The sequence below is a fragment of the Myotis nattereri genome, assembly GCF_964212035.1.
Source record: "Myotis nattereri genome assembly, chromosome: 10".
Lineage (NCBI taxonomy): Eukaryota > Metazoa > Chordata > Mammalia > Chiroptera > Vespertilionidae > Myotis > Myotis nattereri.
The window spans coordinates 77,583,711-77,727,889 of NC_138085.1; positions in this window are offsets into that span (position 1 = coordinate 77,583,711).

Genomic DNA, 144,179 nt, shown 5'->3' on the forward strand with positions numbered 1-144,179 from the left:
AAGGCTAACGAGGGCCCATTGGTGTAAAATCAGCCTCAACAAGAAGAGGAAGGCGGGATTGCATTACTGACGTGTTTAGACCAACCTGACTCAGCAGGCTGGGGATCTGAAATTGCCGCCACCACCGCCACCGTCAACAACAAACACATGCCGAGTGCTGCCATTTTCCTTCCTCTTCACCAGCTCACCCACACGTCAGCCACACCGCCAGCTGCATCTTCCCTGTGTTTACACCAACCCAGCAAACAGATCTCCCACCACACCATCGATCTGGCCTCCTCCATCGTGACCACCTCTGAGTCATCTCCTGTCACCTCTCAGTTCTGCTGTAGGCACCTGTGCTCACGTGGCTTTCTGCCCTGGGAATTGAGGACTCTCCTTAATTGAAGGTACACAGATTTCCTGGTTCACCCCCGAGGGACTCCATCCTCTACAGCTTGGATTTGAACCCTATAATTCACATGGTGTTCCAGAGCTCATATTTAAAAAAAACCACAAAACTTACTTTTCAAATAACAAATGTTTATGACCAAAATACAAGAAGAAATCAAGTTTTAGAGTCTTTATCATGAGTTGGTGCTAGGACACGGGAGCCACTAGTCTGAGTGGCCAGGTATGGTGTCCCCTGTCCAGCCATCATGCCAAATGATCCCTGGGGAGCATTTAGGGGGAAAGAGCAGCTGTAAATCTTCAGAGATTTCAGTATTTTAAATGCAAACAAAGTGAGAGACCAGTGAAGTGTCCTTGTGAACATATTAAATGATCAGACTGGATGTTTCCAGGATTTTAGATAACAGAGGACTGAATTTCAGATGCCCTGGTAGGTTTGAGTCTTGGAAGCAAACCTGGCTCCCTTTTCTCAATGCTGAGCTGTGCTGGGACCCAGGGTGCACAGGAAGGCGGAGGAGAGTTCTCAGAGGACCACCGATGGACCTTCTACCTGTCTTTCCCAGCCTGTCTGCCTCCATCTTTCCAGTTATCATCGCTTTCCTCTCACAGAGTAATTTACTATTTAATGCGTTTTCTGAGCTTTTGACTTCAACAATTTCGTCTTTATTTCTAATGGTTAGCTGGTTTGGAAAACGATTTCCTAGTACTAACTTTCTGCTTAGTGAAGTGAGGCCTCCATTTGCCTTTAACCCTGGGCAGTTAGAAAGATGACTGGCTCTAGTGCAGTGGTTCTCAACCTTCTGGCCCTTTAAATACAGCTCCTCATGTTGTGACCCAACCATAAAATTATTTTCGTTGCTACTTCATCACTGTAATGTTGCTACTGTTATGAATCGTAATGTAAATATCTGATATGCAGGATGGCCTTAGGCGACCCCTGTGAAAGGGTCGTTCGACCGCCAAAGGGGTCGCAACCCACAGGTTGAGAACCGCTGTCTAGTGCTTTGATTGACCCAGACCAGGCTCGGTGAATTAGCAGGTGATCACACGCGCAGTGGCCTGCAGTGTTTCATGAACTTCCATCCCAGTTCTGATTAAACTTTGGTTTTCCAAATAGAAGATACCTGTTTGTCTTAGTCTATCCTCCCAGCTATTTATGGGAGGGAGGTTGAAGATAGGCAATGAGAAGGTTTCCAGGAGTGACAAAAATAGGGAAACAGTTTCTAAGACTCTGCTGGGGGAGCATCTACGAGTCCCAATCAGATCCCTGTGAAGGGGCCTGGCCTACCATACAGAAATCCGACTTTGTTCCTTCATGTATTACAGCGAACACACATTCTCAGCTGAACTCTCCTGTTTTATATCATCTCACTCAGACATCACTTCCACTCTTCAGCTGAGAGACGTTCTGTTTACTTTTACCAAATCACGTGATGTGAGATAAATGTTCAAACCCTTATTTATGGGCATTTAAACATTGCGACACTGCTTTTACAAGGCAGTGGGCTGATTCCAAGATGGATAAGCTACAAAGCTACAGTTGGCCTCCATCCTGGCTGCACGGCGACAGAGACCTAAAGTTGGTTTTGCTCATAAAAAGGCAAACAATGACACACAGATCTGAAAACAAACAGAACCAGAGTGTACCCTGCAGGATGCTAGGAGGGTCCATTGGCCTGGTGTCACCCCGGTGGAACACTGACATTGGGAGACCTAGTATAGATTCACATGTTCTGAGAGTTGTCAGACAATGGTACTGCCTAATCATGCCTGTCCATAGTAGCAACACATAAAACGTGCTAATTTGTCAGATGTTTAGTATAAATCTAGTGCTAACCATCTGCCCCTTGGACACTGAGGGCATCAGGGACACTGGCCCCACATCCAGTTGAAAACTCATGTATAACTTTTGACTCTTCAAAAAGTTAACTACTTTAGACTGGAAGCCTTACTGATAACATAAACAATCCATTCTATGTGTATTTTAAATTGTATTTTGTAATGCATTTTGTATGTATTATATACTGTATTCTTATATCAAGACTAGAGGCCCAGTGCATGAAATTCGTGCACAGGTAGGGTCCCTAGGCCTGGCTGGCAATCAGGGCTGGCTGGGGCCTTCCTTCCCCTGCTGCCGGCTGCTGGCCCCTGGACCTTCCTTTGTTCCATGCTGCCCCCTGTGGTCAGTGCATGTCATAGCAAGCGATTGAACTCCCAATCTCCTGGTCAAACTTCTGAGGGGGAAATTTGCATATTAGCCTTTTATATATATAGACTAGAGGCCCAATGCATGAAATTCGTGCACTGGAGGGGGGGGTGTCCCTCAGCCCAGCCTGCACCCTCTCAAATCTTGGACCCCTTGGGGTATGTCCGACTACCAGTTTAGGCCTGATCCCTCTCACAATCCACGACTGCTGGCGCCCAACCACTCACCTGCCTGCCTGCCTGATTGCCCCTAACCACTTCTGCCTGCCAGCCTGATCATCCCCTAACCACTCCCCTGCCAGTCTGATCAATGCCTAACTGCTCCCCTGCTGGCCCAATTGCCCCTAACTGCCCTCCCATGCTGGTCATCCCTAACTGTCTTCCCCTGCAGGCCTGGTTCCCCCCAACTGCCCTCCCCTGCAGACCCGGTCCCCCACAACTGCCCTCCCCTGCAGGCCTGGTCACCCCTAACTGCCCTCTCCTGCTGGCCTGGTCACCCCTAACTGCCCTCCCCTTCCGGCCATCTTGTGGCGGCCATCTTTTGATCACATGGGGGCAGCCCTCTTGTGCGAGGGTGTGACAGTCAATTTGCATATTACCTATTTATTATATAGGATAAGCTAAAGAAAGCAAAGTGCTATTTAAAAAAAAATCATAAGGAAGAGAAATACATTGATACCACTTATGGAAGAAAATCAGCCTGTAAGTAGACATATTGTTCAAGGGTCAGCTGTACATGAATTATTAATTAATGATCACAACAACCATTAGCACTTATGCCCAGTTTATAGAAGAGGACACTGGAGCACAGAGAGGTTGCACCACTTGCCCCAGGTTACCCAACCAGAAAATGGCAAAGCTGGGACTAACCCCCCCCCCCCCACGACCTTCTGTCTCTAGGGACCCCGCTGTGCTCTGCCTACTTCTCCCAGGATAGGTGTCACCTGCTCCCCATAAATGCATTCAGCAAGGCAGGGCTCCCTGTTATTCAAGGCAGTTACTTTTATTGCCTCAAAGACTTTTCAGGGCATTTCTCATGTTGAGCTAAACCTGCCAGTTTCTACTGGAGTCCTTCTACCTCCAGAGACATCCAGAACATGGTTTTGTTTTCTTTTTTTCCTCCTAACAGCTTCTGGATACTTGAAGATGCTAATTGTGTACCTGAATGTTACCTTGTGGTTAGTGGAAGCAATCCTCTCGTAAAGAAATACTGCAGCACTGGATACTTAAACAACCCTCCACTTCCACAGCATCTAGTTGGCAGCACAAATCTAACACTGGACGCAAAGTGCATTAGGAATGATGTCAAGGAAATAGTAAGATATGCTGATAAATATTTATGTAGCAATCCATAGTGTCATTTATATTCCCCACAAATTAGAAATAACCTAAGCATCAAAATAAGGCAATTGATAAAGTATACTTTAACCATGTGATATAATACGCACTCATTAAAATTAATGTTTTCAAGGGAACCCTTGGACATTGCAGGTAGGAATGTAAATTGGTACAGCCATTATAAAAAACAGTATGGAGGTTCATCAAAACATTAAGAAGAGAGCTACCATAGCTACCCAGCAATCCCTCTTCTGGGTATTTATCCAAAAAATGTGAAAACACTTATTTGTAAAGATATAAGTATCCCTATGTGCATTATAGCATTATTCACAATAGTCAAGGCATGAAAACAACTTAATTCTCCTTCAGCTAATGATTAATTAAAGAAGATGTGGAAAAGGTGAAGGGATTAAGAAAAAAAACAAAAACAAAAGTTCAAAGACTAACAACAGTACTGTGATTCCCAGAGGGAAAGGGGGTTAAATGGTGAGTGAGGAAAGGAAACTTGACTTGGGGTGGTGAACACACAATATACAGATGGTGTGTTATAGAATTATAGCCCTGAAGCCTGTATAATTTTATTAACCAGTGTCATCCCAATAAATTCAATAAAGATGTGGTACATTCATACAATGAAACACTACTCAGCCATAAAAAGGATGCACTATTGCCATTTGTGACAACATGGATAGACCTTGAAAGTATCACACGCTAAGTGAAATAAATCAGATGGAAAAGGACAAGATATGATTTCACCCATGTGTGGGATATAAAACAAAGAGCAACAAATAACAAACAACACAAAAACCTCCTAGACACAGATAACAGTTCAGTAGTTGCCATAAGGGAAGGGTGGGAGGATGAAGAGGTAAAGGGGGTAAAATATATGGCGACAGAAGGAGACTAGATTGTGGGTGAAGCACAATGCAATGTCCAGAGGATGAAGTATAAAGTTCTGCACCTGAAACCTATATGATGTTATTAGTCCATGTCACCCCAATACATTTCATTAAAAAAATTAATGCTTTCAAATAAAAACGAAAAGTAAGTTCTCATAATAGTGTTCATTTTTGAAAGTGGGATTTAAGACACTATTTAAGATACCATCCCAATTTTGAAAAAATTTAAAAAGAAAAAAATTCACAAATACATGTATCCAGAAAAAGAACAGAAAGAACCACACCATTCTACTACTAATACTATCTCTTCTTCTAAATAACCTGCACATTTTTCAAACTTTTCAAAATGGGCATTCATTACTTTACTTTTGAAATCAGAGAGAATATATGAACATTGTGTGTATATGTATTCTGAAAAACAAAATATGTCCAAGTATCACTTACAGCTGAAGTTGAATTTGAAGATTGGGGAGACAAGCAAATGGCATTGAAACGGTGTGCTTCTACCATCCGTTTTGATGCCGATGTCCTGGGCCCCAGATTGCTTTGACCTCCGGGTACATTTCAGACTCAGCAGCCAGGGAATGAGAGCCAGGAGGCCTCTCTCCTCCACCTCCCTCATCCTGCAGGGGACAGTGTCAGGGATCCACCCATGTAGGATTGTTAGATAAAACACCCTATTAAATCCAAAGCTGAGATAAACAACAAATATTTCCTGGGACCTAGTTACATTTACAGATTATTCCTTTATCTGAAAAGCAGATTTAGCTGGGTAGTCTATATTGTCATTGCTAAATCTGGCAACCCTACATGCAGTAGATCCCTTCAGATTTCCTTTTTACCATTTTTTTTTTTTTTAATGTAAAAGCAGGACCCTTCTTTTTAACCATTCCCCCTAGAAGCACGGCCTTATTAAATCACTCACCCGGAAGTGCTGTGCAGGATGCGTGTTTCTGTCGAAATTAAATTCAGGAGAAGCCTCCTCCACCTTCCTTGCCCCATATCTCTTTCTCTGTCTCATTCCTTCCTTCTCTTTCCCTCTCTCTCTCTCTTTCACCCCTATTTCTAAAAAATTGCTCTCCTTTAATTTTTTAATTTTTTTTTTTATAGCAAAGGTGGAAATTTATTGAAGAACAAGTACGACTCCCACGTGGGGAGAGGGAAAGAATCTCACAGCACAGACTCCCAGGTGGGGAGGGGGAAAGAGTCCCGCTCTCCTTTACTTTTTAATGAGTCACTGTCGCAGTCTTTCGCAGAAAGGGTTCAGGAATCTGGAGAAAGGCCTGTGACATAAATGGATACACTAGACAAGAAAGATAAATTTGGAAGGCATGGGGAACCAGGTGGAGACTTCACTCTAGTGCAAAGCTCCCTGACTTTTATTTACTAGAACATACATTTGCCCTTTAGAAAAGCAAACAGACATATCAAAGGTAAAGTTTGGTAAACAGTAAAAGATTATCAGGTTAGGGGAATTGCCTTTGGCCACCATTGTCTCTGACAGAACAATCTGTGCATAGCCTTAGCCCTTGCTAAAAGCCCAAGGTCCATCAACCTTCTGAAGGACTTCTTGCATAATTATGACCTGCTGGTCTTAGCCTCCAGCAAATTACCAAAAAAGAAAAGAAAAAGAAATACCCTCCGTATTTTCTCCAATGTATTACTAGTACAGAAGGTCACCACAACTTTCCCATGTAGGCCTGCTGAGAAGTGCTGGTCCCCCTTAGCCTCTTGGCAGCAAGGCCCATCCCCACCTCTCCTGTGGACCTCCCTCCCCGCTGACCTAGGTCACTGTACCCATGGCCCCCTGCTTTCTCTCCCTCTTAGAGCCCAAACAGTGCAGCTCTTAGCTCTTCTCCTCACACTGCCCTGGGCTACACAGGGCTCTGGGCTATGCTTCCACCCACCTGTGGTGAGCCTCCTGGAGCCACACGCCCACCACTTGGCAACACCTGCTGTCCACAGCTTCTTCTCACAGAGCCTCGCTTGCTTCTCAGCTGCACTCTGTTTGCTCAGAGAGGAAGATACACCTGGATGCTCAGACTTCTGTGGGGAGTTCTACTTCCCTAACCCCTCCCTTAGGAGCTGACTCAGGAGGAGGAGAGGACAGCACCCATTCATAGACCAATATCTGAACTGGTGACTTCCCCCTAACTCACCTTTCCTGTCACAGGTTGTGGGTTTCCAGGTGGTCTGAGGTTAGGTGGAGAGGAAGGGAGATCTCAATCCTTATAAACACACTTGCCTTCTAAACCTTCCTTTTACCCAGAACATCAAGATTATCAAGGTGAACTGTGAAGAATTAGCTCCTTTATTTTCTGATCCGATTCTGACAAACTGTCCCTGAGGCAAATGGCATTTACTGGGCAGATTCATGGTGGGGGAGGGGATAGGAAGGGAAAAATATTGGTGAATGTTTTACATCGTGATACCATACCATGCAGTAGAGGAAACATAAAACAAATCCAAATAGAAAAGCAGTAAGAACAAGATTAAATCTAATTCATGCCCCCCCCCTCCCCGCCCCACTTAGTGTACCCTCTGAAAATTGCTGGTGGCCAGAGGGCAGAATAATGTAGAAACGTACCTTCTCCCAATGTCAAGCTGATCACCATCTAGTTTGGAACACATCTAAAGCCCAGGATAGCAATAAAGGACAAGGCAGCTCCAGCAAGAGGGCGTGTCTGCTAAGGGTGAATTAGGCGGCCGAGAGGTGGAACTATCCGGAGGCCGGAGGCCGAAGGGAAGGGATGGGCAAATAATGCCCCTGCTGATATCAGTTTGCAGCAAGGATGGAAAGAGCAGGGGCAACACCCGCTTGGGACACAGCATGTCGGGGAGCTGGGGGTCAGTGTGGAGAAGATGGGGCTCTTATAAAATGTTGCCACCTTTCCTTTTCTCCACCTCACTCAAGTCTTCCTGCAACTGCTTGCTATAAATGGGAAGATCGTTCTAGTTGGATTTAAATGGTAAAGAGCTGGTTTCGTCAGCTGGGTAGCTCTGAACGCTTTCCTGGCTAAGCATTTTGGGTAAGCTTAGCGAGGCTGAAGTACCACAGAAGCAGGAGATACAATCACTCATTTCTTTATTTAATAACGAATTTGTTCGTCAAATACTATTTGAGGCTCTACAGTGTCCCAGGTCAATGCTAAGCAACGAAATGCAGGGAGATAAGAAAAAAGCAGCCGCTACCACCAGGATGTCGCTATGAGGTAGGGTGAGCCCAGCCAGCATGGTTAGGAAGTGACCAGACTTTAGTGTGAGAGGACCTCGGGGACTTGGCAGGAGCAAATGGAAATGAGCTGGAAAGCAATCAGGGGCCAGAGGTCAGGTCTCCCTAGCTCAGGACCTGATCTTTGATGATGGAGAGTCGTTGACTAGTTTTTAGCAGGGGGAGAGTGACCAAGCACATCACATTATAGAGAGATCATCCCTGTGGTACTGTTAATTACAAGGAGGCCAGGGGGAAGCTGGAAGACTGTTACATAGAGGAACTAAAACGAGTGAGAACTAAGCCAGCGGTGGTGGGAATAGAGGGAAGGGCAGGTTCAAGAGGGTGTCTGGGTGTGGAACCGAGGAGCTTAGAGAATGTACAAAGGAAAGGGCGGGGGGTAAAGATGACGTTCAAGTTTATGGCCTGGATGGGGAATAACAAAGCAGCCAGGATAGAGAGGAGGTTTCCAGGGGATTAGAGAAAAGATATTCAGCTTAGACAGGCCAAATCTGAGATGCCTGTGGGACATCCAAAAGGAGATGCCTTCGAGCTGTCTGCTGCGCAGCTCTGAGGCTCAGTAGAGAGGTCTTGGCGATTTATATTTGGGAGTCACGGCCCTGGGCTGTGAATCAGCACTACCCTGAATGCTGTTATTTCAGGGGCAGAAGAGAGTTGCCAGGGAAAGAGATTGAAAAGAATCAGCCGACCTGTAGTGGAACCTGGAGCCTGTATACCAGGAGACAAAGACAACAGATTATCAAGAAGAAGAAGGGTGTGCCAATTCCATAGTAGATGCCACCCTGGGCAGTGGCATTCAAGTCCGACTGCAAGGTGACTGCCGGCCACAGGAGGCAGCACTCTGTACATACACTGAGTGGCCAGATTATTATGACCACCCCATCAGTAATTCCTAGGGCCACCTTTTGCCTTCAATACTGCGGTGATTCTTCTTGGCATTGACTCCACGAGATGTTGGAAGGTGATGCGAGGAATCTGACACCATGCCTGATGAATAGCACTGCCCAGTTCTGTGAGATTTGATGGTTGTGGAACCAGCTGCCTGATGGCTCTTTTAACTTCGTCCCACAAATGCTCAATTGGATTGAGATCTGGTGATTGTGGGGGCCACCTAAGCAAGGTAAAGTCTCCCTCATGTTCCTGAAACCACTCCTGCACAATACAAGCACCGTGGCATGGCGCATTGTCTTGTTGGAAGAAGCCATCTCCATTGGGATACGCCATCAACATGATAGGATGAACTTCATCAGCAACGATACTTAGGTATGTTGTGCTATTCAGACATTTATAATGATCTGGCCCTCTAGCAACTTCAGTGCGAAATTATAGATAATTTGCCTACAAACATCAGGTGGTCATAATAATCTGGCCACTCAGTGTATAGTCCCCTGCACACAGTAGGCTGTTTGTAAATATGAGTTGAAGATGGAGATGGTTAGCAGTGGGATCATGTGTCTGAGGAGGGCTACAAAGGAGCTCATTGGGCAGAAGGGGGCTACCAGCAGGCAGGGATTTTATAAAGGGGGCTCCTTGCAATGGGTGGGAGCTCAGTACCAAGACGGCCCTTCTAACATTTGGATGACAAATATTGAGCATGAGTTGTTTTCCTTTTTTCTTTCTTTACATTTTGAAGTGAAAGACTTTGGGCCAATAAAGAGGGAGACCCCGGCCGCAGCTCCCTCCCCAAGCCCTGTGAGGTAATGCCTTTAGCCCTGGGGCACGTTTTCTCATCCATAAACTCAGCACATATCATCTGTTCCATCTGCTCCTCAGAGAACAAACGTGGAGTTTTGCGAGTGTTTGGGAACACAGAGAGAAAGGGGGGTAAAGGAGCAGCGGAGGCCGAAGATGGAAGCACGATTGCTACTATTTTACTAGGTCAACGTAAGCAAACTGGTTTCCACATGTATGAAGCGATGGCGAAGAAAACACCCACCTCCAGTTTCCTCCAGGCCCAGACCATCATTTTCTGCAGCGTAACCACCATCACCATCTGGGCCTGGAGCAGGGTATATCGGGTGTGGAAGGGGCTTTAAAATACATGCTGACTTTCCCTGGTGGGTATTTCCCAGTGGTTAGAGCATTGGCCCAAGCACAGAAGGGTCTCAGGTTCAATTCCTGGTCAACGGCACATACCCGGGTTATGGGTTCTCTCCCTGCCCCAGTGGGGGTGGGGGTGGGGGGCAACCAGTCGATGTCTCTCTCTCACATCCGTGTTTCTCTCTCTCTGTTTTCCCCTTGCCCCCTCCCACTCTCTGCAAAGCAATGGAAAAGATATCCTCGGGTGAGGACGAACAAAAACTAAAATAAAAGTACACGCTGACTCCGATGGTCCTCAGGGCAGTCCAGTGGGGGGTCAGGGAGGGGTTTATTATTGCCTACGTTTTCCAGATGACACCGAGGCCTGGGCTCCCAAACTGACCCTGGGTGAGCTCTTTGTGTCCCAAACCCATGCTCTTGCCCGGTGGGCGTGGCTCAGTGGTTGAGCGTCAACCTATGAAGTAGGAGATCACAGTTTGATCACCAGTCAGGGCACATGCCCCGGTTGCAGGCTCAGTCCCCAGTGTGGAGTATGCAGGGGGCAGCCAATCAATGATTCTCTCTCATCATTGATGTCTCTCTCTCCCTCCCGCCCGTCCCCCTTCCTCTCTGCAATCAATAAAGATATGTTTAAAAAAACATCCATGCCCTTTCTACTTCGCTCAAGCCCTGTGTGCTTCTGCTGGACACTGTCATTATGAAGCGGAAACCCTCTCTGCTAAGGAAGGGGGTAGAGCCTGCCTGCAGGAGGCCCGAGGTAGAGTCTGGTCTCAAGCCTCTCTTTGCTGTGCAAACCAGGGCTCAGGCCATTTCCTTTCTGGGAGGTGCTCAATGTCTGCATGCACAGGGGTGAGCCAGCTACCCTGCCGGCTCTCAAGGCAGCTTAAGGGCAGGAGTGAGAGAAGGGCCAGGCTGGGAAGCGCTGTGCACACTGCAGGCCTCCCCTCTGCCAGTTCCCAGGCATGTGCTCCAGCTGACTGCACAGCGGCCCTGCTCTTGCTTTCCATGTCAAGGGGCCAAGATGCCTGAGCTGTGAGCTGGTTTTCTCCCCACGGCCTGGGTAAGATACCCCTCAGAGCGACTGGACACTCCCTCCCCTTCAATCCAAATATTTAGCTTCAAGCCTGCCTCAGCTGTGCTTTGGCAAGAAGTGTTTGGGGGGAGGAGGCTGCTCCAAGGGGCCCTCCTTTGAAGCCCTGGGTGTCCCACGGTGATGTGGGGCCAGGGCCAAGCACGTTGAGCTTTGAGGCCAGCAGCAGCTTTGAGACACTCTGGGGGCTGCTGACTTCATCTGAGGGGGCCGGGGGCCCAGGTCCCCCCCATGGCCGTGGGCTGTCAGTGAGCTCTCTTCCTGGGAATACAGCCTCCTGCACCATCTCCGCCAGCCCTGGAGCAGCCTTCCCTAGGGCTCTATATGCTGGGAAGTCACAGGCTGAGGGTGCCAGGCGGGCCCCAGCTCTCTGCAAAGGGAGAGGAACTATTATTATTAGGCCCTGCAGTGAATTTTTTGGGTGCCCACTGACCATCACTCTCAGGGACTTACGGGGGGAAGTTATGCTTCTTGCCCCTTAAACTTTAGATTCTGGGCACTGTTCCTCCCGGGAAGCATTGGGCTCATGAACTTAAAGCTATGGCTGCTGATGGGCCACTTTGGGCCCTGAGTATACCACTACAACAGCGGTTCTCAACCTGTGGGTCGCGACCCCTTTGGCGGTCGAACGACCCTTTCACAGGGGTCGCCTAAGACCATCCTGCATAGCAGATATTTACATTATGATTCATAACAGTAGCAATATTGCAGTGATGAAGTAGCAACGAAAATAATTTTATGGTTGGGTCACAACATGAAGAACTGTATTTAAAGGGCCAGAAGGTTGAGAACCACTGCACTAGGACATCAGGTGGAGAGAAAAGTTACTGTTCCGACAGTTGTAATCAAGTCTAATACGGAAGAAGGGCCACTGTTCTACAGAGGGGAGGCGTGGTCACCCCTGAGTCACTCTTGGTTCTGCTGTGCCTGGCACTAAATGTACAAGTCTAGCATAGCATAGCATAGCATAGCATAGCATAGCATAGCATAGCATAGCATAGCACACCGTAGCATAGTATAGCATAGCACAGCATAGCATAGCACAGCATAGCACAGCACAGCACAGCATAGCATAGCACAGCATAGCATAGCACAGCACAGCATAACATAGCATACTGGTATAGAAATAATAGTAACCCTGTTGCTGAGAAAATTGCCTAGATCAGGACATGGAGGAAGATTTGGTGGGGGGTGGGGGCAAAAACCCTGGAGAGGCAAGCCTAAGCTGTAAACCCCTGATATGCTATCAATTAAGAGAACATCTTAATTAGGTAACCTCCTAATCCCCCAAAATACCCAAACCAAGACTGTAGAATAAACCCCAGACACAAAGCATGGGAAAATCATGGCGCTGGAGGCCAGTTAAACAAAGTGACCCACCATCCAGCCCCGCCCCTTGAAGATCAGGTGAAGGGTTCTGTGGCTGTGTCTATCGCTTCATCCCATACAAATCTGTCTGGCAGCCTGAGTCTGGGCCTCAAGCCTGGGCTGACATTTACACAGAAAGGCCAGGTGCTCTGTCTCAGGTGGAAGTCACTGAAGACATAGGGAGGGATGATGACTTCACCTCAGTTGGTACGTGTGTGAGTGTCCCGTTTCCCTCTGTCTAGATGTGGAGGGCACAGGCCCTTCCTCACTCAGGGATTAGTTCCACAGAGTAAACGCTACTAACAATGTTGTTGATGGTAATAGTTCTTCCTGTTTGCCAGCTATCATTCCTTACAGTTTATGTTACCCAGTCATTTAACTCTTATACCTATGCCTAGCAGGTACTATTATTTTATCCATTTTAACGTGAAGAAATCGAGGCCCAGGTCAGTTAAGTAGTGTATGGTCTGTCGTGAATGTAGAGTTCTCCTGAGGCCACGTGACGTGTGAGGTCACAACAGATTGAGTGCGGAAGCTGGTGTGAACATCTGCGACTAACACAAACATTAAACATTTTATTTTTTCTCATTAATTGCTTTTAAAAAATACATATATTTTTTATTGATATCAGAGAAGAAGACAGAAGGAGAGAGAGATAGAAACAAATGATGAGAGAGAATCATAGATGGGCTGCTTCTTGTATACCCCCTACTGGGGCTGGAGCCTGCAACCTGGGCATGCTCCTTGACCTGGAATCAAACCGTACGTCCTGGTTCATAGGTCATTGCTCAATCACTGAGCCACACGAGTCAGGCTCATTAACTTCTTTTAAAAATTACAATAGTTATTTTCATAAAATATGTTGTTATTTTTAAATGAACTAGTTAACAAACATTGAAAAGGTGTCCTCCGTTATAGTTTCTGATATGTTAAATAGTGATAGGTTATAAGCGACATAAACTTTTGAGGTCCTTTATGATTCCTAAGAATGTAAAGGGATTATGAAACAAAAAGTTTGAGAACCCTTCATTTGTTCCATTCTTTAATATAAAATAACTCCCACCCTCTCATCTTGGCAAAATATAACTTGATAAATAAAACCTATGGCATGTTCACTGGTGCCTGGTCAAATGTAGACACAGCTTTATCCTGATTATTACTGTGTTTGCTTGTTACTGGTTCTTCAGGAAGACTATTTGGTTTGTCCCCTGGATATCTCCTCCTCCATAAATAAATTATTACTTATTGAAGATATTGAGAGGAGTTGACACTTACTTATTGAGAATGCTACCCCTGTACGGAAAACAGAGGGTGGGGAAATAGGAGCGAGAGTAGCTGAGAAGAGAGAATGAGTTCAACAGGGTACATGTAAGATGAGGGTCTCTCCTCTGGGCACACAGGAAGGCCAGAAAGCAGAGGAAGTTGGACATCCTTCTCTCCAATGGCCCTGCTCTCCCTCAGCTGTTTCAGAATTGGTGTTGGGGGCTGGGGAGGATGCTGTAACTATACCACCACCACCCCCTTATTTGGAGTAACCAAGATTTAGGTGAACTTCAACTCAAGATTTTGACTGAGAGCAAATAGGGAATCATTTGAGGAAACAAAACCCCTTAAAAACAAAAAAGTGATTTGATCCAAAGACGAAAAGAAGGGAAGTTGCTTTATTTTCTATAGTTGGACATTTTCTCAAACCTTTCTGTTGAGATGAATTCCTTGAATGGATTGATGTTTTGGGGGAAGAGTACCCACCTCAGTGGTTGCATACTTCCAAGCATGATTAAATCATTAAATGTGGGATCATGTGGTTAATGTGTTTCCAGGGATATGTTTACCAGTATATCTGTAAGAGCTAGATAATTCCTGGCACATGTAGGGACTCAGAGCATACTTGTTGAGTAAAAAGAAGGAAAGAAGGGAGGTGGGAAGGGAGAGAGGGAGGGAGGGAGGAAGGGAGGGAGAGAAGAAGGGAAGGAGGAAAGGAAGGAAGGAAGGAAGGAAGGAAGGAAGGAAGGAAGGAAGGAAGGAAGGACAGAAAGAGGGGAGGAAAGGAAGGAAAGAGAGAAGGAGGGAGGGAAGAAAGGGAGATAGAAAGAAGAAAGGAAGGAAGGAGAGAGGGAGGGAGGGAAGAAAGAAAGGGGTTTCTTCTTTCTGGCTGATCATCTTTAGAAGTTACACTTGTAATTCTATTCCATGAAAATGCGTTTAGCCTAACTGGAGAAAGGAAAAATCTATTTTTCCCACTGTACTTAAAAAATCTAAGGAGTTTACCTTAAGGAAAGAATGGTGTTTGTGGAATGGTAAAGTGTTTCTAAGAAAAATGATCCTGTGTGCAAAAGTGTGCACCTGTGTTTTGACTAAAGGGACATCAGATTTCTACCACAGCCCGTTCAGAAACAGGAATTCTCTGACCGTCTCTCTGGTCTGGTGGGTGCTTCCTTCTGCTGCCCCTGCATCATCGTAGCCGAGCCACTTGGTATTTTGGCTTCCCCTCTTCTAAAACAGTCTACTTCTTCCTGTTCCTTAACAACAGAAGTGAAAGGAAATGTGTGGATTTAGAAAAAAATATATATATATATTTATATATTTGGGGGGGGGGTAGAGTACACACCTCAGTGTTTGCATACTTCTAAGCATGATTTCATATATATATATATATCCCAGAGCTACCTTTAAATACATTTTTTCAAGTAATATCAAAAAATCCTTGGAATTTGTTGTGAAAATTTGACCACATCCTAGTTAGCATGAGGTTAAAATTAACTGTAACATGTGTTTTAGGGATCTCAATTTGCAAAATATTAATAGAGTTCATGGGCAGTTAACTGCAATAAAGGGAGGAAATGAAGTTTATAGTGCAGGACCCTGGGGATTACAGCCTTCCCTACCCCTGAGCACATTCATGCCCCAGAACTCAGGTGAGGTGAAGAAAGCCATAAAGGGAACATAGGAGGAAATCTCAAGGTTAACATAATGGATCTGCTTCTCTTCCCTCCGGGGAGGGCTTGCAGTACCTTAGACATGGCCTTACCCAGCTCTGGCTTCTTCCTGCTTATTCAGAAACCTTATGATTCAGCCAGAGCTGAAAATACAGGGACCTTCAGCAAGGCTTACAGCTGCCAATATATCAGGGGAGAGCCCTGACCCATTCCTTGTAACTTCTCTGAAAATATGATCTTTGCTGCGTTTGCATCTCCAGCTGAACAACTTAGTCAAGACACAGTTGTGGAAGACATCCTGGGTTGAGCGTCAGGAGATGCGGACTTTTCCTTCCTCTGTGATTGATTCTCCTGTGACCTGGAAGCAATCATTTCTCCCTTCTGGACCTCGGCCTGCTCACCCAAACAGAGAGATAGTGGGGCTGGTGGCCTATAGGGGCTCCTTCTACTCATTAATCTGTGATTTAATGTGAATCCAACTCTTACCCATGGGCTTTCTAGGAAACTCTACTAAATAATTATTACATGAATCCAGGAAGAGTCACTGGAAGATGAAATAGTCATGATGGGTAGATAGGTGGGATTTAGTCCAAAGTTCCAATAGGAATCTACTGACTAGAGAGGAGAGAGGGCATTCCAGGCAAAGAACAGACTTTGGGTGAAGAACTGAGGTATAAATCTATGGGCCGAAATTTGAATCAGTGGGGAGAGCAAAGGCGTTAGAGCAGGTTGAAGGAAAAAGAGAACCACCATGGCTTTCTCACGACTTTATGTGGGAAGGGAAGACTTTTCTGGGCTGTCTCTGAGGGCGCCCTCAGGGATATACTTCAGTGTAGTGTGCAGAAGCTTTTATGGACTCAGAATATCAAAATCCGTGTCTGATCTAGATCCTTTCAGATGAGGGGCCTACTGGTCTCACCTGCCCACCTAGTGCATTGTAGCTGAGATTTGACCCTCTCATTCCAGGTGGCAGGTGTCCTCACACCAGCTCCTAAACAGGCCTGTGTTATGCTCACCTTTGACTTGAAGAATGGGGTCATTCTCCTCTTGGGAGATCTTGCATGGAAAGGGTCTGGAGCTGATGACTTTCCAGGGTGTGGATATAGGAAATCTTTCCCCTTTGGTTTGCTTCCTCTTCAGATCATTAGGGCCCAATCCTCTGAATCTTCAGGGGGATTAAGAGCACCCGGGACCCAATAAGTCCTGCTCATGACAGCTTATCAGGAGCCTTCAACCACTTCAATCTTCAGGCCAGTGGAGCTTAGAATATCATGCATCCTTGTCAGCATCATTGACTGGGTGTGACTATCAGGCACTCTCATTACATTATAATCACTTTCCCACAATGTGGTTCTAAATCCTAGTGTTTCCCTAGGTACCTGCTGCTATCTCTACTACCCCTGGCTTAGTCCATAAGACTGAGAACTAACTTTTCCTTTTCCTTTTCCCTTTCCTTTTCTTTCTTTCTTTCTTTCTTTCTTTCTTTCTTTCTTTCTTTCTTTCTTTCTTTCTTTCTTTCTCTTTCCTTCCTTCCTTCCTTCCTTCCTTCCTTCCTTCCTTCCTTCCTTCCTTCCTTCCTTCTTTCTTTTCTCCCCCATTTCCTTCCTTCTTCCCTCCCTCCCTCCCTCCCTCCCTCTCTCCCTCCCTCCCTTCCTCCCTCTGCCCCTCCCTCCCTCTTCTCTCATTAGATTATCTGTTTATCCTAAAGGATATAATTTGGGAATAGCCAGATGGAAGAGATGCATAGGGGAAGGTATGGGAAAGGGTGCAGACATTCCATGCCCTCTCTAGGGATAACATTCTCCCCAAATCTCCACATGTTCACCAGCCTGGAAGCTCTCTGAACCCTGTCCTTTTGGGTTTCCATGGAGGTTTCATTACCTAGACTTGCTTTTAAATCCTCAACTATTGATGTTTGATCCAACCTCCAGCCCCTCTTCTCTCTCTTCCACTTATATATTTTTTAGTCACAAACCCCCACTTTGTTCAGTGTCCAAGGCCCCCCACAGGATCACAGCTCTGCCAGGAATTCAGCCTATTTATCTGGGGTATTGATATCCTGCCTTACCCTTGTCAGTGCCTGAAAGCTTTGCCTGACTGATAGGTGCTGTATCAGGGACCACCTTCTGAACCCTGGCCGGGGCTGGGACATAGCCTCTCACACTCATTCTCTTTGGACCACTTGGGTTGTACGCTCCCACCCCCTGAGCATTCATCACACACGGTTCTTGCTTAAACTTGATTTCTGGCCCTTGACTTGTGAGCAGTTAGAACAATAGTGGCCCCACTATGGCCTGTTATTTGTTATTATTAAGACCTCATTTTACTCTCATTAAAGACCTTCTTGGGAAAGAATTTCATGAGGCTAGTTCGTATTCTTTATGGGAATTATTTGATAACTATGTGATAAGATTTTTTAGGCTTATAATGAGTCGCAGTGGATCTTCAGAACACCAAGAACTAAAGGGAATATCTAAGGTTTGTTTGTTCCTTTATTTGCTTGTTCTAATTAAAGTCAGTCTTTGCACAAATGTTGGAGTAGTTTTAATTGTGTACACTTTGTGCTTTAGTTTATCTACATACAGTCCCTGGCCAGAGGTAATTTGTTTTCTTTTTTCAAAAAGATTTTTTATTGATTTTTAGAGAGATGGCTGCCTCCTGCATGCCCCCGCATCGGGGAGTGAGCCTGCCACCACGGCACGTGTCCGGACAGTGAAGTGAACCAGCAACCTTTCGATGCCCAGAAGATGCTCAACCCACTGAGCCACACAGCCAGGGCAGTAATTCATTTTCTCAAGAGAATGTACATGTGGCTGAAACATCAGAACTACACACTCTGCCGCCCCCTCACTCTGCAGACTTTGTTTTTCTCAAAGGCAAGGGAACGCTCAGCTGGCTCAGACCACGATGCCTGGAACCTAAAATTAGTCCTTGCCCTCTAGTCCTAGGCCCAAAGAAAACTGGGGTAGATCTTAAGTGTCCAGGAGTCTACTGGAAAGCAGGTCTTTCAGCTCCCGGAAGAGAGCTAATCAAAGGCAAAGCCCCACTGCCCTGCCTCCCCAAGCAGAATATACCCTTGATATCACAGAACCAGTCAATACTGAGTTATTGGAACCCCTGGGACTGTATGAATTGGACCCATGACCACATCCATTGAGATCCTCTAATCATCTCTCACTCAAGGCACACCCAGCTTTTGTTTCTCCAACGGGCCCAAGCAATAGTGTCCCAGGATGCTTTTAGTGACTGAAAAATAGCTGAGTGAGTCCTACAGTTTGGGGTTCCTACTGAATTTCTTATGATCAAGGCAAGGTTCTTATCCCTCCCACCCAATCACAGTCCAATCAGGAAGGCCATCTAGGAGAACTGGCACATCCTGGGATGATCACCTACAACCCTTAATAATTTAGGCCTGGCCTCCCTGGCACAAGTGAGACTGTGGGAGAAATTCCTTCTGATTCTAATACTGGATACTTCCTACTTGCTGCTCTTCTAGAAAATTCACATAAGCAGCCCAAAGTCCTTGGAAGGGCTCCTCATGCAACCAGGTCCTGAAGGTTGTGGGGAAGCCATCCTTGGGGCTGCAGGGGTGTTTGCCTGCTGTGTGGGCTCAGCAGAGGCATGTTACTAAGTAAGTAGTGTTTTCAGAACAAGGGGACACTTGGATTTTTCTCACTTGGGACTAATTCAGAGGGTCACAATAATAGAGCCTTCTGAATCATGGGCTACGGAGGCAATCACATTGCTTTTGCAGCAGGCAGCTCTGGGTCCTATTTCCTGCTCAGCCAGGTACCAACTCTGGGGCCAGGAGCCTTTTTCTCATCAATTAAACTTCATCAATCAATTAAATGGAAGTAATAAAGGCACCCTGAGGAGCTAATGTGAGGATTAAATATGGCCTATGCTATAAAATACCCAAGTAGCATTCAGTACAGGGTAAGTACTCAATACGCTACAGAACCTATTTACTGCAACAGAGGAGAGTTAAAGCAGGTTACTGGATTCTCTTTATCATCTTCTCTGGATGTGAAAGATTCCAAGGGAGCCAAGATAACCAGGGGCACAGCCTAGTTAGTTCCAGGAAAATTCATAACGAAACTTATTTTTCTTATAAGCTTCAGCAGAGCTAAGAGGAATAATTGTCCCAAAGTTTGGACAAAAACACAAGCCTGAATTCAGGTTCCATCTGTCTTGCAGATAAGTCGAGTATTCTTACCACACACCCCCCTATCACATATGTGCACACGGGTGCATGGAACATACCCACGTGCCCATGTATGCAGACATACAAGCACACGCATATATTCACATGCAAAGTTCCCCTTTAAGCCAAGCTACTGTCTCAGATCTCCGTGCCACTGTCTTCAGCTCCCGAGCCGTGCCAAAGCAGGAGAAACTGATGGGTCAAGCTGGCTGAATTCTAACTCACCAAAGTCACTCGGATGACCCGCTGCATTCCTTTACCAGACATTTTCGGCATTTTTCACGGGGTTGGGAAATCATGTTTCACCAGGAATAAATCGAATCCAACCCCAAAGGACTAGAGCTCAATTTCAAACTCAGAACTGAGGAAGGAGGTCAGAGTGGGCTGCACCACGGAAAATCACTGACTCCCTTCACTCGGCAAAGCAAGACTTGTTCTGGAAGAAACAGAGGACGCTGAGAGTCAGGCACAGCAGTTTCTAATATTTTTCCTCTTGACTTTTCTTAATTAGTGTTGACTAGCTTAACGAAGCAATTAAGGGGCTTATTTGCTTTTTTAAATCACATGTGAAATTTAAGAAACCTTGAAATAGAAGAAATATTTGTCCCCAAGATCTTACCCCACAAGGGAGATCGGTTTGAATATTATCCAACCACTAAAAAGTGAGAACAACCGGTCTGCTCTCCGAATGGGGCCCAAGCAAAACAGAAATCGCAGTAGCCAGCTCTGCAGAGAGCTGCCCTGGAGGGAACGGCTGCTGCTTCCACTCTTTCCACGACTTCCATTGAAAACAACAATAATTAGTTTTTAATAATAATTAACTTGAACAATAATGTGAATAATGATATCTATCATTTTTGGCTTACGTATGTGTTTGCAATTCCGTTGCACACTTTTCGTGTATTATTTTAATCTCAATCTACCCCCTCCTTCTTTACAAGAGGGAGAAATAGGGATTCAGAGAGTTAATTGGCCTGCCCAGGTTCCCACCCCTGTCAGAGCCTGAATTTAACCATTTCGGGCACATTTATCACCAACTCTTGGGATAATTCTTAACCATGAGAATTGTGGCCCAAGTACACTGAAGATTGTTAAATATTTATACCTGTACATGGTATTTACACTTATATTTATATAAAGAGCACTTGTAGATGAAATTTTCTTTTTAAATTTTGATAATTTTATAATCAAATTATCCATGTCATAACCTAACATACTATATACTATGTATATAATATGTTAATCATTTCATCATTGTAGCATTTCATATTTTAAATTACTTTTAAAAATAAAATTGTATACAATTATATACAATTTATATAAGCAGATTAATAACCAATATCTATTAATATAGTAAAACACGATACATGATCTATGACATATACATGATACAGATTTGTACTATGTAAGTCATAATATAATGTATGATATAGAAAATATAATACATAATACATGATATATGTGATATATTTTATTATTTTTAAATATATTTTTATTGATTTCAGAGAGGAAGGGAGAGGGAGAAAGAGAAACATCAATGATGAGAGAGAATCTTGATTGGCTGCCTCCTGCATGCCCCTTACTGGGGATCTGGTGGGCAACCTTGGCATGTGCCCCTGACCGGAATCAAACCCAGGACCCTTCAGTCTGCAAGCCAATGCTCTATCCACTGAGACCAAACCAGCTAGGGCAATATGTGCCACATATATATATACATATATAGATATAGATATAGATATAGATATAGATATAGATATAGATATAGATATAGATATATAGATATATAGATATATAGATATATAGATATAGATATATGTTCTATAATAGAGAACACATAATGTGTGGAGATTATATCTTTACTAATTATATATAATTGTTTATAAAGTGATCATATAATTGGATAAATAGTGGGTTAGTAATTAAATTAGTTATTTTAATAAGTATATACTTATAGAGTAATTTCTTAAATTATCTAATAAAATAATAAACATATTAGATTACTAAATAATGAGATTAAGAAATTCTGGCTGATTCCAAATCATAAGGTCTTCGTACTCTACTTAGATGAGTAGGTGGAGAAGAGAAAGTGATGAAACAAAGGAAGAAAAGGGAAACTGTACCTTAATTCTTGCTCAGTCCTTGTAGTAAAGGACAGTGTGGTATTTGTCTAGTTTCACTGATACAGTAGAGAAGACGAAGGGAGCCACCCTGGGGCCAGTCCAACCATTACCTCAAGCTCGCGTGCATTCAGCATGCTGCTCCTCAGGGTACCGGGGAGGGGCAATGACCTGGAGTGGTGTCTTCTGGCCCAGCTCCTGGTGCTGGCACGGGCAGGCTGGTGGCCAAGTCCCTCCCAGTGTGACATCCTTGTGACCAGTGTCACTCCCTTGGAGTCAGTCTATTTTTCTCACCTCTGGGATTGCAGCCTAAATATTTGGCGTTGGAAAGACTTGCGGCTCCAAGACAGATTGGGAGGACGTTCCAGATGGGCACTGAATCCACAGTGCCAACAGGGAGAGAAAAACATGTGCGCCCAGGGAGATTTCTGAACTATTTACCGAACAGGGGGGATTGTTTATTTTCTAAATATCTCCCAAAGAGTCCATTTATGAGCTCCATTTACCACTTCAAACAGGCGAGTTGGCAGAGATATGGCACTGAAGATAAGATGATGACTAATTAATGGTCTTGCAACAGGTTTCAACACCCAGATCTACAACTACTTATATTTTTCTCTTAACCGCCAACATCTTCAAACAGAAACATGCTTTTAAGTATTTTTGTTAATACAGCTAATAGTTTTATCTTGTTCCTGGCACTATTTCCCCTTCTGGATAGGGTTATAAATAGGGTATTCCACTTGGCAAGGATCTTGTCCATGGCATTAGAGAGACGGTTCTATACTTACTGTAGCAAAACAGCACATAGTTGGCATATTTCCCCCCAAAACTCTCCTAACATTGACACTGCCATGTGCATACTTTTCACTTGACTTCACTCTGAAAATTGCCTGTTTCTCTGATACATACCAGAGACTTGGCTGCTTGGACATTTTTGGGGGGGGGGGGTGGGGGGGAGTTGTGGAGAGCAGAACATGAACGAGCATTCTTCCCAGTTCTGATCTCAGGCAGTTAAAACTTGCAAAGAGTACAGCCATTTGTAAGAATGATTTAAGGTGCTTCCTTTAAGTTCAATGTTAAGATCTTAGGATTCTCTGGCAAGAGGAACAATCCCAGCCATAACTAACACGTGGCTATTGATAATCACATTGTTTTCCTTAAAGTTGTGAGAGGCAACTGTCCGAGTTCATGTAGATATATAGGAAAAGACACTGATGCCAGATCTTGGCCTTTTCTGTTTTTGTTTTTGGTAAGAAAACTCCAACAGGAGGTTTAAAGACACACATAATAACATTATAATTGAGAATTCGAGCTAAATCCCTTTCAAGTGTTCTGCTGCCAATATTTTAAAGAAATGTCAGACAACTTGGATGAGGTTAAGATGCTAGAAAACAATATCTCTGGGAGTTCAAGATTTTTCATTGTTGTGAGACAAAGGAGGCAGAGGAGCATAAATCTCGAGAGCTCCATCTCCACGACACTCCAGTGGCCCTCAGCAGCTGATCTTCCCTTTCCCTCCAGGTCTACAAAAGCCCAAAACAAAGCCCCCCCAAATTTTGGGCAACAGCCACAGAGGCTGTTGATGACTAGCAAAGAATGTCTCCCAATGAGACTTTCGGGGAGGCAGAAAACAGACAGTCCTCAACTGGAGAACTGGGTAAACACCCTCCATTGGCATCAGGGGTGTTTAGCCAAAGCCCTGTTTGAATGACTGTCAAGGAAAAACTAACTGACTTCCCAATCCTTTCTGAAACTCTGCGCATTTTGCTCATCTCCTTGGGTAGTAGAAGAGAGGACAGGTCGTGAGTGAACATTGGCCCATAACACTGTGCATGAAGGGCGATTTGGTGCCCAATGATCCTCAACATGTCCACATGCAAGGATTCACCACCACAAACATATTCAACGTTTATTTGAGAAGGCAGCCAAATGAATCCCATTGCGGGTAAAGTACAGTCATGTTAGTGGATGAGTGTGTGTGTTGGTGCCTTGCTGTTGCTGCTTTTGCTTTGTTCTTGTTTGCAAAGGATTGCTGGAAAACCATTTACCAAGTTCAGCACCAGTTTTTACTTGTGGTTTGGATATTTTGATCTAAGATCTTTTGGGGATCAACTCTTCACAGACTGGGGGAGCCAGATTTTCTATTTTTGTTTTAATAATCCTTTTAGCCATAGAATGAAGGAGTGGACACTGGCTAGTTTTACAGAATACCTTATCCATAATTAAAGCATCTAATGAAGCTGAAACAAGAATATTATTTCTTATGGGTTTAAAAGAATGCAGATAATGTGTTTGATAAATCATGTAGGGGTTTTTAAATTATTAGTGCTTTAGAGATAAAGAAAGATTTAGGAAAATACCGTCCTCCCACCCCACCCCGGAAGCCCTCACACACAGACCAATACAATACACTTCTAAAGGCCTACTTGGTTGTCGATGTTGTGTTTAAACGTCTAAAAAAATTTCATTTTCAGTTTCTTAGTCACACCAACCACTTTCAAATGTTCCATAGCCACATGTGGCCAGTGGCTACTGTATGGGCCAAGGCTGATTCTGAAACATTTCCAACCTCTCAGATAGTTCTACTGGGCAGAGCTGCCTTAGAAGCTGGTTCAAAGCTTGCTTGTCAGCCTCCTCCTCATGGTAAACGGCCCCCCCACCCCCCCTTTAGCCATCCTCCAATAATTCCAATCTGCATTGTCTTCTGCAAAAGCCCTGAGCTGTGGGACTGTGTCCGCTCTTTCCAAAGCTTGGAGTGCTTGTTTGGAATCCAAGGCCTGGAGGAAGGAATTTTACTTTCTGAATAAGCCCTTTCTGATCTTTCCAATAAGGGCTCTGCCTCTGCTGAAGGCCCAGACCACACACTGGACCTTGCCGATGGCTCACTGCAGTTTGCTTCATGCTGCAGTCTCCCCAGGACCTGGGAGCCCCACTGCCAGGACGGCAGGGCAAGTGCATGGGTTCTTGTTTCGTATTTCATGACCTCTGGTTTTTGTTGTTTGCTTTATTAGATTTTTTAAAAAATATTTTTTTTTATTGATTTCAGAGAGGAAAGGAGAGGGAGAGAGAGATAGATAGAAACATCAATGATGAGAGAAAATCATTGATCTATGGCCTCATGCAAGCCCCACACTGGGGATCGAGCCTACAACCCAGGCATGTGCCCTGACTGGGAATCCAACCGTGACTTTCTGGTTCATAGGTCATCTCTATACCACTGAGCCGCCATGCCAGCCAGGCTTGATTTTAATTTAAGATTGGAAATCAGGTAAGGGGATATAAAAGAATGAAGAGAGGGAAAGGGACATGTGGTGACAAAGTCTGATGAAGAAGGGAAGAAGTTATGGTTGTTAACGGTGTGGAAATATGGTTCTGTTTACAATAGAAGGGAAGAAGAGTGGTTGCTGCACTATATACACCAGAGGAGAGTCCTATAACTAAAGTCCAATTTTGCCATTTGGCTTTATGGGTCAGAGTGAGTTAATGATCCTCTCTAAACTTCAGTGGTTTTCATTAAAGACTAGGAATAGTAACACAGCACAGCAGGTCGTGAATATCACTTGTGAGATACTATATGTAAATGTGCCTCTTAAAAGATGAGAGAGGAGCCTCATACAAATGTGAGGGGTTATGCTTACTGAGAGCTTCCAGAAAAGAAGGGTGTGGAATAGGGAGAAACATATGTTTCCCTGGCCCCTCACAAACCCGCTTTATTCTGACAAAGCCCAGCCGACTGATAAAGTTCCAGTAGGCTCTCTGTGAGTTATCCACAGGGTTCTTTTTATCTCACAGAAATATTTATGTATCTATAAGTATCTATAATATTTTTTTTTATTCCACCCTCGTTGGGATGCAGTTATGGCTATTGAATGTTTACTTTTCAGACATTCCTTCTCCCTTTGAAGAAATCCAAGGAAGAAAGAGAAAAATGCTGACAAGTTTTCAAAGCCATGATTTACAGGAACGATTTCTGAAAAGCAAGTGGACAACATCCGAATTCATCATCAAATAATATTTCTAAAGCACCCTCTAGTGCCTGGCCGCACGCCCGATGACTCAGTGCCTGGAGAGGCTGCAAAGTTTTTAAAGGAAAATGGAACCTCTTGTTGGCTCCTGAGAAGAAAGTCACTTTACTCAGGGTTCCTTACGACTATCTCTAAATAGGTATCAAGAATGGATCGCTTTAGAAAAATGCAATACAATGAGAAACCTCAATACTATTAAAAGCAATTCAAATTCCAGTTTGAAATACATGTTAAAACTGAAAAGGCCACGTCAAAAATTATACCAGGAATTAGATGAATTTGAAATCTAAGTAAATTGCAGGGCAGGAAAATCTACTCTGTAAGTGAGAAAGTTTTGAGCCTGACGAAAGTTAAGTTTTCTAAGAGTAGATGGGGCCACCTAGCAGGGATGCTAGGCACATCTGACATCTGATTATGCCGTGACTGGTCCTAGCCTATGGTCCTTACCCAGACAATTCTCAAGTGGTCTAGTGAAAAGAATGCAGTCTGTGGATTCAGAAGGCTCGTGGTCTAGGCTCAGCCCCACCACGTATTTGGCTGTGTGACTTGGAACGCATTGCGTAAGATTTATGGACCCTAGTTTCTTCACATGTAAAATAGAGATAGCTCTGCCAACTTCATGGAATTGTTTAGACTTTAGAAGATTAAATAAGATACAATGGACTAGTTCCTTGAACATAGTATTTGCCTCCAAAATACCATCATTTTTCCAGTTGTCTGATTGATTTGGCAATCAGTGATTTTATAATACGCATTCAATATAATTCTTGCCCATATCTCCTCAAAGGAAATTTCACTTTCTCTTCATCTTATCATTCCCACATCTTGGAAAATGAGATCATGTTTTTACATCATGGTGTTGAAAAATAGTAGAGTCAATTCCTGCATAGGTTAGTTGACTTTAAATACACATATCCAGTTATTGATTTTTATTGCTCATTCATTCACTTGTTCATTCATTCACATACTCCCAAACTCTTAAATCTAGAACGGTCCCTTTACTAACTAGAAACTTATTAATAAGATGAAACGGATGTTTTTATTATACACGGCAGATCTTTACAGGCAGATGAAAAAAAGAATACTGAATCATTTTAAGCAGTCACTTTGAAAATGACTTTTGAACATAGAAGAACTGGGCTTGTTCAAGCAAATTATATTTCAAAGTTTTACTTGCAAGGTTATTTATTACTGCGTGGAATCTCACTCCTGTGGCTAGGGTCAAAGAAAATGGGGACACAGGTGCCTGCCTATTTGCACAGACATTAAAGAGTGTTGTAAAATGAGCTGAGGCCTTTTAAGTCACTGTCTTTTCCTTTATAATAATAATCTCTTCAATTTTACAAGGTCTATATTATTTTTAGGTAAGAAAACACTGTAGAGTTCATGTTTTATTGTTCCTTGCAGTTACATAAATTATATTTGGCCAAAACAAATGTAATTCCTACTGTGTGAACTGGGAATCCAAAATGTTGATTTTCCTCAAGTTATAAACAATGTGAAGATATGTTATACTGGGTCACAATTTTCCAGAGCAGAGAAAAATATATAACTCAGTTTTAATAACAAAACTGCATATATCATTAAAGTTTCCTGCTCCACACAGAATGTATTATATTACTCTGCCCAGCAAGAAACATCCTTTGTGTAGACCACAATAGGATTCTAAAGTCCTATTTGATTGAATGGAAAACGTCTTAGCCATTTTTTTTTTAATGTAATGCTTAAATGCTCATGGAAATTCTTCTTTGTCTTTGCTAGTGAATATTAAATTTCTTCTCACTAAATTTGAATGCCATGAATTTTGTAAACAACAAGGTCTGGGGACAAACATCACGATCTTTTTCCCACTATTAAGGAATCTTCATATTTTTAGCATCATAGAAGCAGATGTCTGCTCCTTTGTAACACCAATGAACCTTATTTATCCATGTATTATATCAACTTCAAGTTGCATTATAGCAATTTACATATAAGCGTATCTATTTAAGTAGGCTTGTAAATTAGCAAAACAGGGCCCAGATCTCCTTATCTTTGTGTTCTTAGACCTTGGTCCAATGCTTAGCATTAAGTTGGAGCTCTAAAAATGTTAAGTGAAGAAAAAATGCTATAAATATCACCACCAAATCATAAATTTGGTTTATACATTACCTGTCCTGCTCGTAATTTAAAATTCAGGAGATTTAATTACAACATTGAAGGAAAGATTATTATCTTCATTTTAAAATATCATAGATGGGATTAGCTAGACTAGCTTCCTTATTTCACAAGTGAAGATGTGGGGGCCTGAAAAAAAGAAAGTGTCTTTGCTTTTGCTAATGTCACAAAACTGGAGGCAAAACTGATCCTAATTATGTTCCTCATGTTGTTTGTCTGATACAAACGTCATATATGTTAATTAACAACAACATTTTGACAAGTTCAAAAGTACAAAAAGGAGCCAACAAACTCGTGAAAAGAGACACATTAAAAGCTAGAGAAATGCAAATTAAAAACCACTAGGAGATGCCGCCTCACATTCATTAGGATGGCTAACATAAAACAGATACACAGAAAAAAGCAAGTGTTGGTAAAGATGTGGAGTAGTTGGAACTCCTGTGCATTGTGGGCAGAGTTGTAAAATGACAACTACTATGAAAAACAGTACGGTGGTTCCTTGAATATTTTAAAATTATATTTTAATAAAACTTTCAGTACTCTGGGGTGAGGGGAGCAGGGGTGGGCTAGAAGGGGTCAATGGTGGGAAAAGGGGGTTATATGTCATACTTTCAACAAAATGACATTTAAAAATCTTTCAGTACTATTTCTTGAAAAATCCTGCTAGAGTTTTGCACAAGGCTAGACAAATTATTGCAAACTTGTATAAAGAAGTATACAATATTTTTTGGTATAAAGTCTACTCATGAAGTTTGGAATAACTGTTGTAACATCAATGGCAATCATAATCTATACTAATAAAGAGCTAATATGCTAATGGTCGATACGCTGTAATGGGTAATGATCAGGTCATTAACATATTAGCTGGGGCATTGCTCAGAAGATAGAGCGGAAGTGGGGAGGTGCCCGGAGGAGGCAGGACCATCCTGTGCCGAGGAGGGCAGGGGTGAGAGTGCATAGCGCCCCCCTCACCAGTCCTTCGCCAGCCACCGCTCACACTCTGAGTGCCCCGCGGCCCACCTGCCAGGGGAAGGAGCACAGTGCAGCAGGCAGGAGGCTTCCACACTCTCCTCAGGCGCCATGATGGGGTGGAGCCACCGCATTGCTCCAGAGACGGGAGGAAGCGAAAAGGCACCCAGAGAAGGTGGGACCAGCCCTATGTGACTCAAGGGACTGAGGGCAGGGCTTGAAGTGGCCAGAGAAGGCCAGACGGTTTGGGGGCCAGGCCAGGCGTGCTGAAGCTCTGCGTGGACAGGTTTGGGTGTCAAGGCAGGGCGGCCCTGCGTGATTTCAAATTGCGCGCTGGGCTCCTAGCGATAAATAGAACTGTATCCGCCAGGTCTTGCATTTACTGCCAGACCATATCAGTTTAATCCATACAGCAGCCTTATGGGACATGTGCTCTTATGATGGTCATTTTACAGAGAACCCAACCAGGGCCTGGAACATTTACATAACCGGCCATGACCACTCCGCGGTGCTGATGAAACCGCGCTCTGACCACACTCTGTGTGTCTATGTTGCCTCTAAAGGTCACTAAGCTGTTTCAAAGTCTTTCTAAGATTAACGTTCTCTTCAGAGGACTTCGTTAGAGTTGCCTTTACGTTTCTAAGATATTTTTAATTTTTGTTCTCAACATTTTGGGTTTTGCAGGCTTTTGCTGGTTTTGGATGGCTTTAACATTTTTTCATTACATTTTCTTATTTCTAGTGTCTAAACACTTTATTAAACTCTTACTAATACCAAGAGGCGCCTTCAAATTTTCTTCACTTTTCTAGTTGTGAAATTATGTCTTATTGCAAATAACAATAATCTATTTATAATTCTGTTTCATTTTTTGTAGTAATAGCTATGAATTCTATAACCATCTATACTAATAAAAGAGGAATATGCAAATTGTCCGGGATGCCATCACAGTAACAGTAATGGCCTGCAGGTTGCCTGGGGCAACAAGGCCAGCAGGGGGGTTAGTGAGGGATGACCAAACGACTGAACAGCAGGCTATGTGGGGTGACCAGGCTGGCGGGGGGGAGGGGGGGGCAGTTGGGGGTGACTAGGCCAGTGGCGGGGGGGGGAGTTAGGGGCAACCAAGTTGGCAGGCAGAGGCAGTTAGGGGTGATCAGGCTGGCAGGGGGGGCAGTAAGGGGTGACCAGGCTGGCCATGAGAGCAGTTAGGGGTGATCAGGCCAGCAGGCAAAGGTAGTTAGGGGTGATCAGGCTGGCGGGGGGGCAATTAGGGGCAATCAGCAGGCAAGCAGGTGAGCAGTTAGGAGCCAGCAGTCCTGGATTGTGAGAGGGATCGGGCCTAAACCGGCAGTCGGACATCCCCCGAGGGGTCCCGGATTGGAAAGGGTACAGGCTGGGCTAAGGGCCCCCCCCCCCCGCCATGCATGAATTTCGTGCACTGAGCCTCTAGTTAGAATAATAAAGGCACAGAGCATGTATGGGTGTTTTGTTCCAAAATATAGCAGGTAACCAATGGGATATCACTGTTAGGTTAGATCAGCGGTTCTCAACCTGTGGGTCGCGACCCCTTTGGGGGTCGAACGACCCTTTCACAGGGGTCACCTAAATACATTCTGCATATCAGATATTTACATTATGATTCATAACAGTAGCAAAATTACAGTTATGAAGTAGCAATGAAAATAATTTTATGGTTGGGGGTCACCATAACATGAGGAACTGTATTAAAGGGTCGCGGCATTAGGAAGGTTGAGAACCACTGGGTTAGATTATTAATCATGTTTTATGTGTTTATAATATTTTCTTCAATTAAAAATAAAGTTAATTTTATTCAAAATCTTTTGGCATTTATTGAGATGATAATATATGAATCCCTCCCACCTTCTATTTGTCTTATGTAAAAAAAATGACAACTACATTTTCTTGACAATTATTATATTCTAATCACCGTTTAAAACAATTTACATTCAATTGCTTATTTAATCTTCTTCTCAAAAAGCCTATGAAATAGGCACTGGATTTTTTTAAAAAACTTTTTTTCTATTCACAGATGAGGAAACTGAAGCACAGAGTACTTAGCCTTTTGCACAAGGTCATATAACTAGTTAGTGGCAAAGCTGAGATTCAAGTCCAGCCTGATCTGCCTCTAAAGCTAATGATCTTAAACACTTAGAGACCTGAGGGCATCAATAGAGAAGGCTTGAGCAATTCTTCAGAATTAGAATCTGTAACAGGAAGACAGAGAGAGAAGGCTATTCTATACATACATACAAGAACTGGATCATTCTAAAAAGAAAAATATTTTAGAAATCACCTTTGAAATATGCTTTTCTATGTCCAGGATGAGCTCAGGTGCTCACCCACCCACTTTCCTGTCTTTTCATAATGGGAAGTAAATAAGACAGAGAAAGAAAGAGCTCGATTGTTCTCTCTGCTGACCAGAATTGGGGAGTTCTGAGATTCTGAAATTCAGGAAGTCTGAATGGCTATGAGGAATCAGAGAGAAGGGAGGGTATAGGTGAAACATCTCAGCAGGGAAACTGGGCTCATGGATACCAGCCATTGGTGCCTGTACAAAGACCAGACAGAAAGACATTCCATCAGACAGTAGGTGTAGTTGTGTGACTGAGGAACTGAAATGTTCCAATACGAATTTTCAGAGCCCTAGCTGGTGTGGCTCAATGGATAGATCATAGGCCTGCGGACGGAAGGGTCCCGGGTTTGATTCCGGTCAGGGGCACATGCCCGGGTTGGGGTTGTGGGCTTGATCCCCAGTAGGGGGCATGCAGGAGGCAGCCAATCAATGATTCTCTCTCATCATTGATGTTTCTATCCCTCTATTTCCCCCCCTTTCTCTCTGAAATCAATAAAAATATATTTAAAAAAAAAGAATTTTCAGAGAGTTTTTTCAATAAATATAATAAAATTTTTTTTGTAGATTTCTTTACTACCATGAAGCAATTGCATAGATTAAATCAGGCTATCATAAAATAATCTACTGCTGCTTCTTCAATATGAATGCGTGATTCATCATACCTATAAATAAATATGAATCTCTTTTACACATTATTTTCTTTTTTACGTCTACTCTTAGTAATATGTATAACATCTACGGTGTTTATGTCACATAAGATAATATTGATGTAGGTACTGACAGATGATTCATCTTGTAAACAGACAACACAAACTTTTGATATTGATAAATACCGCACAGTAATATAAATATATTTTCTCTTCCTTTTGATTTTCTTCATAACATTTTCCCCTCGCTTACTTTACTTTAAGAATACAGCATACAATACATATTCAGAATATGTGTTAACAGTTTATGTTATTAGTAAGGCTTCTGCCAACTGAAGGTTATTAGTAGTTAAGTTTGAGGGGAGTCAAAAATTATACACAGATTTTCAACTGCATAGAGGGCTGGGCTCCTAAGCCTGCATTGTTCCAGGGTTCACTGTGTCTATCTATATATATTCTCCCACTGCCTCCTCCATAACCAGGCTGCAGTTTCTCCCCCAACAATGTCCAAACTACCCCTTCTTTTCAAAATAAAAAGAAATGGACTAAGTCTAGAAGCACTTTGTTTATCCTGTTTAGTCATCAGCATTAAAAAATCATATCTAGCCATGATCTTGGCCATTCCTTGTTCCACACTTTTTCTCCAAACAGATCGAGAGTCAAATCATATTCCGAGCATGGTGTTTAAGACAAGAGAAAATGTTTAGAAGTGTTTTTGTCCTACGTGGTTCACATTTTTTAAAGTTTTGGCATTGAGAGTCACGGGCTTTAGTTATTTGGAATATTATCTATAATAAATAGCCCATTCCCTGGTGATGGTAAATAAATGAGGCATCACTCCATTGCACTTACACTGATTTATGCACCAAGATGTGCAGAGTGTCCCATCTGACAATGCAAAGAGTGAACACGGTCAGTTTGTTTTGTTGCTATGTGTACTGTTGGGTCCCAGGATACCTTGCGCTGGAAGGAAGCCCTGCTGAGTGACAGGGTTACATAATTCTACCTTCTCCATAAACTGTCTTGGGCCTCAGCGTCCCCAGCTCAGATGTCTGTCTATCAGTCGACATGTGGGTCCTGCATTGCTCATTCTGGTTTGACCCTCAGCCAAGAACTTTTACAGAAGCCTGAGCCCTGGACTTCCTTCCTAAGCAACTACCACTGTGAGAGCAGTAACCAATTCCTGCGCCTGATGACAGGAAATGGGGTGCTCGCCCTTTTCAAAGGAAAGGCAATGAGAAACCGTTCCCCTGCAGGTGGGGTTTTCTGGCTCACGGAAGGGTTAGGAATGAAATTAGCCATTGAAAATTTCATTCAGATCCATCCAGACGTGGCAGAGTACAGCGGACACAGGCCTTTCCACGTTAGGTGATCAAGTCCAATTTCTCTCCACGTCTGGGCTCCCAAGCAGACAGCTGCGAAACCCTTCGCAACTGTTTTCCAAGTACCCAGTTGCTTCCAGAGTCTACAGAGATAGTACACCCCAGAATGAGGTCTGAACCCTGACCCCGCGGGCTTGCGATCTAGTCTGGAAGGCCAGAGTCACCCACACAAACTGCTCGGGAAGTGGGCTGCGCACCACAGAGCAGCCGGCCATGTGGGTCAGACAATAGGGAGTTCAGAGCCAACAACTGCTCAGAGCGCGGTGCAGCCAACTTCAGGAGAAATGGGAATGTGACAAAACGGTATAAATAAAATGCCTGATTTGGACATTTCAACCTCTACTGTTTCCTTTCTTCCAACTTCGGTTTTCCTGTAACAGGTCAAAACCACTTTGTTGCGGTAATCGCTTTAAAATGAGTTTTAAACTAATATGCCCCCACGTAAACACAACGTTCTCAATTTAGATGGGCCTACCATCCATCCATTGCCCTGACCCACTCCAGCAAAACGATGCACAATCCATCACAGGGCTTTCTGCACGCTGTTCCCCTGTTCAAATGCATAACGGGCTCCCTAAGGACAACATGGAGAACGTCAATCGGCCTCTGCTTGGAGTCGCATTGTCTTCCCAGCAGGGCCCTCCTCACCCACCAGACATGAGCGACACTATATGGGCTTATTTTTTAGGACATCTTTAGTAATGTCCCCCATTCCCTACCGTTACAAACCCACCATCTGTGACCTCAGGTGACCATGCTATTTTATAGACGGACAGTATAACTGGTTTGATTGTTTCCCGTGTGTAGGTGTTATTTGTCTAGCTGGATAACATTTTCTCTTGTATAGGCGTGTGCAGTATAATTGGAAAAATTTTTACTTTTCCATAACATGTGACACATAGATGTTTAATAAATCCCTCGTTGATTAGTTTTAATACCTGAGGAACTAGAGCAAGGTGATCAGCATATGGTAACTGGCGCATGCAGGGCCAGGCCTAGGATGAGGCTAGTGGGATACCCAGGGGGGTAAGATTTAAGGTGGTGCTCACACTCAGTTGTACACCTCCACCTTGCACTTGTACAACCGAGAGGAGTGCCTCCTTAAACTCTACGTCCTAGATTCTTCCCTTGCCTCACCCTGGAAGCTGCCTTGATTAGATAATAGTAGGAACTGTTTTTGCAAAATTTGACTTTATAGGTTAAAAGTAGATGGTGACATTGTTACCCTCATAGCTGTTCATAAACAAGACCCATACATGTGCATGCAGAGAAGGGGCTAATGCCACCAGACTGGCTTCCCTACCACGGTGGCAAACACATTAGGGTTTGAGAGGTACGGCTTTGGTGAAAAGAGATTGACTCTCAGTGAGATCTACCCAGCATCAAGGCCTAACTTCACCTTCATCACCTGAGTAGTCTTAACCACCAAATAGTATTTGGGAAAACTGTATAATGGAAATAATGAGAAGAAAGAGGAGAAGAGAAAAGGAAGAAAAGGAAGAGAAGGAGGAGGGAAGGAGAAAAAAGTAAGTTTTTTTATGGAGACTCGGAATGATAGGAGTGACATATAAAACCCTAAATAAAACTTAGTGATTGTTTTTGTTTATTACCCTGGCTTGCTGTGTGTGTGTGTGTTTGTGTGTGTGTGTGTGTGTGTGTGTGTTCATACAATTGCTCAGATATAGCATTCTTCACACATTATCTCTAAATGTGCATGCATAATCCTAATATACATTAAAATTCCTGCACATGCATTGCCTGCCTAATAATGGAGGGAGAGGTTGGTTAAACAGAAATTTATGCTGAGTGCTTCCCGCCACTATGGAAAGGGGTTATTGAATGGGGCCACCTAAAAAATATCTTTGGGTTCAAGATTCTATGTCATAGAGACTATTTGTTTTGTTCAACTTCTAATTGGGAGACTTGGAGGTTAGTAGTTTCTTTGTGCGATTAACAAAAAGTAAGAACTCAGTAGGAACAACAGATGTGGGGACAAAATGACAGGTTCAAGTTTGAATTGCTAGTGGCACCCACAGGGGACTGTTGATTCCTCTAGAACAGTGGTTCTCAACCTGTGGGCCATGACCCCTTTGGTGGTCGAACGACCCTTTCACAGGGGTCGCCTAAGACCATCCTGCATATCAGATATTTACATTATGATTCATAACAGTAGCAACATTACAGTTATGAAGTAGCAACAAAAATAATTTTATGGTTGGGTCACAACATGAGGAACTGTATTTAAAGGGCCAGAAGGTTGGGAACCACTGCTCTAGAAAAATGAAGGCACTTCCAAAATAAGGGGGTGGTTTCCTAATAATTCATCTTAAGTAGTGAAATACACACCCCACAGGTCCCAATGAAGGCACTTATGTGCTTCCTGAAATGGTTTTATTTAAACAAATACCATGCCCAGGTGTGTGGTGGTGAACCTGGTACGTCCAGTAAAATGATTCACCAGTTGAAGCCACGCCTATCATCAGGCGTGATGTTTCCACGACTTATTCTGGCAAGAGTGGCCTGGCATCGAATCAATGAATCCATACATGCCCAGCTCTGGGGCACAAGTGATCTTACCTAGATTAACTAGGCAATTGTGACCATCTAGACCTGATTTGAAAAATAGCTCTGAAGGCCTTAGCCAGATTGGCTCAGTGGATAGTGTGCTGGCCCGCGGACTGAAGGGTCCTGAGTTCCATTCCAGTCAAGGGCATGTACCTCGGTTTCAGGCTCGATCCCTGGTCCCGATTGGGGCGTGTGCAGGAGGCACCAATCCATGTGTCTCTCTCACATCGATGTTTCTCTTTCTCTGTCTCTCCCCCTCCCTTCCACGCTCTAAAAAAAAAAAAAAAAAAAAAAAATTAATGGAAAAATACCCTCAGGTGAGGATTAACAAAATAAATAAATAAATAAAAATGTTGTAAAGATAGCCATGAAGCCAAAATGGAAAAAAATGTAAAACATTTACTCTGGGCAGCATTGCAGGTACAAAGACTCCCAGATCAGGTGATTTCTCAGGGCTTTCGGGGCTATTTGCAATAATGCTAGCATTTGGATGCAAACTTTCCACCTCTTCGATTTTCAATTTGAATAATGAACAATTCATTTTTCCCAACCTTACTAAAAAAGAAAAGAAAAGAAAAGAAATGTATTCTTTTTGTGTCTTTGTTGCTTTGTCCATTCTTTTGCCTGGGTGCCCTGACGACGTATACGTCTGCCAAATTCAGAGGTGGTTTCAAAAGTTATTCTAAGGCAAGTTGCCTTCCAATGTGACTTTAAGGAGAAAGAGAATGAACCAGTAAAAGGGTCTACTATTAATAATCCATTAATAATTTAATATTTGGGACAAGTAAGCAAAGCCAGATGTTAACTCAAGCATCTCCCGCTTGGGTCGGAGCCTGGACACTCCCAGCCGAGTTAAAGCGCTCCAGCCTGGTGCCCGGCCGTCAGCGTGTGGGCCAGGACCCAGTCACACAGCTTTCACTGCCCAATCAGGGCGCTCAGAACAACGAACGTAACACGAAATAAAGACATGTTAACAAATAAACCCTTCTACACACATACCGACCATTACACTCAGGCATGAGGTGGGGGTGGGGGGAGCCTGGTATTAATAACCTCAAATTCTTTTGTATTAACAACCCAATTCTATTGGTAGCCCACCCAACTGATGGCTCGAACCCTTCCAGACTCATTTAAGGGGCGTGGGGAGTCGGATTGACTTCTCAATGGCCCATTCATCCTTTAAACGTTTACTCTGTCGCCTGCACAGCTCTAACCTAAAGCTGGATTTCATACATAAAAACTGACCTCCAGCCCCCACTGCTCCTGCCAAGTCCCAGCGAAGGCTCTGGGAATAACTTAGAGTTGGCCATAGTGACAAGTTTAAGATTCAGTTATTAAGTGTAGTAATTTATTTTTACTATGTTTGTAAAATGGCTTTCGCCCAAACTAACTCCACTCCCCTTCACAGCCAAAAGGCCCAAGATAGCAACGTGATCCTCACAGCGACAGGGCTGCGCTCTCCCTTGTTTAAGGCCACGTCAAACAGAAGGACTTCTACGGGATTCAGATGGAGACATTTCTCTTTTGCCTTAGTTTGGGGAGAAAAAAAAATTGATTTCCCTCTGATAGCTGTAATGGATGGTGAGGACGGCGGAGTAATCAGGCCCAGCTCGAGGCAAATGCCAAAAGTTTCCCAGAAGGATAAATCTTGTTTCCTGCCTTACTTCACAGCATTAAGCCTGAAACAAGTCATGTTCTGTGGCTTGGATGCTGTGCCTCTGTCAGCTTGGGTTCCTGGCTCACGGTCGGGAACATTGTATTGGTCTGTAACCCCGGGAAGGTTTTCCTGAAGCAAGAAATCACGGTGCCGGTATCTCCAGCTCCCTTTCCATTTATTTGTTCTATTAATACTAGCAAATGAGCGCTGGCTGGTAAGTGGATCACAGGAGACAGTTACACTCACCAGGTGCAGCCGGTCGAGCCGGTGATTTAGCGCTGGGCTTGGGTAACCGTCTTCCCAGGGGCTGCATGAAAGATGCCTCCTCAGAAAGGATTTTGTTTTGGAAAATAATAACCGCACCTCATCTGTGCTCGGCGTATTCTCAGCAGGTTCGGGGGAGATCTTTTCTGTCGAGTTCAGGGGAAGGCTTGGACCTTGCCGTCTCTCGGTGTCTTAAATGAAACCAAATCCTACGGGGGTTGCACTGGTTCATGGTGAGTAACAGGCGACTTCCTGTTTCGAAGCAGAATGGGCTTGAAGAGGCTTATAAAAAAGACTCGAAAGGTTTCTTGGACATCAAACGGCTCTAGTAAAACATTTTGATGAGTTAAGTGCAAATGCATCAGCAGCATACGGATTAAATTCCCTTCTAAATAAACAGGCACGGAGAACATGTTTGGCAAAATGCATTCTGAGTTTTGCAAAACTGAAAACATTTGAGGAAGGAGTGTGAGACATTTGATGAGCTCCGAAAGCAGCCGGACTGCCCATCCCGGACTTGAATATTTTCTTTGGATGTTTTGCAGATGTCAAATAAATTAGGGCACAGATATTAAAAGCGATGTCTGCTGCAGAAGCGATCAGCTGCCCTCCGGTTAGGAGGGTGGGTTAGGAGGGTGTTTCTGTGGAGACCCAGTCCGTGGCCGTGTGCATGACGAGAGCCCCAGGGGACCCGTAACCCTTTCCGCACTCACAGGCATCATCTCCTGCCTGGATGCCGTCCTTCAAGGCCTTCTTGTTACTCACAGCTCTCGCATCTGCTTTCCTGCCTGTGCGATGGTTTGACTCCCAGAAGGGATTTCTGCTTTGCTGAGAGTAGCAATGAGGACTCGATGTCACCAGGCAGATGACAGCCCTGGCGCTGTGTGGGCCACGACCTTGTATCCAGGAGCCACTGTCCTTGTCAGGACTCTTGTTATCTCTCACTATCTCTTTTTTGCTGACATGCAAAGTGTATTAATCTGTTGGGATGGTGCAAGGGACAATGGGAAGGAAAGACTAAAGCTGAAATATAGCTTGAACAAAGCCTCAACTGGACTTGGGAACTAGATGTAGAAAGAGAAGAGTCCAATGTCACCCCAAGGGTTGAGTTTAGGTGATCCGATCCACAGCGAAGCCACTGAATGAGAAAACCCTGTTTAGAAACCTCTTGGATTATAAATTCTTGCAGAGCAGGGAAAATACACAATTGACATTCCTCCTGTAAACAGAGCAACAAATCGGCATGTCATGGGAGAAATCTCACATGTGTGGATGCCACTGCCTGCAGTCCATAGTCGTATTGAATTAGGATAATTTTGCTTTTGAACTATACATGCTGAAAGCGGATTCGAAGAAAATTAAGAGGCAAATAAATAGTTCTTTTGTTTAAAAACTTAAAAAAATTAAAGGTTTACTCCAGTATAGTTTAGCAAACGATGATGCTATTTACAGATAACTGGCAACCGCCCAGCCGGCGTAGCTCAGTGGTTGAGCATCAACCTATGAACCAGATAACTGACAACCCATCACCCTATAAAAATTATGCAAAAAACTGATATGCAGTTAATTAAAAATATTTAAAGCCTGTAGAGGGAGAGCTTAGTTCTCGCTCTGAGATTATTCTACAGCTTTACGACTGCCAGCGTCTTCCTTCCTGGTCTCCATGCACTCGCTAAATGGCTTCCCCACGGGGGCCAGGATGAGGCTGAGGCTGTTGGCCTTGGTTCTCTTGACTTTCAATTTATTCTACATATGGTCGCCAGAGCTTTCTTTCAAAAGGACTAGTCTTGTCATTCACCTGTTCAATAATCTTTGATGCCTACCAGGTGTCTCCAGAATAAAGTCCAAATTCCTTTACGTGGTGTTCAAACCCTTCTGGCCTGGCCCTAATTCACCTTTCAGTTCACGTCCCACCACCTCATAATCCAGTCATACCAGACATATTCCCTGTTCTCTGATTCCACATGTTCGTATGCTCTCCTGGTACTTGGAACTTCTCAGCCTTTTGCACACTTGTAAATATTTACTAAATTATTTGTTTAAACATGTTCCCCACTAGACCTTCAGTACATGGCGGGGGGAGCAGGCTGCTCTGAGAAATGTGTATCCATCCCCAGGGTCCAGCACAGCACCTGGGATGGAGAGGTGCCCTGTGACATCTGTGAATGGACAGTCACCTCTCTGTGTCTCTTGGCTGTACACTTCTATCACAGCACTTTGTGAACTGTATGTTTATTGACCTGATCTTCCTACCACTAGTCTTTGAGCCTAGAGGGCAGAAGATATGACTTTATTTCTGTACCTTGGCATTTGGCATGATGCTTAGTGTGTGCACCAAGTATTCAACAAGTGCTTGCTAAATTGAAATGAGGAGCATTTGATGCCATAGTGGTTCTACAAAATCATGTCAATTCTGAAGGTAAGCTTCAGGCATGGTCGCAGTTTTCAGATGCAGCTCTCAATCTTGCATCATGGGAATGTTCTAGGGTGGGCAAATCACAGACCACACGTCAAATCGGTGCCATGACCTGTTTTTTAAACAGCTTTATTAAAAAAATTATTTTCATATGACCCTTATCTGCTTTCCCACTACAATGGCAGAGCTGAGTAAGTGCAGAGACCAGTGACCCTAAGGCTTACAATATGTACTATTTGCTTCTTTAGAGATAAAGTTTGCTTATCACTGTTGTAGAGGACAGATGATAATAAGATTAATATCCACTACCTAGAGTGGTTATGATGATTAATTGAGGCAACATCTATAACCTGTTTAGTATAGTCTTAGGCACATATTAATTACTCTTTAAGTATTAAATATTGTTATCACTGTCACTGTCACAATATTAGAATTGTTTTCTCTAATAGTAAAAAAAATATGAAAAACAAGCCAGCAAGAATTTTGACACAGGCCAACTTACAGACAGGCACAGGCATGGGAAAAACCTGAAACTGAGGGCGAAGCAAACTACAAAGAAGATAAGGTGTTTATTGAAATGCCATTTGATATACTCATGATTGTTTTATTATCATGCCCATTTTACAGATGAGAAATGTAAGGAACCAAATGTTGACTCAGTGGTCTTAGAGTATCAGCTAGACATTACAGGGCGGGGACTAGAAATCAGAGCTTGAAAGGTCTGTTACACAGGATGTAGGAACTGAAATGAGTCTGTTCACTGTCTCTGGCTCATTCCGACCAACCTGACTAGGACAACTTTTGAAAACGAATCACCAAAAGAACCACCTGTAAATGATAGGAGCCCTGAGAGGAGATGCTAACACAGAAATGGATCCCCAGACCAATAAACGCAAGAAGAGGTGATCCATGTCCTAGCGATTGGGGAATGCCAATCAAGACCACATGAGGAATCATTATTCAAAATCAACCACACACCCAGCAACAGACATTTCTCGAAATTAGCCGCACACCCAGCAGCAATGACTAGAGGAGAGCTTTCCTCTCAAATGTTGCAGAACTGTGAGTCCATGTGAAACTATGCAGCTGGCACAATCCACACATGACATTTTCCTAATGATTCGTGGAAGTGACAGGTTTTCACAAAGCATGACTCCTTGGAATTCACTTGGAGAGCTGGATGGCTGATTTTAGTAGCACTAAAATCTAACTCTAATAAAAGGTCAGAGCTGCTGGGTCTGACAGGAAAGACACAGGAGCCATCCCAGGAGCAGGCTTCCTCCTTTTCCCCTGTGCATGACTCAGCTCCCTCCATAGTCAGGCCTCACAACCTCAAACCTTCCTCTCCTACGTTCCTACACTCAGCGTCACCAGCTCCTGATCTCTCTCTTACCACATTGAATGACAATATTCATGATTTCAGTTTTGTTTTGTTCTTTTAACAGACTAACTGCCGAAATGAACCAGCTAATATATTCCCCAGTGACCCACAAAGTCCGCCTTGAGTTTATTGGTGAAATAGGCAAATTGGTTTCCAAAGGCCATGCTCCTCTTGAGAAACTGCGCCAAAGTAGGAACTGCCGATTCACGTCTCTGCCAACCCCAACAGAGGCCAAGAGCCGGAGCCATCCCTTCCCCTGCAGGATGGACTCGGGAGACTGTGCACACTGCTCAGGGCACCGGGGCCATTGGGTTTGCTGGTTAGTGAGGGGTCCTACTCGGTAAGAACCTTCTTGGTCTAATTTCAGCCAGTTGTTAGCATGTCAGACATGAGGGGAGGGGAACTAAACCTTGGTTATAAGCATGGATGTTCCACAGAAATTCCTCGACTGGGATAGCGAATCCTTCTATCAGGCAGGGAAAATAGTGCCCGAAGGGAGAGAGCGAGAGACTGTCGGTCCACACTGTGGTTTATTTGTGTTGTGGGTGTTTTTCTCCTCTGTAAACACATTCTGAACGCAAGTGATTGGTACATGTCTTATAAACTGGGACTATAAACACAGACATTCTCTTCCAAAAATGGATCTGTCGGACTTCCCGAGGGAACTGGCTCTTGTTTGTTCTGAGTTCTGACCGAGCATCAGTGAAAACGTCACACCTCTACTATTTGGAGGGCCACCCCCAACATCAAAGCGAAAAATGTTGAAAAGGTTTCGAGGTGCCCTACTCGATTCCAAAAGCCATTTCTCTTCTAGCAAGAGAAATATACTTGCTGGGAGGCCTTCCTACTGGAGGAAGGCAGAAAAGATCAACGGGTGTGTCATGAAAGCTAAGGGTTGGCAGAGCTTTGAGGAGAGTTCTCCTTCAGCCACATGCTCTGCGGTCTCTGCTCGTGCTCACAGATATTTCAATTTTCAGTGTCATTTCTGTGTGGTTCTTTTGTTTTATTGTTCTCCTAAAATGACAACTTCTAACCTGGACATGGATTGCTTTTCATATGCTATTTGGATGGAGCCTAGACGTATTCATGAGGCATCTAAACACTGAATAAATTGAGTGTTTTGCCAAATTATGCACTTTTAAATCAATGGCTTTTCTGCTAATAAGATGGCTCTTCCGTTACTAACTTACGAAGGGCTGGCCTAGCGTATGACCGGTAGTACATCTGTTCTCAGCACCACACCTCCCACAGAGTAGGTATGGAACATTTTCCCAACAAAATATTTATTGTTATTTGTCACTACAGACCCAGATTATTGAAACGCTTCAAATATGAATTTTCTTATTTTCCAGTTTTAAAAAAAAATGAAGTGATGCTAAACAGGACTAGATTTTGTTCAACTAAGTCCTATCCATGGACTTAATTACTTAGTCTCCATTGGAAACAGTGGTAAGGTTGGTAAATGAGATGATTGGTAAATGAGATGATTGGTAAATGAGATGATTGGTAAATGAGATGACATCTGAGACACTGACACACGGAATCCTGAAGGACAAGAATGTGAATCACTTTGTTGCCTCCTTCAGTTTCTGCTCAAATAACAGCTTCTCACTGAGTCTACTCCAACCACCCTATTTAATATCATAGCCCCTCCCAAAGCAGACATCAACTCCCTTCCCCTGCCTTACTTGTTTTCCAGAGCACTCATCACTTCCTAACAAATTATATAATTTACTTATCTAGTTTATTGTTTATTTTTTCCTTCTAGAACAGCTCAACAAAGACAAAAAATTTGTCTGTTTTATTCACTACTTCATTCATGTGCCTGATTCAGAGTAAATGCTTACTGAATATTTGTCATTGTCAATAATATTGTGGTCAGTGGCATACCTAGTGTATTTGAGACAGAGAGATCTTGTTTTTTTGTGAACTCTCTCCTGAGGTTATTTTTTCCATTGATTTTTAGAGAGAGTGGAAGGGAGAGAGGGAAAGAGGGAAAGAGAGAGAGAGAGAGAGAGAGAGAGAGAGAGAGAGAGAGAGAGAGAGAGAGATGAGAGACACATATCAATTAGTTGCCTCCCTGCCTCCTGCACATGCCCTGACTAGTATGGGGATTGAACCTGCATCCTAGGTACGTGCCCTTGATTGAAAATCGAACCCTCCACCCACACTGGCCAGGGCGAGAGATAATTTTTTACACCCATTCCACTACAGGACAATTTATTTTCATTTATAGTGGGAAATAAAACAGATAATAAGGACCAAAATAGCAAATGGCAATTTATTTTATTGTATATATAATTATATTTATAAAAATAAAATTAACAGTATGACTCAAGAAAGAAAAAAAACCACACAGCAATTTATTTAATAGTTATTAAATTTATCTGTTTGAATTTTGTTTATTTGATTATAGCCTGATATAAAAATACTTTGTGTAAATAATTGCCCAGTAACTGATAAATGATTTTTAACAAAAACAAAGATCTCAGAAGATAACACAACTAAGTCATATCACTGATGTAATGTGGGTTTTTTTATTGGTTTATTCTTTAGTTTTGCAACAATTCATGCTTTAAAAAATAAATTTTGATCTTGAAGGTATTCAAATTCAAAAAAATACCCTTGTATGAACTAAAATGTATTTTATCAACTGAAAATATCACATCTCACCTTGTAGCCTGCACTCTCATCTACTGATTTAAATTTCAAAAATAAATAAAACCTCCAACTAGTCACAGAAATCACTCAAATTTTGTTTCTCTGCCTTAAAAAATAATGATATCATCATTATTTATCTCTCGTCTACTATTTTCAACACAAGAATATGTAGTACCACAGAGACTGGATACAAATTGTACCTAAAATGAGTTCCAACGTCTCTGAATCATTAAGCGTGTATTTTCAAAACACATGAAGCTGAGTGTATGTGTGTTAGGACCAACTTGCAACTGGGAGTTCCCTGAATTAATGTGTGACGAATGTACATTGAAGAAAAAGTAACAAAAATGTACACGTGTGAAGCTTATATATATGTGGAGTTTTACACTACATATATTATTTAATACACATTTATTTTTAAAAGTTATAATATACATTTACTTACATAATATATTTACATTAATATGCATTTATATTGATATTATATAAACAAATATTTAGATGAATATATAAGTTTATGTAAATAGATGATGTAATATCTATAATAAATGTTATAATACATAACTATATATATCACTGAAATCCTATAATAATTGCAACAATTGTTTAGAACTTAGAGCAACAAAACATTTTTTTTCAGGCAGGGCTATTTTATCACTGCTGGTATTTAGCATTGCTGGTGCACTCTGATAATTAAAACTGGACCTATTTTAAATCTGTTTTCTTATTGTATTTGAATTCTTTACAGACAGCGCCCCAATTTATTGCTGCCACTGCCCCCACTCTTACTGTACCATTGGCTGCTACTCATCTTTGATTCCCCGTGGCCGGTAGAGCCTCTCCTATGGCAGGTGGTCCATGGATGGTGAACATGGCTCACTGCCCAGACTTCATGTAAGCGGAGAGCCGTCTTCAGAGAGGCATCTCTATGCAGTGAGCTCTTCCTGTTTAGAGGCCGGGGGAGGGGTCAGAAGGGAGACAGACATCTCTTCCATTCAACCTCCACAGATATGTGTGAGTGTTTGGCCCCTCGCCCATGGCGAACACCAGATGCACTGCCCTCAGCCAGTCCATTGGGGACCACCCTTCTTCTTGGGGAAGATTCGTGGCAGCTTGGGGATTCTCCCTGGCACAGGCCTCGGGGTTCAGCAGGACAGAGCTCCGAGTCTCCCTGCCAGGGCCGGGGCTGCCAGAGTTCTCAAGGTCCAGGACTATATTAGGAAATCTCTGCGCCCAGGGAACAACAAACATGTTTGTTTTTATCCAGCACAGTCTACCCTGCTTATCTCAGACACCTCCCTTCGGCAGAAATCACAATCCCCGAGGAATGTTCCCGTGGGGTTTGGTAAGTTTCTCCTCTATCTAAATGAGGTCTTGCCCTTGGTATTTGTGAAATCATTTCAAAAGAAATCATTTCTCCGAGGCCAATTTTTCTTTTCTTTTTTTTTAGTCTTTAAAAAAAAATCAAACAAGAGTAGCCCGGTCAAGGAGGCACTTCTGAAGGTGAGTGCAGTCGGTCTATGCTTGTCACTCATTTGCTGACGTACCATCAGCGGGTGCCGTCTTCAGAGTTCTACCCAATCTGTCTGGCTCTTACCCATTGTGCTCAGGACCATGAGCGCTGGTGCCGCGGGGGAGAAAGAAGACGGAGCATTAGAGTCCATGTCCTGGTCCCATCATAGACAGCCTCTACTGCTTATCCCTGTGCTTTGAACTACTGGGACGTGAGTGAGCAATCAGAAAGCTCTCCTGCTCCTTCTGAACCCCCCACTGCCCTGTCACACCTGCTCTGCAGGGCAAATTCTTCCCCATACCTTTCATGAAATATGACACAGCCCACGACTGTTCTGGTCACTTGCTATCAATGTAAGTTCCTCAGCTTTCTGCTGGCCACACAACTGTATTATTTCATTCATTAAAACGTCCAGTCATATATAATAGTAGTCAAAACCCTGAATTCCACTTAACATTAAGTCCCTCCCTCCCCCAGCGTGGGCCTGTTCCAGGCAGGGGCTCCGAGAAAAAGGAAGGGATGCCAGGCTTCTTCTGTTTCCCTCTCTTGTATTAGTACTTCCTTCCCCAGCTTGAGAGCTAAGGCTTTTGATTCCTCCAGAAATGGGGAGGGGTGAGCTGTGAGGTAAGTGGCCGGGAAGGCCTACATGACTGGTGCCCTGGGATGTGCTGTCAGAACTCTTCAGGCTCTTCCTCTTCTAGATGCTTCTGAGGGTTCTTTGGAGACCCCTCCCCCATCACTGGTGATCTCTCTTGCTGGTCACAAAGCTTCACCCTTCAGTCTGAGGGCATCTGCTGATTAATGTCTGTAAGTGTGGTATCCACATATATTTTACTTACACAGATCCTTCCACATTCCATGGTAGGTTTGGGATCTTCTCAAATCATCTTTTGGTGATCTTTCTAACATCTAAGCTGATAAAGACCTTCCAGCACTTCTATGGCGAGGAACTTGGCTAATATTTTCAAATCACAACCAAATAAAGAGTACTTCTTTTTTAAAAATGTATATTTTATTGATTTTTACAGAGAGGGATAGAGAGTTAGAAAGACCGATGAGAGAGAAACATCGATCAGCTGCCTCCTGCACACCTCCTACTGGGGAGGTGCCCGCAACCAAGGTACATGCCCTTGACCAGAATCAAACCTGGGACCCTTCAGTCTGCAGGCTGGCGCTCTATCCACTGAGCCAAACTGGTTAGGGCTAAAGGGTACTTCTTATGAAAATGTGGCAAAAGGGTCCTGATCTTGGGTCCTCACAATGCATCTTTTACACTTTCTCAAAGTTATTTCATTTGACCCTTAAATAACTTTATGGGGTGAATAATAATATTCCAGATAAAAGACCAAGGCTTATAAAGGTTATATTACTTGCTTAATATCACACAGTAAGGAGTAAAGATGAGTATTTTTGCCCTTCTTTAATACCTCCCTTCTCTATAATGTTATAAAGAACTTCAAAGTAGAAGCTTTCCCGTCGATTATCTGCTGATTTCCACAAATTTGTAACTTAGCCAGAGATCCCTGCTTCACAGATGAAAACATGTTATGTCACACAGTTCGTAAGTGTCAGATTCCTAACTCAATCCAGGGCTTTCTCTACAACACCACATGGCATCTGTGTACGTGTTCCTTTCTAAAAACATGTACATTTCTTTATTCAATCTCTGTGTAATTTATAATTACACTTACGGAGAAATGCATCGATGTGGCGGCCACTTATTCCTAATCTCTTCCCTCTTACTTCCTCATTTAAACAGCCAGCAGCTTGAACCACAAAACAGAATGAACTAAAAATCCAATGTCAGTACTTTTTGTTTATATCAATTTCAGTGCTGGCCCCCAAAATACAAACTAGTATCAACAGTTTGAAATTACTGTATTAACATTGTCTGTTTCTAAGCTAAGCTAAACATTGAAGCAGATTGCATTGCAACACATATTTGTTTTAACTCGAATACAACCGATATTCTTCTGCAAGACATGTTAACAAAGTTCCCCGTAGTTACCCATAGAGTGATGGAATGGAGTTAATGGAATATTTTGGTTTACAAATTTGTGTGGAAATAAAAATTTTACGATTTTTTACAACTCAAGAATTTGTGTTTTTCTTTCCCATTACTTTGCTTTGTGTCAGAAATAAAAATCCTTACACTTCATCCAGCAAACATTCCATTTTAGCCTACAATTTGTTATAATAGCCCCTGAGTGGAAATATATTAACAAGAAGAATGTTATGAAATTGATTTTTTCTCATCTTACCATCAAATTTTATGAGAAAATAAAGACAAATCCCCGGCCTGTACTCTTCTACCCTTGTGCAGATGGACAAGATATTAAATGTTATTTCATATCTCGTGATGTGGTAACCAAAGGTCCCCTTCAAATACAAGTTTATATAATCAACCCTGACTCATTTTCTCAGGGGTCATTTGACTTTCTCAGACTCTTGGAAGAACAATTAGCTTAAAACTTAAGACAAATTATCTTCTGATCAAATCCTCTTCTCTGATTCTCACAGGCATATCATTGTAAATATAAAATCCAATACAAAAAGTGCTTGTTAGTGTTTTACATATGAGAGTAAAAATTTAAAACAAAATAAAATTTTAACAGAAGAGAGTAATAGTAAAAGTTTTGATAGATCCTTATGGAAAAATACTAGGCAACATTAAAATAAGAGGCCTATAAAGATTTTTTATGATCTGAGGGAAAAAAATTGCTCATGAAGTAGGTTAAGTTTCTAAAAGAATATTATAAAAAATACCATGTTATCAGCTCTTAGATGCACATTTTGAACGTCATAGTATTTTAAAAATCAGGACACATCCTAAAGTTCGTGGTGTCTTACAATCATTGCAGGCCATGCTGCAGTGGCGGCTGTTGTTCTTGCTGTGCCTGTATGAACTTGGCTGTTGTTCCTGTAGGAATCAACCAGGGGTGGGGAACGTCCAGCCCCCAGGCCATATAAGGCCCATGAAATCCTTTGGTCTGGCCCTGCCAAGGCACTAGGGGTGAGTTAATTAAATGTTTGGCCAAATAGAGCAGGCTAATCTTTAAGCTGATAATTTTGTGTTGCCCACGAATGATGTTAGCCACAGAACTGTATTATTTCATCCAAATGGCCCTTGGCAGAAAAAAGGTTCCCCACCCCTGGAATAAACAGACGAATTGACACTTCTCATTGTTTCACTCATGAAACCAGTCACGGGCAACTTTTAGAAGGAACACAAGTCCTGGTTGTTTCCTGAAGATCTTATTTCAACTCTTTAGAGCAAAAAAGTGCCAGCACTGAATGTTTTTTTCACTAACAGTGGAAGTAAGCAAGGCAAGGATGCTTACTCTCAGCACTTGTACTGAAAACAAACTGACAGTCTTAGCCAATGTAATAAGATAAGAAAACAGCAACAAGAATTCTACAAATAGGAAATACAAATATAATACTGTTGGTATTTGCAGAAAACTAGGTCGCCCACATAGAAAAATCCTAAGGAATTGACAAAAAATAACTGGTTGCTAGAACTGATAGGTAGGTATAACATGATCACAGAGCACAAAAACAACACACAGAAATCAATCCTGTTTGTATATATGAGCATCAAATAATTAGAATTCAATCTCAAAAATACAATACCATTTATAATAGCCCCCCCCACAAAAAATGGATATTACTATAACAAAACTTATGAGAGTTACATGCTGAAAAATTCAAAATATTGCTTTAAGAAATCAAAGATCTAAATGATTGAAAGACATATGTGTTCATAGATTGGAACACCCAGTATAGTTATGATGTCGATTCTCCTCAATTTTAGCAATAGTTTTATTACTATTCCAAGTAAACTGAGAAAGGTTTTGTGTTTGTTTGTTTTGTATAGGCAAGCTGACTATAAAATTTTCATGGTAAGGCATGAAAACTAGAACAGCTAAAATAACTTAAAAAGAAGGATAAAGTTGTAGCATTCATGTTACCCAATTATAAGATTTACTCTAATGCTATAATAATCTTTATTGCTAAAAATATTGACATATAAATCATTAGAATAGAATAAAGAGTCCACAAATAGACCCACATTAAGATAATCAATGTCTGAACAAGATGCACAAAATTAAATGGAAAAAGAGTAATTTTTTTCAACAAATGGCCTTAGAACAATTAATATCCATATGAAAAACATAAACCTCCACATATATTTTTATATATATATTCTATTTATTTTTTACAGAAAGGAAGGGAGAGGGATAGAGGGCAACCAAGGTACATGCCCTTGACCGGAATCGAACCTGGGACCCTTCAGTCCGCAGGCCGACGCTCTATCCACTGAGCCAAACCAGGTAGGGCCACATATTTTTCTTTTTACAAAAATTAACTCAAAATAAACTGTGGATATTCAATGTACAACTATCAAACTTTTAGGTGAATTTGTAAGCAAAAATCTTAGGGACCTGGAATCAGGTAAAGATCTCTCAGAGATAATATAGAAAACACAAATAATAAAAGACACAATTACTCAAGTTGGACTTCAAAATTTTGTTCTGAGAAAGACTGTTAAGAGAATGAAAAGTGAAGTTACAGACTGAAAGTAAATATTTGGAAATCATGTATTCAACCAATGACATATCCATAATAAATAAGGAATTCTCAAAACTCATCATTCAGAAAACAAATATGGGAAAATTGGACAGATGTGTGAAAAAAATTTAAACTGGACCATCTTCTTACACTATACACAGGAAAAAAAACACACCTCAGAATGGACTAATGGCTTAAATGTTAGACTTAATAAAAATCCTAGATGAAAACATAGACAGTAAAGTATCAGACATTTCTCACAGCAGTATGTTTTTTCTGATATATTTCCTCAAGCAAGGGAAATAAAAGAAACAATAAATAAATGCAACGAAGTCAAACTAAATTGTTTTTGGACAGAAAGTGAAACCATCAAAAAAATAAAAAGCTAATTCACAGAACTGGAGAACATATTTGCCCATGATCCATCTGATAAAGAGTTAATAGAAGCATCGAATAGACTGTACAACCTATGAGGGGAGGGGGGGATGTGAGGGGTTAAGAGATCAACCAAAGGACTTGTATGCATACATATGAGAAAAACCAATGGACACAGACAGTAGGGGGATGAGGGCTTGTGCTTGGGGGAGGGGGTGGCAGGGAGAAGTCAATGGGGGGAAAAAGGAGACTCGTATAATACTTGAAACAATAAAGACTTTAAAAATAAACAAACAAAAAACCAAAAAACCCCCCAAATTTATAAAGAACTTATATAACTCAACACCAAAAAACCCAAACAATCCAATTACAAAATGGGCAAAGAACCTGAACAGACACTTCTCCAAAGAGGACATACAAGATGGCCATTAGGCATATGAAAAGTTGTTCAGCAACACTAATCATCAGAGAAATGCAAATAACTACAATGAAATACCACCTTACACCCATCAGATTGACTATCATCAATAAATCAACAAACACGTGTTGGTAAGGATGGGGAGAATAGGGAGCCCTCATGTACTGTTGGTGGGAATACAGGTTGATATAGCCACTATGGAAAGCAGTATGGAGTTATTTCATGAAACTGCCTTATGACCCAGCAATTCCACTTCTGGGAAGGGAATATATATGAAGAAACCCGAAACACTAATTCAAAGAATATATGGACACCATGTTCATTGCATTCTTTACAATAGCCAAGATTTGGAAGCAGTCCAAGTGCCCATCAGTAGATGAGTGGATAAGATAGCTGTGGTACATTTACACGATGGAATAATACTTGGCGATAAAAAAGAAGGAACTCATACCTTTTGTGACAGCATGGATGGACCTGGGGATCATTATACTAAGTGAAATAAGTCAGTCAGAGAAAGATAAGCTCCATATGATTTCACTCATATGTAACCTAATGAATAAAATAAACTAACAAAATAGAAATAGACTTATAGAGGACAGACTGACAGATGTCAGAGGGGAGGGAGATTTCAGGGCTTCATGAAAGAAGTGAAGAGATTAAGCAAAAAACAAAACAAAACAAAAACTTATAGACATAGACAACAGTATGGGGATTACCAGAGAGAAAGGATGTGGGGGGAGGTAGGAGAGGAGATATAGGAGGATTAATAGATGATGAAAGGAGACTTGACTTGGGGTGGTGAACACACAACACAATATACAGATGATGTATTATAGAATTGTACACCTGAAACCTATATAATTTTATTAACCATTGCCACCCCAATAAATTCAATAAAAAATAAAAAAGATAAGAGCACCAAACCTAAGGGGTGTTTGGAGGATTAAATAAGTTAATGAGAAAGAAAAAGAAAACAAATAATTCAACTAAACAATGAGCAAAAGACGTCAGAAAACAAAGTATATTGATGACAAATAAACATATGCAAAGCTGCTTAACATTATTAGCCATTAGGGAAATGCAAATAAAAACTAAGATGAGATACATACCTAAGAGCATATCTGAAATAATAATTATTTTTAAAAAAACTGACAATAACAAGTGCTGACAAGTATGGGGAGCAATGAGAATTTTATACCTTGCTAGTGGGATACAAAATTGTACAATGTCCTCTGGAGAACGCTATGGCAGCTCCTTATGAATATGGACTGAACTGTCAGTCTCCATCCAGGGCCCATACACCGCAGAACTGAAAACTTAGGTTCACACAAAAACCTGCCTATGAATGTTTACAGCAGCCGTCTTCATAATCTCAGAAGGCTGGGAACAGCCAAATATCCTTGACAATGAGTCGATAGCAAACTGTGGTATATCCACAAATGTTCCGTTGCTCATTGAAAAAAGGAAAGAAACTATTGTTACACACAGAAACGTGGATGGTTTTTCAAAGGCATTACGATGAGTGAAAGCAGTCAGTTTCAAGACGACAAACTGTTGACATATTGTATGATTCCATCTTGTGACATTCTAGAAAGGGCAAAGCTATATGGAATGAGAACAAATCCCTGGTTGCCAGAAATTGGGTGTGGGAGAGGGTATGACTCAAAAGGGGCAGCACGATCTGCACTTTCTACATTTCATTTTTTGGGGTGATGTTTGTGTTCTGTATCCTGACTGTGGTGATGGCTAAACAAATCTGTCTATGTGGGAAAAACTAGAGAACAGTATAACCTAAGAAGTCAATTTTATTTTATGTTAGTTAAAAACCACTTAAATTATTTCTCTATGGAAGTCTACTTCGGTGGCACAAATAAAAAGAAAACTAAATTTTTTTAAAACCTGGTGTCATAGATTTTCTGATGGTCTATAAACCAGTGGTGTCTCTTAATCAAAACATCTTAAAGTTAATGAGGCAAAGTCTACATACATTATTTTTAAAGTGCCCGTAGAGATAAAAACGACCATCCCAAGTGTTAGTAGTGGTTGTCTTAGGTTGTGGAATATACATATTTTTAACATATTCTTCATGTGTGTTTTTTCTTTTGCAGTGAGCAAGAATTCCTTTTATAAAGAAAGTGGAATAAATGCAGTACTTTTAAAATTAAAAGCAACAGAGATTTATTCAAGTGGGCTCTGCCTGCCCCAATTCTGCAAACACGAAGGGTCTTATCTATGAATAAGATGCAATGAGGTGATTCACCAAACTTGGAACTCCCTGAAGGTTAGTTTAGTTCTTATTACTCACACCTACCCTCTCACCGGATAATTTCTCAAGATACACACATCATGAACAATCTGCAAAGCAATAATCAGTTTGGGATTATTTCTGGCAACTGTGTATGTGTTATAGTTGGAGAACTCCCCACAAAAGTACCAAAAAAAAAAAAAAGGGAATTGTTATTTTTATTGGGGAAACAAAATACTGCCCTTGGCTGCTTCTTTTTAAAGCTCTCATATTTTGGGATGTGATGAGAAAACCAACATTTCAGAAGAGGTAGAGCAACGTTGAGTGCGGGCAATGCGTTTGCTTTCTGTTCCTGGCCCCTCATGCATATACATCTCCCCAGGCCGGTTCCCTGAAGCGCCGCTCCCTGCACTCCATCAGTAATGACTCCCGTAACAATAACTGTCAGGGGCTGGAATAGTAAACATTTTGTAAAAGCAAATGGCTTCCAAATGTGGACTCTCCGTGAGCATGTCTCAGAACACAGAGCATGTCTCAGAACTGGAGCAGGTAGCAGCACCAAGCCCGGGGCGCGGGGAGAGAATCAGGCAGCTGGCTCTGTGGCTGTGAACCTACAAACCCATCTGCAAACTCCCCTCCTTTTCCACCCAAAGGTGCCTTTACCTGGCTGATTGGTTCGATACGCAAGAGTGATCCTACAGGAGTTATGCGCACGGCGTTTGCCTTGCTGACCATGTACAACTGTTTCTGAGCACAACCTGGCCCGTGGGCAGGACGGGGGCGGGCGGGGGGGGGGGGGGGGGGAGGGGCGGTGGTGGTGGGTGAGGGTAAGGGGTTGATTAGCTCCCCTGGCCTTCGGGTCTCCTGCCTCGAGAAAAACCCGTTAACTGTGCTAAGAAATGTTCTACATTTTCAGAATGGACACTAAATCTCTGGGAATTACCACTTTGACTAACAAGGTCAGGAGCTGTTTATTTACTTGTTTCATGGATACCCACAATATTATAAAATATTAATAAAATGCAATATATTACTGAATTTAAGAATGATGTTTTCTGACATTTTAAGGATGTGACTAATGGAAAGGGCAGTGACCAAAGAATTGTGCATGGTTTTGTGAAAGCTCTCTATCATGAGGGATGTCTGGGTTAAACCAGAATGACATCTAGGAAAACAATAACAATTTTCATTTTGGGGTGCTGGGATTATGAGTGGCTTTTTAATATTATTTATATATTCTCCATTTCTTTGTCTAGAACACATATTTCTTTAAAGAAAAAAAAAAACTTGAAAAGTTACAGTCTAAAATGTAACTTATCTCAAATTTTGATTTAGATTGGATATTTGTATCTTGATAAAGTGAAAGCTTTCTACTCCAATACCATGTTATCAATTGAAGATGTATTACTTAAGTACTAAAACAGACTATTGGGGGGCATCTCAGTAGGAGAGAACATATTTTATTCTATTAAATCATGACTTTAAGCCTCTCAGAGAGTGTTTCCTTTGGCCCATCCTGGCTCTGCCTCCTGTATGCCCATGTCAGAGTCCCCTAGGGCCTAGGCGCTGGGACACTCCCCTGTAGAATGTTCCTGGGTTCCTAGGCAATTTCCTGGCCATTTCCAGCTGACAGAAATCATTCCTGGGAAACGTGGGACCAGCTCATGTTACAGAACTAAAGAGAGTGTTTTACACGGCAAAGAATTTCTAGCCTGACCGCTTCCAACCATGAGAGCCGCTGAATGAATGTCGAGAAGCACAGGGACCTAGGAAGGCAATTGGAATAAGCAAAGTAAAACGGTGCTCACCCCCGGCCCCAGGGCTCCGCACACCACAGCGAACAGCTTCCCTCAGGCCTGCGGCTGCTGTGGTGTCTCCTCCCTGAGAGCAGGAACTGGAAGCCTGGGGCCAGGACTTCTGAGCCACTTACACAGATGCCCGGCCTTCTGCTGAGTGGGCCTGGCACACACCATCTTCAAAGGGCCCCCACCCCATGCGTCCCTTTGAAGAACGTGCCGTGCTCAGGAGAAAAAATATTGAAATCCTTGCTGTTTAATTTTTACAGGAAGCCCCGGCACTGATAAATGAGAGCTCATCCATACATGTTTGTGCTCTGTTACCTAAGAAACTATCTTCAAAACAGAAGTCCTCGTAAATACTCTGGAGATGCATCAGACGCTCTCCGGCGGGCGCTGTGCGACACTGTGTATATGGTTTGGCAGCCGCTCGCTGGGGGAAGATAAACTAGCGCGTTTTGCCAGGATTCTATTACTCTTGACCCTGACCTTGGCTGGCGGCTGTTTCCAGATACTCTCCATCTTAAAGACAGTGCCTGGTCTTTCCCTGAGGCTCTTTCCCCCGCTTCCCTTTTCAGCCGACTTCTCCTTTGAACAAGCGTTCAAATGCACCGTGAAATTCAACGGGATTTGCTCTTAAAGGACCTGACCTTGAAGTTCACAATACTGTGTGATGGCATGTTTTTAACTCTAGGCACTATGTTGTACAGTAGATCTCTGGAACTTATTCATCTAACATAACTGAAACATTATACCACGGAGCAGCACCCCTCATTCCCCCACCTCCCAGGCCCTGGCTGCCACTATTGTACTCTCTGCTTCTACGAATATGATGATTTTAGATACCTCACAGAAATGGAATTATGCAGTATTTGTCCTTCTGTGACTGGTTTATTTCATTTAGCATGCCCTCCAGGTTCAATCGCGTTGTCACAAGACAGGATTTCCTTCCTTTTTAAGGACTAATAATATCCCATTATAACTACCTACTCCTTCCTTCCTTCCTTCCTTCCTTCCTTCCTTCCTTCCTTCCTTCCTTCCTTCCTTCCTTCCTTTCATATATGTCACACACATCACACTTTCTTTATTCATTCCTGTGTTAATGGACACTTGCATCATTTCCACATCGTGGCTGTGTGAAGAATACTGCGATGAACCTGGAAGAGCACAGATCTCTCTAGATCTTGATTTCATTCTTTTGGACATGTCTGCTCCCCTGATTGCAGAGATGGTATCACAGGTGCTTGTATATATCCACACTCATCCAGTAAATGTGTGTAGTTCTCTGTATATCCATTATCGACCTCAGTGCATTATTGCTCACTACATCCCACCCCACACCTGACAGTGATGACCTGACTTGTCAGTACCCCATCTGCAACGTGAAGTTCCCAAGCACCCACTTCCAGTGTGTGGTCTGTGGCTAGTGAGTATGCCCTGCCCCATCCAGCCTCCCACCAGCGTGGGCTGGACTCACTTCAGATATTCTCCAAAACAAACAAATAAAGTTTCCTACTGAATAGCTACCATAAACTCGATGCTCATGCAGCCCAAAAGCATTTGCTCCCACTCCCACCCAGGGCATGGTCAAGGGCTTCATGAGTCATCCATACTATATAGTAGTTATAACTGAAGCGGAATAGAGTGTAATTATATCAGTTTGTGATGCTAAGGTTCATTAGCACACTTACTAAAAGTGAAAAGAATTGCTAACATTTAACAGATAATGTTATTTACATATATTATGTTGTCCTTAAAACAATCCCATGTAGTAGTGATGTAATATCATTACATCAAAACTATATAATCTCCAATCTCGATTCAATTTTAATGACCTTTGTGTCATTTTTAAAGAAGGGTATGTGAGAAACATGTTCTCTAAACCCTGATGTTTCAAAAGAGAGAGGACCTCTGTTGTTTGTGTTAATCTATGACATGAATAAGAAAAAAAACTCACTTTTTTCCTCTATACTCCCTTATCCATATATATGAGTACAAATTTAATACAAAAGTACCACAAAGCTGAGTTGAGTATTTAAAAGCACACATTTCAAGGCTGGTCAGGCATACCAAAAGTGTTCAGTTGCACAGAAATGATAAAACAAGTTATTTTTTTATCTGGTCAGTAAATCCAGTTGGCTTCCTAGATGCTTACTGCTGTAAAGCAATCTTAAACATTAGGGCAGTAGTAATACAGGCTAAATCTCAGAATACCTCCTAATCCCCAGCCCTCTGAACTTCGCTAGCCCTAAACTGTGCAAGTCTCTCATCGTTTGTCAACATAATACTTTAATAATCACGGCATCTCCAGAACAAGGTCTGCCCATAGTCAGCAGTAGCAGATTCCTTATTCGGGAGAGAATCCTTTCATATCTCTCTCTAAAAAACGTATTAGTGATACATGTTGTTGCATTATACCATGTTTTCAGGAGACAGGCAACAGCATATTTGTATTTCTAGGGACAGCCTTGGCTGTTAAAATAACGTGTTATGTTATAAAATGTCCTATAAGCCATAGCCCATCAGAAGCAGTTGGAAGTTGGAGATGTTTCACCCTGTCTTTAGAAGGCTAGAAAATTGCCACCTTCTACATGGAAAGAGGCTCAATGAAAATGCCATGTTTGCCAGGCTGACATGGCTCAGTGGTTGAGTGTCAACCTATGAACCAGGAGGTCATGATTCGATTCCTGGGCAGGGTACATGCCCGGGTTACAGGCTCAATCCCCAGTGTGGGTGCAGGAGGCAGCCAATCAGTGATTCTCATCATTGATGTTTCTATTTCTCTCTCCCTCTCTCCCTTCCTCTCTGAAATCAATAAAAATATATTTTTAAAAATGCCATGCTTTTTGTAAAGAGAAACACCCTTTAGTTTATTAGCTTCCCTTTAGTCATTTTTATAGAAAGACAAGAAAATGGAGAGCTGCAAAGGACATGCAGAGAAAGCACTGCCCTTTCCTCCCTCGCCGCCCCCCCCCCCCCCCCCCCCCCGCAATCCTGTTAAGCAGGAGGGTGGAGGGGAGGTGATAAGGATTATGGAATGATACACATTCAGAGAGCAAGAAATCTCATGCCCTTAAGAGGAAGTCACATGGGGTTGAATAAAACCAGGGGATGTTAAGTTCAAAGTCTCCTAGTCTTGAAGGAGAAGATTCTATAAAAGATCATTTTGAATCTGATTCTAAAATGGGATGTATTGGGAGATGCTGAATTAATGGAAGTCCAAGGAAAAAATTGAGACTAGATCATCCTTTGATTTGTAACAGTTATAGTTTAGGAATAGAGGGATGGGATTGTGCATTCATCTCTGGACATTAAGGCAGGCAAAACAATGTAACATTAAAAAAGTCCATACATAGAGTCCATTTTGCCTATTCTGGGTTTGGCAGTAGTAGTAGTGATTTCTCAATTCAATAAGTAGCTTTCTGATAGTAAGAGACTCTGAATTGGCCTGGTTCTGCTCTAGCTCAAGTCTTTCTCTTCAATCCTCCAAAGAATCCTATAATCCAGATGATATTCTGCAATGAATCCCCTTCTCTTTATATGAGGCTGAGGAGGTTCTCTTATCTGCACCTTAATTCTACTTAAGATGTTGGTAGATTAGTGGAGAGATGAATACATATAAACCATACATAAATGGAAATCAGCAAACATGAATGTCTAGTAATATCCTCTAATGGCTTCATAAAGTACATAGAATTAAGTCACTGTTGCTAACTTTTAAAGATGACTTCTTTTTTTTTTTTTTAAATCTCTCACTTTTATTTCCAGGTCTGCAATTTACTCAGTGCAGCTGACGTTTAAGCATATATAAAATATATACCAATAAGATTTAAAATAAAACAAAAGGTTTCTTGGTTTTAAAAGATGACTTCTAATCATAAATTCTGCAATAATTTCTTAGCTGTGCTTAAGCCTTTCAATATAGTGAAGTCTTTAGTTTATATCATATCAAGCTGCAAAACAACTGCATATTAGAAAAAAATAATATATCCACAAATTGTATCATCTCATAATGAATTCTAGACTCTGGATTCAGATGCATGTTTATCACTTCTATAATTGAAAATAGTAGTTGTGGCACATGTTTCATTTCCTAGCACTGGTCTGTAGTCTATACCATTCTTAGACAAGTATCGGCACCACCTATTTTGGATTCAATGAATTTACCATTGGGCCAGTAAGATATGGAGGAAAGTGTGTTGGGGGCTTCTTGTTTCCTTACTTCTAAGAAATGGCGAAAGGAAAAAGTATTCTCTCCCTCCCCGCCAGAAAAGCTGTCCTGTTTGAATGTGATGTCAGGAACTGCTGGTGTGTCTTAGAATCACAAAGGACGTCATTTGGAGGTGCGGGAAGCCAAACTATTCTGCCTTCCTCAATTGGGGCTCTTCTTTGGAACCAGCGGATGAAGAAAATGATATATGTGGCTATTTTCTTAATTCTCTCAAGGGTGGTTGTAATAGTACTGTTCTAGAGGCATAGGAGAAAGGCTAAATCATTATATTCAATAGATGACTTCGGGCATCGGGGTAAATTCTCTGGAGATCCGGTTAAGAAAGGCTCTGTGGTGAGTGAGATAATGTACCCACTGTATTATTCTGGATTTCTTCTCATGAGAAATAATACATTTCCTTATTATTTAAGGTAATTAGAGTTGGGGGGGGGTGGTTTCTGAAACTTGCAGCTGAAAGCAATTTAACCCATATACCTAACCATGAGGCAGGGTGAACTTCAGTGTATTTCTCTGTTTCCTCACTGATGTACTTGAGACAGTTAAAACAATGTCAGTAAGAATGTATGTCAACGTCATGAAGGTTTTCCCCAATACATTCCCCAAAGAATTTTAGTTTTTATGATTAGATCTTGATCAATTTTTAAATGAATGTTAGCATATAATGTATGGTAAGGTATATATAACTTCATTTTTTTTTTGCATGTGGCTATCCAGTTTTCTTAGCATCAGTTGTTGAAAAGATTGTCTTTTCCCACTGAGTTAGCATAGAAGTTTGGTATCTGTAAACAAATAATTATTCTTAAAGTGATAAATTATGACTCTGCTGTGAGTTTCTTTTAGAAGCATGATAATTTGTTAGTTTTATTAAGACCTTGTGGTTTCAAGACATTTTATTCATCATTTGAAAAATGAAATTGAATTGCACTGGGCACTGTCAGGATGAATAACTTTTGACACTTAATGATTTAATAGCCAGCAATGAGAATAATTCAGTCTCAACAATTTTCTGACTGTTGACAGCAGAAGTAGAAACCTGACCTCAACTCATGCCTTTTCTGCCAGTCCTTCAGACACTGAGAGACATGACTGACAAGTGTGTATCAGCATGGACAATGTATTTAAGGTAGTCATCCCCTGGAAGAAGGGAAGTGACCTTGGTTGGGTAGGGTCTGTTACAAATATTTTTTGAAAGAGGCATTCAATTAATAATTATTTGCACACAACATTGGTTTTATTTTTACTGAGTCAGCTGTAGAATGACCTCATTCCACATTTTTACATTTTATTTTGAAGAATTCCTAAAATATTAAATCTGTAGTTATACTTATAGATGTTTAATTGTTGTTGTTATCTATCCATCTACTTATCTATCATGTATCTGCATATCCATCTACCTATCACCTTGGAAGTAAAATCTGAAGTATTGTTTCAATACATGAGGCAGATATAAATGTTGCATTGATTGAAGTAGGGGCAGAGCCATAGATACCACCCTCTTGCCCCTAGTCTCAGCCTTCTATTGATAACTGAGTAGCCTTCAAGGAACACTTACCTAGTCTTTCAGAGGATAAATGAAAATCTAAGCATACTCATACAAATATACATTCATCGGATATAAATCCTCCTATAACATAGACTTGGCTGCAATATGGGCACACCCCTAGCTAAAAAACAAAAAGAGTGCAAATAGTGGCTTCTATATTAACCTTGTAGGATTATGGTTTCATTATTGAGATCATAGAGCGATGGGCAACAGACAACCAGCAACAGAGTTATCCAGGTGATGGAGGTGGAATTGAGACAAGGCTGTCCATCACAAGGTTTGAATTCAAAGAGAGTTCATTTGCATCCTGGTTTCACCAATGCTATTGAATCTGCTACTTAACCTCTCTAATGACCTACTTTCTCATATGGGAAATAGAGATAGTAACACAAATATTAACTCATCTCTGAATCAAATACTGTTGGAGCACCCAATTGGCTTCGGGCACTGTGCTAAATGGTAGGCATTGTGCAAAGTGTCTCCTGCGCAGCTGTTTTGAAGATCAAATGTCATACTATGCATAGGCTGCCTAACAGAACACCTGACTCAGAAGCAAGCATTTAAATTATGCACATATTATTGACAAATACAGAAGCCGGTCCTTAGGATGAGATCCCTGAGATAGCCCTCAGTGTTATTCATAACTTGCGTCCAACATTGTGCTAAAAATTTTATCCAGGAAATCAGGCCAGGAAAATAAATAAAAGCCATCCAGATCAGAAAATAAGTAAAGCTGTACTTATTCATTGACATTATAACTATCTATGTCAGTGGTTCTCAACCTTCTGGCCCTTTAAATACAGTTCCTCATGTTGTGACCCAACCATAAAATTATTTTCGTTGCTACTTCATAACTGTAATGTTGCTACTGTTATGAATTATAATGTAAATATCTGATATGGAGGATGGTCTTTGGCGACCCCTGTGAAAGGGTCGTTCGACCTCCAAAGGGGTTGAGAACCACTGATCTATGTAGAGCATTTGATTGACTATACCAAAAAAAGCTACTAGAATGAGCGAGCTAATAAAGTTGCAGAATACAAGATCAATATTCAAAAATTCATTGTATTTCTGTGTACAAAAAAGAAAAAATATACAATGTCATCAAAATATAAAACACTTAGAAATAAGTCTGGTACTATCTTTCAAACTTTTATTAAATCTAAAAACTGTCCTAAAATGTTAAAAATTTAGTGAAAAACAACAGAATGAGGTGTTCTTTACAAAAATTCATTTCCCATATCACAACGGGTCATGTGCCCATTCCATCACAGTCAGGACAATTGGATGTCAGGATTAACAAGCAGAAAAAAATAAGGGAGGGGTGCTCTCAGGCCCACCATAGAGTAGCGATTGCAATTGGTTAGAATCATTGATATTTGAAGCCTGGATTTACCAATAACCGTGATCTATTTTGATATTAATTGTTAACAGTGCATAGACAAAACAGTTTCTTAGCGATGAACTGCTGAGCAGAATTTGAGATGTTAAATAAAAGAAACCATCCATAAATAGAATTGGCCCTTATTTATATCTCTGACCACATCTATTTGCCAAATTACCTTCTTTTTCTTTATGTAAAAACTCAAAAGTGAAAAGTATCTTTCCCCCATGTTCCTCATACTCTCCCTCCCCCTCTTCCTTCCACATTTATTGTGCATCAGCTCTGTCCCAAACAGCCTGCTTAGGCACCTTCAAGAACACACCACCTAGTGGGAGAAATACACGCAAAAGTCACAAAACTCAACTGGACTGTGCAAGGGTGAATAAGGCGGTAACTTTCTCTTTTTAAAAGATCTTGAAGGTTTGTCCCTTTGAAAATTCACCTTGCGATGCTCAAGTTTACAAAGAAGAGATTGGCCTGAGCTGAGCTGGCCATTGGCAGAGAGAGCCTGCTATGGAGTGGGGAAGGTCAGGCGGCCCTTGCTGCAGCCAGGGTGTGTGAGACCTGGGCCAGCCCATCCCCTCTGTGGCCCCAGCTTTATGGGGAGGGAGGGGGGGGCTCATGGGATGAGGGTGCGTCCAGCTCAACACTGTGGTTTTGCGTGGGCTCTTTAAGAAACATTTGATCCAGATGATATTTAAAGACTCATAATTCTCCAAGGATTGGCCAGGGAGGGTTTTCCTGTTTTCTCAAGCTGCCCTGCAGAACATATTATACTGTCCAGAAATGATGTTTAAAGTTTCAATAGCTTCTGGTTCTCTGGGCCACATCACCTTGCAGTTGCCCTCAAATTGTTTCTGAATCACGTTTCCTCTGGCACGAAGCAGGAGCCCTCGGTTCACATTACGCCTTACAATGCACAGCGCTCTCACCCTGCTGCAGAGGAGCTTTCATGTCAGAATGAAAAATGATAAAGCAGAAATGAAATAGCAACCACATGTGCTCTGGAGTGTGGCCCCGGCTCAGCGTGGCCTTTCCGAGCTGGGAGCCAACCGTCTCTGCAGCACGAACACAGATAGGGGCTGCTGGGGGTGGAGGCTGCTCGCAAGGTCCCCAACCGGGGGTGACCTGAGGCTGGGAAGGGTTGTCTAGTGGCCAGTCACCCCGGAAGTGGCTACTGTAAGTAGAAGGCAGTACAGTAAGTGAGAGGAGGGGTTAATGAGATGGACCCGGAGGAATGCGTTCAAGTCTTCCTTAGGTCAGTCTGCCCAGTTGATTCTACAGGCTGATGGTCAAACCCTTCTCTCTTCTTCATGCCTAGTCCTTTTTGTTCTCAGCTGAATTCCTGTGGCATCCTTCTGTCTTATCACATTAAGTTGTGTCACCTTTAAATCTATTCATCACTTCTCAAGACAATGTGCTACATATAACTTTTTTTTTTAAATCTAGTGTTAGTTGTGAAAGATGAGTGAATTCTGAAGATCTAATACACAACATGAAGACTCTAGTTAACAATACTGCACCGGGTACTTGAAATTTGTCTAAAGAGTAGATCTTAGGTATCCTCACCACAAAAAAAGAAAGAAAGAATAGGAATGGTAACTATGTGAGGTGATGGACATATTAATTAGCTTGATTCTGGTGATGATTCTACAATATATACATATATGAAAACATGAAGCTGTATACCTTAAATATGCAATTCCTGTTGGTCAATTGTACTTTAATAAGCTGGAAAAAGTTCTGAAACCCCACTTTCAGAAAACAAGTTCCAGGCTTCTTAACACAATTTAAAATATCATTGGTGATCTTACTTCTTATCTCCTGAGACTCCCTCAGGTCATATCTACTTAATGTCTTAACAAGCTGCGCACAGTTCCTGGCACACACCATGCTCATGGATACTTGCATGCCCTGGGCCATGGCTTTCCCCACCCTGTGAAGCCCTTACTTCACATGACAAACAGTACTCATTCTTTTAGGGTCAATTCAGACACCACCTTCTCTGCAAAGTACACTTGATAATCGTTCTGGGAAAATTAGTACCCTCATTCTAGCTCTTTATCACTTCATTCATAAAATTTAATATTATAATTTATTTATAATTCTTTTCCTGGCTGAATACTAGCAGCTTAAATACAGGAAATGTCTTCTATACCTTGTTGCTATAGACTGAATGTTTACCCTTCTTCCCCCCAAAAGACATGTTAAATCCTAATGCCCACTGTGATTTATCTGGAAGGGAGGCCTTTGGGGGATGATTTGGTCATGAGGATAGAGCCCTCATGGATAGGATGAGTCCCACATAAGAGAGCTAAGAGCCCTGCCCTTACCCTTTCCACTCTGTGACGAGAGAGTAAGAAGGTGGTTAGCTATGAATTAGGAAATGGGCCCTTACCAGACACTAATCTTGGTGCCAGCACCTTGATCTTGGACTTCTCAGCTTTCAGAACGGTAAGAAATATAGTTCTGTTGTTAATAGGCCACCCAATCTATAGTAATTTTTTTATAGTAGCCTGAACAGACTAAGACAGCTGTCTAGTGGTGTGCTAGAGCCAGCCATACCACTTGTAAGAGCCTATTATACATATCTTTCCCACCCCTGACTAAGTTCATTGATTTCACATGACTCGTAAAAAATCAGCCATGGTGGGATTATTTACACCACAGAAATTGACCCATCCTACAAATCAGCCCTTAACCCCCCAACAGCATTTTGTTAAACGTTTACTAGCATACCACTACTTGTATTCATCCTCAAACCTAGTACAGGATCTGAAACAGAGTCTTTACCAAAAAGTTGAATGAATAAATCTATGAATGAGTGATCTAGATAATGAATTGATAAATGGTGCAACCATAATCCACTTAGTCGCCAATCCTTTCACAATATTTTTTTTATCTATAAAATAACAAGGTAATATAGATGGGAAAGTGTTAAAATACATACATCATATTATATATACAAATCATTAGGGGTTCAAATTTATTTCTTATGTCAATATTTGTCTAGAAATGCAGCCAAATGGATGACTAAGCGAGGGCATGGAGAATATTATGCTAAGCGAAATAGTCAGAGAAAAACAAGTATCACACGATCTCACTTATAGTGGAATCTAATGAACAAAAACTGATAAACAAGTTAGATCCAGAGACATGGAACAGACTGAAGAATCTCAGAGGGAAGGAGGGAGCAGGGTAGGAAGAAATTAAACCAAAGAACTTATATGCATATGTGCATAACTCATGGGCAGACAATAGTGCAGTAGCCCTGGTGTGGGGAGGACTGGGAGGAGGGGATTATGGGGGGGGGGGGGGGAGGAGAGGTACATCCGTAAATACTTTCAGCAAGAAAGATAAAATAATAAAAAAATAAAAGAGAAAGGCGTAAGAGCAGCCTGAATCCTTCAGGTAGTCACATAACCTAACTTTCTCCCATTTGTAAGCTTTAGGTACCATCCCCAGCAACTTCCAGACTCTTATGATATAGGAATCAAATTGCTTGGAATATGTCCCATTATCTGCTTTTAAATAGATGCACTCTTACTAAAGAATTATATGAAAGTTTATTTTTAAATGACATCTGGTTAACAGTCCCTGAATCTCACTTAATTCTCATTGCCTGCCAGCCATAAGTTGGATATGCCATCCCCAATAACTTTAACCCCCACATCCACTTCGACAACTAGACCTGATGTTTATCCAATTACCAAAATCTAGGAAGAATTTCGCCTACTACAGGAGCCCACACTTAACCACAGTTTCACTTTCCTCAGGTTGTTAGCTATAGATAACAGCAGCACAAAAATATCAAATGAAAAATTCCACAAACAATTTATAAGTTTTAAATTGCTCACTTTCCTGAGTAGCATAATAAAACCTTAAACCTTTCTGCTCCATCCTGCCCGAACCATGAATGATCCCTCTGTCCAATGCATCCGGGCTGTATAATCTACCAGCCTGTTAGTCAGTTAGCCGCCATCTGGGTTGTCAGATAGACTGTCATGGTCTCTAGTATTCAATTAAGTCTCATTTTAATTAACAATGTTCCCAAAGCACAAGAATCATAATGCTGGCAATTCAGAGATGCTGAAGAAGAGCCATAAAGTACTTTCTTTACATGAAAATATGAATAAAGTACAATAAGATGTTTTGAGAGAGGGAGAGGAGCTACATTCATGTAACTTTCATTACACTATATTGCCATCATTGTTCTATTTTATTATTAATTATTGCTGTTAATCTCTGTGTCTAATTTATAAATTAAACTTTATCATCGGTGCAAATGAGTAGGAATAAACAGTATATGTAGAGTTTGGTACTATTTAAGGTTTCAGATATCTACTGCGGGCCTTGGAATGTACCCCGCATGGATAAGAGGGAACTTCTATATAAGTTTTACAAAAATGTTCTAAGAAAAAAAATGTGGAATATATTCCATCACCATTTTTCCCCTTTACCTTCTGCTATCTCTGCACACCCTTCTTCCCCTCTGGCAATCCCCATACTGTTGTCTGTGCCTATAAGGTGTTTTGTTTGTTTGTTTGTGTTTTTTGCTTAATCCCTTCACCTTTTTCACCCAACCCCATAACCTCCCTCCCATCTGACAACTATCAGTCTGTTCTCTATGATAGTTTAAATAAGTATAAAACAGACACTGTTGACTTGGACGCTCAGGGAAATGATTCTGGCCCATTGTGTCAGGGAGGGCTCTTCAGCCTTTCACCAGCAAGACAAGGAATTTACAACTGGTCTCCTTGGCAAGTCAGAAGCCAAATCAAGGCTCGGAGAAGCCAGGAGCTCGTTTCTTCTTGGCAAGTCTGAGGGGGTTAAACTGGCAGACAGGGATGAATGTGGCTGCCGGTGCCATGTCTTCCATCGCCACTGTGTCATGTCCCAGGTCAGGGGTGGAGGGGAAGCCAGCTTCCCCAGGAGGTCTCCTCTCCAATGCCTCTTCCTCTCAGTCTACCCACAGACCAGCATCACGCCTTAAAGGTCTGAGAGCGTCAAAATAAAACACAAGGTTTGTATTTGTTAAAGAAAATAAGGCTTTCGCCCAAGGAGCAGTGAAACAGAAATTTAATTATTTTTTCCTCTGAGGGCAAGAGACTTTCCCTTTCGCACCCAAAGCACATAACCCAGTTCCAGGCATCTGGAAGTTTCTAAACTGAAACACAAAAATGTATGTTCAATTGTGTGAGAATAAACAGACCCAGCCCAGGGCACCTCTGAGAGTCGCTGACTGGAATGACATTGTGCGGAGACACTGAGCCATAGCTCACGGGTGGGCCTGAGACGGGCAAGCTGGGTGCGGAGGGGACAGCATAGACCTCGAAGATGTGCTCAGTGAAGCCCAGACACAGGGAGCTCACCCACAGTTAGCGTCACGCCACGCCCTGCACAAGCAGCTGTTTGGTTGGTGGCTGTGGATGGCAATCTATGGCTCTACATACGGACAGCGTTAAATGCTAGGAAAATTCAGAAGTCAGGTGAACTAACTGGTCACTCTGTGGGAAGGCCACTTAGCTGTGACACAAGTTTCTCACCCTTAGAGGCAGGTTGGAAGTAGTGGTATTTCTTTAGCTCCTGTATTTCCTTATGCCCCATTTGACCTCTGGTTTGAGCACTTTGGTCAAAGGACCGGGATACACAGCTTGTACCCTGAGCTTCTGGGAGGATGCGGACCTGCAGAAGCTTGGCCTTTACTATTTCAGTATCTTCTCAGGTACCTCTCTCCTCCTCGTGAAATCCACATTTGGGGCTGGAAGCAAGGTCATTTTTTTTCCAGAAATAAGACAAATTCCCTCGGAGGATATTCTAGTCCCACAGGTCCCAGACTGCATACTGAGGTGCTCCAGGAGGCCATAGTGGATGCACAGAGCGCCAGGCTTGACAGGCTTTTAATGAAAGAATTAATTTCCAGGGAAGTGCCAGTGGACATCTGAGAGCTACGGGCTTGAGGTGGGCACAGTATCACATTCCTTTCAATACTGTCATATTTTTTGCAAAGCTAGGTTTTTGGTGATTGTGGATAAAAAGCGAGCATTGCCTAAAAATCAATGTGGAGCAGGAAAAGAGGGTGGAGGCATCCAGTCAGATTCCAAGTTTTGAGACACTGTAGAGGACGCAACAAGCACAATATCCTATTTGTGAGTAATTGCGTTTTCTAAAGGATGAAATAAATGTATTTTCTTTCCCTTAAAGTATCCAATTTAATAAAAGGCTAATATGCAAATTGTCTCCTTGGGAGTTCGACCAACTGGGAGTTCGACCACTAGCTATGACAAGCACTGACCACCAGGGGGCAGCATGGAGCGAAGGAAGTCCCCAGCCAGCAGCCGGAAAGCTCTGATAGGCCCTGATCGCTGGCCTAGGGACCCTATCCGTGCATGAATTTCGTGCACTGGGCCTCTAGTGTGTAATATATATTAACACATAGATATTATACATAGTATATGATATATATATATATGTGTGTATATACATATATAGTTGTTCATATGGAAAATCTATAATAATAAAAACATAATGTGCTAATTAGACCAGACGGCAGAACAGCGAAATGACCATCAGGACGACCTTCCAGACAACCTTCCAGAAGATCTTCCAGACAAAACCAGGGCTGCGAGGGCCAAGTCTCTTGCATGAATTTCATGCATTGGGCTTCTAGTAATATAATAATTAATAAATAATAATATAATAAACTTTGTTTTGTGTACTTACAACTGTAAACCAATTTACAAATAAAATATCTAGTAAATTGTTAGAGCATAAATGTATATCAAGTTGTTTGGCCCTAACTACTTACCAAATGGAATATTGGGCATTTATTTTAGTCTGGGGATATTCTGAAAAAAATTATTGAGTCACTATGGGCACTGTGATTCAAGAAAGTTTGTGACCCTCTGCCTTAGGCAAACTGGTTGGTGATCCTACAAAAGTATAACTCACAAGATTCCCATTCCAGTTTAGGCTTTGTAAACCTGAGGAGATGGAGGAAGTAACCAACTTCAGTAAGCAAATCCTCAATATTTTGTTGATTAATATTTTCTCCTAACATTTCTTGAGCCAGTTACTGAAAAACAACAACACTTTAAATGCATTATATTCTATAATTTTGACAATGCCCCAATGAAGTAGATGTTGCATCATTCCTATTTTACAGAAGAGGGAACCAAGGCTCAGAGAGGGTAAGTAAGTGTGCATGTCACCCAGGATGGTTTGACTTGGAGCTGGTTCTTTTTCCATCACACCACACTTCCCCCAAAGGGATAATGGATGGGGGGGTGGGTGGATGGATGGATGGATGGATGGTTGCCTGGACAAGTCAAAGACCTGGCATTTCAGAACAGGGTGGACAGGGAGGAAACTCCAAATGGGATGGCAGAGAGAGCTGGAAAGGATATCGATTAAACACTCTTCTTTAGGGACTGAATAAACAAACAGAATGCCTGACAAATCTACATAGCGTTCTGCAAAGTTTATCCTTTCTTTTGCTTTTTGTAGATATCCAAGAACTATATCATCTGGTGCCGTACATTTAATTCCTAGTGACTTAGTAAAGGCATAAGCTGATCCAAGTTCAAAGAGGATGATCCCGGGGGCTCTGCATCTCTTTTACCTATCAAATATACCCATAAACCACCCACCCAAATGCTTGGGATGCTTGAGATAGCTCTGCCCCAATCAAGCATATCTATTAGCATAAAATATTTAGATATTAAGTTTCTAATGCTTTAAAGAAAAAAAAAAAACTTCAGAGCAGAAGTATGTTTTCCTTAACCTCATTTGTTTTAAAGAAAAAAGAATGAAAGAGAAAAGAAATGCATCATGTTTTATATAAAGGAAACAGCTCCAGGCAAACCTTGCTAAATATTTTAATGGTTTAAACATTCATTTTAGCAAGTTTTCTTTAATTTTCTTAACTTTGTTCCTTTTGAACTGGCTCAACCTTCATGTTTAATCCTTGGAGCTTTCAAGGAACAGCTCACAGCAAGTTATATACACAAATATAACAAACATTTCAAATAAAGCACAATGCATAAAACAGAGAACAGGAGGACTCTGACAACAGCTGCGAGATTTAACACTAATAGTTTTGAAAGATTTTGGCTTGAAGGTTAAGAGTATCTTATGACAATAAGCAGGCTTTGTATATAATGTCAACAGTCCTGTTGCAACATGTCCAGTTTTAATTTATTCTTTTTCATTTGTATAAGACAAATAATATAATTATGGATGTCTGGTTCATGACATTGAAGTTAAAGAAAAAAACGTCCAAAATCAATCATGTTTTTCAAGAATAACAACTTTCCAAACCTCTGGCCTATGTGCCTGATAATAGCTACAGTTTGGTCTAAACGGGATAATATGCTTCAAATCTTTATACATTTATTTTATTCATATTAGTGTTCAGTGCAATGGTGCTTCTGCGTATGTGGAAGTGATTTAACTTTCCACCCAGTTTGCTTCTCCAGAGGGCACCATGGCTGCTACTGAGTCTAGAGATGGGCGTTGTTCACCAGGACCTCCCTCCTCCTCCACAGACCAGGAACACATGGAAGTTTTCAGAACCAGCCACTGGCTTGCCCAGCAAAGTCTCTGGAACCATCCCAGGCATATCAGAGAGTGTTTTACACACATGCGTGCATACACAGGAACACACGTGTGCATGACACATATGCATACAACACTGTGTAAATAATGCCATTTATCAGGTTTCACTTAAGAGGTCTAGTCAGAAATCTCATGAGAAGGGTGCTCCATCATGGGGTACATGTTTAGAAGGCACAGAACCAAAGAAACATGCAGCCAGATAGCTATATGAGATGCCAATGAGGCTGCAGGGGTGGGGAACGTTCGGCCCAAGGCTATATAAGACCCTTTAAATGATTTGGTCTGGCCCTGCCAAAGCATTAGGGGGTGGGTTAATTCAATGTATGACCAAATATAGCAAGCTAATTTATACGATGATAATTTTGTATGGCCCACAAATGATGTTATAAATATCCAAATGGTCCTTGACAGAAAAAAAAGGTTCCCCACCCCTGGGCTAGAGTGTGGCTTTCAGAAGGACGAAGGGTTTAACCTAACCCCGTGTTGGTGATGAGTCCTGTCTCCTTAAGAACACACAAGTCACCAGCAATGCCTGGCAAGGCAGTCACATGGCATGAGCTGGCCTTGCTCCTGTGTCTGTGTTGAAGGATATCAGCTCTATTCCTGGGTGGGTTCAAACAGCAGAAGTCAGGCCTGGTTGGCTGCCCGCAGTGTCCAGGTCTAGTGAGAAGAACAGGCAGGCTCATCACTGTTGGGTCCTGCACCCAAGGGTATGCTTTGGCTTAAGCAGTATTCTCTAGAAGTTTCCACCATGAAAATACTAACAATAACAACAACAATATTTCTGAGTATTCACCATGTAACAGGCACTGTCCAAGGTGGTTTACTGATATTCCCTCATTGATTCCTCCCACCACCCTATAAAACAAGTACTATTACCCCATTTTTCACAAAAGAAAAATGATTTTCCACAAATATATATTAAAAATAACACTCAAAACCAGATGTTTTCCTTTAAGGAATATATAGTTACCACTTATCTTTCTTTCCTACAATGAAAATGCCAAGTATTGAACACATGGTCTCCTGCGGCGCAATAGTGGGATTTTTTCTCGGCTGCCGTGGCCTCCTGTCATTCTCCTCTGAGTGTTTCAGAACTCCACACTTACCTTCCCACCTGTTTCTATCCCAAGGTGCTTTCTTGCATGTGATCTAGAAGTATCACTCTTGCCTTAACTAGAAACCCTTGCAACCTGCACTTTCATAGGCATCTGCCGATTACTTGAGCACCCCTCACCAACATACACACAGGCACATACACACATACGCACAGTTTCACCTGTCCATGCTAACCTCTGGTATGTCATTAAACCACTGAATATCGGCACAGAACCTCAGGCAAAATTTAGATGAGAAACTCAACACTGGAAGGAGCTTTGTGTCTTTATTTCCTGCCATGGTCTAGAACAGTGGTCGGCAAACTCATTAGTCAACAGAGCCAAACATCAACAGGACAACAATTGAAATTTCTTTTGAGAGCCAAATTTTTTAAACTTAAACTATATGGGTAGGTACATTGTTATTAACTTAATTAGGGTACTCCTAAGGCTTAGGAAGAGCCACACTCAAGGGGCCAAAGAGCCGCATGTGGCTCACGAGCCGCAGTTTGCCGACCACGGGGAATGACACCCAGCCCAGTGCCTGCAGACCTGGGTTTCCCTGCATAGTGCCTCCATCAGTCCATGCAGCTGCAGTCTTAATCACCACTAGGACTCTGGTCTTGAGCATAGTGGTCCCAGTAAACCTACCTTCTTAGAGCCACTACATGACCAGGACCTTAACCGAGTCACAAAATGGGCTTCAGTGCAGAACAAAGCTCCATTAAGCACAATCTTAGGCAATGTGGTATGTGGTGGGGGTGGGGGGGAAAGAAGATATCATCAGGACTCTTGAGTTAACACCCCAACTCTGTCACTAACCATGTGCGGGACATATTCCCCTTGATGTCTAAGGACAGAAGGTGAAATAGTGTGGAAGGTGGAGTTTTTAGTCGCATCTTATTCTAACATCATGTGGCTCTGCAGTCTACACAACACCCATGTCAGAAAGCAGGAGGCTCCCTGCTCCTTGGAGATGGACAAGGGGGAAAATCCCTCAAACCAACAACAATGAAAAAAACCCTAAAGCATTTCACCAAGAACTATGAATGACTTAGTGCATGGAGACTCCTTCCGTAATCAATTGAAATAAGACAAGACAAGTCTAAAGAGTCATGCGAGACCTTCTCTGGGTAGCTTCTTACCCAATAATTTCAGACTAGGAAATCTGGTCTCCTTACAGCCAAAGTGAGGAGAAATGCCTGACTGCACAGGCCTCCCTCACATCTAACAGGGCCCATTCCATTCCATGCAGTCGTCAAGAGATTGATCTTTTGAGTTGAGCAGATATGGATGAGAGTTCCAGAGGATTTAGGTGTCTTGTGTAAAACCAAATAACTGAGAGGGAAATAACATTGATTGACTTTAATCAAGAGTTCCTTCAGAGATCTTCCCCTCACAGGTGACACTTGAGGTTAAGGAAGGTTGTAGTGTGAAGTCCTGTTTACAAATTCCCCGTCCAGCAGCCATCTTCCTTCTATCTTTCTGCCAGGTGCTATCTCCAAACCCCAACTAGTTCATTTTACAGAATGCCTGGATAGGAGCACCTGGGTGTTTTTCTGTTTCAAGAAGCTACCGGTGTTCTGTCTTTTGTCCTTCCTGTTTAAAACTACACTGTTTTGCTTTGGAAAGCCTGGGCTCCGTAGCTCCTCATGTTACAGAGATTTCTACATCTAAAACTCACTGACACCACCACCGTTACTTGAAACGGGTCTTCTCTGCTGGTTTTCATAATGGTGCTGCTTCCTTTATGCACACTGATGTCCTCATCAGAAAAGCTCTTGGGTACAAATGACCAAAAGTGCATTCAAACTTGCTTTAACACATGTTCATTGTAAGTATAGATAACACCTCATAAAATTAATGGAAGAGTTGCAGTACCTGGAAACCTTGGGATAGGGGACTCACCCTTTCCGGGACACTGTCTCTACTGCTTCTCTCTGCTGTCTAATGGTGTAGAGAGAAGATGAGCTCTACGTCCGCAGTCTCCACGTCCACGATGCTCCTTTATCAGAAAGGAAAAGGGATTTTCTCTATTTGCTCCACTCAAGAGAATCAGGGGGAAACTCTGATTTCTGTACCTTGGCCATATTCCCCTTCCCAGATTAAGCACTATTGCCCAAGGGGTGGAACATTATTATTATCTAGATCTGGGTCATGTGCTCACATGTGTCTTGAAGATGGGACTCATGGCATTGGCAATCTGCAGAAACTCATAGTTTGAAGTTTCTACTATCAAAGTAAGGGAGCAAAGATGCTAGAGTATATCTGTATTTGTACATCACAGATAATAATGATTATGGTGTGATTCACGACAAGGCCATATGTGCCAGGTTTTACATACAATTGCATCTCAGGTATTCTTTACAATATCTGAGAAGGTGTTTTCCCCTATGCACTGATGAAGAAACGACAGACCAAAGGGCTGGTTAGGTGGAGCCAATGCCAGAGAAAAGAGCTGGAAAGTCATTCAGAATTTGAGAAATAGTTCTGGATATCCTAGTTTGGTACTGTCTAAGTCATTTCCCTGCATGAAGATAAAACACACAGCTCTCTAAATCTTATTATGCAAAAAATACAGAGAGAAGAGACTGATATTGGGAGAATTAAATCATGACTACTGAAGGAATATTTGGGTCTTAGAGGAAGACTAAAATGCTGGAGCTGCAGAAGCCTTTGAGGTGAACCAAAGCCTTGACTAGTCGTTCTAATAAAAACTCTGAAATTAGAAAAAATTACATACTCGGAAAATGACAATTCAATACATTGAATCCTAATTTTAATATATTTTTAGCTTTGTAGAATATGAATCTTTTGATTATTTAGAGAAACTGACAAGGTAAATCATTAAGAGAAGCAAAAGATACTAGAAACAAGAATAAAATATTTGTAAAAAGTATCATTCTAAGAGAAATAGCTATTAAACTGTTTAATATGTGAAAATGTGACCATGATTTGATGACAAAAAGTAAAAAATACATTGAATTTATGTGTATCCTGAAACTTGACCAAAGAAAGTTTATAAATCCCTGTGGAGTAAAGGCAAACATAATGTAATAAAACAAAGTTCATAAATATAACAAGCTAAGAACTGATTTTCATGACTTAGTTCATAATAGAGATATTTATTATGTTACTATCTCAAGCAGACATATATGGACTAATAGTAATGTAATTTAATTACATAGTTCAGCTAAAGATGATAAAGGACTTAGTGCCATGAATAATAAAACTGAAATTAAGAGAAATTCTTTACTTATTTTAAAATATATTTTTATTGACTTCAGAGAGGAAGGGAGAGGGAGAGAGAGAGAGATAGAAACATCAATAATGACAATCATTGATCAGCTGCTTCCTCCACGCCCCCTGCTGGGGATCTAGCCACAACCTGGGCATGTGCCCTGACCAGGAATGGAACCATGATCTCCTGGTGCATAGGTTGATGCTCAACCACTGAGCCACCCTGGCTGGGCAAGAAATTCGTTACTTATTGCAATGAGTTACCTAAGGACTTTTTAATGAAAAGTTATTGGAAATATGCATGTATTTCCCTGGCAAAATAAAGTTGTAAGCAGGCTCGTTATTTAGCTAGTGACACGTGTATCAAAAGAATGCTCCTGCCAGCAATGTCTTAATAGCAATAAGTGATTTGAAAATTATAAGAATTATTGTATGTATAATTTGCACCATAATTTATATCACTTGGTAGACCTTATTTACATTTTAACTGTTTGTGTTATATATTGAATCTCCACCCCTGCCCCCATTAGTAGTAAAATGTCTCACTATCCCCTCAGCATTTATGGACAAGGAATGAAGGGGGCAGAAAGGGCATTCTCATGCCAGGACCAGTCCAGAGTGTTTGCTGCAGGAAGAGTCATTCGGGTGATTGAAAGTTGGATAATTTCAACAGGCAGAACAGATAAGATAGTCTTCCAGAGGGAGCGAAATTTGAATACACAAATTGTTTGACGACTGTTACCGGACCATTATGTTAGCTTTAGAGGGCCTTAAAAATATGAGTGGGAAACAAGGTCCAACGAAGTAAATTAGGATCAGATTGTGGGTATCTTGAGAACCAGATGGAGCAATAAAATTCTTCTGGCTCTTGTGAATCACCTTTAAAAAAATCATAAAAGTGACATGGGGGCCTTAGTTCCCTTATCTGTAAAATAGTGATAAATGATTTTTCCAGGGTTAGAACTGAACCCTGTATATGAAAGAACCTGGCGCAGGGCGGCTTCTGCTGTAGATAACTGGAAAATGTATCCTGGTCTATAAAATTTCTGTGCCTGGGTAAAATGCGCACAGTCTTTTCCTAAGCTCATACACCCAGATTGAGAGATAAGGATGAACAGAAAAGTAATATAATTTCCCTAAAGGAGATATACCCTGTCTATTCTTTTATCTGTTTCTTAAATCATCTTTAGCACTTTAAAGAAAATGGTAACAAAGGAACCCCCGAATTCATTATATTGCATTTTATTAAGAAGGCATTCACTACATTCACCTTATTTTTCCATGACATGATACAGCTTCGCCTCTGCCTATTCTGTCTAGTCATGACATTTTGCTGGGGTTCAGAGCACTTAGTTGGTTGTATATTTTTTGGCTCATACGAAATCCAAGGTAATGAGCTTTAACACTACAAAGGCACTGGAATGCTTTCAAAAACATTTGCTTCCCACAAGACAAATTAGCTGAACCAAGCAATAAAATGTGACATTAAGCATTCAATACTCCTATTTTTATGCAGTCCCAGGTCAACAAATATGACCCCATTGGGGGCATTTCTCTAATGCTCTTGTTCAGAGTTGTACTAAAAACCTGTCTCTAGGAAGCTAATCAATAGTTATTTATGTATGGTAGACCCCCCAAAGAAAGCCTACCTCATAAATTGAACTCGAGGCATTCTGGAAGCTTCTGAACCTAATGTGGTTTATAAGGACCCTCCATCAAGTGGACCACCCTGCGTGCACACATATGTCTACATCTGTACAAGTCCATTTGCAATACATCACTTTTACTTCTTTGGTATTGTATCTTAAGGTCTTGGAAAAAAAATTCTAAAGGTGTCTAATGATCAGTGAAATCCTATTCTTTTTGACACTTTTAAACATTCATGTTTAGACTTCCTACCTGTTGAATATGCAGTCCTTACAAAAAGGGATGTGTCCAGTTCGCCTGGAGTATCACAGTCCTTCTAATGGAGGAACAGCATATCTCTAGGCGAACTGAAATTGGTCTAAAGCAGGGAGGCCAGAGAGTGAGGAAAGATCTTACAGGGAGCAGTTGTGAAGACTGGGTATGCCTGGCCCAGAGAAGGTGAGAGTCCTGGAGTGCAGGAGGGAGAAAGTGGTGTCTGCAATGTCCCTAAAGACTTAAATAGAAGGGACCTTAAGGGGGTTAGATGAGGAGCAAGCAACAGAGTGATAGGGAGACAGAGTTTAGGTCAGTATGAGGAATAACTTTCTAAAACAGTGGTCAAAACAAACAAACAAACAACAAAAACATAACACTAAGCAGAGATGAGATAAGAGAGAATCCAGCCGGTGATGCTCCAGCCCTGGGATGAAAGGCCTCAATGGTCCTCACAACACAGGATTCTTTCCTGCTTCTGCTGTTTCAGGAGGTTCTCATCCAGCTGGTGTGTCCCACACACAGGCTTCCATGAGTTAGGTGGCCTATTTCCTAAGGACCCCAAGTTTTCTTTCATTCCAAGATCCTCTTTTAAATTTTTGTAGAAGATAAAGTAGAAAAATAAAGATATTTATTTATGCAAGTTTCAAATAACTTTAATATATTTTACCTTGAATTTTTTTGAAGAATTTAAAAAATTCACTAGGAAAATCAAGACATTTGCTCAATCAGGTTGGTAAATTGCTGCCTGTTTTACCTGTCAAAATTATGGGTGCTTCCACCCTTTAGGCTACTCCAGACCTTAATTAATTAATAGCAAGGAGAGAAAACTTCAAAACACCAAGGAACAGATTGGCCAATCAGCTTTATAGGCCCCTTATTTCTTTTGAAATATAATATCCTAACAATTTACAGATGTTCCCTGTACTACTTTCAGCCTCAGCTTGGAGTAATCCAAGTAGTCCTGGGTCATCAAGATGGCAATTGTGACTGGGTGCCTGGGAGCTGAGTCAGAAGTGTGCTCGAGGCCTGTAGCCAAATTTAGATGGAGAATGTAGAGCTCACCATCCCGTCAAGGCCACTTGTCTGTTCTATCACCATCCCGAGAGCTGCAGTTTAATTATGACTTCGGGAGACTTTTCAGTGGTGACCTCAGTTCACTGTGCAACTCTATTATAGCACACTTCTGTCTTTGAGAGCTGCAAAGGGATGTACGTTTCCCTGATCTATTTAGGGAGCTTCAAAGAGGGATTTGAACATGTTAATCCCTCTCTCTATGTGCAGTCCATACTTATTTAAGAGTAGCTCTCATAACCTTAACTGTTCTGATAAAAAGGGAAAATAATTACTAGGACAGTGCTATAAAGTCTAAAAAATCCTTTGACATTGCCCTGGACATTCCTCTGCAGAAATCTGATGGCCACAGTCAATATTATGGCAAGATATACATAAGAATGAAGGACTAAGTAAAAAAAAAAAAAATTCCAAGAGGCTAGCAGGACTGCCAGGAGAGCTAGAATAGCAGCCAGGGTGGAGGTGACTCATGGGTGAGCAGAAGTAGCAGGTCTTGTTATTTCTGTTATAAGGTGCAGTGGAGTTTTTGGCTGTGGAGCTCTTCAGTAATCTTTTAAGTCAAGGCATCTCTGGAAGTCCATTCTGGTTCCAAGGTTCTACTTTCTTCAACAACTTTAGGTTCTATGTCAGCCCGCAGCAATTCTAACTTCATGAATCAATCAACCACCAAAAACTCCATCTCTGTTGGCCATACTTAAGAAAGAAAGTTTAAAGCAGAGTCTTCTCTTGCCTTTTGGACTAGTCTAACAAGAAGATGAGGTATGCACACGCAGGGGGAAAGCTGCTGGTAGTCAATGCAGTCGGGTGAAAGAAAGTGGCATGCAGGCAGTACACATGGCCCATGTCACCCATGTCTCTGGCTAGGCTGGGCCAGAACATGAGGAGGGATCTGAAGAGATAACTATTTGAACCAAGATCCAATTAGTCCAGTGGTCCCCAAATTTATTTAGCAGAGTATCTGATAATCAATGTCTATTGTGAAATATTTCAGAATGATGTGATATATATATATATATATATATATATATATATATATATATCTACACTAATAAAAGAGAAAAATGGTAATTGGCTTACGGCGATACCGTTTTCATTGGCTAATCAGGGCTATATGCAAATTAACTGCCAACTAAGATTGGCAGTTAACTGCCAACTAAGATTGGCAGTTAACTGCCAACAAGATGGCGGCTAATTTGCATATGTAGGCACAATGCAGGGAGGCGAAAGGGAAAGCAGGAAGAAGCCCCCTGCCACTGACAGTGATCTGAAACCCAGGGGGGAGCTAAGAGCTGGGGGGCAGGGCAAAGGCGGCCCCAGGGCCGCCTTTGCCCTGCCCCCCAGCCATGATCGGAGAATCAGGCGCCTTTGCCGCCCTGGCCAGTGATAGCAGGAAGTAGGGGTGGAGCCAGCGATGGGAGCTGGGCACTGTCAAAGCTGGCAGTCCCAGGAGCTAGGGGTCCCTTGCCTGGGCCTAAAGCGAAGCCCACGATCGCGGCACCCCCCCCCCCCCCCGCTGCCACTGCAGGTCCCCGCTGCCTGGGCCGGACGCCTAGGCCAGAGGTGTTAGGCCTGGGCAGGGGCGGAGCCTGCAACCGCGGGGAGCTGGGGGTCCCCTGCCCAGGCCTGACACCTCTGCCGGAGGCCTCAGGCCTGGTCAAGGGGCCGATCTGGTGATTGGTGATCGAAGGGTGATGAGGGTCAACTCCTCTGGCTGAGGCATCAGGCCTGGGTGGGGGGCGGAGCCGGGGATTGGGGGGATATGATGGTCCCCTTGCTCAGGCCTGAAGCCTGGGTCAGAGGCATCAGGCTTGGGCGGGGGGTGGAGCAAGCAATCAGAGGGAGATGGGGGTCCCCTTCCCAGGCATGATTCCTGGGCCAGAGGCCTCAGGCCTGGGCGGGGGCCAGAGCCAGTGATCAGGGGGAGATGGGGGTCCCCTGTCCATGCCTGACACCTCTGGCGGAGGCGTCAGGCCTGGGCAAGGGCCCGATCAGGCGATTGGAGGGTGATGGGGGTCAACGCCTGAGGGCTCCCAGTATGTGAGAGGGGGCAGGCTGGGCTGAGGGACACTCTCCCCCCCCCCCCCACACACACACCCAGTGCACGAATTTCATGCACCGGGACCCTAGTGTATATATATATAATTTTTTAAATAATAATTTTATAATATATATTAACTTACATCAGATCATGTTAGATAAAAAACTGGTAGCTGTCCCTAAATATGTATATGCGGGAAATAAACCACATAAATAGCAGCCATACAACTAAGGTCTGCATCAGTGTTCTGTAACCACATGATTTAAGAATTGATGATTAAGTCAAATAAGAGGAAACTAAACATGAAATTGCTCTTACTCTCTGGTTTTGCTTTGGGAAGCAACACTAAAGAAGTTTTCACAATATATCTGTCTCCATCCTCTCCCTGTTTCCAGTGGGATACGTTTTTGGGAGTTTGTAAGGGTCCCACCGGAGTGTGTATGAGTGTTGTATCAACCCTCACCTCCCCACCCACATGAAAACATAATTTTCCTGTCTTATCCTTCTGCTAATGTTAATGATGCTCCCTTAACCTATCCAGACAGTGTCATCTCAGCAACACATGAAGCCAATGTTGGAAGCCAAGAACCTGTTTCCTTATCCTATTATTTTCCTCTATTTGAGGGTCATGCCAGCTGACAAGGTAGGGTCAAAGACTTGGATGTGTGCAAGAGGAAGGGGGTAGATTTTAAGGATGAGGGTTGAGGCTTTCCCCAAAGTGCAGGGATCACATCATATAGCTCCTGGCAGAGCAAAGAAGGTGGGTCAAAAGTGTGAGGACCTCGCATAACACGTCATTCCCTCTCATCTTGAGAACTTGAGGCGGCCTTGGCCATCAGTTCCATTGGTTAGCACTCACAAGTGATAGTTTGAGTTGCTGAAGTTGCCTCATGATATTGTATTCATCAACACTCTGGGTCTTACTCTGATATTCTGATCTGGACTAACCTCACCTTCCCCTCACTCAGTCCCACACCAACACACACACACACACACCAGGCTATAATAACATATTTGTAGATTTGATCTACTGAATAATTAACCAATTGCAAATTACCTTATAATATTAAAATAATTACTTCCATAATGTTTTCAGACAGGGTAGCACTTATAATGAATATGATTGATGTAGGTACTGTAAGTTTTTCTATTAGAAGAAAAGTAACTTGATATATGAAACTAATAATATACATACTAGTATATATATTTAAAATGTTCATAATGTAGTTTCTCTCATATACTAATAAAAGGTAAAGTTACTTAAGTTATTTTGTTTTTCTTTTTTTATCTCACGATATAACCTATAATAATAAAAGTGTAATATGCTAATTAGACCAGATGTCCTTCCACATGACCTTCCGGACTAAGCTGGGGCTGCGAGAGAAGCCTGGGTCCTGGGTGCCAGAGGGAAGCCAGTGCCGGCAGCCAGGGGAAGGAAGGCCTACTCTTGCATGAATTTTGTGCATCAGGCCTCTAGTTTCTTAATATTTATAGTAACACCTTTCTCATCTGAAAAATATATCTTAACTTCTTTTCCACTCCTTGTCCTCTTGTTTATCTGTTGCATTACAACAAAAAAATCAATTTTTGAGGACAAAATACATTTCAAAGATATACTTTGAGGTTAATGCTACATAGAGGCACTGGCAAATACAGTTAAGAAAGTCCAAAATATTCCACAGACTTCAAAAAAGAGGAAGCCTGAGTCTTCTCCCCTCTGAAGCTCTGTTTCTCCATCGGTAGAACGAAAGATATGGAAGACACAACCCAAGCTCCCTTCCAATTCCAATATTCTCTGACACTCTATAATCCATTCCTTTGCAGGGTGTAAGATAACCAATAGACAACATTCATTTTCACTCAAGTGTGGCCACTGCATGGAAAGACCACATTGAAATTCAATGCCTCATGTGTCAGAGGTCCCTAATAGACGTAGTAGGTCCCTATATTCACCTGGCACCACAACACAACAATTACGATAGCCTTGTCCTGCACTCCTGTGCAACAGACACCAGCAGGGTGACCTGGAGAAGCCCTTCCCCCACTGCTTTTGCCCGGCTCTGCATCCAGAGGACAAGCCAGCCTGAGGGAGGCCCGCCCCTGCAGAGGGTCTCCACCAGGGAGGCGGGTAGCTGCCATCTCTCAACAAGAGCTTCTGAGGCGCAGGGAGAGGAAGCCAGGTCCAGGCCCTTTGCTTCTGCTGCTGCTCCCTGTCCTGCTCAGTCACATGTTCCTGCTTCAGGACCTACAGGCAGGTCTCTTCAGGGAAAGCTTGGTTCTTTCTTTCTGGTTTATACTAACTTTCTATAGACTATTGCATTCGCTTTTTGTTTCTATACACTCCCTGCAATTTTGACTTAGGAAGTCTTTGGTTCTGACCAGCCTCCCCTGACGTTATGTAAAGCACAGGGAGATAGATGTTCTAAAGAGACCTCCACCTCAATCTAAGGGAAGGGCCATCTAGTTTGAGCGCACAGAAGGGTAGACTCTATTTTCCTCACCCCTGGCTCTGGGATTCAAAATAAAGGAAGGAAGCTCCTCACCTATCAGGACACATGATAGGTTTAGTGGTATTACCTGTGAAGCATCCACCACATTGGAGCACAGACTGTGGGTCTGCACCCCACATGTGCCTTCTATCCAGGCGGTAGGGCTCATAACACTCAGCAATGCCTTATGAGGCTTTTTCTAAAGATGTCCTTAGCCCAGAAATTAGCAGAGGCAAATCTGCTTCTCATTATCCTGATAGGCAATGATTTATACCTTCCAACTTGGGGGAGGGGAGAGTGCCAAAAGAGGTGAAGCATTTGGCAAGTGATTATTATCAACCCTTCTAGGAGAATGTGCTCCCAGCACTTTGCTGGAATCATTTCCCTCACCATTCCTGGTACCTCCACCCCAATCCACTGTCCTCTTTCCTGGGTAACACATTTAGCTCATGTTATTTCATTCCTGACATTCTGCTTATCAATAACTGCTCAACCTTCTCCTTTGCAACCCAATCCACCTTCCTCCAATGAGTCCCTGTTATATGAGCTCTGCTCTCTTCCAATGACCCTAAAAATCCTTAGGGGTTTCCTCTTCCCATCTACACATTCATCAGTCAGTCAGTCAGTCAAGCAACAAGTATGCAGGAGGTAATTTGAGGGCTTTTACATAAAAAATTAATCTGCTATTTAAAAATCCCACTATTTTTTCACTTTACATTGAAAAATGTTTCTTATTATGAATGGCTTTAGGTTACATGAATATGAGGCTGTAAAAGAATTGTGTAAGGTGAAGTGTGTGCATGAGAGAGAGAGAGAAAGAGAGAGAGAGAGAGAAAGACTGGGAGAACTATCCAAAGCTGTTTCCTCCAGTGGTCACCAGAACCCAGAGTCTGGGAGGATTTTGCATAAGGGGTTCAGGGTCTTACAGAAAGGAAGAACTGGAGACCCTAGCTTCCTTTTTTCAGATTCAAAGTTAGGGAGAGCAAGAAAAAACAACAATAAGCTCCTTAAAAAATAAAGTTATTCTGACTTTATTATGTTGAACTGGCTCCTAAACTGACATCGGGGGAGGGAAGTGGAATGTTGACTTAGAATTCGGGACCTGGGGCCGTGTGTCTGGGATTTTGGAGACTGTCCTGGGGCAGCCATTGGGGGCCCACTGGCAGTCAGGAGAAATGGCGGTGTGAACGGATCCTCAGAAGCTGGCCAGAACGAGGTTCAGTTTTCTGGTCTGACTTATTGAACATGAGGGTAGTGGGGTGACTCTCCCCAGGAAAACTGCTACTGTGGGAACAGGATCTGCAGAAGCTTCACCAGCACCCGGAGCCCCAGCCACAGAGCTTCAGATGGGGCCCTTGCTGATGAGTGTGCACAGGGGCCTGAGGGCACTTCTCTGAGGGAGGGAGGGCATACTAGTTTGGGAGTTCTAGACTTGGTTATGTGTGACTCTGGAAAGGAAAGGTTAATCCCTCTAAAGAATCACGGTAGCCTGGGCACTGACCCACTCTGACATGTGGTAGGAGCAGGAGCAAAATGTTAGCCTGACCTCATCCTAGCAGACACAACGGTTCGGCCCTTGATTCTTTGTTTCATAGGACATTTCTTTATTGGGGTCACTTGTGAAAGAGCATGTGCAGAAACCTACGGCATCTGATCCTGGGGGCGCTGATACTCTTGCAGATGACAGTTGACTTGTTCAGAGCAAAAATGCATGCCCTTAAATTCTGACAAGCAGGGTCATCCTTCAGACCCTGGAAACCACTTGTGAATTCCTAGACAGATAAGTGAGAAAGGCTTGAGAGACTTGACTTTGTGCTCATCCGGGCATGTGGGAACCTGAGAATTGCTCTCTGGGATTCCATTGCACAGGTCCATCATTCACATCCTAGATGGCAACTTTGGAGATCCCACTTGTATTATTATTATTACTACTACTATTAATTATTATTATTGCTACTATAAGAAATTACCACAAACCAGTGCCTTAAACTTATACAAAGTTGTTATCTTATATGCCGTATGTCAGAATTCTGGCATGGGCCTCATTGGGCTAACACCCAGATGTGGGCAGCGCTGTTTTCCCCTCTGGAGGGTCCAAAGGAGAATTCATTCCCTTGCCTTTTCCGGTTTCTGTTGCAGGCTGCCTACATTCTTTGGCTCATGACCCCTTTCCTACATCCTTAGAGCCAGCAAAGGAGGGTTGAGTCCTTCTCACCTTGCATCAAAGCAACTTTCTCTTCTGCCCCCTCTTCCAGTTTATGGCCCTTATAACTATATTGGACCCTCCCAGATATTTCAGGATAATCTTGCAATTTTAAGGTCAACGGGATTAGCACACTTGGTTCCCCTATGTTGTGTCACCTAACATATTTACGGGTTCCAGGAATGGGGGTGGATATCTTTATACCCTCATCAGTTAAACAGCTATTTGGTGTCAATAATTGGGTTAAATATTGGATTTACAAGAGAAATAAATCTTAAGGAGATAGGCAAAAAATTATAAAATAATGGGGACAGTTAAAAAATAGGATAATAATCTCGGCTAATGTCAGAGTATCCTTCTCAGCCTCTGTTTGAGGCAGGTGGCATAGTAGAAGGTTTTCTGGAGGAGGAACTGCCTGAGCTTGGTTGCTCATGGGTTAGTAGGCATCCAATAGATGAAGAAGGAGGCATTCCAGGCAACCACATCCCTAATATGCCCAGACAGGGCAACTTTCTCTATACCTGGGCTGATGAAATCTCCCGATAATCACAAGGCCAATGGCAGGTGAATGGGGAATGGCTTAAACATTTATTCATTGGATGAACATATGTTGAGGGCCTATGATATGTCAGAGCATATGCTGGTCAACAAGCTACAAAGGTGGGCAAAACATCCACAGTCTCTGCCTTTTGGTGCTCACAGGGCTGCAGAGGAAGTGCAGGAGTGTTCATGTGAAAACTGCTCCGGAGCCAGGCTCGTGAATCTGTCCAGAGATGTGATGCTTCTCAGATACCGAGGCTCACAGGAAGAGAACAAATTTTCAGTCTCCCCAAATTCCTGATGAACAACAGATGCTACCCGTGAAGTTTGTTATCGCAGGCCAAAGCAACAGAAAGTCTGGGGCTCAATGACTTGGGCATAGTTCTGGCTTAGGAGCTCCCATGCCCACGATAGAGCTGCTGCAGTCATAGGAGACACTGTCATACACTCAGCACTCATGACCCACTTCCTACTCCTCAGCCCTCCTATGGCAGTGCCCCAGTAAGTGGCCAGCTATTGGCCCTGCTCCCAATTCTAGAGCGATTCCCTATTCCAAGCTTATCTGAGTTGTATAAGCTTCTATGGGTTATCACAGAAACCTATCATCTTTATGTTGTTTCTACAGAAAATGCACTGCTAATGATTTCTAACTGAATTATAATATAATTCTAGAGCATAACATCTACAGCAGGGGTCCTCAAACTTTTTAAACAGGGGGCCAGTTCACTGTCCCTCAGACCGTTGGAGGGCTGGACTATAGTTTAAAAAAAAAACTATGAACAAATTCCTATGCACACTGCACATATCTTATTTTGAAGTAAAAAAACAAAATGGGAACAAATACAATATTTGTATTTGCATGTGGCCCGCAGGACGTAGTTTGAGGACCCCTGATCTATAGGTTAGGGAAAACCTTTAGGGACTTAAACATATTTTATATTTAACAGAAGTTTTACTGTTTAAGGTAAATATTTCAGTTTCCTAAATGCCATGACCAGTCCTGCAAGGTAGGTATTATTTTTATTTCCATTTAAAAGGTGAGAATACTGAGGCACAGAGAGATGAGGTCACCAGGTCCAGATGACATTGTTGAAATCCAGCCACTTGACTTAACACCTTGCTTTCCCCTCTCTGCTCTGAGGGAGCCTGAAACTACTTTCCTCCTGAGGCACCAGGGCCTCTTTCCAGGATTCCTGGTCACTATTTTAAGAAATGAAAGTGGACACAACTCACATCCTGAGTTCCAGAATCAGGGCCCTTCAAAGCCAGGTTTTGCTTCTGTGTTCCCAGGGAAACCTTCTCCTTCTAAGCCTGGAAAGCTTATTTAGCACCACAGACATACTCCATGTCATGGCCTTGTGTCTTCCTTGTTGCTACTGTTCGTACTTTGTGGGCCAGAGCCTGCCTTTCCAATCAGATTCTCCTCAGAAAGATAGTGGCCATGTCTGCCTTATTCATGGCCATATCCTTAGGGCCTATCCAGCATAGCCTGCGACAACATGGACATTTTATGCCAAATTTATAAACAAATGATTGCACTCAAAGCAGTCCCTATACTTTACATATATGAGTAGTGTCTCAAGCCTAGCCTAGTGCATTGTTATTCATATTGGGAATTTGCCATGGATCAGAATTAATGAATGTATGAGTGATTCAATTAATGAGCGAATGAGTAAATGCTTGAACAAATGAATGAGAGGAAAAATAAAGTTGTTTTATTAGTCAGGATTCTTCAAAGAAACAGAACCAATAATATTGATAGAAGATTGACTGATATAAATAGGTAGATAGGTAGATAGGTAGGTTGGTAGATAGATAGATGATAGATAGATAGTAGATAGATAATAGATAGATAGATGATAGATAGATAGATAGATAGATAGATAGATAGATAGATAGGAGATTCATTATGGGAATTGGCTCATGTGACTCTGGAGGCCTAGATGTGCCACAGTCCATGGTCTGAAAGCCGGAGAGCCAGGAAAACCAGTGTTGTCAATCAGGCAGGGTCCAATTGTCTGGGAACCAGGAGAGCAGATGGTGTAAGTCCTGGTCTGAGTCTGAGAGCCCTAGAACCAGGAGCACTGACATCTGAGGACAGGGGAGATGGATGTCTCAGCTCAACCAGAGAAGGCAAATTTGTTCTTCCTCTGCCTTGTATTCTACTCAAGATCTCAACAGATGGCATGATGCCCACCTGCGCTGGGAAGGCCTTTGGTTTTACTGTCTACTGACTCAAAAATGCTTCTCTCTCCCAGAGACACCTTCACAGACACACCCAGAAACGATGTGTTACCGGCTGTGCAGGCATGCTTTAGCCCAGTCAAATTGATGTACAGCCATCACAAGAAGGCACTCAGCTTCCTTTGCGACTGAGGATGGGTTTTCCATGAGCATCTGTTTGCAGGAAATGGGTACACTTTTGCAAGGATGCACAGCCTCCTAAATTAACTAGAATTTATAAACTTAATTATGCCCCATAATGTATTCCATGAGACACTGAACTATCTGGCATTCAGGAATTTCAGGATTACCATTGTATTATGGTGGAAATTCTGGATACAAATGGAAGATTGTGATATCTAAATAACAAATAAACCTAAAAGTTCTCCAGCTAAAACCAGAATCTAATTAATCTCCCTTTAATCAGGTCTGAACATCATTCACCACTTTTATAAGTGTATGACCAATTACCAAATACCGTTTGCAGCAAACAGACTGGCAAATGGAACTAGCATTGACTTTGAAGTCCAGCTCTGCCACTTACTAGCTGGGTGATCTTGGACACGTTACATAACCTCACTGAACACCCGTATCATCACTATAAAATCAGCTTGATGCTGTCCACCTCACAGGATCATTAGGGAGATAAAATGACGAAGACATACAAACCATTGGGCACCAGGCCTGGGACAGAAGCGGCACTAAGCAAGCCTTTGCATCAGCAGCCTCTGTGTTTGTGTGGCCTCACCACTGTTTGTTTCATGTGCTTCCTATTCCTGGGCATTGGTCTAGTCCAGCCGTGGGCAAACTACTGCCCGTGGGCCGGATCCGGCCCGTTTGAAATGAATAAAACTAAAAAAAAAAAAGACCGTACCCTTTTATGTAATGACGTTTACTTTGAATTTATATTAGTTCACACAAACACTCCATCCATGCTTTTGTTCCGGCCCTCCGGTCCAGTTTAAGAACCCATTGTGGCCCTCGAGTCAAAAAGTTTGCCCACCCCTGGTCTAGTCCCAAAATCCAGTTCTAAACTTTCTTGTTTAGAGCATTACAATATACGTGTGTGTGTGTGTGTGTGTGTGTGTGTGTGTGTGTGTGTGTGTTAAACTCCTGAACTTTCAATGCACAGAAACTGGCTCTGAGTGCTTCTACTGAATTCCTGGGAGATGAGCAGGTCAGGAAGGAGGAAAATACTTCAGTAACCTTTTATCCTTGGGCCCTGACCCTGAGGGAACAAAGCTTTCTCACAGCAAAGGTGCATAGTCATGCCAATCACTACAGAGCATCTTAGAAAGATTCATTGTTGTATGTTAGAATCATGAAAATCCCTCATGCATACCAACAGGCTAGTCTCTGCTAAGTCTGAGTTCATGGTCCTCCACCACTGGACTTGAAGTTGTCTTGAACACAAAGAGCCAATGCCTGGGACAGGCTACAGGCTTCGGGATGGCCCTGTCACCTCTCCGGCTGGTTTCTTGAATGCTCTTGAGCAAGACCTTTCTGTAGCCCTTTCTCCTCGGTCTTGATTTGTGAGATTCTAGAACCCCCAGGTCCCTGCTCTCAGCCCTGTGGAGCCTTCCAGAGGCAAATGTCCAAGTTGGCACAGAAGGACTTATTTGGCATCCAATGGCTCTTATGAAACAGCACACTGATGAGTTAAATGAAACAATTCAGAAAAATGCCGATTAAATTTCCCTTTAAATACTCGGGGGGTTAGAAATTAAGCAAAACTGCTTGGCACTACGCAGCCTGGATTTTAACAAACTCAAAATGTTTGAAAAATTGTTCAAGATGTTTAGACAAGCAAGGAATGCCACTATGCTCTCCCCTCTCTCAGCATCACTTCCTCTGCAAGAAGAGAGCAGAGTCAGGGTGTCCAGGGTCAAGGTTACCTGATGTCTGAGGAAGGGCTTTCTCTCCTCAGATGGAATGACCCACAGTTCTTGTTTTCATGCTCACCAGCTTCTTTGTTCTGCCTTACAGTGAAAGAGCGAGTTTGCTTTATTTTAAAATAAAACTGTGAATAGTATACAGTGATGACCTTAAACACGGAGGTCAAATTTTTAAAGGAAAAAAAAATCCAATTAAGTGCATTGAATCTGTGATGTTGTCCTGCCTGAGCAGCGAGTGCAATAAACATGAAATGCCGCCCCCATCGGACCCACAACCTTCATCACCACCAGCGGCCTGGGACACCGATTCTCGCAGGCTCAAGAGGCGCGGTGATGTTTGGCAGAAAGTGCAAGGACTCCTGCGAGGGAATGTGGTTGAGCGAAAAAGAACGCTGAGCGAGAAGTCAGAGATCTGGGCTCCAGCCCCAAACCACACTCTGGATGTGTCATCACCAACAAGCTAGGACTTAAACAGAAAGCAGCCTCCTACGAAGTATGTGTGAGCAGAGAGACTCTGAGGCGATCCCCCAGTTCAGGGGCATTCTGAGACACAGTTACGTTATATGACTTATACTTCCACAAAGAGAAATATGGTTTTAAAACTTGTACTGATGGATCAATTTGGGTCACTTATTTTTCAGTTAAAGAAAAAATCTATAAGAATAAAAGCTTAATATGCTAATTAGACCGGACAGCTGAACGACCTTCCAGACGTCCTTCTGGATGATCTTTCGGGACTTTAAGGGCCAAGGCAAGCCGCCGTGACTGCAAGGGCCCTTGCACGAATTTTATGCATCAGGCCTTCAGCATGTATATAATAGTCTCTCTCCTAATAGAATGATTCTAATATTACTCAGCCCATCCGTCCATCCGTTCATCCATCCATCCATCCATGACTTTTTCAGCATCTTGCAATAACTCAATGTATTCCTTATCTCCACTGCCTCTCACAACCCTGAGATAGACCAATTATCTATGTCCCCCAATAAGACTCAAGGAAACGGATGCTTCTCAAGGTGGATTCCTCAAGGTGACATAGTTGATTAACACATTGCGTACCACATAGAAATCTCTAAGACATACGCCAGGAACCGCACGTTTTTGGGCAAACTGCACGTTATTTAAATCATCATAATGCACTTTAGGTGTTGTTTTTCAATAATTATAACATTTTTATTTACAAAAACAAACAATTAAAGTTCCTAGTACTTTTTTAACATATGGTACTGCATAAAACATTTTCCTCTATGAAGAGGTGCTGGGGTCCAACCCCAGCGGGTCCAGGGGTCCCCAAAGGTGTGGACGGAGTCGGCGAAGAAGGAATGACACGGAAACAGCGTTCAGTTGATCAAGAGCCTAGCCAGGATCTCCAGTCAAGTTCTGGTCTGGATCTCCAGAGATGTTCTGCTTAGGATCTCCAGCCAGGTTCTGTGTCCATGTTGTATTGCTAGGTTCTCCAGCCAGGTTCTCCAGCCAGGTTCTCCAGGTTCTCCAGCCAGGTTCTGTAGCCAAGTTCCCTTGCTAGGTTCTCCAGCCAGGTTCTGTCCAGGTTCTCCAGCCAGGTTCAGTCACCAGGTTCTAGTCAGGTTCTCTTGCCAATTTCTGTAGTCAGGTTCAGTCCAGGATCTTTTGCCATGTTCTCTCACTAGGTTCTGTCTCTAGGTTCTGAGGCCAGTTTCTGTCCAGGATCTTTTGCCATGTTCTCTCCAGCAAAGTTCTTCTGTCTCTAGAGAACGTTCTGTGTAGGTTCTGTGCCTAGGTTCTGTCTCTCTCTCTGTCTCCTAAGTTCTGTCTGCTGTTGTCTTGTTTCAACTGTATTTATACCAGTTGATTCCAATCCTATCAATCTCTATTTCAAAGGTTAGGGCGTTTCTTATCTACATTCCAGGGAGTAAGGATTATGTAGCTTAAGCATGATTGTTCGTAGTTAAAGTGATTAATTACCCACCTGGCACTTAGTTAAGAGGTTTTATTCCCTCCCTAACTTCAGGGGAAAATCCCTACCTGGGGAAACAACCTTTCTCAGAGACCTTGGTTAAAACACATAGTGCCAAGAAGGTGAGCAAACAAATTAAGAACAGTATGCCATATATGCCAGGTCCCTTGAAACAGCAAGCATGGACCGGCTCCCGGCAAAGAGGGACCAAACAAAATTTTCAAAAGTGTCTAGATTCGCTCCTTTTTCCATGGGCGTGAAAAACGAGAACACTCATAAGCGGTCCTTACCAGATGGCGCGCGAAACACAAGAAAACTCCTGAGCGGTACGAAATGTGTTAAGTGGCAAAGCTGGGGCTGAGCCCAAGCTGACTAGTCCCAAAATAGTTTCCTGGCAATACTGGCTGGGCTCACCCAATCACATTCTATTCTCTAAGGCTGCAGTGGGATAAAAAAATAGTAATAAGGTCATAGCTTTGGAGTCACGGAGCAGCAGCAAGCCAGTAGGATCTTTCCCGTGGTTTTGATGACCCAGAGCCATTTGGATAATTACCAGGCTGAGACTGGTGAGACCCGAGTGTTCTCTGGCAACTCAGTGCAACAATACAGGAGAAACAGTTTCCATTGTCTACTCCCAATTCCCCAATCATTTCAGCAACCAAGCTGGGCTGGTTCGGGTTTTCTCATGGCAATCAGAGTCAATTTCAGGATTTAAGAGCCAAGTTCATGCTAGAGAACAAGGAGCCACACCTTTTCCCTTGTCATTTTATATGTTCTGTAAATTCTTTCTGTAACCGTGAAATCAGCAAGCTGTAAGGCACCCAAGTGATGTTACCATAGAGCTGGGGTGATGTTTCATAGCACAAAGCGATGGCTAACAAAGCCGTGGAGATGAGCATGTGATGACAATAATCAGAACAATCACGACGCAGCCAAATATGTATCATGCGTTAGAGTCTGCACAACCCTTTTATAATCCTTGTACCACTTGGTCTTCCAAACAGCTTTGCGAGGTAGAAAAGGTGAATATTTTGTTTCCACTTTTCAGACCAGAAAAGAATTTCCCAGACCTGGTAAGTGGCATACATCCAGTTTCCTGGAAGGGGAGGCGAAAGGAAATCCTTCATCTTCCTCTCCCTCACTTTTCATAGGGCCATCACCAATTCCTGGCCTGCCCTGCCCTGCCCTGCCCTGCCTGCCTACAAGGAGGACTCAGATCCTCCGGTTCTCCTCATATTCTCGGCCATACCTCTGCTCTTGCCTGATTTCTAGCAATCCTATCTGATCTGGAATCCAGATTCTCAGACTTGACCTTGCCTGCCCGCGCACAGCCTCTGCTCTGCAGCACGCTCTGCTTATCAGCCTACCCGATTTTAATGTCGCTTTCTCTATGACTTCCTTCCCCCACAATCGGCATCTACACAGCCCACGCCTTACTCAGTACCTGGCACACATGGAAATAGTGCTCAATAGCTTATCTTTTTAGGGAATAAGTGAATGCAGGAAGTCTCCCCGAAGGCCTCGAGCTCAGGTCTTTACACTGTCAGTTTACCTTTTGCCCAACAAACAAGCATCCAGTATGTAGAGTAACTGTGAATACTACCTCTCTGTTTGAAATGGTCAGGCCACCTGATGGTACATAAGCACCGTCAAACTTTCCATCTTCCTTCCCAGACAGAGCAGCTGCCTTAAATCCGAGTCCTTTCTGCCTCACTGAGATTGGACTGTATTCTGGAAAAGAAATAGGTAGCCCCCCTCCCCGCCCCCGCCCGGTTCCTCTTTGCCTTGGGCCAAGAATCACTGTGAAGGAACCAGCTTTCTGACCATCCCTCAGAGCAATGCTGCTCTCCACAGAGGGCCCCCTCAGTGTGAAGGGCACTCAGAACGCCGAGACTCCCGGGCCGCAGATGTTTCCTGACTCACCGCTGCTACGAAGTTCGGGCATCTAGCATGTCTAGAGAGGTTTATCGGTTGTAGCAGCATCAAGGCATGAGCCATGGACATCCTGGAGCGCCAAATGGCTGAGCAAGGAGGACCCCAGTCCCCAGACCGTTGCACTGGACAGGGGAGTAGCCACTATCCTGGCAAAGTAGCCGGAGGCTGGGAGTCAAACCTGAGTCCATCTAGGTCACAGCGGTTCTCAACCTGTGGGTCGCGACCCCTTTGGCGGTTGAACGACCCTTTCACAGGGGACGCCTAAGACCATCCTGCATATCAGATACTTACATTACAATTCATAACCGTAGCAACATTAGTTATGAAGTAGCAACGAAAATAATTTTATGGTTGGGTCACAACATGAGGAACTGTATTTAAAGGACCAGAAGGTTAAGAACCCTGATTCTAGGAGCATCTAAGTCAACAGCCAGAGCAGAATCCAGTCAAGAACCTTTTCGTTTAATCCAGGTTTCTCCCCTTCAGCTCTATGGATACTGTGGGCAGGATACTTTATCCTCACCGGGGCTGTCCTGTGCAGTGTAGGATCTTTTTAAAAAATATATATATTTTTATTGATTTCAGAGAGGAAGTTACTTTTTTTTTTATAAAATCTATTTTTATTGATTTCAGAGGGAGAGAGAGATAGAAAGATCAATGATGAGAGAGAATCATTGACCAGCTGCCTCCTGCATGCCCCACACTGGGGATCAAGCCTGCAACCAGGGCATGTGTCCTGACCTGGAAATCTAACCATGACCTCCTGACCTGGAAATCTAACCATGACCTCCTGGTTGATAGGTCGATGCTCAACCACTGAGCCATGCTGGCTGGGCCATTGTATGGTCTTCAACAGCACCCTTGGCGTACACCACTAGTTATCAAGAGCAACCTGCCTCCCCTCGCCCCCCCACCCCCCACCCCAGGTTGTGACAACCGAGAGTGTGTCAGAACATTGCCAAACTCCCTTTGGAAGAAAGGGAGTGAAAATCTGGTTGGAAACCACCAGTTTACCAGCATTTGCACCTTGGGCAAGTTACATAAATGCCTCTCATCTAAGTGCCTTCATCAGGCAAAACAAAACAAGCAAACACTAAGAATGTTTCTCAATATTTTTGCCAGGATTAATGGAGATAATAAGTGTAGCAACTACCCTGGTGCTGGTGTGAAGTAGGTGCTCAGAAAATAAGGCTGAGAGGACAAGTTCTTGGCCAGGAAAGAGAAGGACTGAGAGTCGGGGAGGAAGGAGGTGGCATCTGTCACCTCGCTCCTGGGGACTGGCCGCCCCAGTCAAGGGGGCAAAACCCTGGTGAGGGGCAGAGTCTGCGAATGCAATTTATTTCATGATCAGATCTTTCCGGAACGGTCCTTCCACCTGGCCTCCAGCAGAGATGGCTTTCTTGTGTGGGGGTATTTGAGGTGCTGCTGTGGACAGTGCTGAGGAGCATCTGTCCCAGAGGAGTCCATGGGGGCCACCCCTGAGAAAGGCAGCAGTGCCTGCAAGGGGAGCACAGGCCCCACAGGAAAGGTAAAGGGAGGAGGGCGGGTGGGTGTGCGTCTCAGTCCTGTCACCTGCTGTGTGACCTTGGCACGCCACCACCCCAGCCTCACTTGTTTCATTACAGGGGGTGGTAAGAACAAATAGAATAACATATGCTAGTCAGTAGGCACAGTGCTAGAACACAGTTACAGTGAGCATGGATATACTATTACTGCATTCACCTTCCCTATTATTGTCTTCATCATCACGATCACCCCCTTCGTTATGGCCAGGGTAGTTAAAAGAGCATCTACCTTTATTCAGATCCGCCACATGCGGGAGCCGGCAGGGCCACAGTCTGTCTCCTGGACTCGGAGGGCTGGTCACCAGGAAGGTCATTCCAGCCCACTCCTCTCTGTAAAGAGCTTGAGGCCCATTTGAGGTAAAAATCTGTGTAGTCTCTCGTCCCAGGACATCAAAGTGGCTTTATCTCTCTTGGCAGGTTAGGCTACTAGGAATACTGAACATTTTTCTGTCACACCCATTGCCAAGGGTGCAATTTAGGAAAACAAATAGGGATTTATAGATAGCAACTTTCCTCTTCTTCTATTGATAGCCCGAGATAATTCATGGCTGGGTTTGGACAGATGCAAAAATGTGCATTTAGTTTGTCTTTGGACTCGTGCCTCATGAATATTAGTCATCTCAGCCTAAAATGCAGGCACTTCTCTGTTTCAACAGATGGGAGGATGTACTGTGAAATCATACTATATCGCAAGGGGAAAACAAGGTTACCATTAAATGCGAGGCTAGGTCTTGGCATAGCGGGACAAAGTGTGCATCACCATATATTTCCCGACGAAATAAGGAATGTGCGTTTAGGTGTGGCTTACATTCTTGTGAAAAACAATGGGATGGAAATATTTATAAGCCGTGCTTGCTTGCTGATTTAGCTTACTGTAGGAATATTGTTTGCAGATAACTCTATGCAGAATTTCCTTTCACCGAAGGCCTGAGTCAGAGGCCGGCTGGGCATATATCATGCTCCATCGTGAATGGCGACAGTGTGATTCTGGGGCCTGCCGCCTTCCCTGTCCTCTTCTGCTTTTTGGCATTCTACTGCTTCCTGAGGCCACTGCTGGTACCTCCTACAATGTGGCAGATAATAGACCAGAGTTGGGCCTGCTGGTGACACTGGGGGGAGGAGGAGGAAGACATGGGAGAGAATAGGGGGAAAAGGAAAAGAGAGGAAATGAAAAGAATTGGAGCAGAACAAGTTTAAATTGATGCTTTTCCCACTACTTCACACCAATGAATGCAGCTCAATGGAAAAATGCACTCGTTCATTCCTCTGAAGAGTTTTTATTGGGCCCCAACTACATGCCCACATACCAGACACTGGGACTGGGACTGGAGCAAAATTAAACTTCTATGATAATGAATCCATCTAACATCGAATAGATAGAGAACTCTGGTTCACATACTTTTTTCCTGAAATTTTCCGTGAACTGATATGTCCAAATGCCAATAGCACAATAATTTTTGCCCCCTGAGAACAAACAAGAGGCCATATAGGATCTTGACATTTCTTTCATATCAAATAAAGACTGGCATTTTCCAGAGTTTAGTTTACTGTATTTTTATTAACATTAGAAATGTCTAAAGACTTTCAAAGCCTATGTACCATATCTAATAAATATTTCAATGCAATATTGTTGATTATCTAGGGATTTTCATTGATTTCTCAGTGACCAATACACATTCTCAGAGCAGCTCTGGCTAAATAGAGGTCACACAGGAAGCCTTTCTAGAATAATAAAAATACAGAACTTCAGCTTGGTTAGAGATCCTCGAGATCATTATTATCTGAACACACCTCCATTTATAGATTTTAAAAAATGAATAAACACAAAGAATAACTGAAGAGCCATTTCATTGAAAATCAGACACAGATAAATTTTGTGGAGGAAACTCTTATACACCTGATTTAGTTGCAGACACCTTCATCCATATAATCTCTTTTAATCCTGCCTAGCACAGGAGACAGATAGAATATTCTATATTTAACATTCGAGGAAAAGAAAGCTTGAGGAAGGTAAATACTTCATCCTGGGTTACACAATTAATCTCCTGAGTTCAAGACAACTGTGTTATTGTAGTTAGTAAAGAGATAAAAATTATATGACCCAAATTCTCAAAGTTTCTTGTATATTTAATGCACTGGCTAATTCCTCTGATGAGTGTTATATCTTGTGTGAAACTATTTTGCCATTTGCCTCCTTTTGCTATAGTATTGAAGAGGATTTTTCCATTTGTGTGCTGTTTTAGTTGAGAAATTAAAATAAAGATTTGTATTTATTTTTCAGGTTCCCAGAATCTATATAAACCATTGGCTAGATTAATTATGTGTTTTCTAATTCCTTTTAAAAACAGAATTTCTTAAATTGTTAAAAGCAATTTTTGGATAGTAACTGAAAAAAAAAATCTCAGAGAAAACAGGAGTGAAAACAGGGTCACTTTTATAGCCTATTAAACAGGAAACTCAAAGATTTTATAGCCCCAGCTTAGCTCTAACTGGGTGAGTAATTAGGGCCAATAACACGGTCTTACTGTGTAGGGGCCTGTGTAGAGTAAAGCAATTGTACCCAGATGACTTGTCTCCCACTGCAAAGCACTTATCTCAGAATTACTGGAGGTGAAATTTTAAATACAGGTTGCTGCTCCCCAACCTCAGAGATTTTAAATTCAGTGAGTTTGGAGTGCCTGAGAAATCTTTATTTTGCTTAAAGCTCCTTCCAATGATTCTGTTGATCAGCCATTCTGTAGACCCATTCATCATGTTAAGAACATTTTATTTGTACCAGACTTTCTATTCAACTCTGAGCTTTATTATCTCATGAGTTGTGGAAGCTTGGGGAAACCAAGTAAAATTTCTGAGCGTCTTATTCCATACAACAGATTGAGGGGAAATCAAATCTCAGTGGTGTCAGGGTCACCACACATGGACAGAATTCACTTGAGATCATGGTGGTAAACTTTAAAGCTATTTACAGTGTCCATAATTTTAGTTGTCACCATGGCAACTCTGTAAGTAAGAGACAGGTTTTGAGCCCAGCCGGCGTGGCTCAGTGGTTGAGCATCAACCTATGAACCAGGAGGTCACGGTTTGATTCCTGTTCAGGGCATATTACTGGGTTGTGGGCTCCATCCCCAGTCTGGGGCATGCGGGAGGCAGCTGACCAATGATTCTCTCTCATCACTGATGCTATTATCTCTCTCCTTCTCCCTTCCTCTCTGAAATCAATTTATATATATATATATATATATATATATATATATATATATATATATATTTTATTTTTTGAAAGAGACAGGTTTTGAGTGTCAGCTCCATGCCAGCTTGCCTGTTTCAGCCAGGTACAAAACTGTCTCCCTGTTGCATCTGTCAGAATTCCAGGTGCCTCGCTCCAACCCATGTCACAGGGAGGCAGAGTTGAGCAAATGAGGTACTTTACAGGGCACATACGTAATTGGTTATGAGAATGAATTGTACCTGCAGGCCGCCAACCTCAGAAGCAGCAGTACACCAATTCCCAGAGGACAGGCAGAGAAAACAAAACCAAAAGGGCTTGCAGACTTTCAGTTAGGAGGCCGTAGGAGTAGAGATCAATGTGAGCTAGAGTGGCCAGGGGAGACCTTGCTCTCAGAAAGAATATGAAAGACTTGGGAACAGGAATATGCCTGGCTCATACCAGGATACCAAGACCTGTCTTGATTACATGATGAGTTCTCGTGGAAAAAAATAAAGATATCTGTGAGGTACAGTTTTGGACATAAACTGAAGTTGAGTTGTAAAAGGTGGGTGTCTTAACCGTTTGTTTGTTCTGTTATGCAGGACGAGAGTCCTTTGGAGCTCAAACTCAATTAAGACCTCCCTTAAAAGGAGAAGAACCCATTGGCTCTCAGTAGGAACAAAGGTGACTTATCCATACATAATTTCCCTGTGTTTAAAAGGCCTCCATGTTGCTTTGACATATTCAATTTTCAAAGGGAGCGAAAAAAGCATGTTTAGTTGCTTAATATTTCTGTATATCTTAAAGGACCCTTCATATTTATCATCAGAGACACACCAAAGCACATTATGAGTAATGTGAGCCAGCTGGCGTTTCGCAGGCCAAAGTCAGTTGAAGGTTTAATAGTAAAAACCATCTTTTTGTTAACATTTTTCTGGAGCACATCACCAAAGAATGCATGGCCCCTTTCTACATTTTTCAGACAAGAAGTGTCTTATTAGCTATTTTCTTCGGTTTCCAAATACATCTAGGATATGAAGGATTGGTCTGGTTTCTTTTGAGGACTCTTCCAGAGTTGTCTAACCATCTCTGAATATCAGTGACATTCTTTTAATACGGATTTGTATATTCTCCACTTAGATCACACCTAAAGTACTTGCACAAGATTAGCAAAACCTTATCTGGGATACCTAATAACCTGTGTCCTCTGTGCTGGTCCAAACACTGGTGATTGAAAAAGTAACTCAAGGTAGTTGTAGAGATTTGGCACTTCCATTGTTCTCTTCCATCTCAACTCCTGTCTGAGTCACAATTCTCACGGGTCCAACACGGAATTCTAGAATGACCACTGAAGTTCAAAGGAGAGGCCAACTGGGAAAGGGTCTGAGCATCCAGTCAATAACCAGCTTCCTGCACACACACCATGCTCCTTCCTGATGCCTGTCTTTACACGTATGGCCCCAAACATAATTCAAGGCCCACTTCATGCCACTTCACTTCTTCCCTCCACCCTACTCATAAGGAATTGCACATCGTTTTATTATATCCTATTATCAGACTGTGAGTTGCTCCAAGGCAAGGATTTTGCCTGATTAATTGCTCCATAAGCCAGCCTTCTAGCCATCATGTTAACTTGAGCATAGTTCCGAAACCTCATGACTCTCTGCCTGGTCCATCACAGGAAGTTATTATATAGTTGTGTAAGGAAAGATGAGTACAGAAATAGCTGTGAGTAGAGTTTTTTGTTAAATGTACAGGTCTGCCTTTGGAATGAGATATTATATAAAAGAAAAGTATTACTCTCATGTATACAGCAGTGGAGTTCAGTACATCTAAAATTTTCCCAGCAAAGCTCTTCTGGAGGAAATCCTTAGACTGAAAATCTGAGATCTGAGGCTTACCTCCAGAAGAACTTTGGTGGGAAAATTTGACATGCACTAAACTCAATTATCTAATTTCATCTTCTCAACAACCCCGAGGAAGTGGTTCCTACTCACATGTTACGGATCTGTAAGCTGAAACGCAAAGTAGTTAAATGCTGACTTGGGACTCTATCAGAACTCATAAATCTAAATGCTATGCTTTTCTTTCTGCCACAAGAAGTAAGCTGAGGAGGAAGAGGGTAATTTACATCATTGAAGGTGCCAGAAACAAAACTCCAAACCATTACCTAGCCCACTACCTGTGGCTGATGCGAGAGAACTGCTTTGATTAGAGAGGGGTGGAGTATAGTCCTTTTTTAACCTCTAAGGATTTGGCACCCATAGGTTTTTCTTCGAGTTTGGGCTACTCACAATCAAAGCCACAAACTCCTCAGGATCCCAAGATTCCTCCTGCTCCCGGTCACCAGGCAGGGCTTTGAACAGAGAAGATGGTGGACAAAACCCCGCTGGCAAAGGAAAACGATGAGTCATAGTAATGTGATGACTTCCATTGGTGCAGCTGGGGAGAGAGATGGCTTCTGCCAACATCCGCTGATGTCTCTTTGTGCCAATACCCCAAAATAGAACCCCCCTGAGAAAAACCAGGAGCATCCCTCAGAAACACAAGAAGTCTGTCTGGGGTTTTAGTTACATGTAAAGATTACACACTGAGCATTTAGGCTCCTCTGGTTTTGCCCCTGTGATGAATTCTCACCAGGCCTCCCCTCCTGCCTCCCGAGTCACTCAGTAGCCAGGAATGCTCTTTATGAGCCATCTCTTAGGAACTCCGTCTATTCTAGGGAAATAAAAGCACCACAAATAGGAAATTTACATAATATTTGCCATCTTTTATCTCCCCACAGATTTCATTTCATTTAAATAAAATCTTCCTGGTGAAGTGGGACTGGGTAGACCCACCAAAGGCAAAACCCCAGGCAGAAAGGGTAGCTTGTTTGCTATTCCAAGTGACATTTCCTCAGACGTTTACTGCCCTGCTGTGCAAACATAGTTACGCATGGAATAAAGTAAAAACAAAAAAAAATTAAACAGCAGTTAGTGGTTGGATGTTATTTCCAGTTTGGAACCACTGACGAGGCTGCTATAGAAAACTCTTCCCTCTGTTATTACAAAATAACAGTCTGTGGATGGTGAAAAGAAAACACAACCGAATTTTCTTTCAACTTCAAATACAGAAGCTAGTGCAGCTATCATTATCACCACATTACAATACATTATGGAAGAAGGTCATTGTAACTTTAGAGGGGTTATTTCCATCCACATCTCTCATCCTCTCAAAATTGTTATACAGGAACCAGGCCGATGCCAGATGCTCTGCTAAAGAAAACATGCCAAGTTCAAGTGAGAGAATGAGAGAGAATGAAACAGAACCAAAAGGTCAATGCATAGGACCCACCACCAAAGCAGTTTTTGTCACAATACACCCTCATACAGCAGCCCCAAAACAGCCCTCTACTCTTTCACTTTTGCCTCTGTGTCCACTTCTGCTTCTCCATACAGACTGTCCTTTATCCAGAGGCCACAAACGCGGTCCTTGTCAATATCCAACTCATCAATCTAGGTACAAACAGGATCCTTCCAACTCTCTTCTTCAGAATTTTGTCATTACCTCTTTATACTGATGATAACCATGATGATAAAAACAACAGCAATAATACAGTGAATAGTTACTGAAGGTTTAAGACATGTCATATTCTTCTACAAACAACAAAACAATCCTATGAGGTAGTGTTAGGCACTTGCTTGTTTTTTAGGTATGTGTCTAAATGAACTGTCTTCATGTGGGAACCTCCTGACAGGAGGGTCTGAGATTATTTCATCACCATACTCCTTAACTCCAGTCCCTAGTTAGTCCTTAGTCAATTGCATGTGAAACAAATGCCCACAGGAAAGCCACATGTTGGGGGTATGATGATCATATCTACTCTAAATAACCAGTACAGATTATACCAGAACAGCAAGCAATGCCTAAACAAAAAGCCAGTACATGAAAATGCTGCTCAAGTTCACCTTCTGACTTGGCCCATCATCTTCAAAGAAACTGCCATAAATTAACATTTTCAAATGAATATCCTATATAATAAAAACTTAATATGCTAAGTGTCTGGTCAACTGGTCATCCGTTCAACCAATCAAAGTGTAATAGGCTAATGATATGCTAAGGCTGCTCAGCTCCTCGCTATGATGTGCACTGACCACCACCAGGGGGCAGATGCTCTGACTGGTAGGTTAGCTTGCTGCTGGGGTCTGGCCAATCAGGACTGAGTGAGATAGGCCGGATATGCCCTGGAGCCCTCCTGCAGTCCCTCCCTGGCTGGCCAATCTCTGTGTCCCTCCCCAGCCTGCACCCTTTCACAATCCGGGCTGAGGGACACTCCCCCCGCCCCGAGTGCATAAATTTTGTGCACCGGGCCTCTAGTATCCTCATAATTAGCCATCAATTTACAAATGTGGTTCCTGGATGAAGAATACATGAACAATAATTCTCTGAGTGAGAAACAGAGTTTAGAAAGCTCTTTGTTATATTTGTCTCCATTGAATGTTACTTTGCACTTGGAAGATAAGACCCTGAGCCAGGGCCCCGAGGTTGGCACTGCTCTTAGATGTGCTACCACAGCCATAGAATTTGGCATCATCATTTAGAAGTTTTCTTAGATTATTTAAGTTCTTAGATGGAAAAGTAAAAATAATTTTTTCTCTCTCTAAAATGAGCTAAAGCCAATAAGGATAACATGAAACAGCAAGAGCCATGCTATCTTTGATGAGTCTATGAACACATAACTTCGAACCACAATGTATGAAGAAGAGCTGGTGAGTGAAGTGAAATGGGAGTGATGGTGAGAGAGGACACCAAGAAAAGGCATCTGTCTTTAAAGAATTTTGGCCAAAGTCAAATGAAAAGTACAGAGACTCCTTGTCTGAGATAATACAAGAAGTGTGTGGAAGTTCACAGTATGAGCCTCTCTGTTCCAGTATGAATCTATGGAATGGCAGGCAAAGTAGGGTTGAATATGAATAACAAATGAGCACCATTTTTGGAGAAGCAGATGGTGGGAGAGAAAGAATGGGAATCAAACATCTCTGACACTTAGATAAGATCACATGACCACCCTCCCCCACACACACTCCCCTCACACACACACACACATACATACACACATACACTGGCCTCATGTAGCATCATTTGGTTTTACTATAAGCAGAAAAGTGTTGATGAGCAAGTTTCTATAGACAGACTCTCAACCTCCCTGCTTGCCTGAGACTCAAATTGCTTCTAACCACAGCTTCCTCCCTCTGGTCCCTTGTCCACAAAATCTGCTCATAAATGTCTTGTCCAAGAATTCCCCCCATTCATAGATAATCACAAAAACAATAAGAATATTACCACTACTACTCATTGGTTATTGCAAGAAAAATAAAATAATAATAAAATAATATCAAACCTATGGGACATATTTTACTTATTAAAAATGAAAAATTGTACAATATAAATAGGAGGTAGGTGAAGAACAATACCAGTTTTGTGAAAAATATGTTGTTTATACATGTGTGATTCTATTTCTGGAATCTATTCTGTTCAATTGGCCTCTTTTTCTTTATGCTCATACCACTGTACCTTGATCAACATAACTTTAATAAGTCTTGAAATCAGGTAGTATTAATTTTCCAACTTAGGTTCTTTTTCAAAGATTTTTCACTACTTTATATCTTTTGAATTTACATGAATTTCAAAATCATCTTGTCAATTCAATAAAAATTTTCACTGAGATTTTAATGGGTTTGCTTTGAAATTGTAGATTAATTTGGGGAAACCTGATATCTTTACAGATTTGTGTCTTCTGATCCATCTGTTGTTATCACACCATTTATTTAGGTCTTAATTTTCATTAGCAGTGTTTGTAGATTTTAGTGTACATGATTTGTATATATTTTGTAAGATTCCTCTCTAAGCAATTCATATTTCTGATGCTTTTGTGAAGATATTCATTTTAATTTCAATTATCAATTGCTAGTATGTAGAAATACAACAATATTTGTATATTGATCTTGTGTCTTTCAACTTTGTTGAACTCAGGTTTTAGTTCTATTTTTTTTGTGTGTGTGTGTATACCATAAGACTTTCTACATTAATCATCCTATATAATAAAAGGCTAATATGCAAATAGACCGAACGGCAGAACAACCGAACAACCGGTCTCTATGACATGCGCTGACCACCTGGCAGCACGCACAGAACATGGCAGGCATTGGCAGCAGGCAGCAGAGCATGGAACATGGTGGGCATTGGCCATGGTGGGAGGGTGGAGCAGGTGAGCGGAGGTGCCAGACCAAGGCAGGGCACTGATTTCTGTCATAGGAGTGAGCCTCTGGTGGTTACTGAAAATTCTTTGCTCCTGCATGCCCCAATCCCACCCAGCGCTTGCACCCACTGCCAGTGCTGAAGCCACCACTCACACCTGCTGCCAGCACTTGGTGCCGGCCACCATCACTCGGGGCCGTCAGTGGGTGAGAGTGGCTTCCTCACCTCCCTCTGCTCCTGAGGGGTGACTGGGGCTGGCAGCTGCCACTTGCATCTACTGCCAGCACCGGTCCCACTCACACCTGCAGCAGGTGCTGGAGCCACAACTCACACCTGCTGCTGGCACCCAGCACCAGTCCTGATCTCTCGGCGCCATCAGCGGGTAGGAGCGGTGGCTGTGGGATTGGGGCTGCCAGCAGACAGGGGATGGGGGCCACGGTGGGAGGGGCCATGTGGGGGTGCAGAGGATGGGCCAAGACCCACTCCTGTACCCACTGCAGCCTCACGGCCCACAGTTTCTTTCAAGGTGCACAGATTCGTGCACTGGGCCCCTAGTGTCTATGAATAAAAATGATTTTACTACTTCCTTTTCTGTATGCCTTGTTTTTTTTTCTTACTTTATTATACTGGCTAGAAACTCCAGTTAAATAGCAAAAATGAGAATATGAATGGATCTTTAGAGTATCATGTTAAGCTAAATAAGTCAGACAGCAAAGGCAAGAACCATATGACTTCATGCGTATCTGGGATATAAAGCAGAACGTAGCAAACCTACAAAGAAAACAAACTCATAGACACAGAAAACTGTATGGTGGTGGGTGGGAGGAGGACCAAGAGGGAAAAGGGATCAAATATATGGTGATAAAATAAGACTAGAATATGGGTGGTGAGCACACAATCCAATATACAGATGATGTATTATAAAACTGTATACCCGGAAATTAATGTTATTAACCAATGAATTTAATTTAAAAAAGAATAAGAACATCCGTGTGTTGCTCTTGATATTAGTAGTAGAGTGCAGAGATATTCATCATTAAGAATAATGGTAGGTGTAGGGTCTTCTCAGAGGCCTTTATCAGGTTGAAGAAATTCCATATTATCACTGTGTGCTAAGAGTTTTTATTTTTTTTGGTTTACTTTTAATCAGAAATGGGTGGTGCATTTTGTCTAAAGCTTTTCCCACATTCTTCATGAATGTAGGCCTTTATTCAGTAAAAAAACTCTCTATTGGGGAAGAGTGTGTATGTGTATGGACATGGGTGTGTATATTTTTAATCCATTCTCAATGGCCCTGTCTTTCATTTAGTGAGGTTAACCAATTTATAATTACTGCACATTCTGTTCTCTTAACAATTATTTTTCACATTATTTTAAATTTCTAATTTAAAATAAAATTGTATTTTATTTTTCTTCTTTTCTGTATCCTGTGAACAATTAAAATTGTCTTCTCTGATTAAAAATCCTACATTATATTTTTATTCCTATGATTTTGGACTTAAATTATGACATCTACATATGTTTTATTATATCTTTTAATTGGTTTAGCTTCTTTTATATCTATTTCCTCTCACTGAAAAAAAGAAGACTCTTACCTTCTTTCAGGCGTCTTTGGACAAAAGCATAAGCCAGTTCCTAAAATATCTGGAATAAAATAATAAAAGTGGTATTTTAGTTCAGTAAAGAAAGAATGATGTGTTTAAAAATGACATTGGCATAATTATCTACCCATCAGGAAAAAAATAAAGTTAAATCCTTATTACACTCCATGCAAAAATACATTTTATATGGATTAGAAGCTAAATGTAAAGAACATAAAAATACAATTATTTAAACTAAATCATTTAGAAGAAGAATATTGATATAACCTCAGGGTAGAGAATGCCTTTTCAGCCAAACAGGAAACCAGAAACCATAACTGAAATCATGGCAGATTTCTTACATTCCATAACATTTTTTTAAATGACACATTTTATTTGCTTTATATTTTTACCATGATTCTTATATGCATTTTACAAGACATTGATAAGTATTTTTCTTTTATTCTTCTTGAAAAAATATATGACTATTTCATAACTAAAATATACTTGATTATCACATCTATCTATTTAAAATTATCTATTCTTTTGCTCTGGAATATATTTTCGTATAGACCAACCACCAATTTCCTGTACTAGTCCAGATGTCATTGTAGGATTTATTTGCCTTGTAACTCTCAGCTAATTCCAATGTATCTTGTACCTCCTGTTTTCTTTATCACACTCATTTGTTTGAAATTTTATTTCCTTAAGTATATCCTCTAGAAACTTCCTGAGACTAGTACATGAGGAAATTTCTATAGGTGTTTTTATTTTTGTCTTATATGCTCTGATAACCTATTTGTGTGTAGAATTCTAGATTCAAACTAATTTGTTTTTAGAGCTTGGCAGTACTCCAATTGTCTTCAGCATCCATTATTGGTGATAAACATTCTGATGTCAGTTTGATTTCAATCTTCTGAAATTCTGTGATTTTGCCTGTTAATGATTTGTCTTTATCCTTTGTGTTCTGAAATATTAGAGGGAAAAATAATCTCTGTGTGTATGTGTTTGGGGTCATATTACCTTGAGGTCATATAACTGTTGAATTGAAAAATCTTATCTTTCTACACCTCTGATAAATTTTTACCTTGAGATCACTTAAATGTTCCCTTAGAATTGAAAAACCATATCTTTTTACACCTCTGGTAAATTGTTTTATCATTTATTTATTTAAATTACTCTCCATTTTTTGTATTCTCTCTTTCTAGAATTTTATTGAATGTCATTTTTGTATAGTACTTTATATAGCTGACCTATTCTGTCATATCTATCTTGCTTTACTCCCTTCTGGAGAAGGTTATCAACTTTGGCTCCTATCCCTTCTATTAAACTTTAAAATTAGGCGACCAATTTTTTAATTTCCAAGAGGTCTTTTATAATTTTTTCATTTTTTCTCTTTTTTAATCACAGTCAATTTTTGTTTTATAGAGGCAACAATATCATTCACTTGTCTTATGAATTATCTATTATTAGTATTAGGTTTCACTGATCTGAACTTAAAAATTTTTCTTCATTGGTGCAATTTATTTGCCTCATACTTCTGGTAAAATCTTGTCTGTCCATTATATTTAAGTATGAAGAACATTGCTGATTTTTATAGATAGTTGAAATAGTGTTCTCATATGCCTCCCTCTTGATGAGCTAATTAATTGGGAACTCTATGTCTGGTGTTTATATTGTCACCTGGAAGGTTTTGCTTTAGTCTGCACACTGGGTTTGGTTGGTCATTAGACTAGGAATCCCCCAAGTACCACATTGATAGGGCCTTCCGCCTTTGCACACCAGCAATACAGCATTTGCTAACTATCCACAGTTCACACTGTGGGTCGCCCTGAGTTAGTGTCTGCATGCAAGCAGCGTCTACTCTGTAAGCTGCTGTTCTGAGTTTAGAGGAAACGAATTCCCTCACGTCATCCCGCTCATCGATGATCATGTGAGAACCATGACAATGCCTTCCTGATGTGAGATACTTCATCTGAAAATTGGAACCAACAGTGACCTCGTGAGGCTGTCACAAAATACTTTTTCTTCCCATGTCTGCCATTCCACACACTAGCACCAAAAAGACACACAGGACTTCAGAGTCGCATGCAGACTTTTTCTTCTGTTGTTATCCCAATCCCAGAGTTCCCTTCCTTGGCTGCTGTAGCAGATCAGCTTGTCACCATTGATTTCCAGGTCTCCAGATACCCATATGGGTCTCAGGACTGGTTACATGAATTGGCCACCCTGAAAATAACTATGCTAAATGTGAGCAGCGAAGGTCCAAAATTGCAATCAGATTTCCCCCCAAAATATCTGTTATTGTGTCGTGTGTGTGTGTGTGTGTGTGTGTGTGTGCGCGCGCGCGCGTGCGGAGTGAGTATATTTGTGCTTATGTGTGTAGATGAGTGTTTATGAATATCTCTGTTGGAATCCTTTGTAGCCCTGTAACCTCATTTCCTTATACCCTTCCTTGTTCCCTTTCTCTTGGGGTCCCCTGTGCAGGAACCTGTGGACTCCTCCCTGTCTCACAATCAGACAGCGAGCCCTTCCCCCCCTACCTGCTGCCCCCCCCCCCCACGTTCTCTTTTCTCCAAATGCTCATATACTTCTGTATCTCTCAGAAGAGCTGTTCCAACATAGTCGGTTCTATTGATCAGAAAAGAGCATTGGTAAGAGTGTGATTCTTAACTTTACTGCTGCTACACTGCCTTCACACTCTGCCTCCTGTCTCTATTCATTCTTATTATAAATTATCTTCAGTTGGATTTCTTAACTTTCATGCCATAGGGACAAGAAAAGGCAACAGATCTGCTAAGGGTTGTAAATTAATGGCTTTTGGTGGAGAAATTTTAGCCTTTATATGTCACTAGATAATAATTTAAGTAAAAAAAAGGGGGGGCTCAGAGCTTGAAAGAGGAAATATAATTTTAAAAAATATTTTTATTGATTTCATAGAGAAAGGGAGAGGGAGAGAGAGATAGAAACATCAATGATGAGAGAGAGTCATTGATTGGCTGCACACCCCCAACTGGTACCTAGCCCGAATCTTGGGCTTGCACCCTGACTGGGAATCTAACCATGACCTCCTGGTTCATAGGTTGAAGCTCAGCCAGTGAGCCACACCTGCCGGGCAATACCTGCTCACTTTTGATTAGGTCTTATTACTGGCAAACAAACAAACAGAAAAATATGTTTATCAAGAAACATCTATCTGCACATAAAATCTTGATCCTCTAATTCCTAAAAGCATTAAAAAAATTGTCCATTTTTATTTGGATTCCTTATTTTGTACCCAGTTACCCTCAGACAGTGAAGGGAATTTAAGCATTCTCAAAAAATCCATCTGTTCACAGCTTTTCTTCTTTATGAGAGGGTGCCAGGTTAGAATTTTCAAAACAATATTGATATACATCACCTCCTCAAATTTAGCATCCTTAACATGACTATTTATTTGCAGGGAGAAGGGAGAGAGACAAACAATCAGGGATCAAATGCTGGGCTGAGTGGCATTTCTTCTACCTAATAATGGGAAATGGCATATTATTCATTGTTATTATTTCACACCTCCACCCTCCCCCAAACTGCAAATGCCATACATTGGTCATTGCACTAAAACCACAGTGGCAAACAGAGGGCATTGCAGCACAGGGAAGGTGGGAGATATGTATATAATTTGTCAAGATAAAACTGCTGGTAACATTTTTTTAGGTTTTTAGAAAACCTCACCGAGTTTTATACAGCCCTCTAGTCTACTGAAAGCATAAAATGCCCAAGGAAAGAAGCTGGTATTCTTCTGTTCTATCAGGTGCCTGGCTCTCCCAAGGTCTTGGTGAGTTACACTGTATGACCTCCTTAGGGTGCACAAAGCATCAGGAACCAGACCCCCAAATGGTCACCAACCAGGAGACCATTACCCACCCAATGAACCGTGCATAACCTTTAGGTAAAAAATAGCATTTTACTGTCAACAAACAAGCATCCTAGTTTGACTTCTCTGAGTCACGATAAGGTTGGTAATCAGTGCTCCTTTCTTAGCAAAACACAGTAAATAAACACACCTGACCAGGTCCCGAATATTGTCGCCTTGTAATGGTTTTCTGCTACCTTAGCACAGAATGATGCCGCAACAGTGGACCAAGGGATGCTAAGATCTAGTCAAGTATTCAAAACAGAGGAAACCTTGCTCCTTGGGCCTTTGTAACTAATGTAGTTCACTTCCCAAGGAACAAGGACAAGCCTGCGAACAGGGCAATGGAAAAGGGAGCCCAGCTTGGCCCAGATATCCCTGACGGAGATACAATAATTCATCTCACAATTCCAGTAAAATCAATGAAACCAGTGCTCACACTCAAAGACAAGTTCCAAGAAGCCAATTAGTACTTGAGTACTCGGAACCATGACTAACAGTACTCTGTACGCGTGGGGGTGGGGTGGGTGCGGACAAATAATGGGGTTACCAGGTTGGCTTTTATTTCTCAGTGAATTGGGGCCAGCTACATCCAGCAGCCTGACCGACTAATGTGCATCTCATTTAATGTAATAATATACATTAAGAGCTGTCAGGCCCCATTGTGGAAAATGAAGAACTACACATTGTACCACTTCATATGGAAGTCTGCATATGGAACCCTTTAAGGGTTCTTAAGAGACCCATTGGGGTTTCTAATTATTGTGAAACATCTCCTGGAATCCAGAGAGAGAAGGCTCTTGGCAGAATTGCTTGTGCCATTCCAAATGTTCTTTGTGAAAATAATTAGATGATGAGATTTAGACAGAAACCGCTAACGAATATTTTCTTAAGTCTCCTTTTTAATGTACAGAAAATGAAAATCTGAAATCGGCAAGCACGAAAGGAAAACAATATGGGGCAGTTCATTCTGGGGGTGGGGCTGGGGGGCTTTCTTTCTTCTGACTTTAATGCTTGGCTTCCTGTGGTTACAAGTGGGGGGGGGGATTTTTTTCATTTTTTGAACATTATACAATCCTGTTGAAAATTGGGACCAAGGGTTGTTTTTTTAAACTTCTGTTCTAACTTTTGAAACGCAAGCAAGCCTCCATTGTTCCTCCAGGATTATGGCTGTTTCCTTAGAGGGAACCCTGACATTAGAGAAACTTGCTTTAATCAAGCTTTCAAGTTATCTCCCCCTCAGCACACCCAACCAGAACCAGAGAAACTCCATCCTCTGAGACCGTGAGCCAAGCTAGCATGTAACCAATTAGGAGCCATCACTTGTACCCAAGACACAGGACATATTTGTTCAATTAAAACAAACAAATATGATTAGGAGTTTACAAAGCAATGCTTAGGGGAAGATGGACATTTCAAAAGAAATGGTGGGTTAAGAAGGACGTGGCCGAGATAAAAGTAAGTTGCATGAAATCAGCAAGGTGAACTTAACAAATAGGGACACAGGACTCAAACCTCATGCGAAAAGCCACCAGAGTCTCTGGACTGAACAGTCTGCTGCCTAGAACCCATAGACGTCGTTCACATGCTCCAGATACTCAGCTCAGAGACTCCCTCCTTCTCGATATCCACCCACAACATCCTGCTTCACAGACCAGGAATCAAGGAGGAGCTGATTTAATGCCATCTTTTCCTATTTCAAGCTAAACGAACCTGAGGACCTGTGTGTTTCCTCCACTGTGCACCAGGCTGAGGTAGCGCTCCATGTATCCTGACATCTGTCTGGACCTGGAAGTGGCTGCCACTGCGTTCTCCCAGCCCACACACATTCCCTCCAGTTCGCGATTGGTCATCGAGTACTGGATGCACTCTCCTCACTGTTCCAGGATCACGGCAAAACTTGCCATGAGACGTGCTTGATTCAACATTGGTCAAAACATCCCCTCCCATTCCTGTGTTTTGATATTGGGTTAAAGTCTAGGGCAGTTTGGACTTCCAGATCTCCTCGTGGATTTATACCAAGTCTGTAACCATCAACCAGTAAGACTTACCAGATGTCCAATAAGCAGTATTTCAAGTGACACATATAAGTCAAAACAAAGGATGTGATCAAATTCCTGCCCACAAAGAAGTTATTGTCTAATTCAAGGAAAGGCCAGTAGGTAGCAAATGCAAATATTAATACACATTTATTTAATACCTACAATGTTCAAATTGATGACACAGCTCTTGAGAAATTCCAGTGTTTTATCAGCCATACAGGTATTTAATCTTTCTGCTACTGTAGTCTCATTTTGTTCTTTGGTTTTTGCTACAATCTACGGAAGGTGTTAAAACGGTCAATTCCAGCAAGCTCATCACCAGTGTCCTCCTCGTCCCTGTCCCCCATGCCCACGCAAGGGCGATACCTTAGGGTGTGATGATGCATCTCAATTTTTTCACCCCACATTTCCAGACCAGGTGTTTTCAGTGAGCTGCTGTTTCTGAATAGATCAAGTTGGTGGGATTATCAATCAGCAAATATGTAGGTATTTACAATGTGCTGGGCTCTGTTACAGGTGCTGGGAAAAGAGTAGTAAATAAAATATACAACACCCTTGCCTTCATAGAAATTACACTATACTGGGGAGAGTCAGACAAAAAGCAAAAGAAAGGAAGAAAGAAAGAAAGAAAGAAAGAAAGAAAGAAAGAAAGAAAGAAAGAAAGAAAGAAAGAATTGGTTGTAAGTGCTACAGGAGAGAAAAATAACACAGGAGAGAGGTATAATGGGTGTGTGAGGAGGTCCATTTTAAATGTTTATGGGGCACCTACTATAATACTACATGCTCTCATAGGCACTGATTATACAATATTGAGTAAAACAACAAAAACTGGAGAGAAATCTGTATTGCCAAAAAGTTTATGTTCTACTTGGAGAAGACAAAAGATAGGAAGATAAATAAGTAAAATACATATGGCATATTAGGTGATCATAAGTACTAAGGGAACAAGCAGGGTGAGGCAGAGCCATGGGGAGTGTGAAGGCGGGGAGACTCCGCTAGGTCTCACTCAGAAGGTAACACCTGTGCAAAGGTGAAAAGAGGTGAGCTGTGTGATGTGCTGCGGAAGCACACAAGGGTGTCCTCTGATGGTTTCAGACATCAGCCTTGGAATGGGAGAGTGAGCTCTGTGCCTTTTTCTTGCTGACACAGATACTGGAGTCAGCATCAGGAGGACGCCATTGTGGGATTAAGTATCTTCTTGTCTTTTTTTTTTTTTTTTTTCCACAAACCTGATAAAGGTGTTTTTTTGTTTTTGTTTTTTCTTTCCTTATTACCATATATTTCTTACAGTTAGTGCACATTCCTTTCAGATTTTGACATTTTGGTCAGTGTCTTTATTCATTATCCTTGTACATATCTTTGTGGTATTTTGATAATAAGTTGGGGTGGGGTGGGGAAAGCAACAGAAGTTGCTCACCAAACACCACATTAAACTATGAGGCATCTTATATAATCTTGAGGACAACTCTGCAAAACTTTCACTGTAAACTCCAATTTTATAGGTGAAAAAACTGAGATGCAGAACTGTTAAATGAATCATCTAATTTTGGTCAAATGACTTCACACACTAATGTAGTAAATGCTGGCATTTATCTGACTGTCAAGTCTATACTCTCCCTTATATTCCACATGCCTGTGGCAGAGACTCGTAACTATATTCCTTGTATCTATCCTTTTCTTAGTAGCAAACTGTTCTATATTATTGGCTGTAGCAATGTGACTAGCTATGGGGCAGTGCCCAGGTTTTCTTGCACCCAGAGAGAAGTCAAGGAGATATAAGGAGAAGTTACTGAGTGGGATGCAGAAAAGTTCTTTAATGGCTCTAAGTCAGCCGGAAGGTATATACTGTTTTATTCATTCCCCTTTCATTCTTTTTTCTTCCTGTAACATAGATGTGACAGCAAGACTTCCAGCTGACATCTTGTGATCTTGAGGATGGATGCCATGTGTTAAAGATAGTGTAGAAGAAAGATAAAAGGTACACAGAACATCGATGATAGCCTACATCTATCACACTCTCTCTGGACTGTCTCCCTCCTGGCTTCTTCTACTCAAGAGAAAGGTAATCTCCAAATTGGTTTAAGACACTGTTATTTCACATCATTCTTATCAACGGTCAGATGCAATTTTTAACTCATACAGTCTTATCTATTATAGAATATACCATCATGGGAAGTGGCAGACTCATTTTGCCAGGCCACATTGATGTAATAATTATTAAAAGTTCTAAGTTTCAAAAGCATATGTAGCCTGGCCAGCTTGGCTCAGAGGTTGAGAGTTGACCAGCAGGTCACAGTTCAATTCCTGGTCAGGGCACATGCCCGGGTTGTGGGCTCCATCTCCAGTATGGGGAGTGCAGGAGGCAGCCAATCAATGATTCTCTCACATCACTGATATCTCTCTCTCTCTCTCTCTCTCTCTCTCTCTCTCTCTCTCTCTCTCTCTCTCTCTCCCTCTCTTCCTCTCTGAAATCACTAAAATACATATATTTTTAAAAGCATAAGGAATTCAGTGCTTACTATAGAAAACACATTTTTAGAAAATCATGTTGAATAAATGGAGTAGTTATATTTTACAGAAAGAAGATCTCTAAATTATCAATTCTGCTAGGAGAAGAGGGCCCCATATAAGAGCCATTGAGTCTTGACTGACAGGCGCAGTGAAGACATCTTGCTTGGACATGACCAAGGTGCCTGGACTAGAGGTGGCAAACTCTTCTGAGGGAACCGCAGCTTTCCTACAATTTCAGTAGTCTCTAATTCTCTACCTGCCCCATCCCTCCTCTAGCCAAAGGAGCATCTCCATGATGGAAATGTGCTGCTGAAATATTTTGGAAGCAGACAGATTTTAAGGCATTTTGTGTTGGTTGTGTTTTTTCTTTCTTTCTTTTCTTTTATTTGCTTTGTAAAAATTACAAAACCTTGATGATTATGGACCTATGTTCACACAAAGTGAACCAACTCAGTAAGATTTCCATTGCTATTTGGTTTCAAATCAATAGGTAACTGCTAATACTATGTCTGCCCATGTGGTCTACAGCTCCCACTGAATGCACCAGTAAATTTAACTTGGCTGACATGACCTCATAAGATAAAGCAGAGGCTGACATGGCGTCACATGCTGGGAGTGAAGAGTCTTCTAAAAGACTTTAAAACCAGAGATCCATTCAGCCTCTGGATAACAGGCATTCCCAGCAAAGGACGACAGTTCAACTCAGTTTGTCCAAAAGTAACTGCTCTTATATTTGCCAGCTCTGTCATCTGTATGCCTCAAATTAATATTGGATGCATACCAGATCTCTGAACAGATGCAGGTGGAAAACAGCCCTGTTTTCAGCCCAAAGAGTCAACAATATGCTCCACTAAGCCTCAAAGCCTCCGAGTACCTGAGGGTTGAACATCAGATAACACTGTGACCTTAGGCTTGAAGGTTAGCAGAGATAGGGAAATCAAAGAGAAGGAATGGGGCAGCTACGGGAAAGAAGGAGAAACGCCTGTGTGCACTTCTACCTGAACTTTACTTGCAAAGCCCCCCTCTACCCAAATGTAACCCAGTTCAACAAACATAAAAAGCTCATTACTGAGACATACTGTCCTAAGTGGCTTGGGTGCTAACACTAAATCAGACATGGACTCTATCCATTCTTCGAGGAATACTTTAAAATCTATTATCTTCTGGGAAACCTTTTTTGTCTTTTTTCCCCATCCCAAATCTCATGTGATTACTCACACCTCTAAACTCCGATACTCTAGTATTGTAATCCTATAGGTCTATAATTTAACATGTTCTGTTCAAGGTGCTAAATGTAATGACCTTCAATAGAACATGAAGCAGCATTTATGTCCTAGGCCTTATAGTAAATCCTATATGAGAAGAGAAAATAAGACACAGTTTCTGCATTCCAGGAGCTATTAGATTATTGAGAGAGAGAGAGAAAAACATCACTCAAGCAATTGATTAAGGCTTCACTACTTAAGGCATTAACTGACTAGAAGGATACACATATTGACAATGGTGGGGGAGGGGCACTCATGCCACCTTAATTCTTTGTCAGAAGATGCCCACATTTGTCCAGAGCAGCAATGTGATAAGACTCAAATGATGAGTTATGATTAACTTAGGCCAATTATGACATTCCTGTCTCCTTGTTTCCGAGCCTTCTTAGGAAGTCTCTCTGTAGAATCCAGGCTCATCCAGTGAGCTCAAAGGGAAAGTCACAAATAGGTAGTTGTCACAGGCTCTTTCCCCTTTCATCCATTCCCAGCCTTGTTCACAAGTTTGAAGATGGAGAAGCTATGATGTAGAAATGAGAGCCGGGCTATTGGGCTGCAATCAAATATCCATCCGCATATGGCAAATCTTGTGAGTCATTTATTTTACCATTCCTCACCCCAGGGGAGGAGTATCTTCTCAAAAGCATGCACGTTCTTTTTTGGACTCTTTTAAAATTGATACCCTAATCCTTTGTCACATGGGACAGGAGCAACACAGAGAAATTGGCCTTTACATTATCAAAACACTGAACCAAGGCCAATGGTTGCTGACCTCAGCTTTCCTGGTTCATAAGAAAAATAAAATCCTTTTGGTTTAAGCCACTGATGCTCATATACTATTATTTATAGCAGAACACCTTCCTCTCTAATACATCATGCCTGTGCCTAGCTGGTTTGGCTCAGTGGTGGATAGAGGATCAGCCTGTGGACTAAAGGGTCCCGGGTTCGATCTGGTCACATGCCTGGGTTGCAAGGCTCCATCTCCAGTAGGGGGCGTACAGGAGGCAGCTGATCAATGATTCTCATCATTCATGTTTCTATCTCTCTCTCCCTCTCCCTTTCTCTCTGAAATAAATAAAATACATATTTTTAAAAATCCATGCCTGAATTGTTCGGTCTGGGGTAATTTGGGAAGAAGAGACTTGTTCAGCGTCATGTTAAAAAAATTATTTACCATCTGAACTGTCCATCTTATCAAACCTTATGTGTATATGCTTTCATAAAGTATTGGAGAAAAATAATGCTTCTTTATATCCCCTCACAGTGTCCAGGACAGTCTGCTGTTTGTAATCGATTTAAAGTTATACCCATTTCAGATTAGAAAAAGGAAAAGCAAGATTTCCTGTCCAGACTCCTAAATAATCAGTTTCACTTTTGTCCAACTTCTACTCGGGGCCAGGTGAGCAGTCTTTCCTGGACATCCAGGTGTGAGCCATCACCACCTCCAAAACCGCGGTGCCCTCGGATTCCAGCGCACAGCAAGGCCAGGCCAGGGGACAAGGACAGCCATGAGCACTCAACACCTTACACCAAAGTACCTGAGAGTTTTTGTTCTAATGACTTTGCAATAATGAAAGTAAGATCTTTCCTTACCATAACATCAAAAATCAAGCCTATAAATAGAATGTTGTTTTATCTCTTTTTATACCGACTATCCAGGGAACGAAATCTATAAAGCATCCATACAAATTTGAGTGCATATTATTTGGCAGATGAATTCATGCATCTTTTTCATTTAATGCCTACAACAGTCCTTTAAGGTTGGTACTATCTCCATTTCATATAGAAGAAGAACTGATGACAAAGAGATGGTAACTAATTTCCTAGGGGCACAGTAAATCTCAGTCCCAGGATTTGGATGGACTTCTGTTTTTTGGACCAGTGCTGTTTCTACTCCATCACAGTTGACTTCTGTGGGCTCTGCTTAAAATCCCTAAGGCATCGTGACAACGTGACTTCAATGTGACACAATCCAGCTTACTCCACAGAGGGGGGAGCGCAGCAAGAAACTCCAACCAAAAGCATTGTATTTTAGGGACCATGACAAGCCAATTTACCGTGCTCATCCTGACCACTCCTTTAGATAGTTGCCCATAGATGCCCAAGGCCTATTGTCAAAAGGCTCTCTTGAAGCCATCCCCCTACCCATCCACCCTCACCGAAAGGAAATCCCTTCCATTTGGTTAAAGTAACTCTGCTTTCTTTTTCCATATCCTTAGGGGCAAAGGAAATAACAGGTCCTATTATTTGTCTCAGAATAATTCAAGAGCCCATCTCACAACACTTTGAACGCTCCGGGACAGGAACTCATCCTTGTTTATATCACCCAGGAATTATTGTTCACAAATGCTGCTTCTTCCTGTTCTCTGATTGCCTGGATTCCACAATTTTGCCTGCCTTGACATTCCTTCCACAGTTCAATAGCTTTTGTCTGAACATAAACCATGCCCTAAGCCCTGAGAGGTAATATGATACAAGAGAATGGATTTTGCCCTCAGGAAGTTCATAGTCAGATGGGAGAGTGCACAAACAGGACATTTTTATGAAAAATGCTAACTGCATTGACATAGGTATGGGATAACTGTGGAGGCACTTGGGTCAGCCTGGGGCCTAGGACAGAAGGTAACTGATGCCAATCTTGCAGAGCAGGTAGGAACTGGCCATGTGAGGAAGCAAGTGTTGCAGAGAGCATTCCAAAGGCAGAGACCTTAGTCATCGTGAGCTAAAGACAAACTGTGTTGTTACAGCCTAAGGTGGGAAGTGAGAGCTTAGAGATAAGACAGAGACAGGAGAGGACCCTATCATTCAGCAACTTACTCTGTCAGTCATGGGAAGCCCCAGAAACATTTCACTGGGGAAGTGGCAAGGTCCGGTTTGCATATAGAATGGTCACAATGGAGGCAGATATGAAAGACTGACTGGGTCAAAAGACTAGAAGGAAGCAGGAAGTAGTCAAGAGACTGTTGTAAGGATCTAGAGCGGTGGTTCTCAACCTTCCTAATGCCGCCACTCTTTAATACAGTTCCTCATGTTGTGGTGACCCCCAATTTCATTGTTACAAATTGAACATAATTAAAGCATAGTGATTCATCACAAAAACAATATGTAATTATATATGTGTTTTCCGATGGTAGGGCGACCCCTGTGAAAGGGTCATTCGACCCCCAAAGGGGTCGCGACCCACAGGTTGAGAACCGCTGATCTAGAGAGATGGCCTGGATGGACTAATGCAAGAACAGTGTAGAATAAGAGAAACGTTTGCATTTAGGAGGTTTGTAGGAGAAGTTCAGTGATTCTAAATTCTTACCTGTCTTTCCAAGTGACATCCAGAGTCCTAGACCTCTGTCCCTCCCCGCTGGCCACTGCTGACTTTGCCTAGTTTGGCCTTTGATTGAATGTTCCTTCCATGCCTTCCAGTCTTTTCCACCCAATTGGACTCCTGGCTCCCAACTTTGCTACAACCTGGGCCATTTGGGGTCTTAGTTGATCCTGAAATTATTCTGAATCGTATACACCCTGGAGTTTTTCTCAATTTTAATCACTCATCTGTAACACAAAAAATAAAAACATGCTCTTCAAGCCCAAGTGTTTTTATAAGTTTTAGCAAACTCACTTGACCGGAGTTTGACATGAAAATTTAGCATAAAAACTAAAATATTTTGTCACCCAGATATCAATGATTTTGATTAGGAGGTGTGAGCCCACACCCTTCTTGGGATACACGCACTGTAATACCATTCGGGAATCAAAACACACTCTGAATCCGGCTCCCAGGGTTGCTAATCGGGATGGTGGACCTGGGCCTGCTCTCTCTCTCAGGCCTTTGTGGGAGAATCAATGACTGTGGCCAGCATGGGCAGAGTGTGCTGACCCAACTGAGTCTCTCTCTCTCTGCTATTTCCATCTCCAGTTGTGCTATGAGTATTCCTTTCTGTGAGATTTAAAAATGCCATCAAGGAACTCCACTGAGATAGCAGCTGCTCCACTTAAAGTGCAAGGGAAATCATATATATATGATTTCAAAGACTTAGTTAACCTTTGCACTGATATTTCAAAGCAACAGTTTATTCAATTAAAAAGAAACATTTAAAAACAGATAATATTTTTTGCAGTATCTTAGCAACAGGTGATTGAAACCATGCCTAGAACGAGGAGTTGAGATTTTGCCAAAAGGGCCCATACTAGTGATATCTTCCTTTTAACAAATGGAATAAATCTGATATTGTTTTGGACAAGTTGTGCTGGATTACATCATAACATGAAATCCTGACAACAGAGCCACAATAGAGGCCGATCCCAGAGTCAAGGGTAAGTCCTGCAGACCCTAACAGCTTCAGAGAGAGAAATGCAAATCCTGTGAGCTCCTTCCATGCTTAAGCTTCAACTCGGGTGGCTAAAGAGAGAGATATCAGGCGAGTGAGTTTATTCCCAGGATCCCAGGTCATTCAGAGCTCAACTGACCAGCCGGGCCCTCCGAGGCAGAGATACCTGACCCCACTCTTCACAGCCCACCCCAAGATGTTGGTTCACACAGAATTAGCATCAGGAATTCTTAACCCTTTTGAGAATTTGATATAGAACTTACCCTAAAAACTACACTTCTAAAATGCAAAACATTTCTATGATTTCAGAAGGTTTATAGAACAGGGTAAACCCAACATGGAATCCCATAAGTGCCTGCTGTGTCTTGGTCGTAAATCCCTCTGTTACATCTTGCTGAGTTCCTTGACCTCAGTGGAACCGAGGAGAAGTGGGGTGACAGAGGTGATCAGTCTGTAGTCCAGAGGCCGTGTCCCAATATATCTGCACGTTCATACGGGCAAAAGTGAAGTGAGAGTGATGGCGATAAAGTCACCTTTTGTTAATTAATGAAGTGAGGTGTTGGTTGTTGTTGTTTTACTAAAGCAGTTCTGCCATTGGGCACTTAGGTGTCAGTTGGTAGATGTTGGTAGATGCAGTATTAACCACTAAGAAAAGCCCCATTTTAAAACTATAATTTAAACAACCTTTAATATACCCTCAAGAAGACAAGCTGTTCAGCTACATTTCCAAAAGGTCCCACATATATGATGACAACCTAATATGCTTGCTGTGGTAACGAAATTAGGTATGTGACATATCTAACAACATGGTAGCATATAGGTTTCAAGCTTATTGTTGTAATTATTATAAAATTACTGGATATAATTATAATCTTGTAGTATGATGTGATTGCTAGCATCATCCCTGACTCAATGTAGGTGAAGCCAAAGGAGACCACACATTGAAATGGGAAACCATTTAAAATGTTCCTTAGGTCTGTCTCCCTGATCAGGGGAAATCTAACTTTCTTTGATGGCTAGTCATCTGGCAGATATTTATTATCTTCAGAGTTCTAATTTATGCCAGGCGCTGTGGTAGGTGCCAGAGATTCAAAAGTATACAGTGTGGTGTCTGCCTTCCAGAGATACAGGATCCGGAAGGAGAAAGAGGCCCGTAAACAGATACTTGCGATATTGTGTGGAAAGTGAGAGAGATACATACAATATTATGGGAGTGCAGAGAAGGTCAAGCTAACCAGAGTTGGCCAGGGATGTGTCTTAGCTCAGGTTCCCTCAAATCAGAGGCAAGAGCTTGCTTGCTAACACTTGGAGTGCACCCCAGGGAACCAGCCCAGAAGCAGGAGGAGAAGCCAGGGAGCGACACATGCAAAGATGAGCGTGTGCGGTGCCCATTTGGACACAGCTGCACGGCACGCGTGGATGGCCGTTTTTTCCTCTCCCATCATCTGGAGAGAGACACACAATATGAACTACCTTGTCTCAAAGTAATACATGGGGTTGGGAGGAAAGAATAACTTTTCCAATGGCTTTCTCCTGTCCACGGTCTACCACTGGTAAACACCTATTCTCTCCTGGATTGTGCCATCTGGCTTCCCTGGGCCGGGGCCCCCAGGAGTGAGTCTCCCCCTGAGTAGGCATCGTGCACAGGGATGCCCAACCCTTGGTGGAGAGCAGCCGCTGCAGCAGCGTGGCACCATAACCGTGGGACCTGCTCCAGCTCCTGCTCGGGCCTCTTCATAGAGAGAGGTTGGCCAAGACCCGGAGGAAAGGCTGGCACAGCTGCGCGGATCTGGTGGGATAAGAACTGCATCTTGTACAGAAAGGAGAGGCACGGCCTCAGAGACTTTCCAAAGTAGGACGTGAGAGGGGCCACAGCATCTTCCAGTGAGAAACACCACGCTTTAACCAACGTGAGGCCGACGGCCTTGAACCAAAAGCGCTGAGTGGACAGCATGTGAATCTGAGGAGGGGAGCTGACACCTGGAGAGAGCAGGTCCCCCTCCAGCCACTGCAGACATGGTGGGACAACGGGAGCAGCCGAGGAGCAGGGCCATCGCCTCCTGCAGAAACACGCCCGCATCCAAAGGGGGTGCTTTTCCTCCAAGGCGGCAGCGGACCCTTCGTCCTTTCATCTACCTGTTCTCTCATCTGCACCCATTTACCTGATGCCTAGGCAGCTCTGCCTGCCAGCTGCCATCATAGGAACAGAGCGAATAGGTCCCCCGAGGTGCCACCATGTCACAGTGACACACACACAAACAACAGCTGGTGGTAAACACCCCAATAAAAGGTTAATGGCGGGATGACAGAGGAAGGGACAGGGTCCTCTTTTAAGGGAGTATGAACATGCTCCCTGCGTCAGAGAGTGGAGCCTTGGAGATAAAGTCTGGGTTTCCTCTGCAGGAAGATAGAGCACATTATCCCCGTCGTAGGGGTACCTCCCACCCCCTGGCCGCGCAGCAGAATTGGGAGGGGCCGATATCGGTGGAAATACCAGTTGAGGGTCAGTGTGATGGGAGCTTGGGTCTGAGCCCAAGTCAGAAAGCAGACCCGCGACAGCCCTAGGATGCTAATACACACTCCCTCCCTCCCCCAGGCCATTCTCTCTACACAGCGACACACCTCCCTCCATGTCAATCCAACACCGGTTTCCAGGCTCTCCACGCTTTTCAGGCCAGGCATGGTGAGGCCGGATAAAAGGAAGGGACACGCTTTGCTCTTAGAACGCCATCGTACATGAGCCCACACCTAGACCTCCATCGTTGGAGACTCGTTCCCTCCCCAGCTCACCTTGGGGTCAGGCCCCAGAACCATGCTCAGAGTCACAGCACACCCGGCAGCAAGATAGCGCCTCGCCTCGCCTTTGATCCGCAGGCATGGTGATCATCAGACTGTAGATTTCCCCCAGTGATGAAAACACTAACAGTACCCCAGCCCCAACCCTTAACCCCGAGCCACGAGGGTGATAACGTTCTGCAGAGCAAGCAAGGGGACCGTCTGGAGCCGGAGCCTGGGGTGGCAGAGAGCCCTGCACGGAGCCTGCCTGGCCTGAGGCATGAGACGTGCTGGTGGTGCAGGGAAGGGTGGGAGTGGGGGTTCGCTTCTTTGCAAGCAGCTGTCACAGTGAACTGAAAGTTGTCTTACACACGGGGCCTGAAAAATCCCCAGAATGCGGGCTATTACACTCGGCGGCCTGGCCCACCCGGGCACTGAGGCGAAGGGGAAGGAAACTTGGAAGGATGTCTCTGGGCCTTGGCACCCCAGGGGCCTTGGTGGCATGGAGGTGCTTTGTAATCCAGCACATTTGTTATGCTGTTTAAATATGTACGCGCTGGGCACAGAAAGCTAATATCTGGAACAATAAGGTAATTCTATATGCTTTTCAATGAAAAACACGAGCAGAGGGCTCCTTGCTGCCAGAGGCCTGCCAGCGCTGCCTAATTCCGTCTTTCAGTTACGTGATCGCTCGGCAGGCTGACTTGGTGAGAACTGCGTGGAGAAGGCGTGCCCCCGAAGAGGTGCACTCGGAGAACCCGGAGGCCGTCACACAGCTCCATTTGGGACTCAAAGAAAAAAGCAGGCTCTCCAAGGGAAAGACATGGGGCAGCAGAGAGGAGAGAGCTTTCTCAAATAGTTTGAAAAGTACTTCATAGGCGAGAGATCTGGCTCTTTGGCACGTCCCAGGCAGAAGCCTCCTGTTGGCCTAGGAGCTTGGCTCCCTGGAGCCATATGCTGCCATCGGCGTGGAACAAATAGCTAAATCAAAAACGCAATCGGTGGGGTGAGGCTGCGGAGGAGGGAGTGGCGGATCTGCAGATAAGCAGGTGCCCAGTAGAGTTTTGGAGATAAGAGGCAGGTTCACCATCCGGTGCTGCTGGCCTGAGAGAGGGAGGCATCCCAGGCCAGCCAGGCTCCAGCCCGCAGTGCTAGCTGCTTGTCAGTTCTCAGTTCCGTACATTTTGTGCTCCTGGGAGAGGCGGCATGGATCATGGAGACAGCCTAGACATTAAAGTTGGGCAGCCCTGATTGGACATTCTGTTCCTGTGAACACACTGGGGTGAATTATTTAACCACCCAGATCGCCAGTTCCTTTATGAAAATGTAAACAACGGACTTGAGTTTACAGGGTTGCTGTAAGAAATCAAAATAACTTATATGAGCCCTGGCCAGTTTGGCTTGGTGGATAGAGCATCGGCCTGCGGACTGAAGGGTTCCAGGTTCTATTCCGGTCAAGGGCACATGCCTGGGTTGCGGGCTCGATCCCCAGTGCGGGGTGTGCAGGAGGTAGCCGATCAATGACTCTCTCATCATTGATGTTTCTATCTCTCTCCCCCTCTTCCTTCCTCTCTGAAATCAATAAAAATATTAAAAAAATAACTTATATGAAATTGCCAAGCATGGTGTCTAATATAAACTGGGTTGTCAACAAATAGGAAGTTGTCTTAAGATACATAATGGTTCCTGAAGGAATAATCCCCTGGCCTGGCTGGAGTGGCTCAGTTGGTTGAGCATCGCCCTGTGAACCAGAAGGTTGCCCATTTGATTCCCAGTCAGGGACATAACTAGGTTGCAGTTTCAGTCCCTGGTAGGGGTACATGCAGAAGGCAACTGATCAATGTTTCTCTCTCTCTCTCTCTCTCCCTCTCTCTCTCTCTCTCTCTCTCTCTCTCTCCCTCCCTCGCTCCCTCCCTCCCTGCCTTTCTCTCTCTCTCTTACTATCTCTATGCATGTCTTCAGGTGAGGATTAAAAAAAGAATAAGAAGAAGTAATCCTCTAGAAATCATGCACGAGGAAGCCCTCCCAGATTCTTAACAATCAGGACTCCACTGACTTTTCTCTCACCCTCAACATCCCCAGTGGCAGCAGAAGGATCTGCTCACCTCAGTTTAGTTCATGAACAGGCTTCCTGGTCTCATCGCCAACCCTGACAACACAGGCAGGGAAGTCCTCAGTAACCACATCTCACAGGAGTGAGTTTGTGAGCTCCCTTCCTCTGGGTGAAATTCTTCTCTGCAGAATCACACAGTCACGTGAGCCACCGTCAGACTCAGAGAGAAGCCCACCAAGTGGAGGGTGGGTCGTGGGAAGTGTCTGGCGGCCAGAGCTTAGTCACCGGAGGAGCCTTTCCCTTCTCTAACTGTTTGCAGCATCATTCAGCTGGGACTCTCATGGACCACTTCTAGCTCAGAGCAAAGCATGATTCAGAGCCACTCTCGTACTTGCTGTCCCAGCTCCATTTCCAAGAAGATAATTATTCAGAGAACATATCAAGGCCCATCTATATTTGGAAGGCAGCTACGGGCACGCACCCAAAGGACAACTGTGGCTTCTGTCTCCACATGGGGCATCCATGTTCCTTCGTTCTTGTCTCAGGACAAGCTCGGTAACGGACTGGGATGTCATGTTCTCTTGCTCACCCCATCTCTGAGGGCAGCCCTGATCTAAAGCGAATAGAAGGCTGGGAAGATACATACCTACACTGGAGGTGTGGATGGATTGTATGAATAGGACATGAACTCACAGAACCTATTTTTGCCTTCTTAGACAAATAAACACCGGGAAATAACCGCAAGGAGTCTTCTGCTCTCTGTTCAATCTTGAGTCAATCACATCTTTCCTGAGCCCTGGCATGGTTCAAGTGTCCACGCATGAGGCTGGAGCTGCCTGCCTCAGGCCCCAGAGGATTAGGGATCCCACAGACTCTCCCAGGGTTTGACAGGAGACCCAGTAAGCAACTAAACGCCCCTTCCATCCTGAATTGATTCACAAGATACTTAGAGAACAGAACTTTGTGAATATTTCACCCAAATTTTTAGACACGTTTACCACCCAGTAATAGGCAGTGCTTAACAAATCTTTGAGCCTGGGCCTGATCCAAGTTTGCTCTCCAAACAAATTGAGAGCAAACCAGATGGTATTTAAAGACAGTGTATTCCACTTATTTCTCCAGGCTGGTTTCTAAAGAGACAGTTGATGATGCTGGGTCCAATTTCTTTTCCCAGCTCACCAATTGGGTAACTCCCTCCTCCTCCAAAGGAATGAAGTGTAGAGAGGGCTGGGGAGTTACTTTGTTACACTGGCCAAAAGTCCCTCCACATGGAAACAGGTCCCCCTCTAGGATGCTGCTAATGCTCACACAACACCGTGTGCTGAGAATGGCCTGCTGCTCCCCAGAAGAGAACAGCCAGTCCCGATTCTGTTAGTTGGAATTCAGTATTATCCTGATGAAATAGACGGATAGAGATTACACTTGCTGTTGGAGTATACCCATAAACACGAAATTAACCAGAATTAAGGTGAATTAATTGTTCTCTCCCAATGGGATCTTATTCCCCTTATTCCAGAGAAAAAAGGAATTACAACAAAGCTGAGTAATATCTAAGATTTATTCATAATCAAAACAGTTAGTTTCAGTCCAGGTCAACAAAACATTTGCCCAAATTTTCAGAACTTTTGCATCTGAAATTAGATGCTATGAGAGTTGATGGTCAAAATAATTGTACTCTAATAATAAGCCTAACTCGAATCTAAGAATGTTTCTTAGAGACCACTTACTAAGACTGGGTGATCAGCAACCATTTCTGAGAGATGTTCAATGCTTAAAATGGAGTTGAGGAATTCATTATTTCTCACAAAGTTTAATTAAAAATTAACTAGTCAAAATTTTCAATTTTCCAAGCATTATAGCTAGTCTGGTTTTTTACTGCATTGTCACGTAAAACAAATAGAGTCATGATTTCTGTCAGTTAAATAAATATATTCTGCTGAAGCTCAAATTCTAATACATCTTAGCAGAAGGGTTATATATTATATTAGCAGTCAGTGACTGATTAGTTATTTATTCTTTTAAAGAGCAACTGAAGGAGATTAATATTCTGATAAGCCTGTCCCTGATTCCGGGGGAGGGCTTGGCTCTCTGTCATCACATGAACTATAACGTGTCAGACATAAATTCCATTATAATGGCAATTAGTGCTAATGCCTCCCAAATTACAGTTAATGAAAAGGTAATTATTTTAACTACAAAACATTTCTTTCTTAAAAGTTTTAAGTGGATTTCCATGAAAAATAATACATAGTTAAATTAATGTTGAGGAAATAACAGCAAGTAAATCAGAAGAACGTATGTTTTGTTTTTAAAAACAGTGTATTTCGCTTATTTTTCCAGCTGGGTTACATTTTTCACTCGTGTTATGCCAGTGTTGGTTTCTAGCTGATAGTGGGCGAAGGTGGGGAGGGCGGGAAGAGAGGAAGAAAGAAAAGATGGGATGGCCAAGCTCTGGGTATGTTTTGGGAAGTATAAGAAGCTTAAAGATGACTTTTTAAAAGTTTTACAATAACCCTGTGAAACAGACATGTTTCCTACTTTACAGAGTAGCAAACTGAGTCTCCCTGATGCTTAATCCCTTAAGCGATTTTACCTCACCCAGGAGATGACGGGGTGAAAATTAAACCTCGGCCTCTCCAGCTCTAACCCTCCCACCCCCACAGTCCAGGGCTGTTTCTCATTCTTGTGGGTAATGGCAGCTGCTGACAAGAGCTGTGCGTTCCCACCGGCGTGCATGGGGAAGGACCTGACTTAGGTTACTCCGGGGCAAGTGCTGGAGAGGCCAGGCCTGCCCTGCGGTCCTCAGAGTCCCTCTCATTTTCCTGTGAGCTGGGCTCCCCTATGCATTCTCCTCAGAGATTGCTAACAGCATCAATAAATCTAAGGAATAAAAGAGACAAATAAAGATAACAATTGAGCCAGCTTCTTGGCAGCATGACGACCGCGCTTCTTAACATGAAAGCAGCATGTTGTGAAATGGCCATGTTGTGAAATGATCATGAGATTTATAACGAAAAGACCCAAGTTTGAAGCCTTAAGAAGCTAGTCACAGATTAACAACAAACAAAAAGATCTATTCCCTCTACGTTTCAAAACACCACACACACACACACACACACACACACACACACACACACACATCCCAACATGAGACAGACTTTACTTTAATCAACTACTGGAAATAAGAACACATCAAGTGCCTTGGACTAATTACATGACCTTGCACAAGCCCCTTCTCCAATCTCGGCCTCAGTTTCTCCATCTATAAACAGGAAGAGTGGATTGTACCAGTGGTTCTCAGAGTGGGAACTTGTTAGACATGTAAACTCTTGAGCTCCACCCCAGAATATTCTACTGGGTCGTCATCGACACGGGTGCCCATGAAGCCCTAGAGGCTCTATGTCCAACAATAAATACCAGCCCCTCCCACTGTGCTTTGCAAACCATGTATGTATGCAGCACTCTATTCACTGTGGACAACAAACACTCCTTTAGTATCGGCTGAGTATCAGGTGGAGGCAGCCTTTGGTATAAGGAGCCTCAGACCCCTATGCCTTGAGGATTCCCCTGTCTCTTGGGAAGGAAAGGGCAAGTTGGTAGGAAAGCAGGCATGAGTAGTGAAGTGTTCGTGGAAACCCTATGCGAATAGAGATGAGGGGGCAGTGACTCGGCATGGAGGTGCTTTAACTCAGGTAGGGAGGGGCTGCGGAGGAGAGAGGAAGGGAAGGACTTACTAGAAGGCTTCTGGGAGAGGGGAATTTGGAGAACTGTTCATTAATTCCAATAAGAAAAGTCTTCATTTGCATATTTCACAAGAGAAACTGAAGATTACAGCAAAATGTCCTCCGTTCATTCAGGTATTGAGTGAAAGAGAAGGAATGTAAAGGCAGATCTTTGGACTCCTATGTTAGTTGCTTCTGTTCTTAAAGTAAAGCGACTGTTAAGGGACAATAGAGGGCTCTCCCTCAGGACTAAAGTACGATCTCGATAGGTCTGGGGAGGGGAAGCCTTCAGAAGTCAGTCAGGCAGCAGTGGCAGAGAGCTGGGGCCCAGGCAGCCACCAGTGAGCCTATTAAATGTATCAGATGTCATCGGTACCTCCTTTATCCCTCTCACTTTGGACCTCACAGGCTGCTAAGGAGGGGAAAGCGTTATAACCCAGAAGTAAAACTGTTGCATGATTATAACCCTGACAGCCTCCCTCTAATGAGCTTCCTTGCAGATAGGGAGAGGGGAGAGTGCTTTGATCTGCAGGCGCAGGAGGCTGAAAGGACCACTGTTTGGAGCAAAGCTGTCTGATGGGGTCCAGCCTTCCAGTAATCAAAGTCACAAGCTACCATCTGAGCCATTTGTGAACCGCAGATAAGATTAGCTGCTCGTTGGCTAGATCAACCACCACCATCAGTGGGGGCTAATTGTATCTGAAATATGACCGCAGACGTGTCAAGCTCCTGGAGACAAGCATTTCCTTTATCCTGGGTTTGAAGTCAGGACAACATTCTTGTTTGAAAACTTGAGCAAAATGTTAGTGTGCAGCCTGGTTCTCCTCCCCACCTCCCCACCCCACCATACCCCACCCCCCGCCACCCCCGGCCACATGAGAAGGGAACATGTGAGGTGCTTTGAATTAGGCATCCAGATGCACTCTGTTTTTGCAAAGATTCTGCAATAGGGTGTCAGAAAATAGGTACTTTCTGGGTGCAAGACTGTGGATCCCGAAATACTTGCACCATAAAATTATTTCACAGCTTCAGAGTTTAAAGAGCAAAGTGCCCAGGCTCTGGGCAATCATGTCCAGGAAGGTGAGCTTTGAAACTCTAGAGCAGTGGTTCTCAACCTTCCTAACGCCACGACCCTTTAATACAGTTCCTCATGTTGTGGTGACCCCCAATTTCACTGTTACAAATGGAACATAATTAAAGCATAGTGATTCATCACAAAAACAATATGTAATTATATATGTGTTTTCCGATGGTCTTAGGCGACCCCTGTGAAAGGGTCATTCGACCCCCAAAGGGGTTGCGACCCACAGGTTGAGAACCGCTGCTCTAGAGTGTTGCATGCTGTAGGCAAAGACGGAAGGATGGGTCATTTGGAATTTGAAGGCATTTAGAAGTATTTGCCTCGGAGGCTGATGTGACAGCTTGACTTTCTTTGAATGCATCCCATTTCCAGTAGAACTTGAGCTCAGCATGATTTGTGATGGGGAAATGGGGACAGCCCCTACTCTTTGACTGATGAAGAGAGCCCATGGTTCCAACATCTACTGAAACTGGTTCTTTGCTGCTTAGATCATCCATTCTTTAGTCCTCTCCAGGCACGGTGTGGTACAGAAAGAAGAAAATTTGCTTTCTCATCTTCTGTGAAGATTTCTGGGTGTGACTGTAAGCCATTTTAGCCTCCCCCTTTTAGGAAGGGGAGAACAGAAATCCCCCCCATTCCCACCTCACCCAGCTGCAGCTCCGGCCTCTATTTCCAGCCCAGTCCACTATAGCTCTTAAATTACTAGGTTGTCCCCGTGTCCAGGCGGCTAGTAAAAGCTGCCTGAAAATGGCAAGGTGTGATGAGAAGCACCTCATTATGGCTCCCAAAATACATGGGCCCGGAATAGTCCTGCACAGTCGGGGCAAGGAAAGTAAAAGGGGGCCAAGGACAGAAACATTCCAGGTCTCTCCTCCCCACCGTCCTGTGTCAGTCAGAGGAAAGTTCCATCACGTCTCACAAGCTCTCCAGCTCTGAAGACTCAGAAGCATGTTCATAGACCTTCTCCTGCTTCCGGGGTTGGGGTGACCTCCTGTCCCACCACAGACTGACAGGTTGGGTTTAGAAGGCACCTGGACCTTGCAGAAGATGGTCACTGGGGCCAGCTCTCAGGAGCACAGACCGTGATGGGTGCAAGAGCTTTGATGAGTAATAACACCCTTAAAATGCACCCGATGCCTGTGCAAAGCACTTTTCATTGCACAGATCATCCACTCTGTGGCACCTGGTACACTGGAATAATGTCAACAGAGGATACCAGGAGAAAGCCCTATGTCCAAGGGGACTGCACAGAATATTGAAAACCAAGTGTGAATTCCTGATCATTAATCATAAGGCATCAATTTGTTCTCTAATACATTCTGTGATTTAGTTACACAAGGACTCAAGGTGGCTAAGGATGCACGATTAGACTCAATTATTAACTCCCCATATTAAAACCCCGAGGTATGAGGATAACAGTGCTTTGCTCAGTCCTGTGTGGCCTTTAGCAGAGAGTATGTGAACTTGGGTAGGCTGAACTGAGACACAGTGAGAAAGAACTGACTCTCACATTCTGCCTTCAGGTCTCAGGGATCTAGATGGGCAGAAAGTACTCTGAGATCAAGGCACAGGTAGGTCCCTTCTGGCAGGATTGTGAGTAAAGGAGTAAAGAAAGTTATGTGCCACTGGATGGGAACCATTAGCCACTATTCCAGGTGGCTCTGCTACAAGCATCTTAGGCTGCTGGTAGGAATCTGTTGTTTTTTCATGACCTCACTCACACTTTCTCAGTTCTTCCTTCTTTATGCAGTTTTAGCTCTTATCTTGGAGTCTATTCTTTATCCATTCATAGCACTTTGAGGGTCTGGAGCACAATTCAGTAATTCCATGGTGCCTGCTGAGTGGGCTCTGTGCTGGGGCTCAGGGAAGCATGTGCAGTGCAGTCTCTGGGTGTCAAAGCAGCACACTGGAAGTCACACTCCCCAGGAATCAAGTTTCCCCAGGTTTCCAAACAGAAAAAAGAATAACTCTAACATTACTGGGCAGCCAGGAGGTCTTGGGTTGGTTCTGATCCTACCTCTGCCAGCTATCTCACTTAGCTGCCTTAACTGGCACTTAGGGTGAGTCCTTCATTTTCTTCTCTAGACCTTAGTTTCTCTTTTATATGTGTGTGTGTGTGTGTGTGTGTATTAAAAGTATGTATATATATACATCTAGTATGTGTACATATATAATTAATATACATATATAATATTATATATAATAATATATATAATAATATATATACATACTAGAGGCCTGGTGCACGAAATTCATACATGGGTAGGGTCCCCAGGCCTGGCTGGCGATCAGGGCTGATCAGGGCCTTCTGGCTGCCAGCAGGGGCCTTCCTTCCCTGGCTGCCGGCTGCCGGCTGCCAGCCAGGGACTTCCTTTGCTCTGCGCCACCCCCTGGTGGTCAGTGCACATCATAGCAGGTGGTCAAACTCCCGAGGGAACAATTTGCATACTAGACTTTTATTATATAGGATTTTATTTTATGTATGTATGTGTATAACATATGTGTGTGTGTGTGTGTGTGTGTATTGATTTCAGAGAGGGAGAGAGAGAGAGAGAGAGAAAAACATCAATGATGAGAGAGAATCATTGATCAGCTGCCCCCTGCACACCCCTTACTGGGGATTGAGCCCACAACCCAGTCATGTACCCTGACTGGATTTGAACCTGAGACCCTTCAGTCCTCAGACTGATGCTGTATCCACTGAGCCAAACCAACTAGGGCTAGCTAGACCTTACTGTCTACATTTTAAAAATGAAGGGGCCTTTTGGCTCCTGCTCTTAGTACATATGACTATAAGTCTCACCCATTGCCTCTGGAGAGCATTCGAAAGAGGCCGAGCCTCTGCAGGTGCTGAAAGGAGAGTATAGAGGACCCTCTTCAAACAACCCGACCACTATCCTCAAACCTGTCAAGGTCATGGTGGACAAGAAGGACCGAGAAACTGTCCCAGTTTGGAGGAGGGCAAGGAGATGTGCCATCTAAACGCAATGTGTGGGATCCTGATTGGACCCCCAACAGAAAAGAGCTTTGGTGGAAAAACTGGGCAAAGTGTGGAAGTCTGTAGTTTACTTAGCAGTAGCGTGTTAACATAAATGTATTTGTTTTCATATTATGGTTAGATAAGATGTTAGCATTAGAGGAAGACGGGTGAAGGGTACTGTAATATCTTTGCAAATCTTAGTGAAATTAAGCCTTATTTCCAAATAAAAAAAGGTTAAGAAAAATATGTGTCTATTTTCCATACAAATTTCTCAAAGCTAAGGACCTTCCTTACGTTCTTTCTCTGTGTACCTTAAGGCATAGCATAGAGGTGTCTTGCAGTCAATTCTAAAATTCTTATTAGAATTCAGTTGGCCCAAAATTATTCACAACCAAATTTTAACCTGGGACAGAACAACATGTAACTTTGTCACTGTTATAAGAATTTAATACTGCAGTTGTCGTATTTCTACAACACACATACGCGCACACACACACACAGAGTCCAGAAGAATGCCATTGTTTCCTGGCACCCAGGAAAGGAAATCTCTGCCCGTTCAAGTCAGATAACCAGACTGATTTAGGAAAATAAAAAGGAAAGAAAGAAAAAGTAACAGCACAAAAGATCAAGTGACGCCTTTGAAAAAAAACCCATCCCCGTTGCTATTTGGACTGACTCAGAAGCTCCAGATAACTGTAACCACTAAAGAAGCGAAAGAACAAAAAAACCCTTGGGGCTTTCGATTTGTTTTTCATCATAAATGCATTGCCCCCACCAAAACGCAGCCCCGAGGAGTTAACTAAACAGCTGCCCCCGTGGCTGATGCTGAGATGCTAGGAGGCCCCTGACAGGCTGCTGAACAAATGGGGCAATAAAGGTGTGGGCTGTTTGGCTTGATTGAAGAGCTCGCGTTTTTCACCCCGAGTCTGAAACCATCTGGAAGTGAGTTTGTGGAATGTGGGATGGCAGCCTCTCTGCCCTTATCTACTGATAAGATTCTCAGCCTCAAACACGTGTACTAGAAAGGCAGGGAGCACATATTTTAGACCTTAAACAACTTGCAAATCCTCCCTCTAAAGTTCATGGTGTGCTATACAGCACAGAAGGAAGTCCGTTCATCTCACACCACCCGTCACCCCCCCCACACACACACACACACACTCCATCCTCCCCCCTCCCCCATACACGCACACTCACACACACTCCAAATCTAGGGCTTTTGGCATCAAAATGAGGCAAGACTGAAACATTGATCTAAAGGAAAACTGTTTTGGTTTTGATTCATGACTCACCCACCTTCTCTGAGTCTCCAGGTACTTCAGGCTGTAAATAAAGGTCAGGATTCTGAGGGTTGCCCTAGGATGAGCCTGCCAGGCGAAGGAGGTTTAATTGAGCAAAGAATTTGAGGATGAGGGCCAATGTCTTTCCATGTTTACAACTGGTCAAGCTGAGTCCTAAAAACAAAATATTGAGCATGACCCGCAGGCCAGAGCTTCGCTGACAGAGGGTTCAGGTGTCTGACATTAGAGGCTAAACCGCTGGGAATGAAATAAGTCTGGGGGCTGTTGTTTTAACTTTTAAAATCTAAAAAGTAGCTACAGGATGTGTAGTTACTGTGATTAGTGTGTGTGAGACTGGTGGCTATGAGGTGTAAGGTCGTGGGCGTGAGCACAAAATTAAATTTAGATGAAACACATTAAGAAAAAACACAATTAGATGAGCGCAGTAACATCTTGGGTGAGACACAGGCACACAAGAACTGAAGGGATGCAGTATTTTCAAAAGGGCTTTCAGAATTCTGCCATTTAATCATTCATTCAATCCCTCATGTTTGAGCTCCTAGTATGTTACAGGCATCAAGTGGACCCTAGGGATACACAGGCAGGTGATGTATTTAAATAAACCTCACTCCAAGGAATGTGCCTTCTACGGGGACAGAGTGACCAGGATTCCAGGACAGAGTGAGAGGGACATGGTAAAGGGACTCAGGCTGCCCTGAGGCCATAGGCGGAGTGGCAGGGACAGAAAAAATACCTGTCCTTTGTTTCTCAAAACAGGAGATGCTTCTCCCACTCTTGCACCAGCCCACCTTAGACCATCTTTAGACTCAAAGAAATAGCAAGGTTTTCATGTTTATGAAGATGGAAAAAAGGGCAGACTTGCTCAAAATATTTCACTGCTCTAGTCTCAAAAATCGAGGTTACACTGTTTCAGTCACTAATAAAAGTATTTTAAAGCAATAGAAAAATCACTCTTTAATATTATTTACTCAGGCAAATGCTTTTGTTTGTTTGTTTTTTTAAGGTTCCTATTCTGTGCCAAGGGCTGGTGCCCGGGCTAGGGAGCATGGCTCCTTTATTTTAACTCCTTCAAAAGGGGGCCACTCTGGTGATAACTTCTCATACAACTTCATTGGTCTCACAGTGGAAAAGCGATCCTCTTTCTCTATAGAGAGCAAAGGGAGCATTTTATCAACACAATCTCCCTAGACGCCTAGGGGTTGTCTAAAGGCGTAGTAACTAATTGCAGAGAAACACAAAGATAACGACAGTCAATTGCGCAAGATAATCCTAAACATCTTAGCTCTGGTCAAACCAAACCAGGAGAATTCCTTCATGCATAGCTGTGATATTAACACAGGGCGCTTGTGAAATGAACACAAGCCAAATAAACAGGCAAACGTAGCAGACATGAAAGATCTTCTGTGATAAACTCATGTTGAAATCAGTGGTTCCTTTGAAAAGATCACAGCTCTTTAAGAGCCCATGTCTGTACTCACACACAAACCCAAGTAACTTTGTGCTCCACACTAACAGGTTTTTTTTTTAATATATATATACATATTCTTAAAATGCCCTCCAAACGCCCAGAGTATATATATACTAAGTTACCTCTCCAGCTGTCTGAACTCTGTTGATTTTACCAATTGCGCTCCTGGAGAGCATGTCCCTGGCTCAGTGAGGAAGAGGCCTCCGTGCCAGAGGTCCCGCATTATCTCCCTTTAGCAGGTTGGGCCCCTGAATCAACTGCTACGCTCAGTAGCAAAAAATGCAGGCTGGGAAGGATTAATTACCAAAGCCAGTAATCCTGACTCCAAGCACCAAAAAATATGGGGAAGTCCAAAAAAAAAAAAAAATCTCGAAAGTGATTTGCAACATTCTGTTCAAACCAGTCTCCTGAGTAATGCCACTCTGACACCTCTCACCCCTGTAAACAGAGTTATCACAGACACATCAGCCATTCCTTCCGAGCCGTCTTCTTCCTTTCACCCTGTGGCTCAATTTCCCCTCCCCCGACAAGAGATCAACATGGTGTTACTAATAGCTTCTTCCCCATCTTTCCAGTGAAACAAACATCCTCAAGATGGAAGAAGGCCAGGAGGAGTGTTATGACAAGGCACGTGTACTCCCACAGGCCTGGGCAAAAAGTCATTCTACACTTCAGCCTCCAGCCCAGGGGATATAGATTCCCTTGGCAAAACCCGGTAAACCACACCAAACCCTGCAGTTCCTGTCATCCCACATCAGCGAGATTTCAGTTCATTAGGAAGTAACTGGAGAGGAAATTCCCAGCTGACCATTGAAACTCCTCAACAGACACCGCTGTCTGTCATTTACTTTGATCTAAACTCAGCTCAGAATTTGCCACAAGACCACACGTCTGTTGTATCACAGGGGTGAGTCTATCAAAAATATATACAGTTGAGGTTATTTCTGCATGTACTTAAGTAAAAATCATCGCTGGTTTACATATAATACATTATAATACATACCCACGCACAGACATTCCAACTGCTAGAGTGTGATAATCGCCTAAGCAAGGATCCTGGGTTCAGAGTCTAAACCAGCCGTGGGCAAACTATGGCCCGCGGGCCGGATCCGGCCCCTTTTGAAATGAATAAAACTATTGAAAAAAAAGACCGTACCCTTTTATGTAATGATGTTTACTTTGAATTTATATTAGTTCACACAGACACTCCATCCATGCTTTTGTTCCGGCCCTCCGGTCCAGTTTAAGAACCCACTGTGGCCCTCGAGTCAAAAAGTTTGCCCACCCCTGGTCTAAACCATCTTCTCCATCAATAACATTATTGGGAAAAAGTAATAGGAAGTGAAAAACAGCATCGCAAAATAAATGGTACAAACAAGTCTTATTTAAAACTTTGGAGCCTAATGCCATGTGCTAGCTAGTGTCTGGCAATAAATACAATTAAAACCCAAATAACCCAACGAAAATGTGTTAAAACAGCTGATAGAGCAAGAAATGTAATTGTCAAGGGAGGCTAAAATCCCCAAATTTGTTACACCATGTACCCAGCATGTGTCACATAGGGGAATTCTTTTCCTTCACAACAAACCATTGGGAAGTTTCAAAAATAATATTGTAGCAAAATCTGGGCTTAATGAACTGCAGATTTGGAGACTTACATGCACGGCCACCGCCTGTAGCTGGAGCTTTGGAAGCGAGCAGGTCCCGAGTGTTGGTGGGAAAGCAGGCGATTCGGCTGGCTCGTGCGTGTGAGCAGCTACAGGTGCCTGGCCATTAACATAAATGATTGTTCTTGCAAGGACATGAGCTTCTCCGGTGCTCCAGCATCACAGATATCTAAGATTAAATTTCCATTCCTTTGGACAAGGTAAAGTGGGAAGACAGACTTGTTCTCTGACCACAGGGGCATGAGAGAATCCGCATGGAGGAGGTGGTAAGAGGGATGTGGAGTCACCCCACTCCTCAGCGTTGTGCTGAGAGCTCAGTGTCCTTTAGGCACGCGGGGCGTGGGAGCTGGTACAGGATCGCCGGCACCTGGGACTGTCTTGTGGACGTACATTCTCCGCCACCTTCATTGTCTCTCCAAGAGCGACCCACTGCTCTCAGGATTGTTCAACTTCTTATCCAGTCATTCAAGACCATTGGCTCTAGCGACACACTGCAGCCTCCTCCCTCACAACTCGCTCCTCCACCCCTCGACCCTCTCACTTTCCACAAAACATGCCCTCGTGTGTGCTTAGCACTTATTACGTGCTTAGAATGTGCCTGCACGGACCCCGGCCTTGGGGCTACCCAATGAATAGAACAAATCCTTTCTCTCCAGGAGCTTACATGGGGAAGGCTGCAGTGGAAGACAATAAATACATTAACTGATGAGTAAGTAAATAAATGTAGGCGGTAATAAGTTTTAGGAAGCTAGAGGAAAGAGGGAATGTCCATAAGAAGGCAGAGAGAGAAGGGGATCTAACAAAAATGGCCAGAGAAACCTCACTGTGCATGAGAATTCCATCCAAACAGCAGGAATTGCATGTGCAAAGGTCCTGAGGTAGTAGAACAGTTAACTTGTTTAGAGCACAAAGAGCAGCCCAGTTTGGCTGGAGTGGAGTAATTAGAAAGATCAAGATGTTTGAATCATGATGGTGATCAGCAGAATGCTAAGGTGGCTCCCAAGATTTCTCAGAGAAAATGACCTTTTTTTCACTGTATTCCACTATATTCCCTTCAGGTGCGTGATGCATGAGACAGCCAGAGGTAACGTGGAGTATTTTTTTCTGTACATCCAAAAATATTTGGCGTCTTTCATCTTTCCAATTGCTTTATTTGTTGTTGTTGGGTTTTCGTTGCCTGTTTAAAATATTTGCATAGGCTTGTGTTTCTTTTAATGAGATGTAGCTCTTCCCTCCCTTTCTGTGTGGACTAAGGGGGCAATAATTCACAGGCTGAGTCCGGGAATGGGTTAATCCCTTTGCAGTCTGGGTGCAGCCAAGTTTCCGCCTGCCCTTGGTGCAAATGCTAAGCGAACCTGCGTAACCAGCTTCAGGTGCAGTTTAATCTCTCGGCCACTGTTTATTTGTCAAAGGCCTTGCTGTGCACTCCTGTAGGTCAAAAGGCACAGAAATGAGAGGTGGCAGGGAGGTCAGGCCCTGGGGAACTATGGAAACAGCCCGCACGCCGGTGTGCTTGGCCATTAGCTCCCTGTGTGGCCTGGGCCCGGCCCCAGAGCGCCCCAAGCTTTAGCTTCCACTTCTGTACATGAGGGCCATGGCCCAGAGAATCCTTAAAGCCTGCCCCCGCCCCCCCTATCCCACCCACTCCCTATTCCTACCCAGGACACAGTGAGCTCTGGGGAGGGGGAAGCCGATGGAAATTGTAGAGATAATTGCTCCTGGCTGGATCTCATGTTGAAGAGCATTCCTAATATTTGTGGGATATTTATTAGCCGGGGCTCTTTGTTAATTACCTTAATACATTACACATTTCATCTTCACGCAACCTTTTTGGGTATTTAGTTATTCAGCCCAATTTTAAATAGTGAAATTTAGACCTAGAGTTTAGAAATTTCCTCAAATCACACAACTAGGAAGCAGTAAACCTAGATTTGTGTCAGTTTTCGTATAGTCTATATTTTAGTCTTTTAGTTCTACTTTAGCTGCGATGGGGTAAAATATGAATTAAAAGCAATATTCACCTAAAAGGAGGACCTATGTAACACTTTCAGCAATAAAGGTTTTTTTTTTTTTTTTAAATGGATTGAAAAATAAAATAAAATAAAAGCAATGTTCACCTACCAAAGACATTAAAATAATGTAAAATACGTAAATGCAAAGCCAAGCATGTGCCAAATGCTACACTAGATGCCTTACATGATTGTCAGTGCGAGGGATATATTTCTATTCCCCATTTTTAGTAAAGAACCTAGGACTCAGTAATTTGCCCTAAGTTCCACATCTAAACGGATGAGGCAGAGCTGCGAGTCTGTCCCACTGCAGATCTCATTCTCTTCCAAGGCAGCTTGCTGCTCCAGGGCCAGACAGTGCTGGGGAATGGGACCAGGTGTTACAAAGACACACGGTGGGCAGAGGACGAAGGACTCAGAGCCTAGGAAGAGCAAAGTGAGGGTTTTTATGAAGAGCAGCAGGAAGGCATTAGAGAAGAGATCCCCTGGCAGGAGATTCCAGCAGGAGGAGGGTGGAGCGCACAGGGTGTGGGTAAGAGGAATGGGCTTCCCAGGCAGAGAAGAATCAGCCCATGCATTGTAAGTTTTTCTTTCTTTTTACATTGAAGATTGAGGAGATAAATAATCTGTTTTTCAGGGTAAATGAATAAATCACCAACTCAAAACATTGCATTGATTTTACTTTTGTTTAGATGTAAAGATGTACCAAGAGGGGAAAAATAATCCCTTCTAACTCACCCCCCCCCTTTTTTTTTAAATATATTTTATTGATTTTTTACAGAGAGGAAGGGAGAGGGATAGAGAGTTAGAAACATCGATGAGAGAGAAACATCGATCAGCTGCCTCCTGCACACCTCCTACCAGGGATGTACCCGCAACTCAGGTACATGCCCTTGACCAGAATCAAACCTGGGACCTTTCAGTCCGCAGGCCGACGCTCTATCCACTGAGCCAAACCAGTCAGGGTTCATCCCCACTTTTAACATTAAACACTTTTTGTCTTCGTGCTCCCTCGCTTGGGTTCCAACAAAGGATTTGCCTGATGGACCTGCTATTAGTATTGGGACAATGGATCAAAATGCAAATCCTAAAATAAGTTCTTTTGAACTTGATATTTTCTCAAAATACATTTTTAAAACCTCAAAGTTTGATTGCTTTGTTCAACATAAAAGTCTCCACAAATAAATTCGGAAGAGACAATCTAGGCTTTGCCCTGGGACACCTGGCCTTGGATGTAAAGTTTTAAATAAGAAATTGATGAGATCGTAAACTTGGGTCACCAACATTTGTACCCCAGCCCCCATCATCTACACAGAAACTCCCCTCAAAGACCACAGGATGAGTTTGTTCTTGGCCTGAGACAGGCCCTTGGCTACCAACAGAGCTGCAGGTATGAGCAGAGTTGGAAAACCCAGGGCAGCATCATGGCCAGCTGCCTTAGAACGTCTATGTGTAGGGCTTGGGGCGGGGCCTTCCCTCTATTCCCTTCCCATGTTGCCCTTCACCCATCAAAGCCCACCACACTCTCCTGCCTCATCCAGAGTTTTGTCTCTGAAATGAATGAGTGAAGCTTTTCCTACCCTTTCCCCAGAACAGAAAGGAACCCTAGACATGACAGTGTGATATAGTATCTCAGAACTCCATCTGAGAAAATAAATCAGGGCATGCCCTTTCCAGAAACGAAATGGCAAGTCCAAAGGACAACAATCTTGGAAGAACTGGGGCTAATCTCTGCACCCGAGTCCTGCTGCTCACACAGCCCCACTCAGCACACAGCCAGCTAAGGGCATTCATGAGAATTCTGTAACCCAGGGTGTCAGGAAGCGCCAGATACACAAGAAATATATGTCTGGGAAGAGAGGGGGGCTCCGGCCAAGAGAAAGTGCTGGTGACAGTGACACCTCTCAAAAGGGGTCTGAAGATGAAGGGCTCCTTCTGTTTGCAAAGTTGTTCAAAATTGGGGTAATTGATGTTTTCCTGAGAAAATAGCCATGGAAAAAAGACCAAATCCTGATTCGCTACAAAGTTGAGCATGGCTTACTGAACTAGGAGAGAATTGAAATGAGAGCCTAGAAGCCAAATGCTTGTTATTTAGCAGTGAATGTAATAGTGGGGATGGGGTGCCTGGAGGAAGGAGGAGACAGTGGGTACAGGGGTAGAAGTAGGGATATACCCCTGTTAGCTCTAGCCCCATACTGGGTAGAGGAAGGGGACTTACTTGAGGGAGAAAGGTAGGAAAGGAGAATTGTGCTTGTGGTTAGAGGAGTGGGTATGAAGCATAGACCTAGAGATATTTATTAAGAAATTAATGAATTCTTATACTGGGAAACATTTTATCCATTTTCGTTCTTCTAAAAAATGTAAGCAGTTGCCAAGGATAAGGTGTCAAGCACACTTCCTATAAATAAAGAGCTTTCCTAATAAATTATGTACTCAGTAAAAGGAATTGAATTTTACATGCTATGGCCTCACTTCATAGTTTTACAGATTTCTTTAATCCCAACTATATTTTCCCAGGTTTTATATGAGCTGCTGACACTGGGTACTAGTGGTGGCTGGTGAAATTGTACTTTTTCCAGGGTTTTAAATCTAGAAATGGTAGCTGGGGAGGAAGGAATAGGGCTGCAAAGATGGTTGTGGCTACAACTTTTATGACTCAAGGAAAAATGAACATGGCTTGAAATATTCAAAGTTTCCTTTTCTTCATAAATTTTTAGAATGATCAAGAAATGTGTTGATTACCAGAAAGAAAGAGGGGAGGTAGAAGAAGGTAAAGGGGGAATAAATAGTGTTGGAAGGAGACTTGACTTGGGGTGATGAACACACAATGAGATATAGAATTGTACACCTGATATTATATAATTTTATTAACCAATGTCACCCCAATAAATTTTAAAAAAAGAAACATGTTACTTCAAATTTTCAGAATGATGGAAGCCAATTGTGATCATTTAAAAATTCAGGAGAGCCTAATAAAGCGAGTTTGATGTAGACCCTTAGACACACATTAAGCATTCCTTTATTAGAGCCATCAGCATTGCCTAGAGCAGTGGTTCGCAACCTTCTGGTCCTTTAAATACAGGTCCTCATGTTGTGACCCAACCATAAAATTATTTTCGTTGCTACTTCATAACTGTAATGTTGCTACTGTTATGCATCGTCATGTAAATATTTGATATGCAGGATGGTCTTAGGCAACCCCTGTGAAGGGTTCGTTCGACCGCCAAAGGGGTCACGACCCACAGGTTGAGAACCGCTGTCCTAGCGATTATCAGATCTTTCCTAAGCATTCCTTCAAAAACTGTTGGATGCCATCTCTGAATTCTAAAACGCTTAATGAAGGGCTATGAAATAAAGCATTTTCTAGATTAGAAATACTGAACATGATGCTTCAGTTGGAGGGCACCTCTGGAAAATGAGATACTCAGAAAGGCCACATCCCTGTGCCTTCATGCTGGTTTCAGAACATCTTTCCAGTGAGGGAAAAGCATCCCTGGAAAGCAAGAACAAAGTGCGCACCTCAGGTCAGGATTGAGCCCGGGTTGTTTACTGGGTTGGAGACCAACATAAACGGAGGGATCAACCGCCAATCTCAGTGGCTTCAACGACAGCTGAGTATTTAAATCAAAACCCCATGGTGAGCACGTGCGAATGTGCCAGCTTCTGAGGGAAACTGAAAGCACTCGCTTCCAGAAGGCCTCCTCTGCTGTCTTCCTGAGACCGCTGAAGGTCAGTGGAATACAGTCAAGAGCCCCTGACTTCAAGGTGAGCTGTGAGCTCAACTGATGGATGATTCTGAGCAAGTCATTTCCCTTTGGACACCCCCTTCCTATGTCTGTAAAAAAAAAAAAGGGGGGGGGGTTGTCAGGCAAGATTCCTAAGTTCCTTCTCAATCTACTATTGCATGGCTGAAAAATAACATGTTTATTTTGAAATTCTTGCTTAATATAGTTCCATGTTCTCCAAGAGTCAGGTGTAAAGAGTCTTTGGAAATTAAAACCATGAAGAACCTGAAGAACAGTCTAACATTAATCCCTCACCTACTTGTACAGAAACCGACCACGTGCGTTTGTGGGCCTCACTCCCAGGGGTCAAGGTAGTTGTTGGTTATTTCAAGTAAGTGCAGTAATGAAACTTATTCTGAATCTGAAAAGTCTAGTTTCGTGATCTCTCCTGTAGGAATATGCCATTTGATCATCAGAAAAAAATAGGAATTCAAATTATAGTAGAAATAAGAATTACCATGGTTTTAGAAAGTAATGGCCATAACTGGGACTGTGGGATGATGTTGTCTTTTAAATTGTTTAGTGTCAGGTACCGTTACAAAGTGCCTGTGTCTCATCTCACTATAGCTCTGAGAATCTTTTAAATTATTTTATCCCCAAAGATAGGGCTCTGTTATCCAGTAGGTGCTCAGTAAATGCCTGACTCATTCCATGGCTATCAAACACATCCAACATAGTTGAGTGTTATAGCATCAACCATTTTATTATATTATTGATTAATGTTATTTCACAAAGTGTGCGTTTTGTATATTTTCTTTTCTTAAGGATTCATAAGTCCTATAAGAGTATTATGGAGTTTTGATAGTTTCAGAGATCTCTAGGTACAGAATATGGGGTAATCCAAATGTATCTGTATTTATTTATTTGTTTAACAGTTGGCTTATTGGGTGCTCAGAGAAACAGGAAAACTTTTAATCTTTGTTCAATACTCTACTTTTGTTCAATGCATCATTCATTCATGTGGATGACCTTCTGAATGTTACTTACATGACTATTGAAAATATATAGCCAACTCCAGACACACAAACTACTATTTCATTTATGGTCTAAAACCTTTTCTTTGGAGGATTATGCAGGAAAGAGACCTGTGTGCCAGACTGACCAATCCTTTTACTATTCAGAATGTGGAGGCCTTCA